The 144,179-nt window shown below is 43.7% G+C and overlaps 1 protein-coding gene across 2 annotated transcripts; it reads left to right on the forward strand.

Annotated features, from left to right (window-relative positions):
* The first annotated feature begins 19,042 nt into the window (after positions 1-19,042).
* On the forward strand, positions 19,043-78,970 carry VRK1 (VRK serine/threonine kinase 1). 2 transcript variants are annotated; one of them, XM_048486123.1, is made up of 13 exons: positions 19,043-19,182; positions 26,437-26,598; positions 29,566-29,621; positions 39,418-39,490; positions 40,608-40,695; positions 41,850-41,958; positions 42,497-42,589; positions 45,684-45,816; positions 46,374-46,494; positions 48,882-48,940; positions 50,482-50,661; positions 60,633-60,758; positions 78,572-78,970. In XM_048486123.1, the coding sequence occupies exons 2-13, from the start codon at positions 26,442-26,444 to the stop codon at positions 78,676-78,678; spliced, it is 1,302 nt and encodes a 433-aa protein (XP_048342080.1). In that variant the 5' UTR covers positions 19,043-19,182; positions 26,437-26,441; the 3' UTR covers positions 78,679-78,970. The 2 variants fall into 2 exon arrangements, with proteins under 2 accessions (XP_048342080.1, XP_048342081.1); XM_048486124.1 differs by having other exon boundaries at positions 50,482-50,660; positions 60,647-60,758.
* Positions 78,971-144,179: the final 65,209 nt, after the last annotated feature.

A 144,179-nucleotide genomic window follows, 5' to 3' on the forward strand; every position in this document is an offset into this window, starting at 1 on the left:
CTTGGCTGTGCTGAGAACAGCACAGAACAGTGAGGGCAATTCAGTAATTCATCCATCATTTATTTGACTTTTATAGCACCCTTTCCTTTCCTGACTGGGGTCCTGAGTTTTGGAAAGTGAGAACAGTTATAATAGCAGAAGATCTCCAGCTACCACCTGGAAGCCGCCAACTCTACTTGGCTGTGCTGAGAACAGCACAGAACAGTGAGGGCAATTCAGTAATTCATCCATCATTTATTTGACTTTTATAGCACCCTTTCCTTTCCTGACTCGGGTCCTGAGTTTTGGAAAGTGAGAACAGTTTAACAGCCAGTGTGATGCAATAGTTGAAGTACCAGCTGAGTCTCACCATTGGTCTATCTATCTTTATGCTGTTCACCCTGACCGGCAGTAGGTCTATACAGGTAGGAGTCTCTTTCCCAGCTGGGCTACCTAAGAAAAGGAAACAGATGGAGGTTACTGAAAGTGAACTTGGGCTTTCTTCTTACACTGATCTCTGTGCCCTTTAAAAGGGAGAAGGGGAACAGGAAAAAGCCACGAGACTATAAATGATCACTGGAAATCAACCCTCCAGATGTGGAAGAAGATGAAGAAGACCATGAGCCGATCATATGGGCCCATTTTTTTTCCCCTTTTCTGTTGAAAACTGCCTAGGTGAAAACAAGAGAAAAAGATTTGCACAGCTGGCACTTCTGATGGGCTCACCAGCGGAAAACACCTGTATTCTTCCAAGAGAGCTTTAGATAATTTAATGAGAGGGTTTGTGGAAATGGTTGCTATAGATAAAAGAACAACCCCCTTAGATTTCTGTAATATTGTTGCAGCCACACTATTCTGTTGTGAAAAAAATCTACTTCTAGCCACACTATTCTGTTATGAAAAAAACCCCACAGCAGCCGAACAAGGTTGGATTTGAGATTTGGGCTGAAGAGGAAGGATTGGGGAGAGAGACTTCTTGAAGACCAGCTTGTGGCTACTATTGTGGCTGCTGCTTCTTTGCTACCTCATGAGCTTCTGATTGACCACTGGAGATTTAACTGACTGTGCAGATTAAAATAATGTTGTATGAGGGGTCGCTGCCACCACAGTGTTTGTTTTATTCTCCATTTGTCTTTTGCAGTGTATTTCTGAAATTATCCCTCTTCTCCCTTGCATTTAAGCTTCCTCTGTGTGGTTGGTTTTGCATCCTATGGCAGCCATTTTGTAATTAGCTCCACCCGCTGAGGCAGCCATTTTGTGGTTGCATCCACCACCCTGAGTCAGAATTCTTAAGGTACCCACAGGGTCAAAAATATTGGGGGGCCCTAGATTAGATTAGGGTTGCCAGGTCCCCTACCTTGCCTCCAGTGGAGGATGGGGTGGGTGGGTGGGTGGGCGGGCTAGGATTGCCAGATTTAGGTTGGGAAACTTCTGGAGATTTGGGAATGGAACCTGGGAAGGATAGGGACCTCAGTGGGGTACAATGTAATAGAGTCCATCCTCCAAAATGCTCCTCCCACTTTCTCCAGGGGAACTGTAGTCTTGATATGAGCCGTCATTCTGAGAAATTCCCAGGTCCCACCTGGAGGCTGGCATCTCTAACATAACATGATGGGTAAGTTGGGAAAACAGAGTTAGAGAAAGGTAATCAGGCAGGCAGACGACCTAGGTTACTGCAGACACACGTCTCAGTGCAGCACAGTAGGAACTGAGTACCAAAACGAATATAAACAGATCAAATATATGAGCATAAATCCTTGCATACACATAATGGGTAAGTTCATGTGCAGCATGTCTTTGTGCAATATACTGTAGATTCTGTGCTGGGATTGTTACATGTTTTTTTTAAAGGCTACAGATCTATCCCCTTGTACAGCATTGCTGAAAAACTCTCAGAAATGGGTATGTTTATTCAATTTATGCTTTGTTTTTCTAAAAAAGAATGCTCAAAAAATGAACCAACCACCTGATTTGGGCATCCTTCTGAGATGAGAGAAGTCTTTGAACATCTCTGCCAGCTGGCTGAGACCAGGGCTTCCTCTGAGTGGTTGGTTTTTCATCCTATGGCAGCCATTTTGTAATTAGCTCCACCTGCGGAGGCAGCCATTTTGTGGTTGTTCTTCTGTTCTCTCCTTTCTTTCTTTTTTGTTTTTTTTGTGCTGCTGAGTCACAGCTGACTTATGCCTACCCCGGAGAGGTTTTCAAGGCAAGACCACAACCCTGGCATCCCGTGATGGTCTTCCATCCAAACTTTAACCCTAACTGACCCTGCTTAGCTTCTGAGATCTGCTAGCCTAGGGCTGTTCAAGTCAGAGCTCACTCCTTTGTTTTGTTTTATGCCACTGGCTCATGTGACCCCTGCTGGGGCTTTCAAGGCAAGAGACGGTCAGAGGTGGCTTGGCTTTGCCTGCCTCCACGTCATATCCCTAGCATTCCTTAGATGTCGCCATCCAAATGTTTTCAGGACCAAGGTGAGCACTGTGTGACTGGCCCAAGGTCACCCAGCCAGCTGCTATGGCAGAGTGGGGATTCGAACCTGGATTTCTCAGATCCTAGTCTGGCACCTTAACCTCTATGCCAGGCTGGCTCTCCTTTGTTACAGATATTTAAAATTGGGGGCGTGGCCAGAGGAGAGAACTGATGAGAAGAAGATGAATGAACGCAACTGCTGCAGTGGCTCATATTGAGACAGGGAGTGCAACATGTGAGGTCCAGGCTGTGTTTCTATATAATTAGAATTACAGTTTTGTAAATTTTATCGCTGCTCTTAATTGTTTACCTGCTTTTATATTGTATTCTTATATATTGTACACCGCCCAGAGCCCTTCAGGGATGGGCAGTATAGAAGTCCAATAAAATAAAATAAAAATAAATAAGACTATAAAAATTAAACAGCATTTCCATTAAAAAACAAACAAACCATAAGCGGCATTAAGAACATAAGAAAACATAAGAACTAGCCTGCTGGATCAGACCAGAGTCCATCTAGTCCAGCACTCTGCTACTCACAGTGGCCCACCAGATGCCTTTGGGAGCTCACCTGCAGGAGGTGAAAGCAATGGCCTTCTTTGCTCCTGAGCACCTGGTCTGCTAAGGCATTTCTCAGATCAAGGAGGATCAAGATTGGTAGCCATAGATCGACTTCTCCCCCATAAATCTGTCCAAGCCCTTTTTAAAGCTATCCAGGTTAGTGGCCATCACCACCTCCTGTGGCGGCATATTCCAAACATCAATCACACGTTGCGTGAAGAAGTGTTTCTTGTCATGAACAGGGGTTTGTTGTGAGGTCTGAATAGAGCTATCATGAAAGTGAAGCTGTCTTTCTGTGTGATGAGAGGGTGGGGAAAAAAAACCCAGGTGTATTATGATGGAAGTAATACTCATAGCCTTCGTTACATTCAGTGCGGTATTTCCAATTCCGTAACTGGTTCAAGTGATATAGTATTCAGGAGCCTTCATTAAAGAAGCAGTGAAGTGCTATATTCACATTTTACTTCTTCGCTGCTTTATAACTCAGAAAAAAAAACGTTTCACACTCTTTTTAAAAGTACATTATTATTTTTGCTGTTTGCTAAAATAGACTGACACGCATTATAATATGTTTACGAGGTAGCAGTGATACAAATTCAACACTTTTAAGAAGTGACACTTTCCATTCCGAGATCGCTTCCAAAATGGTTTCAAATGACTGTGTTTACTCTTCAGAGCAAGTTGAGGGTTCTCTCTCCCCCCCTTTTTTAAAACTGAAGGGTTTATGGCTGTAATTTTGATTATTAGCAGAGAAAAGGTTGTAGATGGAAATGATATTTAAATTTCAGCATGTGTCGACATTATACGGGGTGCGTGTGTATATGGGGAAAAATGTTTAGTGGATAGTTTCAGTAATATTGCCACTTCGGTTTATTTACCCTGTGTCAAGAATGCAATAGAAATGGTTACGAAAAAATGGCAGCAGGCAGTATTCTCTCAACCTTTAAAAGGAACTTTTTTAAAAAAAGGCAAACTCTATGCTGGGGATCATTAGAAAAGGAATTGATAATAAAACTGCAAAGATTGTCATGCCCTTATATAAAGCCGTGGTGCGACCGCACTTGGAGTACTGTGTCCAGTTCTGGTCGCCGCATCTCAAAAAGGATATTGAGGAGATAGAAAAAGTGCAGAGAAGGGCAACAAGGATGATTGATGGACTGGAGCACCTTCCCTATGAGGAGAGGCTGCAGCATTTGGGACTCTTTAGTTTGGAGAGGAGGCGGCTGAGGGGGGATATGATTGAAGTCTACAAAATTATGCATGGGGTGGAAAATGTTGACAGAGAAAAATTTTCTCTCTCTTTCTCACAATACTAGAACCAGGGGGCATTCATTGAAAATGCTGGGGGGAAGAATTAGAACTAATAAAAGGAAACATTTCTTCACGCAACGTGTGATTGGTGTTTGGAATATGCTGCCACAGGAGGTGGTGAGGGCCACTAACCTGGATAGCTTTAAAAGGGGCTTGGACAGATTTATGGAGGAGAAGTCGATCTATGGCTACCAATCTTGATCCTCCTTGATCTGAGATTGCAAATGCCTTAACAGACCAGGTGATCGGGAGCAACAGCCGCACAAGGCCATTGCGTTCACATCCTGCACGTGAGCTCCCAAAGGCACCTGGTGGGCCACTGCAAGTAGCAGAGAGCTGGACTAGATGGACTTTGGTCTGATCCAGCTGGCTTGTTCTTATGTTCTTAACTTTGACTCGCATACCAATTGATGGGCTGCAGATCTATCCAGACCCATTCCCACCAAGAAGAAACCACCCATTTAACGCCACCCTATTACAAGCAGCACCAGTGAGAAGGGTTATGCCAGCTACCCCTCCATCTCTGACAGTGACATCCCATGCTCCAGGAGCTTGGCTGACTTATATCTTGTCAACTCCAGGTTGGGAAATTCCTGAAGATCTGGGGTTGAAGCTTGGAAAGAAGCAGGATCTCAGTGGGGCATAATGTCATTGAATTCACCTTCTGAAACAGTCATTTTCTCCAGCGGAACTGATCTCTGTAGTCTGGAGAACAGTTGTCATTCCAAGGGACCTCCAGTTGGCAACCCTATAAACTCTGCCATTGTGGTGACCATCTTAGACTATTGACTCTCTTAGACTGGGCCATTAGATTGTGTATTGATTTGTTTTATCTATTTAAAACATACTGTCTTTCTACCCAAATAGGCAGCAAACCTCTGAACATTTACATTTTGAAACCATTAACACATTGAAACTGCATTTACAATAGAGTACATACAAAATATTTAAACCATTCAAGAAAGGCAAACCCCCCCCCCCCAATAGATATAACACAACCAGGGAAGAGGGGCAATAAAATTTTGGAGGTACACTAAACAAAGCAAGAAAATCTCCACCCCCTGGCAGAAGATAACAAGAGGAGGAGACAGACAAATTTCCCTGGGGAGGGAATTCCAAAGTTTTGGTGTCATGACCAAGAAGGCCCTTACTTGGACTGCTACCTGTCTAGTTTCCAATGGCAGGGGTATCTCAACGAGGTTATCTGAAGATTACCAGAATGGATATAGGTTCATAAGGAAGCAGGCAGTCCATAATGCAAGTTGCCCCGAGCCATAAAGGACTTTAAAGGCCACTGAGGAAAGCCTTCATCCGAGCACACTGCACAACAGCAAATTGTGATCTTCATCTGGGGTCCCTGCAGTTGCAGTATTAGCAGTACCACTTGTGGTGCTACTGTTCTGTGTTGAGGCCGTCTCACACGGTCTGATTACATTACTACTGACCTTCTTTGCTCATTGGCTGTTGTATTTATTGATTTGTTTTAAGCATTTGTATCGTGTTACTTTTAAGCTTTTTAATTTGTATGCAGTTACTGTTAAGCATTTGTATCCTGCTTAATGCTTAATGCCTCCCCAAGCCCCACCCCCGGCCTCAGTGCTTATAAAAGCAGCTCTCTGAGGCTGGGGAATGCAGTCTCTTCTGGCCTGCCCGGAAGGGAGGGCAGAAGGGACTGTTGGCTGCCAACTAGGAGCACAGCCGGCAGGGGGGGGGGAGCAGGAGTGGGGGAGTGGTGGGGCAGCCGGGCAGCCTGGACCCTGCCATGTCCATGAGACATGGGTGGGGTCGAGGGCGCTCAGAGATGACAGCAGCAGGAAGTCCAGCTGGCTCGTCGTCTTCGAGTGCCCTCAACCCCGCCCATATGTCATTGACATGGGCAGGGTCGAGGGTGCACGGCTCCGCCCCCCACCGCCATCTTCCTGGTCACCTGGGGGGCTGATTTTATGCCCCCATGTTACCAGAAGAGTGGCACCCAGGGGCAAGGGTTGTCCCCAGGCAAATACGCCACTGAGAGTAACCATTAGCCTATAGAGCCCAGTTTAGGTGATTCAGTTCGTCTTGAAGGAGGTGGGGTTCACAGATTCTTTTTGCATGATCTACCAGAGTTTTTATTGTGCTTCTTTTTTGTCCTGGGTGATGATTGGAGTTTTTATGTAGATATCTATCAGTGTGTGTAGGTTTTCTGTATACTGTGTGGCCCAATTGTTGGTTCGGTTTGCAGATAACCAAGACATCTAGAAATTGTAGTTTTCCCTCGTTTTCTTTTTCCATAGTAAATCAGATGTTAGGGTGGATATTGTTAATATGGTCCAGAAACTTGTTTAGTTCTTCCCGTGGCTCCAAATTGCGAATGTGTCATTCAGAAAATGAAACCATATAGTGGGCTTTTTTGGCGCTGTTTCCAGAGCTTATTTTTCAAAGTGTTCCATGTAAAAATTTGCTATTCCCGGGCTGAGAGGCGAAACGTCAGGAGAAAATGCCACTGGAACACGGCCATACAGCCCGGAAACCCCACAACACCCCACTGATTCCGGATGTGAAAACCTTTGACAATACAATGACTAGATTCCTTAATGACTAATGATCAAGGTTGTTCTGTTCAGTATACTAGCTAATGTTAATTTATTGTATAAGTTCATTGATGCAAATCAATTTTAATTATTTTTAAAATGTATTATTATTGTTCTTACTGTTATTACTGGTAACCTTCTTTTCTTTCCCTGTAATCTTTATATATGTAATTCTGGGATATCTCCAGGCCCCACCTGGAGGTTGGCAACCATATCCTGGAAGCATAACTATCCAGACAGTGCCTCTCTCCCCAGTGAGAAGTAGGAGTGTAATTCAGTCCCTTGTCTGTTCTGTACCCAGCCAGTTTCGTGGGAAGGGGTGGTTGGGCTGCCAGGAAGCACATTGGTGCCAATTGTAACAGTTGTTTATGTGAGAGGGGACATCTGTCTACAGAGAAATCTGGAGTGGGCCCATGAAATTATTTCCTGCAGGCCACCAAAATGGTCATCAGATGGTAATAACTTCTGCCCATTATTGGCGAGGTTCTGATGTGACCCGCAGGCCCGGCGAGAGCAATAAGTTTGATCCTCCTGCATTATGTGAGCAAAGTCACTTTTTGACAGAAAAAGCTTTCTCTTCATTAACAGATGGACAGTTGTCAATACAGAGAAGACATATAGCTGCTTCTATACGTCTTCAATGTATTTGGAAACAGAGGCATGAGCAGGGTTTTTAAGACACTCATAAATCTTACTGTTAAAAAAGGCTAAAAAAACCCCTACACAAACTTTTCTGGATGTAAGTTGTGCTGTGAGTATTATAGTCTTTTTACGAGAGGTGGAATGATGCAACTGAGGCTATCGTTCTTTGGTCAAATAATGAGAAGACAAGAGTTATTGAAAAGACAGTAATGTTAGGGAAGGTTGAAGGCTGCAGGAAAAAAGGAAGGCCCCACATGAGATGGGTTGGCTCAACAAAGGAGGCCATGGCCCTCATTTTGCAAGATCTGAAGAAGGCTGTTAACAATAGGATGTTTGGGAGAACATTAATTAACAGAGTTGCCATGAGTCAGAAGGGACTTAGCGCATATGCATGCAAGATGTGGAATATCAGAGATTTTTTCAGAAGATGTTGTTAGGTCACCTCAAGCAATTTTACCACTCAAAGCAAGCTTCTCCAGATTTCACCTCAATGTACTTTTAGACAACTTTTTCATTCCAAAGCATGCCTATACTCATATGTGGTGCTTGATTAAGACATATATGCCATTCAACTCCCCAGAAAAATCTTCCCTGACTCCTCCAGATGCCTGGGAGAATGTTGTCCTTATAGTTTCTTCTGTTAGCACCCCTGTCAAAAAAATAGGGTGACTGTTGGTCTTCTGACTACATATCCAAGGACTTCTGCATTATTCATACAGCATACCTGGGAAGTATAACTGAGTAAAGAAAAAAATAATGTATACCGCCCTCGCCTTCGGGGAGGGCGGTATACAAATATAATTAATAAATAAATAAATAAATAAATAAATAAATAAATAAATAAATAAATAAATAAATAAATAAATAAGCGTTTAGATAATCTCATTTGAAGTGTTTGGAATCTTGGTTACATCTGGTCCTACGCAACTGGCCTTATTTTATATTTCTAGAGAAAGATCTCTGTTGAGATGAAACTTCTACACGGGTATAGCAACTTAGCAAGTCTGGCCAATGAATTCAATGAACAACAGCAGTAATTAAGCCCTTTTCAGCATACTAGTGAGCCATTTAGCTTCTCTATGCCAGGCAGCTGTTACAGTTCTCAAGAGCACATCGCTGAAGATATCCAAACTACACTGTGGTCACAGCCTAGATGCAGGGGCGTACTGCCTATGGGGACATGGGAAAACCCATATCACCGGGCGCACATAGACCTGGGCAGTGGTGGGATCCAAACATTTTAATAACAGGTTCCGATGGTGGTGGGATTCAAACAGTGGCGTCGCCGCACACACGCACCTCCAGTCCCTATTGGATAGGGAGGTTGCTTTAGTAACCCCTTCTCGGCACTCAGAAAAAATTAGTAACCACTTCTAGAGAAGTGGTGAGAACTGGTTGGATCCCACCTCTGGACCTGGGTGCTAGCACCAGCTCTGGGTGGTAGACCTGGACGCTGGCGGCGGCTCCAAGTGGTAGACCTGGATGCTGGCATTGGCTCCATGAAGTAGACCTGGATGCCAGCACAGGTTTCAGGCAGTAGACCTGGGCTCTGGGCAGTAGTCCTGCGGGGGTGGGGGGCAGAAAATTCAGATTTTTGTCTCTGGGCTCCATTTTTCCTAGCTATGCCTCTGCCTAGATGCAAGTCTCCTTGGAAGTCCTCAGCAAACAACTTTGGCTATGCCAAAGGAAAAGTTGGATATCAGCATAGTAAACTAATAAAGTTCCCAACAGCTTCCACTGTACAACTTATTTGTGGGGCAAAAGCTAGCTCTTTTCTTTAATTTTGGTGCAGAAGCATCATCCAATTTCTTTTTTTTTGTTTTTTTTTTGTCAGCTGTCCTCATTTTGCAAATACAATATCAATATCAATGTTGCTATCTCTACACTTTGGATGAACTGGGGGGTGGGTTGGGGACCTGTGCTGTAATTATGTCAAAAAAAATGAAGCACTTCACAATGTGATTGACAGGTTGATTACAATAATGCATGTGATTAAAATCTTGGTGAGCTTGTGTAACAAACGAGGGAGCGTCAGCGGTTATTAACCGTATTTTTTGTTAACTCTCGGGCCTTTAACTTTTAGGTTTGTGTTGCACAAGAGCCAATGGAACACCTCTGGATGATGGCTATCTAGAGGTTGTGTGTTTTTTTGTTTCATCTCATTTTTTTGATAACTGTAATAAGTGGGAATCAAATGAATGGAGCATTCATGTAAGCTTCGAACACTTTATATCGCTATGTAAATTAGCAGTGCAGATGCAAATATAAGAATAATGGAGTTACTTGTGTATAGAGTTACCGGAGGCTATTGGTTTATCAAATGGCCAAGCGATTGTTAACCCAAAGCTGTGTAATTTTCTGCAGTTGGTCTCATTCCAAAGAAATCGACCATCACAAAATGTTTTCAGGGGTTTCAAGTGCAGAAAGGGCTAGGAGGGGAGATAAGTACAAATACTAGAAACCCACTTCATTTCTAAAATCACATTAAGGGGCTAAGCAATCATATGGATAAGCCGGAGTCCATACCAATAACCTTCAAGTTGTCCCCCGAGCTATTTTAAATGACTTTCTCTGGAAACTCCTGAGGTAAAATAACTGCCTCACCCCCTTCTGGAAGGCTGTTCCACAGTAGCAGGGCAACAATGAAAAAGCCCTGGGTCCAGGCCAATGCTGATCATATTCTTTACGGCATTCAAACAGAGGCAATGACCTAAGGAGCCGGGGGGGAAGGGTGTGTGTGTGCATGATGCACCAGGCACACACCCCTGTGGGGGCTGGCCGAGTGTGGGTGGGAGACATGGTGGGGGGGGGGGGCATCTCCAGAGCGCGTTCCAAGCAGGATGTGGACGGAGGGCTGAGGGATGCACTGGTGCACTGGGCTTTCCCCTTCTTGCCCTACGCCTCTGCATACCAAGAGGAATGAGAGGAATGCTTATTGTGAGGGGCACAATTACCGCAGGGAGAGACACTTCTTTAAGGCATGTGCCTTAGAGCTGAATGATCTGAGTGACAAATTTATAGTTGTAATTCCTGAAGTAGTAGTCCTTTGCAGTAAAAAGTAAACAGGGGTCAATGAGGGTCTAATGCACCCTGAAACACTAATACACATTTTGTCTCTTCATAAACTTTCATGGACTGGATCCCAGCTTTTAAGAAGCAACCTCGTTGCTCCTCACAAGCAGATATTCTCTGTAGGATGTATGAAAGTAAGCAATAGGGATGCGGGACCATGAAATGTGGGATGTACAGGGTAAAATCTAACAATGTAACATTCAAATATAATGATTTAAAGACTTTCTTGCTATTGTGCTGTGGGAACTGCAGCCACAGTCTGAACCATCACCAATTAAAAAAGGAAATATTATTTTACAAAGGCTAGACATTCTAAAATAATATTAGGCAGGTGCAATCTATAATATGTGTGCATGTATGTTAAGTGCTCACTGCTGTTTAAGCCCAATCGTAATGCATGCTAATTCTGTGGAATTAAGAATGTCCTCCAAAACATCCTCTCTTTAACAGCCTAGCCATGTCTTACAAAGTGAGGTCCATAGCTTCTTTTATAAATCCATCTTGTGGTGGGTCTCTCCTCTCTTTCCTGTTGCTATTTTAGCTTCTTCCTAGATATAATTATCTCTTTCCCAGTTAATTTTGTCTCCTTGTAGATGTGACCCAAGTACAATTGCCTCAGTTTGGCCACAAGCACCAAAGAGAAGCATATCTTAGAGGCAGACTGTCCAAGTGTTGAGGTACAAAGAGATGAAAACCAAGGTAATAGAACTGAGGTCTTCTACCACTAAGGAGAAAGTGCCTGTCCTTATTTTAAAACCTGTTAGGGATGAATTTAAGGTTAGTAGGATTGTGTCTTATCATTAACTTTTCTCATCTGTGGCTTTTATATAGAACAGCAAACCATAAGGTTAGTGCATACTGAAATTATTATGCCTGTGGTTTCATTATTATTTCATTAAAATCCTTCAATTTGAATAACTGGTAATCAGATTTCTATCTGCACTCTATAACATGTCCAAATGGTTCTTCCTAGCCTCTCTGAGAGGTTTCTGATACAGAGAGTGAAGGGGTCCCAATCTTCCAGTGAGAGAAAGGCTCATATGACTGGATGGTGGTGGTGGAAATTCAGAGTGAGAAGGGGTTACAGAAGAGTAGCTGAGTGAAGCGATTGCCAATATGGATTTGGGATGGTGACGGGATTAATTTATAAAGCAGACAAAATAATGAGGCAGAGATAGTTGCTTACTGAAATAAAGTTTCCTTACTATAAAAGAAGGGGAGAGTAACTTGGAAGAACAAAACAAGAAATATCTTTCTAACAAGCTAGCTCCTTCAACTAGCTCCTGCTTGACTATCACATGGCTATCACTGTTACTAACCAAAGAACATGCAGAAAGCAACAAAGAATATGTATCTATTGTCAACATGCAGACTGGCATGTAGCCCATGCCAGGTCTGCTCTCGACCAATAGGTATCAATTATCTGGTCACGGACTTCTGACCTCACTAACTAATTAGCATGCATCAATTAACTCCTTCAATACTGGATTTGTATGACTGGCACTTGCCAAATCCCAACAAATGGCCAGGGAGCTTTTGAACTCCCTGGAGACAAAAACGGGACTTTGAGAGGACAACTTTTCCACAGCTGTAGATCACTTTTGTAGCATTGTCATTCAAGAGACATGTAGTCAATTTCCTCTTAGGGCCCTCTGGAGCCAGGCTATCAAAAAAGCTGGAAACAGAGAGATGGTACATTTCTTTGCTCCATCTCTAAGCTCTTTGTAAGGTGGATCTTCTAGACCAGGTTTAGCAAATCAATAACTCCTAAGTGACAACATCAATTTGTGTGCATGCTGTTCTCACAACACAATGTGCACTCTACCAAGACGATTGTGGCCCATCAGCCATTGGTTATGGCATGTCAGGTGCTCAAACTGACCCCTGCATGCCCTCATTTTTTGCCATTCCAATCTGTCTGAGGAGGATTATTGAACTGCATGTGCTTCGTGGACAATATTTGTCTGGCCAGCTGTAAACAATACTGGGCCAAATAATGGTGTAATTCAATGTTTCCTCTGCAGCCTCCCAGTGGCTAGGCCATGCTATTAGTAACAAACAAAGATTAAAAATGAATACCTCCGACCTCTCTGCATTGTACTGGCCCTGATTATCTCCAGAAATTGCACAGCAAAGCTTTCCCACCAAAGGCTAAACTCTCTTCATTGAAGACCTTTACATTTCCTTCGTTATACAGCGAACAAAATAATAAGTTTATAGACTCGGAGGGTTCTTTCCCCCCCTCCCAAATAGCATGTATTAAGAACACCCTGTAGTTACTTAATAATTGCATTGTTTAGAAGAGAGAGGGATGCTGATGGCTACAGGGCTCTCAAGCCTCCCATAATGTGCTTTTAACTCACCAGGCTGGAGATCAAAAAAAACCACCCATGATGATTTTTTCTACTACATGGCAGCATCCATGGGACCGCTCCCTATATGTGAAACAACAGATCAATGGCAAAAATTGGTATGATACAAGCAAAGCTTTTGCAATAAAAGCTTTTTATGTATCTTGTTCAAAGCATGTAAGTGCCTTTTAGATCACTGATTGAACTGTAGACAGTATAAAGTGGAACCTTTTAATACTAAAATAAATTTCCAGAGTAAAAAATTCCATTATAGGGAAAAGTGTTTTTGCTGCAACGGGATAGATAATAATTCTTTCACACGTAATGGGATTCATGAAATGTTTGATGATAAACAGAAGTCTTTTGTGCAGACAAGTGGCAAGACCGAGACTGTTCTGCGTAGTAAGCTCAAGTATATAACGCATTATGATATATGATGCTAAGAGCCTGTGTTCTTAATTGAGAGACGTGGATTAGAAGTGCTAGGCCTAAATATGGGACAGGTAAGAAATAAAAATTTGCCATCAACACACTTTTTGGGCAGGGCGGGGGATTACTAAAGTCAGCACACTGCTGAAGTCAAACCCTGGGAGTTACCCAAACTCCTTTTATTTGGATTGATTTTGCTTACTTCAAACAGCTGCCAGACTTGGAAGCCTTTGAGTGAATTCCCGTTGAACTTGTTGAAGGGAATCATTTATCTGCCCGCTGATATCAGAAGGAAAGGCTCTTTTTTTGGACGGATTCCAGTGTAACATTTAGCAACCACATGATCGCTTCTTTGCGCGGCAATTCTAGGCTGAAATGTGCGATGCTGCGAGAACTGTGAGGGTTGGGAAAGAGCAAATGAGGATATGAATGAAATATGGCCAAGGGATAAGTGGACCCTTGCCAAATGGACAAGGTTGCTACCCTCGTTGTCTTGCCCAAACTCCAGAGAATAAGTCTCTGCTTCCTAGTTTTTACATGGTGCTCTGTTGGGTGTCCAGGTTGTGCTGATTTCACCTGCCTCTGGCCCCTTCCGTACATGCAGAACAATGCACTTTCAGTCCAAGTGGATTTTGCTATTTCACACAGTAAAATCCAGCTGCAAAGTGCATTGAAAGTGCATTATTCTCTATGTGCGGAAGGGACCTGAGTGTAGCTAAACCTCATTCTTGATCATTCACTTCCAGATTTGATGCCCATCACAATGACTGCCTTTTACCATGGTCCCATGTTGATTTCTCTATATCAGTGATGGCAAACCTTTTCGAGATCGAGTGCCCAAACTTCAACCCAAACCTCACTTATTTATGCAGAAAGTGCCAATGCGTGACGAATTTTAACCAGAATAATTGAGGTCTTTTAGTTTAGAAAAAACAACTCAAACATTACCATCTTTTGTCTTAAAAGGCATTGTTTTAATAAGGAGACAGGGTTTGTATTATTTTTTTTTCGGTTTTAACTTTCCCCTGTCTGTATATAGTTTTATTTGTACATCACTCTGAGTCTCCCTCTGGGAGGGTGGTATAAAAATCCAAATGATAGATAGATAGATAGATAGATAGATAGATAGATAGGATAGGATAGGATAGATAGATAGATAGGATAGATAGGATAGATAGATAGATAGGATAGATAGATAGATAGATAGATAGATAGATAGATAGGGCTCCTGCCACAAATTCGGACTATGCATAGGTAGTGGGGAAGGGCTCTCTGTGGAACCAGCATGGCATTCCAAGAGTGAGTCTCAGGGTCACTGGTCTGCTGCCTGGTCTGGTAAATGAGGTGGGGGAGAGGGGGTACCTCGTGGAAGCGGTAGATGGTACCTTAACAAGCAAATCAGGTTGATCTCAAGAGGGACTTCCCTGAACCCAACTACCTCAGCCCCAAGCTCGGCCAACAGCCTCCTGGCCGCGGGGTGTGGGAGAGGCATGGGAAGGGAAGGCTACATAGGAGTCTGTACTGGGGGGGGCCCAAGCATAGAGGAAGTGGCTCTTGAGGTGCACCCCTCCAAGTAACCCAGGCCAGGGTCTGGCCACCACTGCACCCTATATACTCTGTATCCTATCTACTCCCTCTACACATCAGTCAGCAAGAATTTCTCAGTTAGCAGACATTTTAACAATTAATTTGGGGGGGAATGCTATTACATTTGCCTGCAACGTTGCATCTGATGGAGTGACAACTGACCCATAGAAGCTGATGCGGGAATAAATTTTGTTAACCACACCAGCATGGTGTAGTGGTTAAAGGCAGTGGACTCTACTCCGGAGAAACGGGTTTGAGATTCCCTCCCACATGAGCTGCTGAGGGCTGTAAGCTGGTGGAACCAGGTTTGTTTCTCTATTCCTACTACCCACTACTCCTCAAAGTGGACCTTGGGTTCAGGGGCAGTTCTCTCTGAATTTCCTCTCAGCCCCTCCTGCACCTCTTGTGAAGGTGACTGGTTGTGGGGAGGGGAAAGGGGAAGGGAGTGATTGTAAGTTGCTCTTTGGAGATTCCTCAAAGGCAAAAGAGAAAAGCAAGATATAAAAAACAAGATTTTCTCTTCTTTCAAATGCCTGCAAACAAGACCTCCTGATTTGGACCTGCACTGCAGCATGGGACAGAGATTCCCAGTCCTCCTCCACAGAAGTGACATCTTATTGCTCACTACATCTGGTACATGGGGCTGCTATTTGCCATTCTGTTCAATGAAGCCAAGGGGACAAGGTGCTGTAATTGAGAGACCTTGAGTGGGTGCAAAATGTTAGGAAATCCCAAAGTGAAGAGAGAGATAAGCTTTAACTGTTCCTGCATGCAGAGGGGCTGAATCCAACCATCATACCCAAGGTGGCTGGACCGATTTAGAAAAAATAAAAACTCTGGCACTCTAAGCATAAAACCTCCCAGCAGTTCAGTCTTTGCTTGGTCTTGTTGGAGTTCTCCCACAATGCCTCCCTGTAAAAATCCCTTCCACGCCTGCAACACACATGCCAAATGTACAGCCTAGGGTGTCAAAGCGGAGAATCCACCTACATACCACAAACCGGGACCCAAAACCAATTCTGAAGGTAAAGAAACACAGTGTTGGAAGATCCACAGAATGAATGTCAAAACACACAATTTAAGCCAAATCAAATCAAGATTATATTAAATCCTAGAAAGAAGTCATTGAAAGAGATATACAATAGAATTCTAGAAAAAAACAGGTCTGGGAAACTTAAAATACCAGCTCTGTATCTGGTTACTCCCAAATATTTTTTGGAATTTTTTGACCCATTTCCTGTTATCCCAGAAAATTCCAGATTCCATCTGGGGACCCAAATATACGTGGAAAATACAAATAAACTATTTTTTGGTATACGTGTGAACTGACCATACTCAAACATACATCCCTAAGTAGAAGATTACCATGGCATGAATCCATATGAAGATAGAGAGACCTTCTCTGGGGTAAATGAAAATGTAAGAAAGCATTTTCACAGCTGCATTGGCTTGCAATTCCAGCAATAATACCCCAGAGACTCTTAAATTAGTCACTAAATGTGGGAAGCAACATTCCCTGTAAGCCATACTGCCGCACAGACATTGTATTGGTGCAGTGCAGATTGGGTGGCTGCCTGGCAGGAGAGCTCTTGCAGGTGGCTCAATTCCATGCAGAGGTGTGGAATGGTTAGATGGATTATTGGTGGGAAGCATTAATATTCTGCAAGAACTCAGTTTTCGTGACTGGCATCACTTCTGTCTTGTCAGGATTCAATTTCAGTTGGTTTATGCTTAATCATCTAATCACAGTAGCCAATCACTTCCTGTTAGATGACAAGGACTCAGTCCTAGGAGCACTACTGTTCTGGACAACCAGGAAGACAACATGCTTGCACTGTCATAAGAACAAGCCTGCTGGATCAGACCAGAGCCCATCTTAGGTCCAAAAAAGCACCTCTCACCTGTGCAGTGGCCCACCCAGGGTGCCTTTTGGGAGCTCAAGCATGCAGGATGTGTGAAAGCAGTGGCCCAGTTGCCATGTCTCTCTGGAGCACCTGGGTCTGCTAAGGCTGGGTATCGGTAATCTAAAATCAAGGAGGATCAAGATTGGCAGCCAGCTATACATCAATTCTCCTCCCATAAATCTATCCAAGCCCTTTGTTTTAAAGCTTATCCAGGGTTAGTAAAGCCATCACCACCTCCTGTGGCAGTATATCCCAAACACCAATCACATAAGCTAAAAGGAAGTAGCGTTTCCTTTTATTAGTCCCATTTCTTCCCCCAGCATCTTCAAGTAAATGAATGCCCCCCTGAGGACAGAGCACAGCCTTTAAAAACTGATGTACAGTGAATTCAGGGAGAGATGAGTCTGGCAGCTGGGTTGGCAGCACCACTACCTTTCCTCCAGATAACACCTAAGCAGGGCTACCAAACCACCACAAGCTTAATAGCTCTGTTTCACCAACACCCCTGCAGTAAAGGACTTATCTCATTTGCTTGAATCCAATGTCTGGCTTGCTTGAAACAATGCATGGAATGGAAACAGCCAGAAAGTCAGCTCAGTCAACTGAAACCCAAATCCCTATAAAAAAAATCTATTACATCGGCCACTGCCCCTGGCACCTAATTAATTCTAATGAAATGGATCATAGGGCCTCCAACTTTGCTGCCTATGTGTAACCCTCTATGCCCAGAAATGGCTTGGGTCTAGAATGGGCTGGACCTGTAGTAAGGGTGGAGACCTCGGAGCAGCAGAGAGGCTGAAAGAGCTCTTTGGCAGGAAGAAACAAGGCCACTAGACTTTGACCTTGAGTTTCTATAAGCCTCCAACACCTTGTTAAGGTACTCTAACATTGCTGGGAGCCACTGGGAAGGTAGTTGTTGTTTCATGCTGTGTTGTAAATGGTTGGAGCTTCTATTGTTCTAGGGTTTCTTTTTATTGGTTGTAATGGGTGAGAGTTCCTCCTGAGACCTCCTGGTCATCATGTTGTAACCTGTTCATCAAGCCCTTGGAGTCTTCAGGAGCCAGCCAACTTGCAAAGAAGATTTGGATCTTAAGCTAAATACTCAGTAGACTGTAAATAGAAGGATCTTGGAAGTACAACCTGGAACAGGACTCCTCGAAATTGTAACAAGTTAAATGTTGATGTTTTAGTAAAGTGTGTAAATTACAGCAAAGAAAAAGTAAACCATTTTGAGTTGTTTAAAAAATTGTTGTTAAACAACTGCCATTCCCAAGTACTGCCCCACAGAACCCACAAGCTGAGGTTACACTTACAAATTACAAAAGTGAGCCCCCCCCCCCCCCCCCCGAAACAGGTCTATTGAATTGCACTTAAGTATAGCATTCTTCCTGCATATGGGATTCTTTTGTTTTCCACAATCCATCATCAAACATAAACTTTGTTTTAAAATGCACTCCAACATGGCGGAGTGGCTAAGTTTGATTCCACACTCCTCCACATGGAGCCTTAATGGCATGTACGCACATCCACACAAACACACACAGAGTTCTTTAGTTTGTTGCAAATCCAGGAATTTCCCAAAGGCAGCTGCATAAATGCACTGTGGCAAAATTAAACAGGAGTCCAGTTGCACTTAAAAAAACCCTAGTAACATTCATTGCAGCTTAAATTATCGTGACTCAGAGTTCACTTCATGAGAGACAGTGTTAATCCAAATCAGCTAAATTTAAATCATATGAATGTATATTATTAATTTAGCTGCTTTGAGTGGCTGCTTCATGTATCTAATGAAATGAACTCTGGCTTCAGAAAGTTCATATGGAGGGATTAGTTTTGCGATTCTCCAAGCTACCCGACGGCTATTTAATTCGTAGCAGAAGACCCCATTCTACACAGGTGTCTCTTTCACACAATTATTATTATTATTATTTATTATATTTAATAGACTGCTCTATCCCCGAAGGGCAACGCGTGGGTTGTCTTCCCCCACCCCTTCCAACGCTCTCCAAGGGGAAGCAACCTTACGACGCCTACACATAAAACTACAATTCCCAGAAGGCCATGAGAAGCAAAAGAGGGGAGGCACATTGAGCGGGCAGTGACCGAGACGGTGGCCGCGAAGGGACGCGATTTTCTTCTCCCACTTTTGACAAATAGGACGCTGCGGTGATCAAATCAGCCAATGAGAAGCGGCGACGGAAAGCGACGCGGCCCACCTTCGGCTTGGCGCGCGCTTGACAGTCCGAGGAGGAAAGTGGAGCGAGGGACGGAGCTCGGCCGGCTTGGAGCTTCCCGCGGCGGGCAGAGGTGATGGCCGGCCGCGGTTTCTGGCTGCTCCCGTTTCCTCCAGTCGGAAAACTCCCTGGAGTCACAGTGGCCGAGTAGCGCAGGGCCAGCCGGCTGCAGCGAGCCCCCTCTTCTTTTGGGCCGCCCCAAGAAGAGGCGTCTCACTTGGGCCTTTTTTTCCTCTGAGGGGTTCTTGCCTCTTCCATTGGAGTCTTGCAGGCGTTTTAGTCGGTGGTCTCTCCAGAAGCTAACCTGAGACAAGGCAGGCATTCTGCACATGCTCCCTTGTGGAGAAAGGGGACTGTAGTCCTTAAAAAAAAATGTCTGGGCAAGCTGGTGCAGAAGAGGGCAGCGTGGTGTAGTGGTTAAAAGCAGGCGGATTCTAATCTGGAGAACCGGGTTTGATTCCCCACTCCTCCACCTGAGTGGCAGAGGCTTATCTGGTGAACCAGATGTGTTTCCGCACTCCTACATTCCTGCTGGGTGACCTCGGGCTAGTCACAGTTCTCTCAGAACTCTCTCAGCCCCACCTACCTCACAAGGTGTCTGCTGTGGGGAGAGGAAGGGAAAGGAACTTGTAAGCCACCTTGGGGCTCCTTACTGGAGAGAAAGGTGGGGTGTAAATCCAAACTACATCTCCTCCTCCTTCAAATTAAGCAAGGGGCTGGAAAGTATGTGGCTTTTCAGTTTATTGAAGAGATGACTCAGGATGAGATGAGAAGCAGCCTGGTGTAGTGGTTTGAGTGATGCACTATCAAATGTTCACCTGCTGATAGTCTCAGTGGGTGACCTTTCCGATAGTCACTCTCTCAGTCTATCCTTCTTCATTTGGTAAAATGGAAAAGGGAGAGAAGTATGCATTGCTGCCTGGAGAACTTTACAGGAAGGGGTGGGGAGAAATTGTATTCCTTTTTTTTGTGCACATGATAAAGGTTTATAAAACCATGCACGGAATGGAGAAAGTGGGTAAAATGGACTCTCCTGCCTCCATCTCCCATTTTGCTAGACTCGGGGGCACACAAAAGGAAACATTTTACTCAGTGCGTGATTAAATTGTGGAATTCAGTGCTTGTCGATGTGATCACTATCATTGGATGATTGTAACAGGCTGTTAGATGGAATCACTGAGAATAGCTCCATCAGTTGATATTAGTTATGGCAATGGCTAAAAGAAACCCCCATGTCCAGAAATAGTAAATCAGAATTCCTGTTTTGCTTCTATGTCTTGTTTCTTACCACCCCTGGGGTGGTTGGCTATTGCATAAGACAGGTCTAGAGGGGCCGCTGGTCATATGAATTCATTTTCACACATGCTTCTCTTGGTCTCCAGTTGGCAAAGGTGCTTGACAGGAGGCCTATCGTATGTAAACTTTTTGTGTGCGGAGAGGCCCTGATCTAAGCTTCCATCACCTGAACTTGCACCCAGATGCTGCAGGCGAATTTATTTTCATAGGAAATATCTACAAGGCATTTTCATGAGGCGTCATACAAGCCTCACAGAACAGAGTGGTAAGCTGCAGTGCTGCAGTCAAATCTTTGCTCACAACCAGAGTTTGATCCCAACAGAAGCCAGTTTCAGGTGGTCTGCTCAAGGTTGACTCAGCCTGCCATCCTTCTGAGGTTGGTAAATTGAGCAGCCAGCTTGCTGGGGGTATTCAGTGTAGATAACTGGGGAACGCAGTGGCAAACCACCCCATAAATTTAGTCTGCCTAGCAAACTTTGTGATGTGACATCATCTGATGGGTTAGTGATGCCCCGGTGCTTGCACAGAGAACTATGTTTACCATATGAGCTGGGCCAAGCTCGGCCTAACAAGGTGAATATGAGATCAACTCTGCTGGATGAAGCAAGCTCTGCCTAGTCCAGCATCCAGGTTATTTCTAGCGGTAGCAGACTGAGGTCTTTTAAAACTGGGAACGAAGGTAATAACCTTTCCTTTTGCCTAATGGTAGTAGATTTTCTGCATGAGTAGAATTTTATTTTAGAACCATTTAGAATTCATTTTTAGAACCATCTAAACTTTTGGACATTACCATGTCTTGTAGCACTGAGTTGTATAAACCCCCACCCTATTATCTGTAATCCTTGCAGTGGTAGTTTAAAATTTGGAAACACAACCACAGATCTTGGTTGTTAACAAGCCACTGTCTTCCAGCATGACCTACTTCACATGTTTGCTGTGAAATCAAATGGCAACAAATATACTTGGGGAGATACTTTTTCAGATCACCCTAAATAAGTAAAATTTGGGAGGTGAATATTTTTGTGCTTACATGCCTGGTTGTATCTTAAGACTCTGAAAAGGGGGCATCAGATGAGCCTTTACTATTGGGTTTGAATTGTATCCCTTTTCTTGTTTTTTAGGTTAACAAGCATCATTTGCTTATCAGTGAAGAAAGCCTTAAAATTATAGAAGGGGAGAAATGGGGTGGCCCCGTTCTATGGGTTTACTGGGAAATTTCAGCTATGAACAAGCTGGTATAATATTCATTTCAAAACTGATGGTGGTGTTCACTAAAAGGAAACCGCCATGTTGAAATATACCACAGTTTTGTGGTGGATTAGCACACCACCGAATGAGGAAGAATTTCCACAGCTGAGTCATTCTGTTTTCTTACCCAACAGAAACCTCTTCTAAAATAGATGCATGCTCATTTTAAATCTGTGCAAAATGTAAGGGGTGTGTATTAGAAAATGCTTGTATTTAAAGAAGGTTCTGTGATTCTTTGGTTTGCATGATGAGCCCGCTTTGAATAGACACTTAATTTTTTGATTCTCAGTTGTAACTTCAGTGGTTTGTAGGTGCGGATATGTGATCCAGCTGTCATTTGTTCAGTGTGTAAAAGTCTCCCTTTGGAGATTTGCTGTACATTTGCCCTTTATGGGTTTAGGTGCAGGGCAAAGACTGTGCTCTTCACTTAGGCATTAAGCCGCCTAAAGATTTTAGCATAAGGCCAGGTGTAAATATCTTTAAATAGGCTGATAGGGATTTCGCAGTGATACTTTGTTTCTTAAATAATGATACATACAAGTTGGTTAATCTAACCACTAAAACATGTCAATTTACAACTAATTGGAGCGTGTACACCTTGGATATGTATTTTCTTGTGCCTCAAACAGGTTTCAGTTCTGCTGGCCCTCCTAGATCGCATAACTCTCCAGGCTTTTTCTGATCTCACCCCCACATACCCTCCCATAACACAATGTAGCTAGCAATCCAAATTTTTACTTATTATAGCCCACATGCCTTTATCTATTTAGAAATAACTAGAGGCTCAGATCTTTCTATAAGCAAAGGATGGTACTTCGTGGGCAGAGCAGAAAAATGTCCTTGTTTAGACGTAGACTTTGTTCCGTCTGTGCAACTGGGCCCGTTGGGCAACAAGCGTTCTCCATCGATTTTAGTTGGCTGTGACGAGTTCAACTTCGTCCCATGAGATGCGAGCCTTTGTTTAGGTCTTCTTTGAAGTTCTGGCGCCATGTCTTCCGTGGTCTGCCTCGCGTTTGCTTTCCTCCAGATGGTATCCATCGCATCACAGTCTTCGGGTGATGGTGACTTAGTAGGCAGAGGATGTGCCCAGCAAGGCAGAATCGTCACTCTGTCACAGTGTTCTGCAGCCTCTAAATTACAGAGCTCAGGTGTTGGTAGTAGCTTCTAAAGCCAGGGGCTGGATCCCAATGCTTGCAATGCTGTGTCCATAACAATAATAATACAGTCTGTTTCCTATTGTGTCAAATGCTTGACTTGAAAAAGATGTTTTCCCAGTAGCTCTTTATATTCACAGCAAAACAGTCTTTAGCTCAAATGGCTTGGTAGTAGACCCATTGGTTCAGCTTATAGAGATTATTTGTTAACATACTGGATTTGTATTTAAGCAGGTAGATTTTTTTTAAAAAGAAGTTTATAAGATTTTTAAAAATCTTTTTTTATTTGTCCATTTTGTTTTAGGGTGACACTTCTTGTATAGTTTTAATTGTAGCTGGCTTGCATGTTGCTTTTACAGATTATTGTTTACTGGTTTGGATTTTACGGGAGAAGAAAATATTAAAAAAACACTAGCAGTTTTACTAGCTATGCCATAATAATGCAGTGTCAAATTGTTAAAATGTGTGAATAGACTTTTCCTTGCAGCTAAACTCATCAGTTCCTGTATATCTCCTACATTCACACTATAATTGTACAGTATTGGGGATGCTATAGTGGTAGTAAGTAACATGACAGAATTGGCTGCTGTCGTTTTTTAAAAATGAGTGTTTATACAAGCCCAGTACTAATCAAGCTTAATAATCAAAAGACAAGCATAGGCATATGTAGCTTAATAAGTACATTGGTTTTTTTCAGACCACCTATTTTGAATGCATCGGGTTAAGTAACAGTTTTAGCAAGCCATTTAATCCTTTGCATAGACAATGGGAAAAGAGTTGATGCTGGATTACTAACTCTTATTTAGAATTTCTGGAAACAGTTGAGTGTGTTTAAGCATCGCTGTTCTGAGAAACATGTAGGTTCATGCTTCTATTTCCAGTCATATGAGGTCTTGAGGTTTGTTTTTTTTTAAGTTGCAGTTTGAATGGTTTATGTCATAGGGAAATGGAAAAGAGAAATGCTTAAAATGAAGCAGCTAAGGAGTTAACCACTTTCCCCTTCAGTTCTTTTACAGAAAAAAATACACACAACTCCCCTCCCATATTTTCAGAGGAGGGTATAAAGGAATGCATAGGTTCAGAGTAAGGTGATGAAAGGTTTGATATTTCCTCATGAAGGAGGTTTGTAAATGAATGATCCAAACCCTTTCAAACTCATTGCTTGGCACCAGTGCCCTGTTAATAGTTTGGCCACCTTGCAAGTAGGCACAGTGCCATTCTCAGCAGATGGACATGGATGCTGTAAGCCAGGAAACAGTGGCTGTGTGGTAAGACAGGCTCTATCTAGTGGAAGGTTTTTTGGTAATTAAGAGGAAAACTCCATTTGTGTATGAAGTAAGCATTTATGAATCTATGATATTTATCTTCTCGGGTGGGGGGGAGATGGAAGAGGATGCTCCCATGCCCAAATTTGCAAGACACAGTTAAGTAATAGTTCCAGCTTCAAGACCAGTGGCAGCTAGGGACCATCAATAATTTTGGGGTATGAGGTTTTGAGAGTCAAAGCTCCCTTTGTCACACTTGAAGGGAACCTTTGACTCCTGAGATCTCATGCCATGAAAATCTTGTTGGTCTCTAAGGTGCTACTAGACTTGATTCTACCTGTTCTGCTGCTACCAACATGGCTGTTCTTTGAGATATTAAAGTAATGCTACTTCAGTGAAAGTGTGCTTATCAAGAGTACCATGTCATGCCTTCTGCTTTCATACAGAAATAGAATGTGGGATTTGTGGCCAAAAGTAGTAGCCATTGTTTGGCCATCCTCGTTTCTTCCTTTTGCTCAGAAGTGCAGCTACTGCTGTTTTGCTGTGTAGCCATTTTTGTCTGTTGCATGGTTAGGCTCATAATGAGAAGAACTCTCATTTTAAAGGAAAGGAGTTCTCGGGAGTTGACGTTGCCTTTGTAACTGATTGTCACAGAGCCCTGAACACACAAGGGTGGGGTAGAAAAGTTCTTTCACTGTCCATCATGTCGATGAACAATTTGATTAGGTCTTGAAAAAGCATTTTGCTACTTTTCAGAAGTGATTTGACGTGAGCCGGACATGAGACCGAGAAATGCAGAAGATTCTTTTCTGTGTAGTAAAAGCTGCGTAAAAGCGACCTGATTTCGATCCCAACAGAAGTCGGTTTTAGGTAGCCAGCTCAAGGTTGACTCCGCCTTCCATCCTTTGAAGGTCGGTAAAATGAGTACCCAGCATACTGGGGGTAAAGTGTGGATGATAGGGGAAGGCAGTAGCAAACCAACATGTAAACAAAATCTGATGTCACCTTATGGGTCAGTATTGACCCAGTGCTTGCACAGTAGGCTATGGAGTGAACCTGTTTCTTACAGCATATAGAATCGACACTGTCAGACTCATCATAAAGCAGAGATTTGATTTAAATCCGATCAATATAAATCACAGTGTAAATAACTAGTCAGCAAAACTTGATTTAAATCTTTTTTTTAAACATAAAGACTTATTCTTTCTGGTATGATCTTAATATTTACAACCGGAGGAAGGTTTCATTTTTAGAATAATGCCTGCCTTGCCCATGAGTAGAGGGAGCTCATTAAAATATTCCCAAACTGGGTTACTTTTATGACTGGCTGCCATTATAGAGTTTCTCCTCCAGGGAGAGAATAATATGATAAACCTCAGGCTGTACACAGAAAGATGTCAAGACTTGTGGAATATTCTTCTCAACAGGTTTCACTTGCCCCTCCCTCTTTGAAATTTAGCACTTAGGTTAATTCTGTATACACAGATTTGCAAAGGAACAATGGGATTAAGGTCTTTTTCACAATTCTGTATGTTTATTTTGTAACATCCTTAATGTGAAGTAGAGGCATGTTTTCTCTGCGTAGACAAATTCACAGTTTTGAGAACTGCAAAACAAAGCATGTGTGATAACATCTTCTAAATAGAAAAAAACTGCCCAAAATAATCTTACAGAAACCTCTGGAAGGGCCTGCATGGTGAACGGGTTAATGGAATTCATTTTCATTTTTTAAATTGATTTTTATCCACCCTGTTTAAAAGGTAACTAATTACTCTGTTGGCAATACGTCTTGAGTGAACAGCATCATGGGATAATGGTCATATACATTTTAACAGTTGACGTACAGCTCAGGGTAAGGGTCTGACAACGTGAATAGCAGTAATAGGTGTCTAACATGTTGTTTGTGAATAGATATGTTCTTTATAAATAGACAGAAGGGTTTTGATTGTGGTTCTTGTGGAAAGTAAAAGATAAAGTGGTTCTTTACAGCTTAATAAGGAGACACTCATGAAGGAAGCATAGCTCTGCGCTGAGAACGTTGAAGTTGTGGAAATGGAATCTGCATGGTGTTGCTTTTAGAAGTTGGTTTTTGTGAGGAAGGGGAGGGGGTGGCATGCAAGGGAGGGGAGGGAAGGGGGCCTGGCATCTGGACCTGGCCCACCCACCCTAGCGGAGGGAGGGGGAGGGGTTCCATGCAAGGGGAGGGGCCCCAGCATCTGGACCTGGCCCACTCACCTTAGCAGAGGGAGGGGAGGGGGAGTTGAAGAATGGGAAGCGGCAACAGGTTTAATAAGTAATTCCTACACACGCTCAGAATAAAGTAACAGCATTTTTTTAAAAAAAACTTTCTTTTTTGTATATCAGCAAAAATGCCAAATGTAAAGAAGGCAGCTGGAAAAAGAGGCCCTGCAAAGAGGAAACTTGCAGAAGAATTTCCTCCAGGAGAAGTTTTTACAGACGGATCAAAGAAAGACTGGAAGCTTGGACCAGCTATAGGCAAAGGAGGCTTTGGCTGCCTGTATCTTGGTAAGATTGTTTAAGTGGAAAAATCTAGTACTGATTCTTTTGAAAAAAACCCCCTAAGAGTATTAAGGCATGCGAACAGTGAAGTTTGGTGAAAAACGTAACTTAACTTTATTTCCACAATTCTCATTGGAAAGCTCTGGAAATATACCTATGCAGATGCATTTCTTTAGTTGAGCCAATTTCTGCCGTTTATAATACCTGTTGCTCATCACCTTTGTGCCCTGCTTGTGTGCTTCTTCGAGGCGCCCAGTTGGCTTCTGTTCAAAACCAAACGTTGGACTTGATGAATCAGCAAATCGTGAAACTTCTCTGCTAGGCAAATTCTGTGCTGGGGTTATTAGCAAAGAGATCAAAAATGAAATGTTTAGCATGATAATTCTCTTACACAAGGGGCTTTGAAAGGAGATTAGATAACTTCTTGGTAGACCAGAACCTTCGTTGGCTATTGAGCCTTCTAGCTGAATGGGATTTCCATTTTGAGGGCAAGTATATCTCTGTATGCCAGTTACTGGAAAAAGGGGAAGCAACAGAGCAAAGGCTTTGATCTCAGTGTCCCTCTGTGGGCATCTACCTGTCCACCATAAGAAACAAATGCAGAACAGGATGGGCCTTAAATTCTTTGGCCCTCAATAGTTCTATTCTTAAGTGGTGATTTGATTTTATATGTAGTGTTCAAGACATCTCAACTACAGATTTCAGAATTACTGCCTGGAACTTTGGAGGTGGGTCAGGAACACACAAAATTACAAAACTTTGGGATATGAATCCTCACGCCTCAGTCTTAGTAGCTACCACCAGCCCCTTTTCACTACCCAGACAGCCAGAAGCCAAGGGGCAAGCTTCCCATGTTCCTGGGATAAAAGTGAGAAAAGTCACCCCTGTAAAGTTGACCACTCGTTGCTTGCGTTTCACAAAACGGTTAACTTGGTAGGCGTAGCCCGTGGGCTTAGGTACTGGGATTAAACTGAAGCCACCTGAAGACAAAATTCCGCAAGATATAATTAAAGTGATTTATTACAATTGTACAAGAATATTTCTGGAAGCAACAGTAAGCAATGAGGATGAAAATAGCAAAGGATAAAGCAAAAGCACTAACTACACAGCAGTGGTTTAAATTACTGGATGTTACCCTTCCAGCTGAAATCCTCCAGTCTTTCTAAGAGTCAGCATTGGCTCTGAGAGTCAGTATGTCTAGCACATGGAACAGGTATGAAATCAAAAAAGCCAAGGTTGGATCTGAGAGCCATGAGTCAGGCACCGAGAACAAAGTTAGACTGAAAAGGGTGGACTTTATGGCCAAGGGTCTTGAGTTGGCCTGAGCTCATTTGTCCAATTAGATCTGTGGCTGGTGATGTCAGTGAACCACATAACCCAAAGGGGTCATCGTGAGATGGAGTGGCGGGAGCTTATTTGTGGCTACGCCTGCCCACGTCTCTTAGGTGTCAAGGGTCACAGTTCATTTTTGCTAATTGAATGGAATGTGGCTCTGCTGTTCTTGACCTTGGAGACTTCGAGAGGAGTTGGGATGGAAACTGTCTCCTCCCAGCAACTAGCAGGCTCTAATTTCAGTTGCAAAAGGTCACAGCTTTGCTGAATCTCAAGTTGTGGCACACTTATTTTCCCATGTCAACTTTTCTGTTGTAGGCCCGAAGCCTTAACCATTTTGTAAGAAAACAAGAAACGGCATTAAGGGACTTGGTTTCTTGACACTTGCATCCCAGTAGAACTACCACGGTTCAAGACATCTTCAGCATGAGTGTTATGAGTTTTACTGTTTCTCACTTGTTCACCAGTTGAAACATTATTCTTTCACAGTACTAAGTACAGTTGATGACTTATCACAGGTAGAGTGAAAAGTGATTCTGATTGAAAGGCAGTTAAAATCTCTAGAAAACAGGTAAATGAATAAGGCCTTTTTTTTCACTGTGGTGCTAAATTGTAGAACTTCTCTCTCTCTAAGCCTGTTTAGCTTTAGGTGACATGTCTTTTTCTAAACATTTTTGCTGTATCATGGGGAATTTTGAATGTGTTGACATTCCATCATTGCATTGTATAGTTATTTTAACATGAACCCTCAAAGAAAAAAACCTTTGCTTTTAGTTTCACTTTTCATTTGTTATATTGGTTGCTGGCTAAAAAAATATGGCCTTGTAGGGTACAGAGTAGAATTTGCTTATGTTCTAATCAAGTTCTGCTCTGTTTTGGTACTATGGAGTTATTGAAATTTTATTCAGTCTCCTTTTACTGATTTTATTGGTGGGATGGTACAGTGTTGCAGGTTTTAATAATTGTTTTCAATTTCTGGCTTAACTGATGTCCTAATGTTTATTTCTGATCCTTTGGTTTTATTGTTGATCCGGTTGTTTTAACTGATTTTAATTTTTAATTGTGAATTGTTTTGAAAGCAATTTGGACAGAGTATGGATCGTATGCTTCTTAATATTACTAGTTCTACCATGTTGTAGCCACATAAGTAGTAGCCTTTCCGCACTGCTAGAATTAAATGTGTTTTCAGATTATTAGAATTACCCGTGTTTGTATAGTTCTTTGTGTTCTGATCACTTCATATATGTTGTTGCAGAAATTCTTAGAACATCTCTGCAAACCTATGCATTAACTAATTTTATGAAATAAATAATTGTTAAGGTAGCCAGCGTGACGTAGTGGTTGAGGTGTTGGATCTGGGAATCCTCAGTTCAAATCACTACTCTTGCCAGGGAAACTTGCTGGGTGACTTTGGGCCAGTCACACACTCTCACCCCTGACCCTAGCTAGTGTTTGGATGGAAGGCTTCCAAGGTATCCCGGGGGAACGATATGGAGGCTATGGCAAACCACCCTGCTACATCTCTTGCCTTGAAAACCCCCACTAGGGGGAGCCATCAACCAACTGTGACTTGGCAACAAGAATGAAAAAAGAAGACAGCATTATCCCCCTACTGATAAGAAACCCTTCCTATTTTCACAGCTGACATTAACTCTTCAAAACCAGTTGGTGCTGATGCTCCCTATGTTATAAAAGTGGTAAGTGACGTCTTTATTTTGACCTAGTTGATGTGCAATTCAGTATTAGACTTTGCTTGCCTATATAGAATATCATGACAGTACTTGAAGGAATCTGACATTTGCCTGCAGCAACAGGTCTGTGCAATTCTATTGTAAGGGAATTCTGTAATCATTGTTCCAATGCTGAAAAAACTCCCCAACGCTGTCATTTCAAAGGCGTGTGTTCACTCTATTGCGCAGTAAGTTTTGTGCAGTACAGGTGATGTCTGGCTACAGATCCTCTTGCTGTTTTCAGATCCACTGGCAAAATTGACCAGTTGCTTAATAAAGTAACTTTATTATTGCTGTGACCAATTGGAGGTGGGAAATGGGCTTGCGGGTTTTGGTAGGTGTCTTAAGGCATCAGGTGTGTAGCCAAAATACTTGAGTCAGCAGCATATTCTGGCCATGTGCCAGGCTGTACCATTCATCACCTCCATCACCAGCAGGATTTGAGGCAGCTAGAGAGGGGGAGGGCCCTGTAGACCAGAGTGCGCTTCAGGTTCCTTTCTACTGTCAAGACATTTGCTGACTTCATGCTCCCCTGCTTCCCAGGAGGCTGTAGGAATGCGAGCAACTGGGAGGGGTTGATTGACTGCCACTTACTGTACCATGCTTTAATGGCACAGTGTGTTGTTGTGGAATAGTCTATATGGCAAGACAGGAGTTCTTCAATGGGGATAGTCATTCACTGACAGGTCATGGCCCTACTGACCAAGCAGGGCTATTAAAACTTTTGTTTCTCTCCTGGAACGTCAATAGGGGTTGTCCTTCATCTTCCCTCCAGTTTCAGCAGCCCTGTGTCTAGACAGGTCACTAATTGGAATAGTTCCACCATTTTTTCCTTAATTATGTCTGAGGATAGATCAAAATCCTCCTCCTCTGTGGCTGTGGAGGCCAAGAAGAAAAAGGGAAACAAGGAGAAGTCACCCCGCCTGGAAACGTTGAAGGGCTTGGAGGTAGTTCAGGTCTGTTGGAACAGTTCCAACCCCCTGCCCCCTTTCCTCTGGGACTGGTGGGAGAGTCCTGCAACCTCCCAAGCTTGCTGCTGTTGAGGCCAATGATTGAGTTCCTGCCTGATGTATCTGCTGCAAGGAACATGTTGCTTAATGAGGTGGCCCCTTCCCCCTCTGGGGCTAATTTTAACATGTCTGGTTGGGAATTAGGTCCTCCGGCTCCGAGAACCTTGTCTCAGGAGAACACTGCCTGGATGGGACATGTGCTGCTAGCAGAATCCCTAGGCCCGCTTTTGGAGGGAAGCATGACAATTGCTCCACCTCCATATTCTCTACCTCCAGTTCCCACGCAAAATACTGATTGGGTGGAATCGCTGCCATGGACCCTTGTCCAGCTACTTCAAACTCAGCAGTTACTCAGCAGGGGAAGAAGAACTGGAGTGGAGGGTACCATAAATCTGGGAATTTTGACTGCAGCGACAGGGGAGGCCACCCAAATCATCCTCTCTCACACCGCACTGGGAGTCTCTGGTATCAGGAGGATTTGGAGACCAGTCCAGTTGTTCAAAACCACATGATCTCTCAGCCAAGAGGGCAAGGCGATCCCATTCTCCTGAATATGACAGTAAAAACCATGAGTGAACAGAGTCTGTTTGTCTCTCCAGCCCCCGGAGGGGCAGGAAAGCCCCGAAGAAAACACATCATCTCCAGTACTGTGGGAGAGAGGTGGATATAAATTATTCATTCTCTGGTTGGTCTAAGGCCCTGGGATCAGACAGAGAAGCGGGAGAGTGGTTAGGAGATGAGGAAGAGGCTCCAGACAAATCCTCCAAACTTTTCTACAGTGGCCATTATCAAGCTTTGTTGAAAGAAGTTATTACCACTCTAATTTATCAAATTAAAACTTCTGACTCAACTGGATCGTCTGATGACAGAGAACAAAATGACACGAGAGCTTTTAAACAGCCGCCTAATGCCTTCTGAGGCCGCCCTTTTCCCAAGAGCTTTCTCAAAGTCATAAGGGAGAGTGGGCTGCCCCTGAATATGTCAATACTCTGGATGCAATTTCCAAGAGACACTATATGTTGACAGAAGAGGCCACAGAAGAACTCTCATTGATGGGGCAGTGACTGCTCTACACACTGGGGTGATTTTACCCAAGGATGGCAAAAATGCCCTAAAAGACTCTTTCGGAAAAATGAGCTAGCCCTCAAGAAAGCCTTTGAAACAGCATCCTTGATTATTAGGGCCTTGGGGGTCCTTTCTAGCTTTGCCAGAACTTTCATCATCTGGACAGACAACCTTGCAAAAGAACCTGAGGTCGATCCAGCAGCAACTATTGAGGTTCCTATTGAAGATACGACACACATCTCAGTTTATCTCTGACACATTCTAGGAGGCAATGGTGTTTGTGCCAGATCTCAGGCCGTGATGGTGCTGATCCATAGGAACCTTTGGTTAAAAGCCAGGAAGGGCGATAATATGACAAAAGCCAATTTATCTACAGAGAAGTTCTCAGGCAAGTTACTGTTTGGTGATGCAACCTTAGAATAGGTTTTAGTGGAGACCAAAGAAAAAAAAGTGATACCATCTGCACTTTTGTCTAAAGAGAACAACCAGAAAGGCAGGAGTTTCAACTCCTTTTATTTCTTTCATTCATCTTACAAAGCAAAGGACTACAAGCCTGTCACATCCGGAGGGACTTCATCCTACCGAGGACAAAAGCAATACCCCAAAGTCCTCTTCAGCCTGGCTACATTATTGGGGGTCAACGAAGCCTTTTCTGGGAGGCTTGGTCAGAGACAGTGAGCGATCTGTAGGTTTCGGGGTGGTTTGAGAAGGTTATTGGATAAAATTTTCATCCTCCCTCCTTCATTTGTTTCAACGCTCTTTGGAACCAAAATTACCAGAAAAAGCAAAGATCCTAGAGGAAGCAGTTGAGCATCTAATCAACATCAGAGCCTTCAAACCAGTTCCTGTTGATCAGAGGGGTCAAGAGATCTACTCCCCAGTCTTCACAGTTCCCAAAACTTGGGACAGTAGAGGGCAATTCTTGACTTAAAATGTCTAAACTTGCGGGTGATGAAGAAAAAGTTTCGTATGGAGTCCCTCTGAACCATCCTACAGGCTATCCAACATCACAACTACTTGACCTCTCTAGATTTGAAGGAAGTGTTCCATCATATTCCAATCCACAAATCTTCTGTTACTATCTTCTTTTGGCCAGAGCAGCAAGACTTTCAGTATAAGGCCTTGCCTTTTAGACTCTCCTCGGCTCCTAGGGTGTTCACAAAGGTTTTAGCTCAAAAGGCTCCCAGGGTGTTCACAAAGGTTTTAGCCCAAAAGGGGGGGGATCCATGTTTATCCATACCTGGATGACCCCTTCCTCAGAGGTTCTTCAGAGAATGTCCTTCTCAGGAATAATCCAGGTTTGAGTTGGATTCCTCCTCAACAGTAACAAAAGCAACTGTCGGACAAACAAATCAACCTCTGACATCTAGTCATGGAGGTCTGCCTTCTATCTAAGGCGGGCCTTATGATTCTGGTGGCCCTTTTAGAATTACTGATTTCTACCATCAACATTGTCCTCTGAGCCAGACTACACTCTAGGCCTCTACAACATAGGCTGCTTCCCTTTCAGAAGGACATTGTAAAACACTGCCACAAATTGATTCATCTCTCTCTATTTCTCAGGAAGGTGGTCGCTTAAGCATGACCACATTGCATAGGGCAGTCTTTTTCTCCAACCTGATCAGATAATGGTTCTGGTGGGTTTTCTGGGCTGTGTGGCCGTGGTCTGGTGGATTTTGTTCCTAACATTTCGCCTGCATCTGTGGCTGGCATCTTCAGAGGTGTATCACAGAGAAAAGTCTGTTTCACACTGTGTCTAAGTGAGAAGGGAAAGTTTAGTGTGGTAAATTGTCCACGTCCCAGGGTGGGGAACCAATCGTTAAGTGTTTGGGTGGAATTCGCTATGCAACGGTGTGGTTGAGTTCATTGTATTGCGGGTGGGGTTATCAGTCCATTTTTAAAGTACTGGGAGCCAGGCTTTGCTAATTTTTAACGTCTCTTCTTTCTTATTGAAGTTGTCCTGGTGCTTGTGAATTTCAATGGCCCCCCTGTGCATTCTGACATAGTAAGCTTGTGAATTGTCCAGAATTTCAGAGTTCTCAAATAAAATATTATGTCCAGTTTTGTTTAAACTGAAATGTGAAAGCCTTCGACAATACATTGATCAGATACTGTTCACTACAGATGTGAGCAAGTGTGGGTGGGGAGCCCATTGCCCGGATCTAGTAGCATAAATTGGTTGGAGCTTCGAGCAATAAGACTGGCCGTTCTGGCTTCTCAAGGCAGACTTTGCGGCCAGCATGTATTAGTCCAGAGGGAGAAAGTTACTGCCAAGACCCATGTCAACAGACAAAGGGGCATACATTCTCCTTCTCTGCACAGAGAGGTGGAGAGGCCGTTGCTTTGGACAGAGAAAAATCTGGCAAGAGTCCATGCAAAACATCTCAGTGGAGTAATGTCCAAGCTGAATGGCTAAGCTGGTTAGACTTGGATCAGAGCGCGTGGTCTCTGAACAAGTCAGTTTTTAGGAGATAGTGAGGTTTAGTCTTCCAATACTAGAGCTGTTTGCCACCAGCAAAAACAGTCAGGTCCCCAGATATTATGCTTATTACCAAGACTGTTGAGCAGAAAGGGTGGCCATTATCCAACAAAGATGGCCTCAGGGTCTGGTGTATGCTTTCCACCCATTCCATTGATGGGGAAGCTGATGGGGAAGGTGAGACAGGAAGGAGCATCTGTCATTCTGGTGGCCCCTTATTGGTCAAGGAGACCATGGTTCTTGGACCTGGTGAACCTACCCCTGGAAGAGCTGTGGAGCATGCCCTGTTGTGAGGACTTTCTAATGCAGTCATCCAAACCCAACATGGTTAAAACTTGTGGTGTGGAAGTTGAGTGATCAGACCTACAGATACTAGGTCTACCGGAGGATGTGATTAGGGTCACCCTCTAGGCCAGACGTGACTCTACCAAAAGAATTTATAATTCCACATGGGTAACCTTTAAAAAATGGGTTTATACTAACAAAATCAGTTCTCCTTTGCCATATCACAGGGATATACTTATTTTCCTATCTGATGGCTGGAAAATGGCCCTTTGCCCCAAATAGCTGCTTTGACAGCAGTGTTGGAGAGCGAAGGTTTCAAACATCTGGCAAAGAATGAATTCATTGAAAATTTTTTGAAGGACATTTCACAGATGGCACCTTCATTGTACACGGTTTTCCATCCTGGAGTTTGGGCTGGGTATTGAAAGCCTTGTCCAAATTTCCCTTTTAGCCACTGGGGGAAGTAGATATGGGGGAAGTAGATATTAGGAATATCACACATTAGCCGTTCGTAGAGCTTTAAAGTTTTATTTGGCAAGAACTCTTTCTTTCAGACATTGGATGGTCTGCTTATCCTTTATGGAAGGAAAAAAGGGAAAAAAGTGTCCAAGACTTCAATTTCCCATTGTGTCAACTTATATATAAAGTTAGCATATGCGGCTCCTGAATTACAGTCTCCACGCACTCAATCAGAGCAGCAGCAACTTCAGCTGCTTTTGCTACCAAAGCCCCTATCGATGAAATCTTCTGGGCTGCAACTTGGTCATCTTTTTTCACCTTTGTATATCACTATAGACTAGATTTTGTCTTCAGCTGAAGCAGCTTTCAGCCATGGAGTTCTCTTATCAGGTGGTTCATCAGAACCTGTAAGGTGAGAACAAATTAGACTATGGTTGAATTCATCTTGTTTTCTATCACTTACAGTGGATTCCCCCTCCCTTCCCCAGTTCATTGCTTGGGAGTAATCGTCAGTAAATGACTTCACCCCGCTGAAGGAGAATGACAGCCTGGAACTTGCCATGAAGGTGTCTTCTCTTCAGCGAGACAAAGTCATTGACTTTTCCCCTCTCTGATGTTCTTGGAGTGGAAAGGTTGTAGGTGGAGGAGAGCTTGTTACTCCTGGAGGGAAGAGAAAGGACATCCCCTGATATTTAAGGAGAGAAATAGAAATTTCTGTAGCCCTACCTAGGCAGTAGGGGTTGTGACTTAATCATCTGTGAATGACTTCACCCCACTGAAGAGAAAATACCTTCACGGTAAGTTCCAATCTGTCGATTCAGGCCTGTTGGCTGCTGATTAGACTGGCTGCTGCAGTATATTGCTGAAGTAGGGTACTGATAGTAGAGAAGGTTGCTCAATCCTGTCCCTGTTGACACCTCACATCCATTTCTTTATCTCACAAGTTCTGTGCATAAAATATTATCCTGTGTCTAAGACTGTAGGCTGTTTACTGAAGCGATCATCCCTGTTCTGCCTACTGATTAGTTCCTATGACATATAGGACAAGGGGCTTTTCAACTTCTCCTTACCCATGTGGCTTGCACAAGATGGTGGCAGAGCTGTTTCTTTAACAAGCACATTCAGCGGCGGGGCAAAAGGAGAGGCCTGTGCCAGAGCTTTTGTTGCTATTCATACTGCTTGATTTGAGGGCCAAGCATTGTGTTCTTTGTGTTCCATTTGGGGGAAAGAGCACCTAAAACGTGTGGAGATGCGACATGGGATTTGGTGTTGTTGTGGGACCAGATTGGGAAGCTTCTGGAAGTTTCAACCCCTGCACTTTTATTATCCACCTCTAAACTCTGATACATCAAAAAAAATTGACAAGAAGACAAGCCTTTTGATCAAAATTATAAGGTGCTGTTTAGTACCACTGCAAATTGTGTTGCTTGATAGCTCTAACTTGGTGTCATGTGAATTTGCCTGTCCCTCGCTATCTTTTATTTATAGAGTTACAGACACTATGAATCGATTAAATTTTCGTTTGTAAAAATAGTCTATACATCATGTCTTTGACTCCTAAATGTATTGAAAAGCATTAATGCATAGTTTGTTGGTGATGTATGTGTGGTTTTAAGAGGATGCTGATATAAACATTTTATTTATAGAGAATCTTGGTTCTTGGTGGCCTGCTTTAATGTATAACCATCATGGTGATAAATTGTCTTTAATAAATGAATGTCTTTGATTATGTAGAATAGACAGTTTGAAAACAAAAGTGTCTTTTAGTGATAGGGACATACGATCTCAGATGGAGATATGCTATGTATTTGTGTAAGTCTGAGTCTGTTATGGCCAGGATTGAGTTGATGTAGACAAAATCAAGTCCATCTGTATGTAGAAAGTATCTGGGAATTGGTGGGGGGACACATTTGAAATGCTGTTAACGTTTTTCTTGTGTTGGTTTGGGAGGCCTTTTTCAGAACAAATTTATTTTATAGACCCAAAATATTTTTTGCACTCCCACAGTTGTACACTTTATTAAGAGCGGCTAAGATTCTTGTTTACATGTCTGCATATCTTTGAATGCAGCTCCTCCAAAATTAAGAAAAGGGAAAACTATATATTGCTGGAATCAGCAGGATGAACTGAGTGCAACTGTGTACACTTCGAACTGAAAAGGTGCCCAGGATTGGAACCTGCAGAGCAAATGTCCTAAGCTGACCTTCATCAAACGAAGGCAGGGAGAATCCCTTCAGCAGCGCACAAAATGTTGGGGGCAAGCTGAGGAGGAAACTGCCCACAGAGCTTAACGGTTGGGCGGAAAACTTAAAGCACCTCCTGAGCTCCTGAACTCCGCATAGCCAGGCAAGAGACGTCTTGCAGCCAGCTTGAAGGAAAAAGTCCTTCTTCTGGAGTCTTTAAAATAAGACGGCTTGGGCTGAAATAAGGTGTCCTGAGGATGTCTTGGGGGAAAAAGCTGTGCAGAGTTCCTCTCCAAGATGCCTTTTTTGGCATCCTCAGGACGTCTTATTTATGCTGTGCAGAATGGACCATACAGCATAGGAGTCTGAAATAAGAAAATTAGCAGAACTTGAATGTAACTCTACATATTTGCAGTTCTCCACAAATTCAGCATGCTTTTAATTTAATCTTACTTGCTAAAATATTTATACCCTGCTTTTCTCTTGGCTGAGTATTTATACCGTGCTTTCCTCTTGGCTATATAATTGCTTAAATTTTGAATATCACTTATGTTTTAAGTCCTCCTATGGATTAAAAACTGGTTGAGAAACAGGAAACAAAGAGTGGGTGTAAATGGGAAGTTCTCACAATGGAGAGATGTCGGAGATGAATTGTCCCCCCTAAGCGATCCGCTTTTGGGACTCAGTGCTCTTTGAATCCTGTTATTCATAAAATGACCTGGAAGTAGGGGTGGGTAGCGTGGTGGCCAAGTTTGGCAGATGATACCCAAATTATGTAGGGTGGTGAGAACCATAGCAAAGCATTGCTAAGAGCCCAAAGCGGACCTTGATAAATTCAGGGTGAGTGGGTCTCAGAAATGGCAATGGTATGCAGTTCAATGTGGCAGAATGTAAAGAGTGATGCACATAGGGGCAAAAAATCCAAACTTCTACATTACATGCTTACAGGGACTTCAGTGCTATCAGTCACAGACTGCAGGAAAGGGATTTAGGCGTCTTAGTTGATAGGTTCCATGGGAATGTCAACCTCAATTGCATGGCAGCTGTAAAAGGCAAGGCAAAGCGCTCTAAGTGCTGGGGATAATTAGGAAAAGGGAATCTGAGAATAAAACTGCAAAGATTGTCATGCCCTTATATAGAAACGCAGTGGTGCTGCACCGACTTGGAGTAACTTTCGTGTTCAGTTCTCTTGGTCAGCCGCGATCTCAAAAAAGGATATTGAGGAGATAGAAAAGTGCAGAGAAAGGGCAAATATGCAAGGATGATTGAGGGACTGGAGCACCTTCCTTGAAGTGAGGGAGAGGAGGCTGCAGCGCTTTGGGACTCCCTTTAGTTTGGAGAGGAGGCAGCTTGAGGGGGGGGGATGTGATTGAAGTCCTAAGCAAAATTATTATGCATTGGGGTAGAAAATGTTGGATACAGAGAGAAATTTTTCTCTCTTTCTCACAATACTAGACCGAGGGGGCATTCATTGAAAATGCTGGGGGGAAGAATTAGGACTAATAAAAGGAAACACTTCTTCACGCAACGTGTGTGTGATTGGTGTTTGGAATATGCTGCCACAGGAGGTGGTGTGATGGGCACACTAACCTGGATAGCTTTAAAAAGGGCTTGGACAGATTTATGGAGGAGAAGTCGGGATTTATGGCTAACTAATCTTGATCCCTCCTTTTGATCTGAGATTGCAAAATGCCTTAACAGGTACCAGGGGTGATCGGGAGCTACAGCCGCAGAAGGGCTACATTGGCGCTTCACCTCCTGCATGTGAGCTCCCAAAGGCACCTGGTGGAGCCCAAATTCTGCGTAGTAGCAGAGTGCTGGACTCTTGGTCTGATCCAGCCTGGCTTGTTCTTATAAGTTCTTATGTTCTTATAGTTTTCAACCAGGGCTAAAGCTTTCCTACATTGTGGGAGAGGTCCGAACCTCCTAATTGACTCTCTTAAAGTGCACTCCCACTTCCTCATAGGGCTGACTGCAAACCGCCTCAGCCAGTCCGAGAACTGAGCCTCAGTTGATTCTAATGTCTGGGAATAAACTTGCTTCAATTTTGAATATAATTCAACAATTTTCAACAATTGCATTAACACAAACATTACATTCCGCCAAAGATTGTAGAAATATTCCATTTCATTATTTTTGCAATATATAACAGCTGTCACAGAACAAAATTAGCCACTTTAACTCGCATCGAAGCATTTTCCTGACATGATAGATATTGATTTTTTATTCATTTAATTGTTTTTAAAAAGCTTATTCTTATATGTAACATGATTTTTTTAAAGGAGCCTAGTGAAAATGGACCCCTTTTTACTGAATTAAAGTTCTACATGCGATGCTGCTTAAACCAGGAGCTAAAAGTAGAAGTAGAGCTTTGGGGGAGTTTTATCTCCACAAAGAGCAGCATTCTATGAATCCTTTTTTTTGAAAATAAAAGTAAATCTGAGTTTGGGTGCTTAGTGATATAGTGTATTAATGATTCATGGACCACTAGAGCTATGGTTTATAGTAGATTTCTAATGGTTATTTTGAGGGCTTTCTTAATTATAACTGGATGTTTCCTTATAATGATGCAATGTTGGGTAGTTATTAAAGATAATTGTTTATAGAGCAGGGCCTGCTGAACTGGAACACTTACTCTTGCCCTTTTTAATGCTAGAAGGTCACAGCCCATTGAGGCCGCTGCAGCCATTAATTTCTAAGACAAAGTGGAATTTTCAACATGAAAAGTGATTGGTAGAAGGAAGACAAAAAAAACCAGACAATTGTAATTAAATGATACACTTGAATTTTTATAAAAGATGCCATCGTGGTTTCTGTCCTGCGCAGGGTAGAATTACTAAGAACGTAGAAAGAGGTGCATATATTAACAGTAGAGTTAGAGTGGTATTCACTTGGTTACAGTGTTATGCTGAACAGAGCTGCACCATTCTAAAGACATTAAAGCAAATGGGCTTTGAAGGGTGTAGGCCTTTTAGGATTGCGTTGTTAACCCCATTGATTTCATTGTGGAGATGTACAATATAATCATATGCTGAGGTTCATGTAAACCATAGGTGTCAAACTCGCACCCTTCCAAATGTTATGGACTACAGTTCCCATCATCACATGCCAGCATGGCCAATTGCTCATGCTGGCAGGGGATGATGGGAACTGTAGTCCATAATATTTGGAGGGCTGCGAGTTTGACACCTGTGATGTAAACCTATTGTTTTCAGCAAGTTTTGTATGAAAAATTCCTAGTATGGCATGGTATTGCACTGTTTAGCAGATTCCTAAAATCGGGCCAAAAGTTGGCTGTTGTCTTCAGTGCCTTATTACAAAATGTTTAGTTATTGCTATAACTATTCATAGATGGTTAATCCACTTTTTGTCTTACGTATCAGATCCACACACTTTGGTCTAGCATTCAAATGATAACATCTTATTGACAGAAAGTTGTAACTGTGCATTTGTTAACTGCTTATATTTTTAGTTCGGAAATGGAATGCTTCACACAAATTGAAATACATAGGTGTACCAAGATACTGGGGTTCTGGCTTACATGAAAAGAATGGCAAAAGGTACAAACCCTATCTTACCTCCAAGTACTCAGAATTTTTCTGTAACTGTTGTGTAAATGTACCCTGTGGGCATCCATACTCAAGTTTATTACTGCATAGTTAAAGCAGTATAAAATCTTAACTGATATTGATCCCCAGTAAAATCTTAACTGATATTGAATATACTGTGTAAATATTTCCACAGGCCTCTATTTCGTGCATGAATTCTAACCATTTGATCAATGTATGAGGGCCTACTTAAAGTATCTTAATAGATGTCTTATTAGACATATATCCTACTTTCTTTTACAGTGCATACAATTTATTCCACAGACAGAATGTAAATTGAGTAAATATGAAGAGATCAGCCCAGACTCATGAATGTTAGTCTGTGCTGATCGCTTCATGATTTTCAATACAAATTCTGTCTCAGGAGTAAATCAGATCCATTGTAGGAGAAAGCGGGGTACAAATGTTACTACAATGAATTTTAAAATACCACTTTCGAATGTGTTGCTCAGTTTAAAAAGGATCATTTAGAACAAAATAAGGTCTAAAAGGACAAATGGGTGCGTTTGTTTATTCATGACCATGATCAAAAGGATGTTGTGTTGGAATCACGAACATTGTTTTCAGAACCGCAGCCAAATATCATTATAAAGAGCTTTTTAAAACCCTACTAATTCTAAAAAGAAGCTTCGAGTGTTGGAGGGTGCTGCTGTTGAGAAGAAGGTAAAGAAGGCACTGATTTAATTCCTGATTAATGTATTGTCAAAGGCTTTCATGGCCAGAATCAACTGGCTGTTGTGGTTTTTCTGGGCTGTGCGGTCATGGTCTGGTACTTTTTGCTCCTAATGTTTTGCCCACATCTATGGTTGGCATCGTCAGAGGCATGTCACAGTAATAAGTGTTTCTCTCTGTGGCACAGTTTGAAGAGCTTGTGTAGTGGGATATATGTTTTGCCTACCTCATGGGTGGGAGGAGGATGCGAGGCTCATTTGCATGTATCTGGGTGGAGTTCAGTCACAGAATTACTTCCTGATTAATTCTGACCCTAATGGATAGAGAAAGGGACTTCCTGCATGATGATCAGTGTGATTATGTTTCAAAGCACACAATTTTTAATGCAGGTGTGAATTTCCCTAAAAGCTGTGTTCTTTTCTTCTTAACATCAGCTACAGATTTATGGTAATGGACAGGTTTGGAAAAGATCTTCAGAAAATTTTTGAAGAACAAGGAAAGCAGTTTACGCGCAAAACTGTGTTGCAGTTGGGCTTGAGAATAGTAAGTAAACACCTTTTTTTTACTGATAGTGTAGTTTCTTTGTATTCATGGTTAAATCTGTGAAAGGTAGAAGCCCTCTGTTGACTCCTCCTCCTCCTCTTCTTCCTCTTCTTCCTCTTCCTCCTCCTCCCGCCAAACTGGTTTCCTGCACGTGCAGGGTCAGTTTTGTAACTGTCTCTTCCAAAGGTCACCATTTTGAGTGTCTTCTGGGGTAAGGTCTGGGATCTTCATTGATTGTGTCCATCCACCGTTTTTTGGGTCTGCCACGTGGGCGGCATCCACCAGGTTCAAGGTGTCTTTGCTACAGATGTTTCCTCACGGCCCATGACGTGGCCATGCCACCGTAGCCATGCCTGCCTCATGTATTGGTCAATTGGTGTCATTTTAAGTCTTTGCCGTATGTAATCATTTGGCACATGGTCAAACTGCTTCAGGTTTAGCATCCATCGAAGCATCCTGATTTCCATGACATGAAGCTCTCTGTTGACTGAAGTTGAATATTTTGGCTGCCATTGTTCTGTGTTCGTTCTTTTGTTAGCTTGATGTTTTGGAATACATTCATGAACACGAATATGTGCACGGAGATATCAAGGCCTCCAATCTTCTGCTGAGCTACAAGACCCCACATCAGGTAATTTCCCATGTCTCCTTTCTTCAGTGTTTAAGCTATTGTTTTAAAGAAAGTGGCGCTACTGTGAACCTCAGCAGAAATTGTGCCTTTATGAATGTGTACAGCATTAATATTTCTGCCTGACATTTATATCTAGTTAACGTTGTACTTTTTTATTCACTTTGCTGGCAGTTGATCAAATTGGCTATTCTGCCCTGAATAATATTCAAGAGAATGCTTGCAATACAAAATGAATTTCAAATAGCTATTTGGGGGTGGAAGTTTAAAATTATATAGTACACTGGTGAATTATGTTTGCCTGTCTGCTTTGTCAATTTTTTATTTCCTTTGTTTGAAGAATCCATCAAGCATAAATGTTACTTGGACAACTTGATTTTTAACGTGTTGATTATTCAAATCAATTGGTTTATAGAAATATCTGTAGCTGTCTAATTTTATTATTATATATATTTTTACCTCTTTAGTATTTGGCAAATGCACACACAAAGTCCATAATTTTCCCTGTTCAAGTGCTGATCTCAGAGCAAAGAAGCTAATGCTAGCTCTTTGAGATACCCTTGCAAATTAAGCAGTGTTACATCCAAATCCACAAATTGTACTAGTCCTCAAAGTTCTGTCACTTCTGTCAACACAACCCCACGTTTTTAAGAGTTAAAAATAATTTTAAAAGCCTTTCATCCCAAATTCTTGAAATAAAAGGTAAAAGATATCTATCCTGGGAGGTGAAGACTTAAAACAAAACAAATAAAAGGGAAAATATTTAGCTTTTTCAGATTTTGAATACACACAAAACTGCCTTATACTAAATCCAGACCATTGGTTCAGCAAGGCCAGTACGGTCTACTTAAGCTGGCACCAGCTTTCCAGAGTGTCAGGTGGAGAGGTCTTTCACATCACTTACTGCCTGGTCCTTTTAACTGGAGGTGCCAGGGACTGAACCCAGGACCTTCTGCATGGAAGCTCTACCACCGAGCCTTAGCCCTTCCTTTAAGAGTTTGCAAACTCTTCTTTGTTCATGACAGCGATAAGCCCAGTTTGTTACTGTGGTCTCATGCTCCCCAAATTTTCCCTCCCCTTGCGCGCAGGACACACTTGAAGTTTTTCCTGATTTCAGAAGTCTTCAGTCAAACTCCAGTTTGCTGTGACATCAAAATGCAGACATCTGAGCAAATAGGTGTTGATTCACTCCTCAGAAAATGGAATTTTAACAGCGCAATGTTAGAGTCTAAGTCCGTGGTGGCGAACCTTTGGCACTCCAGATGTTATGGACTACAATTTCCATCAGCCCCTGCCAGCTAGGCCAATTGGCCATGCTGGCAGGGGCTGATGGGAATTGTAGTCCACAACATCTGGAGTGCCAAAGGTTCGCCACCACTGGTCTAAGTTAACAGCCCTTTTGGGCCATTGACTTCAACAGAAGGATGTAGTTCTGTTTCGATTGCACTGTAAAACACCCGTTTAGAGTTGAGGTATGAAGACTTCCTGGAAAGAGAGGGGGTGGCGTAGGGTGGGTGACTATGCCTTCAAGCCAGGGATTGTTTGTCTCATGATCAGAGATTTGTTTGTGACATTTGAAACCATTGTTTTTTCTGAGTTTTGGCTACAGTTGTATTGCTCTAGATAGAGATATAAGGTGTAGGTACATTTGCTGTGTCTAGATTCCTCCTTAAGAAGAAACATGCATCTTGAGTGTGTGGCTGGACCCAGTGCATGAATGATGTGCTGATCTTCTGGAGGCAGTTTTGGAGAGGATGCGGGCTAATAAACTGAAGCTTAATTCTGACATGATGGAAGAGCTGCTGATGGGTGGAGGAGGGTAGGACCTGGCATTTAAACTGTTGTTCTGGATGGGCTTGCACTTCCTTGGAAGGAATTGATCCATAGTCTGGGGGTATTCTTGGATCAGCAGATGACAACTGTGGTCAAGACTGCCTTTTATGAGCTTTGACTAGTTAGGCAACTGCAACCATTCCTGGACAGAAAAGATCTGGCTACTGTGGTACATGCCCTGGTTTCATCTAGATTAGATTACTACAATGTGCTGTATGTGGAGCTACCCTTGAAAAGCATTCAGAAACTTCACTTGGTACAGAATACTACAGCCAGAATGTTGACTGGAATGGATAATAGGGACCATATCACTGCAGTCCTTGTCCACCAACATTGGCTTCCAGTTTGTTTTTGGAAACAATTGATGCAGGTCTTGACCTTCAAAGCCCTATATAGTTTGGTACCAACATACCTGGAGGACCTTGTGATCCCTTATATACCTACCCAACTGTTACAGTAATCTTTGGAGGTCCTACTTTGGGTGCCCCAGCCGTGTATGATTAGGAGTTTGGCAACCCGGGCGAGGTCCTTCTTGGTCATGACACCAGAGCTCTGGAATTTTCTCCCCAGGGAGATTCATCTGTCCCTTTCCCTTGCTGTCTCCCACCAGTGGATGAAGACTTTTCTTTTCATTTGAAATTCCCTCAGTGAGCCTCCTTCCTATCCAATGTTTGTATGTTTTGTATGTATTTTAACGGTTCCATATGAGTATTAGCTCTTTTAAAAAACTATTTAAATTTATTTTAATGCTATGTTTGAGGTATTCGTCTTATTTTAATGGTTTGATGATATAATTTTACCTTGTGTGTTTTAAATTGTTTGCTGCCTTGGCAGCTCTTGCAATGGCAAAAAGGCAAGATATAAATTTTATAAATAATAAAAGGGCCCTAGACCTGGATTGTCTAGTCTATCCGGATCTTGTCAGATCTCAAACGCTGGTCAGTGTTTGGATAGGAGACCACCCAGGAGTGCTACGGCGGCAACTCAGCAGCAGGGAGTGCCAAACTACCCCTGAACATCTCTTGCCTTGAAAACCTTACAGGGTTGCCATGAGTTGGTTGCACCTTGGTGGAAATAATGACAATAATAATTATTAATTTATTGAAGTACATTGATCAATTTTTTTACACTAGAACGACTGTTTAGAACACAGTTAAAGATGAAATGCAGATTCCTGAGAATTATGATGTACTGAAAACTTTACCAAAGTGTATTCCTTTTAAATCCTTGGAAGTAGATTTGGATGCGTTTGGAATTTTAATAGGTATATTTAGTAGATTATGGCCTGGCGTATCGATACTGTCCAGAAGGCACTCACAAGGATTACAAAGAAGATCCCAAGCGGTGTCATGATGGAACACTTGAATATACTAGTATTGATGCACACAAAGGGGTGGGTAAGTGATTTTTTTCTCTTCTGCAGTCATTTCTGAACATGGTGGATATAACACCAAGCGCACCCAATTTGTTGCCCTGTTAAAACAATTATCTGTTATTACTGGAGAATGAATACGCTGAAGGTTTCTACCTGAAGGTGTATGGTATAGATGTTATATGTTAGGTGACTGCATCCCTTGAGTATATCTAAAGAGGTGTCTGAATTCTGGCCATCGTTTTCTTTGACACCTCTTGTTAACCTTATTAACTATGTACCTAACTTTCTGTTCTCTTTGGTAACTATGTGCTGTTCATCCCATTCTTCTCCCTTTACTGGTGACCCTGGAATCATGACTCAGATTCGAGCCTTACCTGATAATAAGTCCATTATGAATAGGCAAACTAGTAAATCCCATGCAGATTTTCAGCATGTAATACATAATGCCAGATTCTTTGCACCATATGGGCATCCATATCCACGCTTTGGCTGTCTGTCGTTTTGAAAAATATTGTAGAGTTAACTTTTGTATATCATAATACCTTGTGGGATTTTTAATTTGCTTTGTTTTGTTTGTAGCTCCATCAAGACGTGGTGACCTGGAAATTCTGGGTTATTGTATGATCTATTGGCTTAGTGGTCATCTGCCTTGGGAAGATAACCTTCAAGATCCCAATTATGTCAGGGACTCAAAAATTAGGTAAATCACTCTCTAAAAATAGTTTGGCACATTCAAAGCAGCCATTTTTGATCATCTTGTTGGTATTGAGGTAAAAATTGTGTCTTTCTCGTACAAATCCAGAATATTTGTTAGGTGTAGGCTCAATGTTAAGTGATACAACTTTATTATTTTTAAGCAGAGTTTCACTGTACCAAAAAAAACCCTATTTAAAGTTTAGCATGAAATCTTGTGGTAATATTAAGTGTTGCAAGAAGGGATGAATATTCTGCAGATGAAAAAATAGGTTCCTGTCTACTTCTCCATGTCTAGGAATCTTGTTTAAATACACTTCTCTATGCACCTTTGACTTTGCACAACTTCAAAGCCAGACAGAGATAACCAGGGGTGATTCTGCACAGGCCAAATATAACAGGTTCAGGCCCCTTTTTAAAGCGTTTGGGGGAGAAGTTCCCACAGAACTCCCCCCCCATCTCTCTTCTGATCCGTTATATTTACTTGAACTTGAGTTAAATGAAAGTCACTAAATTACTGACTTTTCCCCTTTAACCCAGGTTTAACACTTCTTGCTGTGCAAACTACGGCAAGCAGGGAGCGTTCTATGCCCACCCCCTTCTGTCCACCATTGTGGTAGATTCCCCAGACAGCCACCATTATAGTGGATTCTCTAATAGACCGCTGCCATGTTGTGCCAGTAAGTGGGTGGGGGGATTCCTGGGTGGGCGGGATTCTCAGTTGCATGGTTTGCATGAAAACACAATGTTTCCTGTATGAACCGTGCTGCCTCCTGCCACCAGGATCCAAGCGATCCCGGCTGGCCCCTGCACCCATTGTGCAAATGGTGGCACAGGCAACACAGGTTCATGTAACCCGTTACAGTTGCCTTTCCAGAATCAGCCCAGGTCTCCCATATCAACAAGCTGCATATCATAGTCTCATCTTTGGTGAAAACTCCCATGTCATGATTAGGTGTTAACATGCTGTGTGCATTCTTCCTCTTCCTTCCCTCCTTGGGTTAACTTTCCACTGGCTTGGATGGATTTAAAAGTGGGATCGGCTACCATTGGCTATTAGCCGTTGTAGCCATATTGGGTCTTCAGGTTCAGAGGCAGAAGTCTTCTGACTGTCTCCTGCTGAGGACCAATCAGCAGGTGAGGGCTGTTACCCGGGCGAGTCTCTGTGGCCAGGGCTGGAGTCAGGTTGCCAGACTTAGATGGATCCTTGCTCTAGTCAAGCATGGTGTGTTTATTAAAATATTCTTCCTTTGCCTATGTTTCAAGATAGCTCACAAACTCAAATTTAGAATAAACACCAGACCCTCCCCCCCTCAAAAAATGACCCCCTTTTTTCCTTAAAAATGTTCTTACCTGTTAGTGGGGCTGTGATGAGCCCATCAAAATACTAAATCACTCACCCACTTGGACAAAACATAGGAATCTGGCCCTAGCTTTCAAAATTATTGTTACCTCCTGCTGTATATAGCTGTTTGTCAATTTCCCCGTCTTAGTTGCTTTGAAGTTCTTATTCCACTTTCCAACATAAACTGTTCCAGTAAATGCTATTGATTTTTCCAATTTGATATACATACATAGTAACCTGGGAGTACCATGATATAGTACAGAGATGGTGAACCTTTTCGAGACCGAGTGCCCAAATTGCAACCCAAAACCCACTTATTTATTGCAAAGTGCCAACACGGCAATTTAACCTGAATACTGAGGTTTTAGTTTAGAAAAAAACAGTTGGCTCCGAGGGATGCATTACTCAGGAGAAAGCTTGGTGGTAGTCAGTGGCTTTGCTTTGAAGCAACTGTGCAACTCTTTCAATGGGTGAATCACGACCCTAGGAGGGTTTACTCAGAAGCAAGCCCCACTGCCAGCAACCAAGCTTACTCCCAGGTAAAGGACTGCACTTTAGTTCTTCACATGAAAATCAGTGGGGTTTAACAGCGCTTAACAGGGTTACCTACACTGCTTTCCCAAAACTAGGTCTTAGGTTTAATGCTAATAATCGAGCCCAGCGGCCCAGGCCAGCCTAGATGTGTGTGTGTGTGTGGGGGGGGACACTCTGTTTGCATGTGCCCACAGAAAGGACTCTGAGTGCCACCTCTGGCACCCGTGCCATAGGTTCACCACCACTGATATAGTACATATATCCATCAAAATATATCACACAATCATATTGCCATTTATTCAAGATTCCGATTATTTCACTGTTTTGAGTCTGTTGCTAAATAAAGTAGCCTGTATTAGATAATGGAAGAGTTTATTAGGTGAGAGATATAATTTAAGACTACAAAAGACTGGCTCCATTTTTGCAACCGTCAGCTGAAAGACATCAAAGTCTTCCAAAGAAACAAGCTTATTGTTCTTTTAAATGTAAGTTAATGTCTTGCTTTCTTCTGTCAGGTATACAGATAATATTGCAGAATTGATGAAAAAATGCTTCACTGAAAAAGATAAACCAGGTAGGAAATTCCAAATTGAATAATAGTCTGTAATAAAACACAGTTCTTTAATTAATGTTGAGCTTTCTTTCTTTCTTTCTTTCTTTCTTTCTTTCTTTCTTTCTTTCTTTCTTTCTTTCTTTCTTTCTTTCTTTCTTTCTTTCTTTCTTTCTTTCTTTCTTTCTTTCTTTCACAAACCCTTTATTGCTTTCTTGTTCTGGAGATTTGAATACATTGTTCAGAAATTTTCTGGGGTACATTTTGACAGCTTAAATAATGTGTCTAATGTCTGCATGTTAGTGTTTTCCCTAACTGTATAGAATGTATATAAAGTTGAAGTTTTCTTAAAATTGGAGCTTGCAGGACGTTCCTTTTCTTAACAGAGATCAAAGTCTGCAGCCATTAGGGCAGTTCTCTCTCTGAATTTAACAGGATCTGAACAGTATTCAGTTTCTTCAAGATCTACCAAGCATATTTCAAAATTTGCTGTCTACCTTTCAGATCATCACATATTTCAGTCACTTCAGAGACTCCAAACAAGTGCATTTGTGCGGCAAACAAATTGAACGATTTGGGTGTATATACCAGGAATTTTTGCTTTTGAGAAATTAAAAATCCCTATGCTGGTTGAGTCTAGCTGACAGAAGGATATTTCTCCTAGAAATCGATTTGAAAAGCAACCCAAACTTGTTGAAGGCTTTCACGGCCGAATTCAACTGGTTTTGGTGGGTTTTCCGGGCTGTATGGCCGTGGTCTGGTAAATCTTGTTCCTAACGTTTCGCCTGCATCTGTGGCTGGCATCTTCAGAGGTGTATCTGAAGATGTATCTCAGTGACACACCTCTGTGTATCTCTGTGAATAAACCTCTGAAGATGCCAGCCACAGATGCAGGCAAAACGTTAGGAACAAGATCTACCAGACCACGGCCACGCAGCCCAGAAAACCCACCAAAACCAACCCAAACTTGATCCGCAGTACTGGTGGTACAGTTGGGAAATGCTTTGTAAGCTTTGCTTTCAGAAGCAAAGTTCCTTTTATACGTTAAAGATGCATTCTAGAATTTTTTTCTGTAATATTTTGTTGAAATTCAGGTATGTTTTTTGATGTTTGTGTTCTATAGCATACCTGTGATTGTGTGGTACAGTAATCACAAGGAATTTTTAACTGTTTCCAGACTTCTAGACTTGAACCAGAGTAGTGTAGTGGTTAAGAGCAGGTGCACTCTAATCTGGAGAACCGTGTTTGATTCCCCGTTCTGCCACTTGAGCTGTGGAGGCTTATCTGGTGAACCAGATTAGCTTGTGCGCTCCAACACATGCCAGCTCATAGATTTTGGGCTAGTCACAGTTCTTTGGCACTCTCTCAGCCCCACCCACCTCGCAGGGTGTTTGTTGTTGGGGGGAAGGGAAAGGAGATTGTAAGCCCCTCTGAGTCTCCTTTCAGGAGAGAAGGAGGGGGCATAAATCCAAACTCTTCTTCTTCTTAAATCACATATAAGCTTATAATGTGCATGTTTGAATTATAAATCTGCTTAGAATGGACTTCATAATCGTTTTCTTCAGGTGAAATAGCCAGGTACATGGAAAAGGTGATGGCATTGAACTACACTGAAAAGCCAGCGTATCAGCAGTTACGAGAAATACTTCTTCGTGGTCTCAAGGACATTGGCCAGAAGGATGATGGTATATTGGACTTCAGCATTTCTGAGAATGGGGACGTTCCAGCAAAACCTGCACTTAAGGTCTTTATCACTTAATTCAGATCAGCATCTAATAAGTCTTGTTTCCAACTAAAGAAAGAATGAGTGCCGATGAAAATAGGTGTCAGGCAGGTGCCATCAAGAGTGGAAGAGGAAGGACAGTACAAATGCACACTTGAGACCACAGCCGTATTTTATGATCACATAGCTTGTTCAATCTTATTTTCACTGGCTGGCATCCAAAGAGCTACTTTAGGCACGCCCAGGAGTTTGAGCTCACCCCATGGGAGTTTTTACTTTTTGGTAGAGATGTACATGTCATATCACGGAGTGCTTTTGAAGCATCGCTCTATACAGCATCTGGGCTAATGTCTAAGAAACCTGTGTCCAAGGGGACTTTGGGCTTCTAATAGCAAGTTACATATGGCTCTCTTGGATCCTGGCCAGTATCTGACCTGAAATTTGATGGGGGGAAAAGTTTGAAGGAAGCAGGTGTAATTTTTGTATGCATTAAGAACAGTAATGGCATAAGTAGAAGAACTGCTTAGTTGTAAAGACATCTCAGTGGGCTTGACAGTTATGAAGAAGTGTTAACTAGCTGCTGTAAAGGATTAGATCTTGTCACTCTGCTCAGGTAAGTACAGAGTCTTCCTGCAATGTAATGTTCATTGGAAAGGTGGAATCTAAGCCATTGTAGAGAAATTGCAGAAATGGATTTTCCTTGACTTTGGTCAGCAGCCTCTAGACTCCCTTGAACCATATGCTCGGTATGATTGGTGGTTGGGGGTGCAACAAGAATGTGTGAGTTTTGAGACACCCTCCCCTCCACTTCTGTTCTTCCATTTTACTTTACAGAAAAGTCTAATTACTGTACCCAAGAGCCTCCTTGCTCACAGCAGTATAGTTAGGATCGGCAATGCAACATTTCATGTATTTACCCAGTCTAAGTGCTGGCTTCCTGTTCAGTGTGTTTGTGTAGAATCCACAAGTGTTCCATGTCTTTGGATTCATTTAGAAGGAGTAATTCTGTATAGGATACTGGTTCATAGTGCAGAAAAGCCTGAACATGAATACCTTTACTGACAAAGATGTCATTCGTTTAATGACTTCACTGAGGATTCTTGTATAAAACTTTGGAATTCCTTCCCCAGAGAGACTTGTCTGTATCCCTGTCTTCTGCCACGGAGTGAAGACTTTTTGATTGATTTGGCATACCTTCAATAACTGTTATTGGCACTTCTCCCTGGTTGTGATGTGGTATTTGTGTGTGTGAAGGTGGCCTAGAAATGTTTTGAATAATATGCGGCAGTATAGTTCTAACTTGTCTTACCATTTGAGGCGCCTTGTCAGAGTAGGGTGTATATGTTTGTGTCTTCTGATATTGCCTTTTACGAAAATCTGCTTTACTTAATCCAGTGATACAGTGGTACCTCGATTTTCATTGTCGTCGGTTTTCGTTGGTTTCAGTTTTCATCAATTTCCCCCCGAAAATCTTGTCTTGCTTTTCTTCATTTGCTTTGGATTTTGTTGGCGCGCGTGCACTAATTCTGCAACAACAAACAGCGACCCATGCAGTTCCATTGCTTTCCAGTGTTTGCCTCGGTTTTCGTCGGTTTCGGATTTTGCCAAGGTTTCCGGAACGGATTATCGACAAAAACCAAGTTTCCACTGTACTTACTCAGTGGCTCAGGAGCTGCACATGGCTCTTCTGAGCTCTGTTTTTCAATGCAGTACCCACCTCCTGTTTTAAAAAAAAAGCGAGGGCAGAAGCCCTTTGCTCCAATGAGGGCTTTGTGACTAGATGGGACGGTTCCATCTCTTTGGAACCAGTTGACTGCTCCAAGGAAGCACCAGGTAAGCTTCGCAGGAGTCTTTCTGCTGTGAAGCCTTCATGGTAGGGATGGAAGTAAAAGTATCTTTTCCGCTTGATGGTATTTTGTAAGCCACTGACTGAATGCCACTGACCAACCCCTATCAGTTTCCTATTGAGCTAGATATCTGAGGTTCGTGGCTTCATCTTTCTTTTACTATAAACTACGTTGTATTGAATGAAGGTTTATTTTCCAAAAGATTGACCCTAATACAAATTAATCTTAGCTTGCGATTTTCCTGTTGATTGTATTTAGTGGGTCTGGTTTAAGCTGTTAGCCATTTACAGCTTAGTTAAATAAGGCTGTAGTCTGAAGCAAGCTTGTTTGAACGAAGTTGCACTGAAATAATAGGACTTGCTTCCAAATCAAGGATGATTGTGGAAGTACTTCTAACTGGTGGTCACATGGCGCTTTAAAACAATTTTTCCCTCCTTGAATGGAGGGGGGGGGGGGATCACTTACGGACAATCATCTTAAATACCTTGCCTGAATCAAGAAACGCATGTAAGATTTGAACAATGTTCCCAACACTGAGCATCCTTCAGGGGAAAGTGATCTGCTTTACAGTCCAGCTAAATATCCACACTTTAACTGAACCAATTAATCAATTAATAAATCCAGCCCAGCGCTCTCTAGAATAGTTCACTTGATTTCCTTGGCATTTAACTTGATGGGAATCCTGTAGCCAGTTGGTCACTGGTTTTCCTATAATAACCTGTCAAGGGAGAAAAAAATTACACGTAATGTAGATGAAGCCATTTGAAAACCTCTTTTCTTCTCACCTGCGCTTCTCTGGATAAATGGCTCGTACTTCGCAGCTGCTCTGTGTTAAGAATTGAGATGGGACTAGATCATTGAAAATCAAACCTGAAGAAATGATGTAGCAACTTAGGCTAAAAATGCTTTTTGTGTATGTGTTCCAGGGCAACAGGCAACTATCTAACAAAACCTGAGGGCTGCCATTATTTTGCATTTTTTTTAGCATAGTTTGCATAATTGTTTTCATGAGTAAAGTGAATTCCAGGCTGCAGAAATCAGGTGGTTTGCTATCTGATGCACAGGCCTTTTTTTTTTTCTTTACGAAGGTAGGAGCTTGCACGTTATAAAGCTTGAAAAATACACCTGGCACTACGCTTCATCTGTCTTTCGTCTCCCTCTTTTCAAGCTTTTAGGATTTATGACAAATCTTTTAAATTGCAGTCGTGCCATCATGTGAACTAGAACATTTTTTCCCCCAACTGAAAGCTTGAATCTCAAAAGGAGTCTGTGGTTGAAACATATCAATGTTCCTTCAGCGTTCCATGCAGAATGTTGACATGTATTTCTCACCTCTGCATTACATTCTTGGCTCATTAGTCTGTGTTTGACTGGCAAGTAAATAAAATCATGCCTGCTAAAAGACAATATATGAAGGGGACTTTCAGAAGGTAGCAGCTGTCTTGACTGGAGCCCGATCTGATGTGAGAGACAGGAGTTGGGATTTTGTGTTTAGCTCAGCACTGATTTTACCACTTACTGTTCAGTCCAACTTAATTGCATTGACCTCTATTTACTTGAAAAGTTAAACTTCATAGAAGAAAATTCCTGGTATAGAAGCACCGTGTCCTTTTTCTGACTGCTGAACTCCTGTTGAAATGTAGATTCCGGAAAATGACTTCCTTCTGGCTGAAACTTGTCATTATCTGTTGCAACAGCTTTGTAGATGGCAATACCAATTTTGCTTATTGTTAACATTTTTCAGAAGGGAGATGGTTGGAGAATGAAGGGATTGATAACCAAACAGCAGTATTTCACAATGAGCCGGGGCATTGACTAATAAGTTTTGCTGCTGTAGGAGAGAAGCTGATTGTGCTGTGCTTGCTGCTTCGTATTTATACTCTGACAAAGATGCTAACTAAGCTTGAGCAACATTGAAAAAATTCAGGAAAATTTGGATTCGGCTTGATTCAATTGTAAAATTATCAGTATAGCCGAATAAGCTGAATCCCTGATTCAGTATACCCGAATTTATTCGGGTGTACCGCAAAATTTGGGTTCAGTAGTATTTTGGGGGCATTTTAAAGGTTTTTTTCCCCTTTTTCAGCCTGTAGTGGGTGCACTTTTAAGCTAGCAGCACCAAAATTTCAGGGTATCTTCAGGTGACTCTCCTGACGATACCACCCAGGTTTGGTGACATTTAAGAACATAAGAGCAAGCCTGCTGGATCAGACCAGAGTCCATCTAGTCCAGCACTCTGCTACTTGCAGTGGCCTACCAGGTGCTTTTGGGAGCTCCAAAGGCACCTGGTTCAGGGAATCCAAAGTTATGGACTCTCAAAGGGTAGCCCCCATCTCCTAATAGCTCCCTTTGGGATTGTATATGTGTGTGTGTGTGGGGGGGGGGGGGTTTAAAAGGAATCTATTTGAATGTCCGAATTTGGCCATGCCGAATCACCACCGTTCTCAGGCCCAGTAAACATGGGCCTTGGGGGGCTCAAACATTCTTCTTTCCTCTTCCCCGTTCTTGTGTCTGTCTTAATTGTTTTTTTTTGCATGCAGATTCCCCCTCCACACTCTTCAAACCATACTTTATGACTTAGCCCACATCCCAGGTTTCTCTGTCCTTCATCAGTTCCAGACAAAGGGTTCGGGGGAGTGATGCTCATGCAGGAGACTTTCTACTTCAGGGCACTTCCAAGATGTTGATTGTGTTGGTCTGGTACGAGATGCAGAGGAGCGTTTGGCTATTTGGCTGGTGTGCAGGCTGCTTAATGCACCACCCAATACCCTTCCGAACCTGTTGGAGTTCCCCAGGGTAATGGTCTTAGGGGACTGCAGCAATCATGTTGACATAGCTGCCTTCATATGGGGCTATAGACCTGGTGTCTTCTGTGGCGACACTAAGACTTGCTCAATTTTTTTTTATCAGGTCCTGCTCATCAAGCAGACCACACACTGGATGTGATCTCTGGGTTCTTAAGTGGATATTGGCCTGATCTTTATTGATAGAGTTTCTTGGTTGAACCATTTTGCCCTGAGGCCCATCTGAATGTCTCAGTCCTTCCCTGTACAGGCAGCAAGCTGATGTATGCTGGCCCACAGAGACATATGGATCCAATTGGTTTTCATAATGCCCTGTCTGATCCGCTGCCTCCTGGTGACTCGTTAAATGTGCTGGTAGAAGACCTCTCTAAAGCCATCAGCAAGGCCATTCCCCGATGTCCTCTTCACTCCAGTCCCAAACTGGCCTCTTGGTACACTTTGGAGCTACTTTGGAGCTACGAAGGAAGAAAAGGGAGTTTAAACAACTATAGCGAGTTTGGCAAAGTACTCATGACAAAGTGGCGAGAATATCTTGTGGGATGTTTATGAGAGGCAATGCTTTCACATCCTGCATGTGAGCTCCCAAAGGCACCTGGTGGGCCACTGCGAGTAGCAGAGTGCTGGACTAGATGGACTCTGGTCTGATCCAGCAGGCTCTTTCTTATGTTCTAATGGAGGCCATGACCTCTATCGCATCCACTAGCTCTTGCCCAGCGCAACTGTTTAGGGTGATGTTGCTTTAGGGTGAGGGTTCTTCCAACATTAGGGATTTGGTAATTAGCTGTGAGGCATTTACAAGCTTTTTTTGTGGATAAAATCTTGTTGCTCAGTCAGGACCTCCCCTCCAACGTTGACGCGGTTAGTGAACTCCCGTTGGCTGTCTTCAGATCTGATCTTGGATAAATTCAGCTATCTCTTCAAGTCCAATGAAAACAGGACCCAGTTGGCAGTGAAACCTCCCCCCCCCCCGCCCCTTAAACCCATGCCTGTTAGGGCTGGTGAAAGCTAGTAGTGACAGGGTTCAGTCCAGAGGTGGGATCCAGCAGGTTCTCACAGGTTCCCAAGAGTAGGTTACTAATTATTTGTGTGTGCCGAGAGGGGGTTACTAATTGGTGATTTTGCCACGTGATTTTTGCCTTAGTTATACCCCTCCTCTCAGCAGTAGCATGCAGAACTTGAAGCAGTCTAGCAGGAGGTGCACCGGCGTCCTTGCCACAGCCCCGCCCAGGAATCTCCCGCCCCCAGAATGCCCGGCCATGCCCCCGTCATGTTCTGCCCAGCCCCATTGGCGCTACGCCACAGTTTGAATCCCACCACCATGGGAACCTGTTACTAAAATTTTTGGATCCCACCACTGGTTCAGTCCCCCCAATGGATATTACTAATCTGTCCCTGGATTCTGGGGTTTGACACTCTTCCCATTCACTTTCCCTTCCCTTCTCCCCCCTTCTTTTCAGCGTATTGTTCTATACCCGCGGTGGTGAACCTATGGCACTCCAGATGTTCAAGGACTGCAATTCCTATCAGCCCCTGCCAGGGAATTGTAGCCTTTGAACATCTGGAGTGTCATAGGTTCTCCGCCACTGTTCTATACCCTTTGCTTATTTTCTTTGCTTTCCCTTTTGATTGGTCTCTGGCCTATGTGTTCTTGGGCAGAGAGATATTGGTTTTATAATTATGGTTGATTTTATTAATGTAATATGCCCTGAGCCACCTTGGATCGGTTCAAAGGGGAAAGGTGGCCTATAAATGAATAAATAAATGAAGTTTGGGTTAACTGTGGCAAGCAAATTGTGAGCATAGCAGTGCAGGATAATTTGCTTCAAATAAAGAAGACAGGGAGAATGTATGTGAAGCAGGGGAAAAGGAGGAACATCCACATCTGTGGAATGGTTAGAAGATTGGGCAGCCTTACACCTTGGGACAGGAATTGTCTTCCAGATTATACTCAGGTGAAAAGCACCTTAGCACGGATGCATGAATGCAGTCCTTAATCAACAGGTATGCATACTTACACACATTAATACAGGCAGTGGTGGGATTCAGCTGGTTTGCACCACTTCGGCGGAACCGGTTGTTAAAATGGTGCTTGTAAACAACCATTTGTTAAGTTATTTGAATCCCGCTACCGGAACCGGTTGTTAAATTATTTGAATCCCACCGCTAAACACAGGGCCTTGGAGTCCCTGAATTGGAATGTTTTAAATAAATATAGCAGGGGAAATTTTAAACAACGTTGTTAAAAGGCCGTGGAAGTACACCTCAATTGCATATAGTGGACATACAGAAGATCTGTAATTGGTGACAACACAGGTTCTCTATTTTAAGTTAAATTGTACTTGGGTATAGCTGGCACAACAGAATGACCCAGCGTTCTGAAGCTGTGGCAACAGCTGGTGCCCAGTTTAATTGAAATTCCCTCCCGCTAGGAGACCTAAGTCTTCTGCGCTATCAATTTTAAGTGATTCTAGATTTGAGGCTTATTAATGAGACATTGTTCGCAACTTGGCTTGAATCTAATTCACTTCCAAAGGTAATGGATGATGTTACTCTAGAATTTGCATGGGTTTGCTTAGCGCCATGTCTAAAGAGAAGTTAATTCTCGTCGTGCTGCTGTGGAAGCATCCGTTATTGCTGCTGTAAACTATTGAAGTCACGGGACCTGTCGTAGGCTCAGTGATGAGCCCGTTGATGGCACTTGATAACCGCTAGGAAATATTTGGAGTGAAATAAATATGAATTAGTGATTCATCGTTTGCCTCGCGCTCTCCCTCAAACATGGGTGTTGTCTCTGTCAGAGAATGATGCCTGACTTCTCTTGCCATGTAACTCACCTGAATCAAGATTAAGAGAGTGCCTTTTTATTGAATAAGCTTTGAAACAAGATAAATGTCCTTTTGCTTTTTTTGTGTGTTGAATGTACTGGATATTCTGGTTTCACAACGAGCCCTTTTTTAAAAAAAACAACAACAACCTCTCCTCAATGCAGCCAGAAGGAATGCATTTATGTCCTGCATATAAAAGCAATGCAGTGGTGAAATATTCCTCCTTAATTTCGGTCCGAATGAACAAAAGTGTCTGTGTTTATTCCTGCCTAATGCATCACAAATCTGCTGACACTCTAACCTTGGAGCCTTGGTTGGTGTTAATCAGGCCTGAGCGCCGGCAGAAAAGATGTACCTAATGCACTCCATCAGTGCAGTTTGCATATGGAAGTTCTCACAGGGGAGCTGCCCCGTGCCAGCTGAGGGTTACCTGCCCACTGCAGTTATTGTATGTAATTATCGAACCAATCTGTTCAGCCCAGCAGGGTTTAGATGGTAATCATGAAGCAACACTTTGGAAAGATGTAATGCACTCTCCCCTTCTCTCGTCAACTATGCAAGGTTGTAACCGCTTCGGCAGCTATTTCAGTAAAGCTATACGCTTCTGAAACTTGCGGGGGGGGGGGGCAAGCTGAACTTCAGCCATTATTTTTATGCTTATAAGCGAAGATATATGGCCTGCGTGTGGTCTGCAGAATGGGTCGGCTTAGAAACATTCGCAGCAAAATAGGAAATGGGAAAGCTTTGTGTGTTATCCATGTCTGGTCTGTGGCGTTTGGAAATGCAGGTAACCCAGTGGAGCTCTAGTCATTACCACTAGGGGGAAAATAATGTGCTGCGTTCTGAATCAACAAGCAGTGCTGATTCTGGGAACTTGGGCAGATCGTGAGAGAAAGGGCAAGAAGGGATGAGTGGCCCTTACAGGCTTCTTGTGGCCCTTTCTTACATGCCTGGTATAATGCTGATTGCCACTTTGGAAGCAGAAAGCCATTTTCTTCCAGGCCAGATTGGCCAGGGATCTTGGAGCTTTTTTGCCTTCCTCTGGGAATCAGGGGTTCTTGGGGGAGTGGGGGGGGCAGAGATAGTTATACATTTCCTGTGTTGTGCAGGGATTGGACTGGATGACCCTCAAGGTACTATCCAGCTCTTATATTTCTAAGACCAGTCAATCAATCAATATTTATTACGGTCATAGACCAGAAGTTTATTTCTAAGATAAGAAGAAGAGAAGAAGCGTTTGGATTTATATCCCACCTTTCTCTCCTGTAGGAGACTCAGGGTGGCTTACAAGTTCCTTCCCCTTCCTCTCCCCACAACAGACATTTTGGGAGTTAGGTGGGGCTGAGAGAGTTCTGAAGGACTGTGACTAGCCCAGGGTCACCCAGCAGGAATGTAGGAATGCAGAAACACATCTGGTTCACCAGATAAGCCTTTGCCACTCAGGTGGAGTGGGGAATCAGAGCCATTTCTCCAGATTAGAATCCACCTGTTCTTCTGCTGGCTCTTTATAAAGCATGGGGTGGGGTGGGGGCAGTAGAATTGGAGTTTACCTGAAAAAATGATAGAGACCAACAAGAGTTTCAAGGTGTAAACTTTCTAGAGATAAAGCTCCCCTTTTCAGATACCTGTCTGACAAAGGGTTTGACTGTTGAAAACATATACCCCAGAAATCTTGTAAGTTTCTCGGTGCTACCAGACTCAAACTTAGCTCTTCTGTCACAGACCAGCACTACTACCCTCTGAAGAACTTTACAAAAAGAAAAGCATCCTACTGAGTTTAGAAAGTATTGATTCTTGCTTCCCTTTCTGTTTAGAATCCATTGCATTCTGCACCCAAAACCTCTGAATTCTGACTTCCTATGTTAAATTTAAATCAGTTCTGTACATTCTTTGAGCATCCTTAATTTGATCGATCACGAGTAGGTTTTATAGCCTTGGAATATATCAGCAAAGGTTTTAATAGCAGCAGAAATGTTGCCGGGAGGATGGAGTGGGGTGGGGGTGGGGGTGGGGTGGTAACTGGGACAGGAAAGCAAGTAGCTTGAGAAGCAACTTTCCAGAGCTCAAATGCCATGGCCTCCTCAATTCCTCATCCTTCCTTGTGAAAGGAAAAGGTTTCTTTGTACTAATGAAGACTAGAACCTTGAAGTAAAATTAAATGAAAACTGAAAGATTCAGAAATACCAGAAAGTGTGTATTGCAATTCATGCTTTTGGGAATAATCCGACTACATCATTTGGATAATTAAACTAAAACTTTCTTCCGAATAAACGAAAATAGGAACCTGTATAAGAATTTCAGGTTTTTTAGAACTATCAAAATAAAGAATTCGTGCTGTGTTTATTGTTACATTTTTTTCCTACTGCTGTAGATATGTTGAGTGGATTGCCTCTAGGGGGTAGAGAGGGGGAATGTGATATCAAAATACTCATAGCAGTTTATTGTAGTGCCTTGTCTTTGTGTTGCTTGCCTGGATGTATTTTTCTGCTTTGTGTAAAACTTGGTGTTTTTTTTTGTGGGGGCGGGGGCAGGCCAGAAGAAAATTAGCTGCCACATCAGGCTCAGCTGCTGCTGCTGAAGATGATACTGAAACAGCTACGAATGAAGTGAAAACCGCCCCCAAAAGAAAGCGTGCTGCGCCTAGTAAGTCAAATGTTCCCCTTTGCCTTTATGGTAACCTTGGTGAAAATCAGAGGTGATCTAGTTTTGTAATAAATGTGATTATTTTTGCTGGCTAATTTTAGGGAAATTGCAGCTCTCTGCAAGCAGTCACTGTGGACTCTGATGGGTGCCCATCCTATAGAGCTAGTGTGAGTTTGCTGTAGTGGTGGTTCCCTTCCCCACTATTCATTTTCCTCCCCATTCTCATTTTTATCCTTTCCTATCTTATCCAATTCACCGTCAGGTAGTGCTGACTCCCCAGGACCTGTTCATCACAGCAGGTTTCAGCCAGAGGCTAGCAGCAGCAACCACCATTTACAACAGTGAGTGAATGTAAAGTTAAGGAGTTATTTTAAGAAAAGGGAGTCATCCAGACTATAAAACAATTTGGGACTATTTGGGCCTAATTGATAACTTTTGATCTCCTGTGCAATGTCAGCAGAACTGTTGAAAGCAAGACTTCTCCAGCCTTATCACCAAAGAGTATTTAGCACTAAAGCCAACATGTAGAAGAAGGAGGGTTGGTTTTTATCTACTTTTCTCTACTGAAAGGAGCCTCAAAGAAGAAGAGTTGGATTTATATCTCCCCTTTCTCTCTTGTAGGAGACTCAAAGGGGCTTACAATCTCCTTTCCCTTCCCCCTCACAACAAACACCCTGTGAGGTAGCTGGAGCTGAGAGAGCTCAGAAGAACTGTGACTAGCCCAAATTCCCCAGCTGGCGTGTGTTGGAGTGTACAGGCTAATCTGAATTCCTCAGATAAGCCTCCACAGCTCAGATGGCAGAGTGGGAAATCAAACCCGGTTCCACCTGCTCTTAACCACTACACCATGCTTACAGTCTCATTCCCTCTCACCCCATGACAGGCACCCTGTGAGGCAGGTGGGGCTGAGAGTTCTGTGAGAACTGTGACTGAGCCAAGGTCACTTTATTTATTTATTTATTTATTATTGTATTTATAAACCGCCCTCCCCCGAGGGGCTCAGGGCGGTGAACAAACAATAAATAGAGCACAGTAAAATCCACAGTATCAAATATAAATAAACATTAAATAATGGCTCTATATTGTTAAAACCAACCCCATTAAAATTAAATTAAATGCAGCGTTCCAACATCAAATAGATCGATGGCTTTATGTGGAGGAGCAGGGAATTGAACCCAGTTCTTCTGATTAGAGTCCGTTACCCTTCACCCCTGCACCATGCTGGATGGGTTAAGAGTGATGGACTCTAATCTGAGGAAGCAGGATTGGTTCCCCACTCCTTCACGTGAAGATGGCTGGGTGACCTTGGGCCAGTCACTATTCTCTCAGAACTATCTCGGTCTCACAAGGCCCCTGTTGTGCAGAAAGGAGGGGAATATGATTGTGTGCTACTTTGAGGCTCCCTTAAGGTAGAGAAAGCCGGGGGATGAAATCCTCCTTTTTTCTTCTAAATCAGCGGTTCTCAACCTGTGGGTCGCGACCCCTTTGGGGGTCAAACGACCCTTTCACAGGGCTCGCCTAAGACCGTTGGAAAACACATATTTCCAATGGTCTTAGGAACTGAGACATAAATAATTTTATGGTTGGGGGTCACCACAACATGAGGAACTGTATTAAAGAGTCGCGGCATTAGGAAGGTTGAGAACCACTGTTCTAAATACTACAGACTGGTCTCTAAGCTACGATCATCCCCAAGAGGAGGCCTGTTGGTTAAATGACTCTGTTACCAGTGGGATGTTTGAGGAGGGACAAGCCTGTAAGATTGAAGTACAAGCCTTAGCCTCAATCACAGCGGATCTTATCCTTCAGAGAAGATCATCTGCAGATGTCCAGTTTTGTAGTTCTGCCTTCTCTGTTGCTTTCTCTGTTGTGTTCCTTCCTCATATTCATCCACCAAGCAAGGGTGTTGTAGTGCTTAAAATGTTAGACTAGAGTCTGGAAGGCCCAGGTTTGAATCCCTGTTCTTCCGTGGAAGCTTGTTAGGTGTCCTTGGAGTCAGTCACCGAACTGTCAGCCTCACGCGCCTAACCAAAAAAGAACAAGAAACAATGCTGTAAGTTGCTGTGAATTCCTACATGGGGGAAAGAATGGGATATAAATAAATTAAATAATGTTAAGCTTCTGGTGCCCGGTAAAGGCACACATCTTTCTTCCCAGATGATTGTGCTTCTTTTGTTTGTGTGTATATTAATGTGGACGCTGCTTTTTTCAGTTAACGGACTTCAACGCTACTGCTGTGTGATTGCTGATCTTTTAACTGTGACTGCTTCATGTGTTCCGTTTTAATAACAGAAAATAATAAGCCACCTGAATATCTAAACCAGTGGGGAAGGGATATTTTTAAACCAACTTTTGATGGTTTTACTTCAAGAAACAAACTCATTACTGGCCCAAGTGACAGTTAAAATACAATGATGTAGCCTGGGGATCGAAACAAGCAATTGCAAAATATTCCTTATTCTTGCTACGCTGCATGTGCAATGGCATCGGTGACTCTATATTTCTTCCTTGTTGAAAAACTCAAATCTAACACTTGCTGGCCAGCTCTATTTAAAAGATAGCTGTGTCTACTTGAGGAACTCCCAATAAATGTGGCCATAGTTCTCCTCACCCTGTTTGTATACAGTCTAAATAAGCCACAGGTGTCAAAATTGCGGCCCTCCAAATGTTATGGACTACAGTTCCCATCATCCCCTGCCAGCATGATGCTGGCAGGGGATGATGGGAACTGTAGTCCACAACATTTGGAGGGCCGCAATTTTGACACCTATGAAATAAGTGATTGAAATCTGATAACAGAGCTGGGAGTACTCCTCCGCTGTTGTTTCTGTCTCTGAATTCAGCAACGTGAGGTAAAGTTTGGTGCCATGTTAACATGACTTGTCTGTGCCTAGGTAAATCTTTCAGTGGCCTACACTGCCATGTAGATCATGCCAGTTTCTTGTAATATGAAGAGATATTTAATTTTCATTGGATACACTTTCCCCCTGAAATTTCCCAGCCCATTCTCACCAGTGTAATGTGCGGGTAGTGCTGCTGTTGTGTTCAGTTGGCCTTGAAACATATTCAGTGTTTGAATTGTTGGGAAGGTGAAAGCCTTGGGTGACTTTGCACCACAATTTATCAGGAAGATGAGACAGGAAAGCTGCCCCCCCCCCCCACACACACAAATAAGACAGAAGAAAGAGGGCGAGGAACTCAGAGTAGGTATGAAGTGTGTGCTGTGTACTGTTCAGAGAAAAAAGTAGGTTAATAGTGAATGACTTAAAAAGAAAACTGAGTTAAAATGGAAATAATTTTTTTCATGACTAACCTATCCATACAGCCCACTCGAGCCGGTAAAATGTAAAAGTGGCCCTCAGTGATTAGAGTGGAGTGCCTTGAGATATTGTATTCTCTATTTAGTACAGTTAAGCAGGGTAGGAAAATATTTATTGCATTATCCCCCCCCCCCCCAAATTATCAAGGTTACAAAGCACAATTTCAATAGCAGAGGCAAACAGCTCTAACACAGAAATGCTTCTTGTTCAACCCTCTTATTTGTTGTGACTAACTCTATTAGATTGAAAAGTGTGTTTTTTTGGTGTGGTTGCTAATGGTTCTTCAATCTCCCATTGTCTGCTTCCACTGTGTAGCGGCGCCAGTTTAGCAGAGCCTTCTGGGCTGAATGCTTTAGAATTTTAGCAGAATTTTTCAAAAACATATGTGATCTAACTCAGATTGGAGCTTGGGGGTTATGTGAGGGAGAGGTGCATAAAAGGAGAGATTTCAGGTGAGAAAACTTCTTGTTTTCTTGGTGGCCTTGGTATCTGTGGCACGATGAACAAAAGCTGACAGGGATTCAGTTGCAGTGAGTCGTCAGCTCTCTATCAGAAATGGTGAGTTGAGCACTTGGGGCCATATGCCCTGTCCTTAGAGCCAGCTGCTTTTCCTATCGTGTGCCCCTTCTATTAAATTTCTCTACAGTTTTGCTGGCCTTTCTTGGTGCTGTGACATCCTTTAGAGAGGACCCTTTCACTAATTTAGACTCTTGATTTTTCTAGTCACCCATGATTTGACTGAAAAGCAGTATGTCTCAACACAGATATCCTGGATATTTAAATTGTGTCTATTTAACTTTTTATCTCACCATCTCCAAGGACCAGAATACATGATTCCCTGCCAGCCTATTTCATTCTTACAGATAGTCCTGTGGATATACCATGTTTCCCCGAAAATAAGCCCTACCCCAAAAATAAGCCCTATCATGATTTTTCAGGATTTTTGGAGGATGTTAAAAATATAAGCCCTCCTCCAAAAAATAAGCCCTCCCGGTGAAGTTACAGATCACTGAGTAGGACCAGCCTGTGCTCCCTGCCAATGTGGGGATGCAGCTTATTGTCTGCGTGACAGGGGAAGCAACGAGTTGCCGAGAGCCCACCTTAATGAATTGTGAAGGTACCGTATTTCCCCAACTATAAGTCCTATCCCGAAAATAATCCCTAATGCTTTTTTTGATGCAAAAATTAATATAAGACCGTCTTATTTTGGGGGGAAACATGGTAGTAGAATGAGACATAGTAATGGACTCAAAATCATCAAGTTTATTTCATGGCAGAGTTAAAATCTGGGTTTTCTCAGTTTTATTTTGTAACCACTACATCACAGTGACATTTCCCTTCATTGTGTACTGAGTTAAGATGTACCTGTTTATGCTATTTTTTGGGGGGGAGGGGGCAGTCTCTTCTTTCTTTGCTCACCAGCCTCATAGCTGCATTTACAACATTATTTCATAGGGGCTCTGCCCTTGTGCCTGATGGGCTCATTCCAAAAGCAGCTTTGGCCATATTTTTCTCCTGTGGAAGTTATTTTCAGTACATTTTGACCATAAATGAGGCTGTTCTTTTAAGAAAATCAATTAAAACTCCTTAATTTAAAAACATGCAGTATTTGGGTTTTAATTAGTTTTATTAAAAATGTAAAGTAATATGTATTTTTGGGTATATATTTGGTAATGTGACATTACACTAGTTTAGTTGATCTAACAGTACATTTGAGTTATTTGCAACAATTTTAAATCTTTGTGTGCATGCTAAATATAACAAATAAATAATTATGCTTCCGATATCAACAATTAATTATGGAAATTAAGGAGCAAAACAATTATTGATGGTAGTAAGGCTTTCTTATATTTACATTCATGGCCATACCATTAGGAGCTAAAAATAATTAGTTTGCTTCTCTGTCACACTCTTGAGCATCCTACATGAAGTTCACTGTGTGCACAAACAAGACTTTTGCAAATCAATTCCAACAATTTTTTAATGAGCATCCTTAAGTTTATTGATGTTAAGTTCATTGCAGAACTTACTTGAATGGGTCAGTTGAAGCCTTTTAAATGAAAATTGGAAGTCTGTAGAGATTATAGGAATTCTTGGAATCGGAACTATCTGGTCTGCTGCATGGCCTATAATTACTCTTATGTTAATGAGGTATAATGACTGCAACCAAGACATTAGAAGGAGGTTGTGACTGGGAAGGCCAGCCATGAAGAAGCTGGAAAGGGGTAAGAATATGTTACTGGCAATCAGGATCAAGAAGAAGTAGAAGAGTTTGGATTTATATCCCCCCTTTCTCTCCTGTAGGAGACTCAAAGGGGCTTACAATCTCCTTGCCCTTCCCCCCTCACAACAAACACCTTGTGAGGTAGGTGGGGCTGAGAGAGCTCAGAAGAACTGTGACTAGCCCAAGGTCACCCAGCTGGCATGTGTGGGAGTGCACAGGCTAATCTAAATTCCCCCAGAAAAGCCTCCACAGCTCAAGCGGCAGAGCGGGGAATCAAACCCGGTTCCTCCAGATTAGAATACACCTGCTGTTAACCACTACGCCACTGCTGCTTCAAGAGAATTCATACCATAGTATTCCCTATTATTATGTATGGGTCTGAAAGCCGGATAATGAAGAAAGCTGACAGGCGGAAATTAGGTTCATTTGAAACATGGTGTTGGTGGAGAGTTTTATGGATCCTATGAACCACCCAAAAGATGTTTGAATGTGTTCTAGATCAAATGAACCCTGAAGTAAAACGAAGCTAAAATTATTAAACTGAAGCAAGTGGCTAAAATGACTTCGATCCCATTATAAGAAGACGGGAATAAACAGAGAAGACAGTCATGCTAAGAAAAGTTTAAGGCAGCAGAAAAAAAGACACAGGATTAGATTGTTGGACTGAATCAGGGAAGCCGCAACCCTCAGTTTGCAAGACCAGAGCAAGGCTATTAACTAGAACAGGGGTAGGGAACCTGCGGCTCTCCAGATGTTCAGGAACTACAATTCCCATCAGCCCCTACCAGCATGGCCAATTGGCCATGCTGACAGAGGCTGATGGGAATTGTACTTCCTGAACATCTGGAGAGCCGCAGGTTCCCTACCCCTGAACTAGAACGTTTTGGAAATCATTAATTCATAGGCTTGCTGTAAATTGGAAGATATTTGAGGGTTCTACAGCATCATTTTAGATAATAGCCCTTTGACTTAAGTACGGTGTGTTACATTTGGAAATACTGAGTCGTGTGGATCTTCCAGCATAGCAGTTCCATTGTTTCCCATCCTTCTCTGTTGGATTTATAGCACGGTTTGTTGCACTAACTGTAGCATAACCCACAAGTTCGATTTGCATTATTTTCCTTCAGAACAGTTTTTTTGAGTCTACTATAAATGTACAATGATTTGATGCAGGGCTGCAACTCATCAGTTCTAGATTCTTGGAGAATAATGCTGTGGTTGTCAGAAGTCCTCCGCTAACATAATGGTAGCTCCTTTAGCCTTAATTATTTCTTTATGAATTTTGCTTTGTGTGGTCCAAAACTTCCACGCGATACACTCATCCCATACAGTGGGTCTGCACTCTTTGAAAATGTCATGACATTCTTCTACTGATACTTCAAATTGGTTTGTCAGCATGTTTGACACATGACATATTTATCAATAATTTGAGTATTGGATGAGTCAACTCTCTCCCTAAACAAGTTGTATTGCTATCTTCTGAAGCAACAGCAAGAGTGCTCATACTTTTCTGGCAGACCTTGGGTGGAAATAGACTTTCTTGTTCCACCTGGAGTGTCTGTGAAAGATAGGCCTCTATTCTTATTGAAACCGCCATCTGTGCTTCCTTCAAAAATGTTCCTTTGGTCCAATATTAAATTTGACTCTTTTCCATGCATGAATTCGCTAAGCTCGTCAAGATTGTATGCAGTCTCTATTACAAATTTGTTTGCAAGTGCATAGCTATCATCTCTTCATGGTTCAGGGAGACCAAATGTTTTTAAAGGAGAGCCACCCGTGGTTAACATGCAGGTCTTCAATCAATGCAAGGACTGTATGAAAAGGCATAGTTATGTGTCATGTCTGTGTCCATGTTTGGTATTCTGGCTTGATTCAGAAGGCCTTCTCTTGTAGGAGGAGACCTTCTCGGTGGGTGATTACCACACCCTCTCAGGGAGGCAGGATCAAACGTCATTTCCTGTTCAGGCTAGGACTCACTCAACTTCCCCAGTTCTATTTCCTGCCTGACAGGGAGTGCACGGATCCTTTGGACTCCTTTAGCCTTTTTCTAAAAAAATCCTTCCCTTTTCTCTGTCTTCTCTCTCTCCAAGTCTAAAATCCCTCTGTAACCTTATTCTATCTCATTCTACAAGGAGGCTTGGGAATTTCCTCTAATTCCCTCGTTCCTCCTTTCCCACCTTTTGCTCTCCCTTCCGCCTTCACTTGGGATGACAGAAGTCTCTCCCCAGGGAGTCCTTCGCGCGAGTGAGTGGCCGAAGAGCACCCGAGCCTCAAAAGAACCTTCCCAGCGACAGCGTGTGCGCCTCGCGCAGCATAAGCCCTCCGTTGCAGCCAGCCCTTGACCCTCTCTGAAGGCGGCTGGTGAGGCTGCAAGCAGCGGCATGTGACCGCAACTGCCAAAGCGCACCAAAACCGGCGGCGGTCACAGCGAACCTCCGGCCAAGCTGAACAAGTCGGCGCCGGGCCCGGCTCCTTCCCGCTGCTCTTCCAGAGCAGCCGAGGAGACACTTCAGACAGGCGCAACTCACCGATGAGGCCCCATCAGCGATGGCAGCCTTGGCGCCGGATCATCCGCCTCTCCCAAGACTAGGCAAGAAGGCGATCGGCGGAGGATCTCCGATGAGGAAAGACAACTATCCAGCTGGCGCCCCCCCCCCCCAGGGGACGGACAGGCAGCCTCCGGCGAATTCCCATCCGGCTTTTCAGAGGGCCATAGAAGATCATATAGGAGGCCTGGCCCAAGGGCAGGATCAGGGCTACCTGGCACTCCGCCTCCTCTCCAACGCACCAGCTCTTTCTGCCGCGGAGCCAAGGGCAAGCTTCGGAGAGGCTATCCCACTCGATCCCCGGTGCACGCAGCGCCCCCCTCAGAGGGTGGAGAGGAACACCAGGAGCAGAGGCCTGATCCAGCTTCTCCTTGGAGCACTTCTCTGACCGCGAGGAGGAAGTCGCCGTGGAGACCTCCTCGTGAGATCCAGTCCTATAAATGTTTTAATCCAGAGGACCTCCAATTCCACAAATGATACAGCTAAGGCGGTGGCTGCCTTAGAACTGCAGGATCCATGAAACTGATCGAGCCATCCACCTCAACCACCCCTACCAACATCGAAAGAAGCGTCCCCGGGGCAAGCAAAAGCGTTCTTCCCACAGGGACCGAACAGTCCAAATCGCTATCCTCCCACTCCCGGAATTCTTCATAAAAAAAAGATTAGGAAAGAGTGGGGAGACCCTAACACTAACAAACACCTGTTAGCCCAATGCCCGCAAATTATATGCAAGTACCGGAGTTCGTGGAGGACCTCCTGAAGGTCCCGCTGGTAGACAGCCCGATAGGTGGCCATTCAATCTGCCGGACTGGTATCCAAAGGCGAGGGGAGGGGAACCTCAGGACCCCCTTGACCAAAAGGTCTGAGGCAGCACTCAGAGCGGCTCTCCCTGAATCCCTGGCCCTGGCCGCCATGAAGGCCATAGCCCCCGCCTCCCACAGTCTCAGAGCCATTCTGGTCTGGCTAGCTTCGCGCATGGAGCTACTCCCTCCAGAAGCCCAGGAGTAAGTGCAGGGTGACCTAGAGGATCAGAAATTGCGGCCTCATTCATTGCTGATGCCTCTCTAGGCGCTTGCTGATCCTATCATCCCGCTCCATGGCGTCTAACATAGTAGCCAGACGCAACGCATGGCTTAGGACTTGGCAAGCCGACAACCAATCTAAATCGATCGTAGCCGGCTATTCATTTCAAGGGGGAAGACTGTTCGGCAAGGAACTAGATGACATCCTCGTAGAGTCAAAAGACCATAAGAAAACCATGCCCAAGTATGTACAGTCTAGCGGGTCGGGCTCCTGGCCCAGAAATAACTTTCGCCCCCAAAAGCTCTTCCAACATCCACACAAGGACAATCGAAACTCATCCTGGCCAAGCAGAGGCTCCTTTCGTAGGAGAGGCAACTTCAGACCACAAAACAAATTCGACAAAAGCCCCAGACCAGACCCCACCCCTAGATCTTGACTCCGACTCCCTCCCAGTGGGGGCCCGCCTTCTCAACTTCGGAGATCAGTGGAGAGGAGACCATGTGGACGCTTGGTCTCAGGAAGTGGTTTCAGTCGGCTACACCATAGAATTTCTCAAACTGCCCCCGCCAACTTCCTTCAATCTCCAATCAGCTCCAGACCAGAGAAGGCGACCAGAACCCGCTCAGCAGTCATCCACCTGCTATCCATAAAAGCCATAGAACCGGTCCCAACCTCGCAGAAATGCTCCAGGTCACTACTCACACTTTTTTACAGTCCCCAAGAAAAACGGGGGCTGGAGATCCATCCTCAATTTACGTACAGTAAACAAATTCATTCACCTGAAAAGGTTCAAGATGGAATCTCTGAGATCCATCCCTGCGGAAGCCCTGCGCCCAGGGGACTTCCTAACTTCACTTTGGACCTCACTGAGGCCTACCTCCCCGTCCCCATTCGCCCCTCCACCGCCCAGATTCCTCCAGATTCTGTCTAGAGAGACCAACACTTCCAGTTCCGCGCGTTACCGTTCCGGACTAGCCACAGCACCGAGAGTCTTCACCGAGAGCTCCTACTGGAGTCCCATTACTCTCCTCGCGGCAACAGGGCATACATACACCCTACCTCGGCGACATTTCTGATGCGATCCAGAGTGCGTCACAAACTGCCCGCCGAGACCTGAATCTCGTACCATACCAGGTCCTACCAGAGCAGCGGGTTTCCTGAGTCCAATCTGGAAAAAGAGTCACCTTCTGCCAGCCCAACAATTGGTTCACCTGGGGGCCTTCATAAGATACAGTCGAAATTCCCTCTTAGGTCCCAGAGGAGAAGATCCTCAAGGAATATTAATTCACATGGTAACCCACAGTCATCAGATCAGGAGTTGCTTCCCTGTTGTTTCCTATCCAAGGTCACTGGGAGTCATGACAGCCAATACCTTAGGAGGCCTGATCCAGTGGAGCAGATTCCACTCCCAGGAGTCTCTCCAGCTTCACCTGCGACCCTATCAATGGGACTATTCTACAGAAGCTTAGGACCAGACTCCTGAACATCCCTCAAGTCCACTCAAGACAAGACCGTTCGTTGAGGTGGACCATCCGAGATCCCACCTCTCACAAGGCAAAATATATCGCGAACAAGACCCTGATCCAGATGTTCCACGGATGCAAGTCTCTCCGGAAGGTTGGGGGGCAACCTTGGGAGGACGAATTTGTACAGGGAGCAAGTGGCCGACCTCGCCATCCTCACTGCCAATCAACCTGCTCGAGCTACGTGCCATACTCTTAGCCCGCCAACACTTCAGCACCAAACTGAAGAACAAACCTGCGATCCTCGTCAAAGCGGACGAAGCGTGAAGCGGCCAAGACCTACCCTGAATCACCAGGGCGGCTCTCGGTCCTCCAGACTTCACAAAGAGACCAAAGATCACTCGCACCTGGGCAGAGGAAGCACGTTTTACTGAGCCTGCAGGCCGAGACACATCAGGGGAAACTCCAGCCTAAGCGCCGATTGGTTGAGCCTGATAACGGTCTCTCCTGCCGAATGGGCACTCCAACAGAGTCGATCTTCCACCAGATCACCATCGGTTGACGGCAACCCAAGAGTAGACCTATTCAAGCTACAGGCGGCTTGGCGCGGAAATACCGATCTTCTTTTTTCGGTTCGTTTTCATCACCCAGGCTCTCCAGAAGTGGGCCAGCTCTGATGGCTCCGTGGCCCCCAGGCCTCCTCTGCAGATTTCCCCAACTGCGGTAATGCACCAAAACTACTGGAGGCGAATAAGGAACAGAAAGAGCAGAGGCCATCCTAGTGGCACCATTCTGGCCAAAGAAGACCTTGGTTTTCGGCAATAATGGAAATAGCGATCTCTCCTCCATTCCACCTCCCGGTCACGTCCGGATTTCGCCTACTTCTGCAAGGGCCCCTCCGGCAGCATCGGACCCGGCTGGCTGTGTGTGACCGCCTGGCTGCGTGGCGTGCAACTTCTAACTAGCAAGGGCTACTCAACAGACGTCATCAAAACCATGATGGACTCCGGCCGCCCCTCCACAGTGAGACTATATAACTCCAACCTGGAGATGCTTAAGTGACATGGGCCAGAACACAACAGATTGACCCTACTGATCCATCCGTAGCCTTGCCTCCATCCTGGAATTCCTTCCAGGGCCAGCGGGTACCGGAGGGGCCTCAGAAACAACACCCTCAGGCGACAGGTGGCGGCTCTGTCCACTGGTGTGCCAATTACCTCGCGGCCTGAAACCCGTCTCAACATCCGGCGTCCTTTCGGCTTCCTTAAGGGAGTTCAACAACAACAGCCACCAATCAATCCACAGATTTCCCATTGTGGTAGCCTGCACCTGCCAGTCTTGGCGGCCCTTACAGCCTCCCCGCCGAGCCGATTCCAGTCAATCCCACCTGCGATGGCTCCATATGTAGAACAATCTTTCTGGTAGCCATCACCTCAGCTTCGTAAGGGTATCGAACTCCAAGCGCACTTCGGTTAACCCCACAACCTATGTGTATTCCACCAGGACCAGGTGATTCCCTATCACGGACCCCACCTTGCTTTAGACCCAAAGGCGGCGTCCACGCGCCTTTCATCTGCAACAAGACATTGTCTTACCTAACTTCTGTCCCAAACCGGCGCATCCACGGGAACGTACGTGGCACACACTAGGCACGTAAAGGGCCCTTGAGGCCTTCATTCTTCGAACGGCAGACCTCAGACAGACTCAATCCCTTTTCATTAACATCTCGTCCCCAATCTGGGACACCGAATGTCCTCCGCGGCCATCAGTACGGCCATTAGGTCATGCATCGTGGAGGCCCACAAGGCCCTTGATCTGCCGGTTCCCGGGGGCATCACCGCCCACTCCACGCGAAGCACCTCAACCAACGCAGCCTTTCATAACAAGGCAACACTCGAACAAATCTGCAGAGCAGCCATCTGGGCCAGCCCTTCATCCTTCGTTAAACATTACAAGAGCTACAATCGTAGGCGGCGAAACAGTCTTCGGCCACAGAGTTCTTGAGAACATACTGGACCAGCTTAAGCGGTAGCCCACCCATTTTTGGGGACACTGGCTTGGGGAGGTCCCACCGAGAAGGTCTCCTCCTACAAAGAGAGCGGTACATTGGTACTTACCACTGAAGGGGCCTTCTCTTGTGGACAGCAGGCGGAATTCTTCGTCCCTTCCATGCACGCATAGCGACCGAAATGTTTTCAACAGTTGTAGGTTAAGGAAACCTTTTCACCTGCCCCCCTCTCTCTTCGTCAACTATGTTGAAGTTGAACCTTGTTTCCACCTCTAAAGTTGAGATGTTATTACGTCCTTTCTTCCTGTTCTACTCTATATGTTCATAATTGCTACTTTTACTGCTCAGTCAGGAGTTTACTGGGGAAGTTGAGTGAGTCCTAGCCTGAACAGGAAATGACGTTTGATCCTGCCTCCCTGAGAGGGTGTGGTAATCACCCACCGAGAAGGTCTCCTGCCTACAAGAGAAGGCCCCTTCAGGGTAAGTACCAATGTACCGTTCTCAGAGATATTCTTTATATATGTCCTGTAGATGATAAGGATTTGAAGTGACGCAAGCTTGTAGCCATGTAGCAAACAGGTTTCATAACATTTTACGTGACAGCTTCCTCTTATTATTCCCGAGAGCATCAGTCTCAAGAAGATCTCTTAATTGGTGAGCTTGTTTGAAGGTTTGTTTTATAAGGGAGACAATATACTTTACACACAGAGAGAAACAGAGTCTTGGCTGCCTCCACCTTTCTGCTGCTTCCATTGCAAATAGAGAGCAGTGACATAGGTATTGATTTTTAATGGGGTGGGTTCGGGGGGCAGACCCTCAAAGGTGTAGCCCCCATCTTCTATTAGCTCCCATTGGAAACAATGGAGGATGGGGCACCCCCTTTGGGAGTCCATAACTTTGGACCCCCTGAACCAAACCTCACCAAACCTGGGTGGTATCATCAGGGGAGCCTCCTGAAAAATCCCTGAAATTTTGGTGCTGCGCTAGCCTAAACATTGTGCCCCCTGCAGGTCAAAAACTGAAAAACACTAAAAATACAAAAAAACCCCCACAAACGGGATGGAGCTTCGGATTTGTAAGGGGGGGGGGTTGAACCTGGGAAACCTCTCCCCTTACCTAGATAGAGAGGGATATTCTAGAGATAATCTGGCCAGGATATCTTCATTTTTGGCACCACCATGCTCATGATAATTCTGAAGCCAGTGGCCAGTTTTGAAACTCTTAGCTTCATTTTGTGGTGGGCTAAGTCAACCAAGACAATTGTTGCTTCCCTTGCAAAATGCAGAGAAATGATCTGGAGTTAATCTGGGCCAGATTATCAATTTTTCCTTAATTTTTTGGCACGGTAACTCGCATGATCGTCTTGAAACCAGTGGCCAGTTTTGAAAGTCCTAGCTTTATTTTCTGATCAGTTAATGCCTGCCACACAGACATCGACTTCCTTTTGTTATAGATTTCCTTCTATTTGTTAGCCAGTTGGGCAATAGAAAAGAGATCCCAAGGGAGAAGTGGTGGGAAATCCCCAAACTGAGATTATCCACAGGCGAGTTAGCCCTTTTAAACCAAATGCCAGTATTTTGCAAATGTACAGTGTCCACCCAAGCTTATGGTTTCGCAATTTCTTGTACCCAGTTTATCCAGCACATATACCTTGCAGGCTTGTAATTTTCACTTCATTGAGTTCACTTTTTCTTTGCACCATACTGTTGTGCGAATCCAAAGGAGTCCTTAGTTTCTAAAGACCGGCCTTCAATCACAGCTCACACAGACTGTACTGGGTATTTCCTTCTATTAAACTGCTAGTTGCAGGGGTTTCATGTTGAAATAAACATTGTATGCTTTCACAGTATACAGATGTGTATTCAGCAAGACAGCTCTGCGATTTTCTTGTGTTACGGAAGCAAGATTGAATATTTGATGTTGGGAATTCTTTCTGGTGTCCCATTGGCTCATTTTGTGGCCTGTTGGAAATGGTTATTGTGATCTTGACACCATTTTCTCCTCCCTTGTATGTGTTTGAAATGCAAAAAAAAAATGGGGGGGGGTTGCAGTTTCGTTGTGAGAAAATTTATTTCACAGGCCTTCCATGTCTTCCTTTGGAATTTAAAAGGGCCTTAATTATTTTCCCCTTTCATTTGCTTTTCATTAATGTGATGCCAGTTTGTTCATCCTAGAGCAAATATCAACATAATGGTGAAAAATAAGCCTTCATGCCTGCATTCAGTGATCACATGATCAGGTTGGTTTTCATAAAACTTATATGGATGAAATAAACAACATTAAAGCCTTGCAGTGCAATTCCAAACAGTTTTGTCCTTCTAAGTCCATTGAGGCCAGTCTTTATGTTGCTGTGTGCTCAAAGTGATTTAGACACAAAGTTACTATGGGCAATCCCTTAGGCTCATGTTTGGGCCACTTCTGAACTTGAGCATTGAGTGTGGGAAAATAACTAGAAATATACGTGTGGTTCTTGTTCCAACATCACTTCTTGTCCCTGTCTGTCTACCGATTTATCTCCCAATCAGATTTCCAAATGATTTTTTTGGAAAAGTTCATATTTAGAAGGTGGATGGGCGTTCTGCAACAACCATCAATTTTTTAAAAAAATGGTTCCGTTTGAATATTAAGTGCACACGCACTTTCCAACTTAACGGGTCTACCAAGACACACACAGCCAGAAGGTCATAGGTGCTATAAATGTCAAAGCATGGCTAATTTTGTATGTTTCGGGGGAAGGGGGGAGCTCAGCTGGCCCCACTCAACCTGTGTTGCAGCCATACCACCCCAATTCTGTAATATTGCCAGGTCAGAGTAGAGGACTGTTTCTTAAGCACACATTCAAGCCACTGGGTTCAGAGTACAAGCAAGTCTGGTATAAGACGTCTAAGCTGAGCCACTTCTATGGTTGCCATAGTAGATCTGTACTTTTGTTGAGTCTGAGTTTTGTCATACCTTCTACCCCTAGCCTGGTGGCTGAGTAGATGCTCCAGGAACATTAGCTGTTCCCCACCCCTTGAGTCACCAGGCTCAGTCACTGAGGAGTATTTCCCTGGAGTTGGATACAGACTGAATTTTTACTACAGGAAGAAGGGGGGTAATTTCCTCCAGTTTTAGCACTTTCTCCTTATGGAGCCATGGTAGGATTTCCTCAACTGCTTCCTAAAACCAAATTCACTCTTTCAATATAAGATTCCTTATGTTGCTTGGTGACCCCTCATCGGTATCTCTCTAAACTGTTCATGAGTTCATCTAGAGAAGTGTCCCTCCATGAGCCTGCTCTAAAGGCTCTGTTTTCCTGGCTGTTTGAATTGGAGGAAAGAATGGGGGAGATAGCCCTGCCCACCCAGCTGGGGTTGCTCTGCCCTCCAGATCCGGGGTTGCTCTGTCCTCTGGGGATTGGGTTGCGGGGGGGGGGGGGGGGCTGCGCTGCAGTGGCCCAAAAACATGCTTGAAAAACAGGGATCCTCATGGATTCACCTGGTTTTTGCGCTAGGTCACCCCGAAATCACCACCACACCTCAGCCCCTTTGCCATGTGTCTGAACACAGCAATCGCTTCTCCCACGCTCTGTGGCGCCGCAGTGGCCCAAAAACCTGCTTCAAAAACATGGATCCTCATGGATCTGCCTGGTTTTTTCACTTGATCACCCCAAAATCACCACCACACCTCAACCCCTTTGCCACGTGTCTGAACTCAGCAATCATTTCTCCCACGCTCCGAGGCGCCGCAGTGGCTCAAAAACATGGATCCTCATGGATCTGCCTGGTTTTTTTTCACTTGGTCACCCCAAAATCACCACCACACCACACCTCAAACCCTTTGCTCCTGTTCAGACAGATAGGCAACAGCAACAATCCTTACTTGGGAGTAAGCCTCATTGAACTCAGCGAGGCTTACATCTAAGTAAATACACTTAAGGCTTGCACCAAAGAAGAAAAGCCAACACAAGGAGGAAGAAGGCAAGGCTGGAAGTGAAGATTATAATGAAGAGAGAAGGGATTCACGACAAAAGAAGGAAAGGGAGATCAAAAGAGGGAGAGGGAGACAAGAGAAGCTACTACCGGAAAAAAATCCCAGAGAGAGCCATTTCAGACTGGGACTGAGGAGGGGAAAGGAAGTTAAAAGTCCAGAAACTGAGATGGGCAGGGTAGTGACAAAGAACGGGGTGGGGGCAAGAACAGGAAAAAGTGGGAGAGGAAAAACAGAGCGGGGGCGAATAGAAGGGGTGAGCCGGGGCCATTCTCAAGAAGGCGCTGGGGCAGGAAAAGGGAGGGAAAGAAGGAACGGGGTGGGGGGAGAAAAGCACAGAAGAAGCTTGACCCCTTCATGCCCGCTCAGAGGTACTTTGCCCGGGAGAGGTGGATCCTCGCAGCTCCCGCCTCTCCCCTTGCCTGGATGCTAACGTCTTGTGTTCCCCCCTCCAGGGCTGGCTGGGCGGCTTCTGTCTCTGGCAGAGGCAAGCTGAGCTGCTGGCCCCGATCCGCAGCTCGATGCCGTCTTGGCCTGGCTCTCTGGCAGCCAGCAACAGGCTTTTCTTCCCCCACCTTCCTCCCTCCACCTGCCTTGACAACAGGAGCCTTGGTGACCCCTGTGAAAGGGTCGTTTGACCCCCAGGTTGAGAACCGCTGCTGTAGACCTATGATTTGACTTTCATGCTGTTCTTGGGAGAGTCCCCTGTCCCCCACAGCAGCATTTTGGGGAGATCATGAGGCTTCAATTGGGCAAAAGAGCCTTGTGTGAACAAAAAAAAACTTAGTCTGGATTCAATCCTTTGAGTCCTTATGGGCTGTTAGAAGTAGAGGAAGAGGACATCAGGATAGAAGTGTCAGCTGCTGACTGCTTACATGTTATTCTACTGAGGCTGCAACCTGCTTGTGTATGTGTATATCGCATACACATACACAATAAATAGTTTCTCTGCATGCGTACCAGGGGTAGAGAGTAAATGTTTCTTGCAGGCTGCTGTTTCACTTCCCCTATCAAACTATAGTTTATGTAGCTTGTAATAGTATAAACTATGCCCATGAATTTTACTGCTATAAATTAACTTTATAATGCTCAGGAGTGCCCTAAAACTGGTGTGAGGGCGTTTTATATACCGTGTATATCATGAGCAAATTAATATGAATGTTCCTTTTTAAATGTATTAATATAGAATGTTTTGATTATACTCTGACCCTTGTTCTGAGGTAACTGTTTCGTTTGTGTCTTTATTCTTAACAACTGTAGAGATGGGAGCTTCCAAACCCAAAGTGCCGAAGACCGAGCCCCAAGTCCAGAAGACGTCTCCCAAAATCAAGACAAGTGTGAAACCCAAGAAGAGAATCCAGAAGTAGGAGAGCCAGAATGATGTGTGCTTGCTGCTTTTAATATTCTCCCCCCACACCCACGCAAAAGGATTAGCATTGTTTCCCTTCTCTTGTGAGTGTTTAGTCTGCGGACTGTCAGAAGGCTGTTCTCCATTGTGTAGATGGGCTTGGAAGAATAAATATTTTACGTCTTTCTGTACAGGATGTATAGTTTCCTACCAATACAGATGTTTCCAAAATTCACAAATGGCTGTATGCACACATTTTGCACCTGTTCAGTTTCTATTACACTTGAATAAAAATCGTACCTTAATTTTAATATCTGTTTTGTTGGGATCGCTGGTTTGAATCCAGTCACTTGTTTCAGCTAAGTTAGACAAAGTTAGGAAAAAGACATCTTGCTTAGTATAAGAGAGTCATATGACCCAACTGAATAGTCCTCTGTTGACTTTGTCTACCTTGTCCATAACTTTATGAATTTCTAGCCCCCTTAAGCCTCAGTTAGCTTTGGGGTGTGGTACTCTTAGAATAGTGAGAAGACCGGGGGGTTGGCCAGAGTTGTCTTGAGGGGGGTGGGGGGAGATTGCAAATAAAGCCCTTTGCTAAAGCTGTCCATCATTTCTTGTGTGTCTCTTCGTTGCAACCAGCAATCTGATTAGTAGTCCTCAAATAGAATTTGGCCCTGAGGTGGGCAGTTGCTGATCTTACAATACTGTGCCTTCCCATTTTTGCACCCTAAAAATAAAATAAATGAAATTAAATAAAAAAAGCTTTGTGGGAATTAAAGCTTCTAATGCATGGAAGGTCTACAAAATCTGTTTCAGGCAGAATGATATTTCATCAATAGTAGATCATCTTGACATTGTTATGGCATTTCCTTCAATAAGCCAGAATTTAAGACCAAGCAATTGGAAGAATATTCAGACACTCGGATCATCTTTCTTTCTCCTGATCAGTGCTTCAGAAGAGAAATGTTTTGTTGTTGTGGGTTTTCCAGGCTGTGTGGCCGTGGTCTGGTAGATCTTGTTCCTAACGTTTCACCTGCATATGTAGTTGGCATCTTCAGAGGTGTATCACAGAGAGAAGTCTTACGCTCTGTGTCTGTTACACACTGAGACTGGACCCAGTGTGTAACAGACTTCCCTCTGTGATACACCTCTGAAGATGCCAGCCACAGATGCGGGCGAAACGTTAGGAACAAGATCTACCAGACCAAAACCCACAACGACCAGTTGAATCCAACCGTGAAATCCTTCGACAATACACAGAAACATTTAGGGTTTACTTTTTTTTTGGCTCCAACTTCTGTTTTACTCAAATACTTAACAAAGATGCATTTTTGTAGTAGTGCTTTGCTATCATTGAAACAAGGGTTAACTAGGATATGAAAATGTTTTAAAATGATAGTTTCTGTCCATGTGAGTGATGTTCCATGTGCAAGAGAGAGCTTATCTGTCCCCATTTTCTGCTGCATTGTGTTTGCCAAAAAGTTTGTTCAGAGATCAAGAGGATCCTTCCAGGGATGAAATGTTAGGCAGGCCAAAGGCTGTAGCCGAGGTGCTATTGCTGGCAATAGGAAGCTCATCAGGTGACTTTAAACCAATCACACACAGCCTAACATACCTCACAGGGTTGTTGTGAAGAGAAAATAGAGAAGAGGAGAACAATTAAAGCTTTGGATCTCCATTAAGGAGAAAGGGAAGATATAAAGAAAGGAAAGAAAGGAATCTGTTTTTAAATTTTCCAGGTATCTATGCATCTGAGTAAGTTAAGGGTTTCCAACCTTCTGGCACTTACGGGCCACATTAGAGTGCCTAAAGAGGGCCACATCTTAAATCAAAATATAACAAAATTATTAACCCACTTATTAAATCAAAAGTAAACATTCAAAGGTCATTGAAGAGCACTGGTGAAGCTACCAGGGAATGGGGGGGTGCACCACGCACCAGGTGCACAGATTTGGGTCACGTGGGGGACGCTAAATCCCCCCAGCCCCTCCCCCTTCCCCCCGGCACCTCCCCCTTCCCCCCCCCCGGCACCCTCCCCACACTTACTTTAGGAAACTAAGCAGGCCTTCCTGTTCTGGTGGGAACTATATTTTCCAGGGTCTCCTGGGAAATGTAGTTCCCACCAGAAACGGAAACCTAGTTCTCCAACCCTGCTCCGTTACCAAAAGAAAGTGTGGGGGGGGGGGACCTACAGAGGTGTGATTCCCCCCCCCCCCCCCCCCACACTTACTTTAGCAAACCAAGCAGTCTGGAGAACAGGCCTGCCTGTTCTGGTGGAACTTCACATTTCCAGAGCCTAGGAATGTAGTTCCCAAGACTGGTAAACTGTTCTCAACCTCTTCAGTTTCCTAAAGTAGATGGTGGTGAGTGGTGGTGGTGGTGGGGCACCGCGGGGGGGGGGGGCGCCGTGGGGGGGCACAAAAAAGCCAGAGTGCGCACCGGGCGCACTCTGGCCCAGCTACGCCTCTGGTGAAGAGATATTAACTTAAACATCCATTTGGGAACAGTATGTTACTGTGGAATCCTTTTCACTCACATATTTACCTAGTTAGTGTGATTTTTGTTGCTGTTTCCTGTGAGCCAAGTCATTAATGTCCATGTCAAAGTTTGTGACAGACACCCTTAAAATGTCATGCAATTGTTCATCTGTAATCCTTGGCCTATACTTGGATTTTACAGTTTTCATCTTGGGAAAAGTTTGTTCACAGATATACATGGTGCCAAAGACTGTGAACATGCCTGCAGCAATTTTTTTCGGTTGATATCAGGTAGACTAGAATAGAAATGTAACAGACTATTTTCTCTGTAAATGTCTCTGAAATGATCACTGGCTTGCAAATCAATTAGTTTTATCTGAAAAAAAGTTACTTGCATCGTCTGGTTCTACTTCGAATGGATTCTGAAATATTCTTGTTTCTTTTCCATGCTTATTGCAATCAGTGACTGTTCTAGAATTCCACCTGCAGTAGATTCAGTGTTTTCAACATTGAGCTGCAAATTTCTGTTCTCAAATTTTAGTCCATAGCAAGGTGAGATGTTTGAAAAGTTCCCTTCACTAACTGACTTCCCAACAATGTTTAGTTTTGCTTCAGCTTTCATTTCAGAACGCCAGGACACATACAAACTTTCCCCTCCAATCTTAAATTCAATGTGTTCCGATGCTCTGTGATATCAGTTAAAGTCAAAACAAAAATTCATTCATGTTCAGAAAGCACTTGACCTTTTCCTCTCTCCTTGAGAAAAACTCTGGCGGATTCCACATGTCCAAAAACAGCTGTGTGAAACTAATGTAAACCCCTTTACACAGTTTTAAACCATTTTACACCATTTTCACACCGTTGTTTTTGGCCCATGCGGAATCTGCTATTGACTTCATGAAGAACATTGAAAAAACATTTCAGGACTTAGTTACTGCTAAGGTACTTGACTTCTGCGTGGTACACTAATCTCCATATTCTGCATCCATCTCTAAGGCCGTTTCCGCACAGCCAGCTGAGTGGGGGTTCATCTGGGTGCGTAGCTGACGGCGCAGCCTTCACACAGGCTGTGCCATCCCCAAACGGCTCGTACCTTCTCCTGGCTTCTATCACATTGTGGAGGCCAGGGGACACGCCCCCTGGATACAGTGACGGCTCTGGAGCCGGAGGTCAGGAGGCATGTCCCCTGGCCTCCACAACACAACGGAAGCCAGGAGAAGGTAAGAGCCGTTTGGGGAAGGCGGGGGAAAAATGCTGCCTTCCACCCACTGCCATTCACACGGGTGGAAGACGCCACTTGGAAAACCTCACTCATTGAGCGAGGTTCAAAAGCGACGTTTTTGCACCACTTGGCCGGCACGAGCATGGCACTGCTGCAATACAGTAGCGCCTGCTGTGCGAACAGCGCCCCAGGGACGGTGTTTTTACCATCCCTGGGTCGCTGTTATTGGGCTGTGCAAAAACAGCCTAGGAGAAAATTTTGAAGCTGATGATGAGTAAGACCATGGTGCCTGATGTAATTAATGCTGAATACAACATGCATCACACTTTCCCACTGGATAACCCTACTACATAACGTGTGGATAGATGATGCCATGAAGTTGCATGGGAAGTGTATCATTTAATTTCACTATTTCTTTTATCTTTGTAACTACACCAGTTTTACGCTCCACCATATTTCTCGCACCATCTCTTGTGATGCTTTTCAGTTTATCCCCCATCAGATTTTCTACTGATGTACACACCTTCAAGAATATGTTTTCTGCAGTTGTAGTGCCTTTCAAACTCTGCAGTGAACACACCTCTTCTGTAATTCTGAAGTTTGGATCTGATACATGTTGCTAGTTGAGCAGCGTATATAATGTCACTGCTCTCATCTAATGCCAAAGGAAAAAAATCAAAACTTTTGGCCCTGACTGTCCGTGATATATACAGCTCTTCTCCTAGTTCTTCAACATGCCTAGTGATTGTTGATGCAGATAATCTAACAAGATACCATATCACGGCACATGTCCTCCATTATTTTAACTATGCACCTCTTAACAAATTCACCATCAATGAATGATCTCCTACTTTCAACAATACATTTAGCAACATGATAACTGACTTTTCTGGTAGGCAGTTTCTCCTCAATGTGCTTTCTAAAACTATTTTGCTTCAAAAACACACCTCTCATTGAGCGGCTCTTGTCACAGGATTCAAAGTGTCTTCTAACATTGTACTCCATTAATCCTGATACAGTTTCGAGAAATATCAGTCAAACTGCTTTATCCTTGTTTAAAACAAAGAACTACTCAGTAGTCCATTTGTCTTTAAAGACATAGCACTCATCTGTAGTTTTTCCATTTCTTTGAAACAGCACTTTTGCAGACATCTTACAGAATTTTTAACAGTGCAGCTGTTGCAGAGTTTCAATATTTTCCTTGAAAAATAAAAATATGAGGACTACAGTTGTAGGGGTCTAACTCTTCTCTTTCCAATCAAATCCACCCCCTCATCGCTAGCTGCTATTAGCTGGGGATTTTCATTTTGACCATGGCAGAGACCAAAACCCCTATCTCCCTGTCCACTAGCTCTCAGGAATATTGGGCTAGGAAAATTTTAAAAATGGATTATGAAACTGACCTACCAGACGGCGGCATTGCAATCCTAAGTACATTCTGTGAGATTTATTTCTTAATAAACATATCGCCTTGAGGTTTAAATCTGTGCATATTAACACTTAAAAATTGGAGGCCCTCCAAAAGGGGGGAGCCTCCTACGTGGAGTAAAGGTTGTGCCATGAAGCTGACTTCAAATTATATGCAGGGTCCACATATAGATGATGAAGAAGAAGAGTTTGGATTTATATCCCCCCTTTCTCTCCTGCAGGAGACTCAAAGGGGCTTACAATCTCCTTGCCCTTCCCCCCTCACAACAAACACCCTGTGAGGTAGGTGGGGCTGAGAAAGCTCAGAAGAACTGTGGCTAGCCCAAGGTCACCCAGCTGGCATGTGTGGGAGTGCACAGGCTAATCTGAATTCCCCAGATAAGCCTCCACAGCTCAGGCGGCAGAGCTGGGAATCAAACCCGGTTCTTCCAGATTAGATACACAAGCTCTTAACCTCCTATGCCACATCGTTGCCTGCCAGCCAAGCCTGAATCCTGAGAAGCAAAATGGCAGCTGGGTGGAGGGAAACGTAGCTGGGGGAAGTTGTGGGAAGGGGAATCTCTCAGGCTTCCCTGCCAAGAATATTCCTTCCCTCTTGATCCAAGGGGCCGCTCAGCGGCTGCTCCAATGACAGATGCGTGAGAAGTCTCCTAGCTGGAGTGGACGGGGGAGGAGAGGCAGAAGCAACCAAAGCAAGAAGTCAGAGCAACCAGGTCTTGTTCAGGAAGAAAGAATGCTTTTACCTGCAGCAGCAACCTCACCAGTAACCTTGGAAGCCACATGGAGGAGCTTTGAGCCAGCATAGTACAGTGGTTAAGAGCAGCTGACCCTAATCTGGAGAACTGGGTTTAACTCCCCACTCTTCCACATGAGCAGCAGACTCGTATCTGGTGAACTTGCTTTGTTTCTCCACTCCTCCACATGAAGCCTGCCAGGTGACCTTGGGCAAGCCACAGTTCTCTCCGAACTCTCTCAGCCCCACCTACCTCAAAAGGTGTTGGGTCAGTGGGTGGAGCGAAGGCAACTATAAGGCACAGTTTCCTTACAGGAGAGAACAGTGAGGCACAAAACCCAACTTTCCCCTTCTTGATATGTGGAGCCTCTAGAAATGTTCACTGGGTCACTTCAAATCACTGGGTTCACTGCAAATCACTGGGTCTTCGCAAAAATACAAACCGTTTTGCTGTCCTTTCTTCACTTCCCCCCCCCCGGGGGGGGGGGGACACCACAAAACAGGCCTGACATCTGCACCCATACACACAACTTCTTTATCTTCTTTACATGTAGCCTTCAACATGGTAATGTGTGGAGAGGGGGAAAATCTGAGCAGTACAGGTACCTGAGCTTTGCTGTGTAGCAAAGCACCCAGAATGGCCGAAATGCTAGTGTGGAGGGTAAGACCACGAGGGGGCTGGTAGAAGGAACCCTGGAGACCAGAAGAAACAATGGTACAAAAGGGCAACAACAGTGGGTCATGCCTCTTGAGGCAGGAAGAACAGTGTGGGTCTGAGGGAAAGTGCCTTGTGGGACCCTCAGTGTGGGTCTGAGGGAAAGTGCCTTGAGGGTGATAGCAGCAAACAAGCAGGTTGGAGGGCCGCAGTTTAGATAATAAAATGTAAGGTATATCTTTCACTATCAGTTTCATATAGATGTATAAATGTATCAAAATCATTCAGCTCTGTACAAGATTAAATGTAAACATTCCTATATTGTGTGCAGTATCAGTGTGTGGAGGAGAACCGAACAGCAAAATTTAAACAGTAGTCCATGAGCACAGCAGGCCAATTTCTGTCAAAAGTTAAGAGAAGGCTCCTTAGTAAAGTTTGCACTGCCTGCTTTATTTTGGAGGCTGCTAGGTCTCGTACCCTTAAGCCAATAAATGGACTCTGAAGTATTGATCAGTAGGGTTTATTGAGAAGGCATCAAAGCACCACACTGGTAAAGCCAGTTCTGATGAAGCTGGCATTCCCAGTCCCCTTTATCCCCCAAGTGAGTCCCCCTCCAGGTTTCCCAAAAAATTGTGAAAAACAGCCTTTGGAGCTAAGCTAAGGTGCCCCAAGGTCGCCAGCAGATAGCCAGAAAAAGGCAGCTGGCTTCCTGCCCCCGCAAGATGACAAAAGCAACATTGTTCTCATGGGACAAGAGGACCAGGGGAAGCCTAGTTGTCTACAAGCATGTGAAGCCATAAAGCAAAGATAAAGGAAAGAATGCACAGATGGCAGTGGTTACATATAGTAGGCTGGTTACATATATCTTAATAGCAGCAGCAGTTTGTTATTTTAAGCAGGTACATGGTTCCAGGAATACATCTCAATCAGTGGTGGGATCCAACCAGATCAACCACTGGTTCACACACACACCCCCTGATGCGCCTCCCACTTACCTGGCTGCTTTGCCCCAGCCCCCTGCCTTTGCGATGTTGGGCAGGGGAAGGAAAGGGAAGGTGATGGCTTCGGGGGGCTGGCTGCAGCACAACTTTTGGGGAAGGCTGGGAAACCTACTGGAGTGCCAGCAGGTAGGCCACCCTGGCAGGCCATGCTGCACGCATGGCACAGCCTGCCAGGGTGGCCTGCCCTGCTGGCACTCCAGTAGGCCGCCCAGACCTCCCCTGAAGGCCGCACACCATGGCACCATCCCAGGGCGGCTGCCTCTGGGCTGGTGGCTTGATCTACAGCTGCCCTTGGATGGTGCCATGGTGGGATTCAGCTGGTTAGCTACCGGTTCAGCAGAACCAGTGCCAACCGGCTGAATCCCACCTCTGATCTCAATCAACTAGATAACAACCCCTGACATAGATAGCAGCCCCCTCGCAGAGGCAAAGTTTCCCATCAATTTATTAAAAAAACAAAATGTCATGAGAAACACTTGGCAGTCTGATACTCCAGTCTTTCCTCCTGGAAGCAGAAGGAGTTGTGTCCAGTTCTAACAAAAGATTATGTGGTGGTTCAAATGCTCCCTGTCTATGCATTGGTGACAATCAACTTCAGTAGGTGAGGTTCTCATTCAGTTGGGGATTCATATTACAGTGGTAGCTTGCAACCAAGGAATTTGGCTCCTCTGTGATGCCAGAATCTGCATGCCGATAGCAGTCAGGCTGGTATTTAAGTAAAGAAAGATATTGCAGTTTTACAATATGGCCAGTACCTAAATTTTTTTAAAAGCCCCTTGAGTCCTGGAAATGATTTTTTTTTTTGCCCTAACCATATGAAAGATGATATTATTGAAGAGAGTTTTAAAGGGTACCCATGTTGGTCTGCAGTAGAACAGCTAAGATTTGAGTCCAGTAACATCTTAGAGTTCAGACTTAGACCCTGAAAATCTTGTTTATCTCTAAGGTACTACTGGACTTGAGTCTAGCTCACTGAACTGGATGGCTGGGCATTCATTTAGCTCAAGCAGGTACGCTAGCAATGAATGAATGGCATGGCTCAACTAGGGTTGCACACCCCAACTTGTGACATTCCTGGAGATTTGGGGGCAGAGACTAAAGAGGATGGAGTTTGCGGAGGGACCTCAATGCTGCAGTCTGGACTGGCCATTTGCCCCAAAGGGAACCGATCTCTAGTCTGGAGATCAGCTGTAATTCTAGGAGAACTCCAGGTGCCGCTGGGAGATTGGCAGCCTCAGCCTCACCTATTTCAGCCTGCAAAGCTCTTATTGTCAGGACTGCAACTCCCAACATGCACTGGTTCCCGCCTTTTCCCCAAAAGTGCGGGAAAACAAACTGAGAAGCTGCATTCCACCAGAGCTTCAGAACCAATGGGAGACCAGGAGCTGGGAGGAGGGGAAAAGCTGATTGGTTGCTGTCTATTTTTGTAAATAATTTAAATATTGGAACTGAGGACAAGAATCCTCAGTTCCAGCACCCTGAAGTTAGGGCGACATAAATCACTAAAGTTCCTTTTCTAAAGTTAGCTTTATCTGAGTGTGTTCAGCCTTACATTGTGTATACACTTATCCAGATGAAATGTTCCTGTACCCATGAGAATAGCTCATTATTTTTGCTATTTTAATTTTGTGTTACCGTTAAAGAAAAAAATTGTATGGCTCTTAATTAAAATGAAAGTGGATTATCTGGAGTGGTGTACGGTTATTTCTTCTTCTTCTTTTTGGCAAAGCAGCCGCATGCCAACAAAACTGCATCGTTTTCTAAGTACAAGATGCAAGTAATGGCTGCCAGATACAAAGCATTGCTTTTTATTTCCAATCTGGTATGGTGAGGAACAGCAGGGCTGACTTTGACCTATTGGCTATCAGTCACCTGCATTCTTTCAGATGTTATGATAAACCACAGTTTTGTGCAACAAGGCCTGGTCGATCCACCAGAGATAAATTACGAAGTGCAGAACGCCCTGTCTGTCCTTGCTTCCTGCCTCTCAGTTGGGAGGGTGTCCTGCTTATCTTGCCATTTCTGGCCATTCGCTTCCACTCCACAAACTGATTTGTGAATTCATGCTGTCAAGTATGGCTAACGAACCCGCTTCAAACCCATAGTTGGAAATCCCGGTTCGGTGTCATCCGGCAAATCTCTGTTGGAGGCACTGTGCGCTTGGATGTCACCACTAACCACGGTTTGACTAAACCACAAGTTCTATCAGGATTTGAGTGCCTCCTTCAAGATGCACAGCACCAAGTGACAGCCTCCAAGGTCAAAGAGATGTGCCCCCTCCCAGTCGCTGCTTGATGCTACAGAAAAAGCAGGGAGGGCACAGAGTGCCGTGACGCCATCATTAAAAGTGTTGCAATATGCCATGCCTTTGGGCTGGGAGGGAAAAGACAGGCGAGGGAACCTGATTGGAATGTAAAAGTCCTGTACACAAAGGAAGCAAGCAGGCAGGCTTCCTTATAGACTGCATTTACTGCTCTTGATGACTCCAGTTGTGTGTAAATATTAGAAAACAGCAGGGTCCTGCATTCCAAGAATCACTTGAGCAGTGCCACGAAGACAAGAGTCCTTACTGGTATTGTAGTCATACTCCCGAGCTCTCCTGCTGTTTCTAATCTGTGCGCACAGCCGTGAAAAAACTGGACTGACATTTACAGGCGCAGCAGGGAGACACTTGAGAAGGGAACGTTAAAGACTCCACTACCTACGTTTCTTCCCCCCCTCCCTTTCAAAGTGGCCACCATACATGATAAATCTTCACAGGAGAACTAGACTGCGCTTCAACTGATGGTGTAATGAGGGTATTGATAATGAATCAGACAACACTTTTTTTTCAGCGCCAAACATTCGGCAGGCAGATTCTTGTTTACTTATTCCCCCCCCTTCCAACTCCAATCTAAAATATCTGGAGGGAAAGCACAGTCTAATAGGCATAAGGAGTTTGGGGTCTTTCGTTCTTATTTTTAAAACAATTCTGCTGCCGTTGTGGTTTGAACTCTCCTTATCCCCCCTGCAATAATTCTTACAGGTGTTTTTGTTTTTCTGCTGAGCATATTATAGCCTAGAACTTCTGCAGTCTCCCCAAACAGCTAAGCTAAAACATAGTTTGTATCCATGAGCTGCCAGATTTGGGATGCTGCAACACCAGTAATACAATTAAGTTTTGTGCGCCTGTGTGTGTGTGTGCACTGTCTGGTTGACTTCTCAGTTAAGATACCTCCTCCCCCCCTTGGGAATAGGACTAGACAGACTGTCATTTGCTATTACTAATTCTGTTCGGCGTTATCGCTGAAACTCCCTCCATTTTCTCCCGCCCGCCCTCCTTCTTATTTTTTTTGTAATTAGCTATCTTAGTTGGCTCTTAAATTTTAATAGCCAATTGAAGTGATGTTTTAGCCAAGTTCCATATCTAAATTGCATTCAGTCCATTAAGAAAGTTGGTTAAAAGGCTATTAAAGCAAAAAGCCAATATCTGGTGGTGAGGGCTTATGTTTGCAGCAGAAGCAATGCCAGCTTTAGGTGGAATGTTGGGAAGGAACAGGTTCTACACTGCCGGGTGTGACGGGTACAAAGAAGGACCAAACTTAGTTATGTTTTTTTCTTTAAAAAATGATAGTTTTTGGCTTGAGAGGAGGCATGGATCTTTAATAGTGGTTTCTTGGCTTTGATTACTTTCTCACTCACTCACTTTCTCTCTCTTTAAAAAAGCTAGATAAATGATGTTTTTCCTCTATTTCATCTATTTGATCAAAATTGTTAGCAAAAACATCTGAAGCACCTTCTGGTGGGACTGTAATCTTGCTGAGATTAGTTTGTAAAATAGCCTGCCAGACATTATTTGAAAGGGGGAGGCGAGGCTGGCATGCCAGCACATGGGCAGTGAATGTCGCTTCTCTAATTAAAGACTTTGGCCTCGATCCAGGCAGCTCCAGTCACACACAACTAGTCGTGCACATCCAGCCAGTGAAGTGGGGTTTAGCATCTCAATGTGGTATCTTCGTGGACTGTGTCGGGAAGCTCGCTTCAGCCCATGGCTCTTTCTTCCTGGACTGAAGCATTTGGGCTTATTCCAAAGGCTGCTCCTTTGCATCTTCTCCCCTCTGCTTCCATCAGAGTTAGTCTGACACAGAGGAAGGGTTATGGCTCAGTGGCAGAACCTCTCCTGAGCTTGCAGAATGTCCAAGGCAGGGACATACTGCCCAGGGGAACATATGGGGTCAAATGTCCACGGGCTGCAGCTATTTAGTCATGTGAGGAGGGGAATCACCCCCACACCCCTCATCCTTTCCCCTGGGTCCATACATTGACTTCAAGACCTGGTGCATACAAATGTTGTTTGGTTGTGGTGGAGGAGGGTGACCACCCATATCGGGGGCAGGGGGACTCAGATTTTGGACTGGGCTACATTTTCCCTAGATACGCCTCTGGTCCAAGGTCCAATCCATTAACCCTGGCATGAAGTTGGAAGGGTTGGGTATTCAGTGATGTGAAATGCTGCCTCAAACCTTGCAGAGTTGTGGCTAGTCAGAGTAGACATTACCGACCTTGATAGACCAAATGGCCTGATTCATTATGGGGCAGTTTCATGTACTCCTGTAAAATAATTTTAAATCAGTAGCATTTAGCTAAAATGACTTCTTCCAAAAAAGGTGGTGATGCTTGCTATGCAATATGTGTCTGTTGAAGTATGTGTTGATCATTTGTGATATCTTACCTCCCTTTCTTTTTTTGGAAAGGCAAACCAAAACCTTATTTCCTCGTCAGCCTCTGTCAGATGAGACCCAGGCCCTGCGGGACTCAACACAGTTTCGAAAGGGCCTGTAATTGTTCCATCAGGCCTATGGTTGGGGCAGTGACTGTATTCTATCTAGTAGGCCTCCTTCTTCCCCTTCCATCATTCTGTTCTGTTATTCCTTTTCCCCTTTACACCAGTATATATGACAAACATGAGGAAATTTATTTTTTTTAGCTTTGCTAGAGTTTTAATGCCATCTTGGACAAGTTGCTATAGATTGTTAATATAGACTGTACTATATTATATAGACTGTACTTTATTATTATCAACTTTATTGTTATTATTTCAAGTTGGAAGCCACCCTGAGCCTTCAAATGGAAAGGTCGCTTATAAGTATAAACAAACACACACACACACACACACACACACACACACGCAGGTTAGCCATAACAGCGGAGAGGCTATGGAATCTGATCTTCCTCAGTGATATTTTTTTTGCTTGTTCTTTTCCTTTTCAGTTGTCTTTTTAAAAAAGTATTTCCTCATGTAGAATTCTTGAGTAGAATTGAACCAGGCGCAGGTGTAACCCCCATGCCCAGAATGGGTTGGCCCAGAATGGGTTGACCCAGTAAGGGGTGGAGACTCGGAGCAGCAGAGAGGCTGAAAGAGCTCTTTTGCAGAAGAACAAGGCTACCAGACTCGTACCTTGATTTCTATAAGCCCTTAACACCTTGTTAAGGTAATTTCAATATTGTTGGGAACTACTGGGAAGGTAGTTGTTGTTTTTGCTGTGTTGTATAAGTAATGTTGGAGTTTATTGTTTTTTTTCAGGAGTTTCTTTTGTGTTTGTAAGGGGTGAGGGTTCTCGTGGAGTCCTTCATCATAGTTGCAACCTGTTCATCAAGCCAGCTTGGAGTCTTCAGGAGCCAGCCAGACTTGCAAAGAAGATTTGGACATTAGCAATATCAGTAGACTAATGTAAATAGAAGGACTTGAAATGCAACCTGAACAGGACCTTGAATTATAGCGATTAAATGTTGATGTTTTAAAAGTGTAGAAGAATTGTAAAAGAAAAGTAAACCGACATTGTTGTTTAAATTTGGTTCTTTGCACCTCATTCCAGGTTCTGCCCACAGAACCCACAGAAGGAGGTTACAAATGGCGCCCAACGTGGGGCTTGGAAGTGAGATTGCAAATATAAATTGCTTGCAATGGAAGTGTGCAGCAAGTTGGGGGTTTGATCCCCATACAATTGTTTTGTTATGTGTGATGTAAGTTCAAAGAGATGTTGCTGTTGTTAATTTGAAACACTGTTTGGAAGTTGCATGAAGGAAGGGATTCCAGTTGCAATCCCCATCTCCTTCTAGAAACTGCTTCTGGCTGAATCTGCAAAAATTCGCCATAAAAGAGCTTTTGCAAGCTTGACCAGTGCAGCTTAAAGCTTCAGGGAAAGACAATGATTCTGCATTCAGGCATCTACGCACCAAATGTGGTTCCTCCAAGATACAGGAATCTCCTGGGGAAATCATTGTTTAATGATTTCCTAAAAGTTGCATTACAATTACTGTCGGGACTGACAGAATTTTAGCATGAGGAGGAGAATGTAACCCCCATTACCCACAGAAATGGAGTTGGCCCAGAAATGGAGTTGACTCCAGTAAGGGGAATTGGAGGACTCGGAGCAGCAGAGGCAGGGCTGAAAAGAGCTCTTTGCAGAAGAACAAGGCTACCAGACTCGTACCTTGATTTCTATAAGCCCTTAACACCTTGTTAAGGTAATTTCAATATTGTTGGGAACTACTGGGAAGGTAGTTGTTGTTTTGCTGTGTTGTAAATGTTGGAGTTTATTGTTTCAGGGTTTCTTTTGTGGTTGTAATGGGTGAGAGTTCTCCTGGAGATCTTCATCATGTTGCAACCTGTTCATCAAGCCCTTGGAGTCTTCAGGAGCCAGCCAACTTGCAAAGAAGATTTGGACTTGGCAATATCAGTAGACTGTAAATAGAAGGACTTGAAATGCAACCTGAACAGGACCTTGAATTGTAACGTTAAATGTTGATGTTTTAAAAGTGTAAATTGTAAAGAAAAGTAAACCATTTTGTTGTTTAAATTTGGTTCTTTGCAACTCATTCCAGGTTCTGCCCCACAGAACCCACAGAAGGAGGTTACACAGGCACTATTCTACCCAATTGCTTTATTGCTACCCAGTTGCTTTCAACTCCACGCTGGAAGCTTTTGGGTGGTTTGTCTGTTGCAAAAACATTGTGAGGACTGATAAGTGCCTGTCACTTCTGTATGTTCATGTTCTTGACATTTATTTCGACAGCATTAAAAGCAGTTAATAAACAAATTTTAATCATTGTCGAAGGCTTTCACGGCCGGAATCACTTGGGTGCTGTGTGGTTTCCGGGCTGTATGGCCGTGTTCTCTGAAGATGCCAGCCACAGATGCAGGCAAAACGTCAGGAGAGAATGCTGCTAGAACACGGCCATACAGCCCGGAAACCACACAGCACCCAAATTTTAATCATGTTTGACTATTTGTATTTTTGCTGTATTTTGCAGGCTTACAGTGCCCATTTCTGCTTCTTCGGCTGTGACCGCCAAATATCCAACCCTACATTCAGACTGCTTAAAAAAAATAATACTGCTTCCATCCTGAAATGTTGGAAATCTTCTCCTAACCTTGTACATTTCCAAACTGAATCTCATGCTCCATCACTTTGTGATTCTACCTGCTAAAACGTGCATCGTAAGTAGCTCCTGAAAGTCAATTACTGAAATGAAACAGTCGCAGGCTAAAAGGGGACCCACAAATGACAAAAAGCAGCAATTAAGTACATTTTCATAGCTTCACCTCCTCGCTGCTGTTGGGTGGCTGGAGTGTCATTTGAAGCAGTCAGTCTTCTGGACGGATGTTACTACATCGCTTTGTGACTCCTTGTGTCACCAGTTGTAAAGTGCCGGGAGTCACTGGGGAATGCCTATTCCAGACCACTTTAAACTCTGCAATCAAGCTTTAAACTTGGCAATTGGCTTGAAGTGAGATGTACTGATATTGAGTAATTCCCTGGGTGGCCCACAGATGCATTTGAAAACCCCAAAGGCCTCTCATTTGAATTAACGCTGCTACCAGGTGTGGATTTCAGCATGTGATACATGAGGAGAGCCTGCAGGAGTGTGTGCCTGTGTGACTGGGGTGTGTGTGAAATCAGAGTAGTCTGATTACCTCAGGGACTGCTGCTCTGAAGGAGGGCTCACAAGGAAGCGAGGACAGGGCAAGTTTAGGTTTTGACAGGAAGCAAGAGCTTAGATGCTGTACTTCTTTCTGCTTGTGTTCCTTCATCCCTCACAGAGGAGGGCTTCCAGTGTGGATTCTTTGTTCCTCTAAGCCTAATAGCTGGGACTAATAGCTGTTATTTGCAGAAGGGCCTTTTCAGTCATGGCCCCTACATTGGAAAATGCACTCTCAGATGGTACCTGTGCCCTGCCGAACTTCTTTAGCTTCCACAGGGCATGTAAGGTCAAAGTGTTTAGGTTGGCCTTTGGAGTGTAATCTTCAAGTTTGTGACGATCTGTTAGTGGGATAGTGCAAAGCTATTTATTTTAATAGTTTAATATTTTAATGTTAGTATGTTATATTGTTAGCTGCTTTTATGTTGTTGTGACTCACATATGCTATTTAAATATTGCAAGACCCTTTTGGTGAGCGGCAACTAAAAAGAAATAAGAAATAAATTATATGGGTGGAGTTAGAGAATAAAAATTGGAACTTTCAGCTGTGAACTGTAACTTGGTGTCCCCATCCCGCCCTCCCCAGCACTGACTGGCTTGGCTGTTGGACTGGGATATTGACAGGTGTGTGGAAGGCAGCCAGTGATAACATGAACATGGAGGGGAGCCAAGGGAAAGTGGTTCCTATACAACCCGGAAAACCTACAACATCTTAGTGGTTCCTATAGAGGTAGGAACAATTCTCAGATTAGAGGTAGGAACAATTCTCAGATTGGCCTTGTGATGTAAGTTGCAGAAATACCACTGTGCGGCCATATGAGTGGAACATTCTCATTGAAGGATCTCTTTCCTTAACACCAGAGGCATATCTAGGGAAAATGGAGCATGGGGTTTTCCGCCCCCTCGCCCCCCCGCAAGCCTTGTCCCCTTGCTTCTCTTGTGGGATCTGGGGGGAGCACCCACCCCTGCAGTAGGTTGCCAGCCCCCCAGGGGCACCTGGAGATCTCCCTCCTGGGAAGGCCCCACAGGCCTTCTGCAGCCCTGAGCCCAGGCCCACAGACCCACCACCTGGCCACCCCACTCCACCTGCCTGGAGTCCAGCAAATGCTCCCGTAGGGTCAGCTGGACATCCTGGTCATGCCAGATGAAAGCGTGCAGCAGGAAGTGGCTCTCAGCGCTGGCCTGGCCAGCTGGGGACGTGACCAGCATCCTCCCGGTGCCAGTGCTGCTGCCAGGGGCATAGTTGCCATGGGCCTGCCGGGTTGCCTAGCAGGAGGATGCTGGTGCAGGGGACGCAGAGGTGCATCCTGCTCCCAGAGTGCACCCATGGGGGGATGATGGATCCAAGACAGCGATCCTTCCTCTCTCCTCCTCCTTCAGCTCCTGCTGCATCCCAGGGGCTGCCCACCCAGTCCAACATGGAGGCTGCGGCTTGGAGGGGGGAGTGCTGGGCAGGGGCGCTTCTCCACTGGAGGGGTGTGGGGCTGTGGGGGACGATTTTGTGCCCTCTACATGATTCAATTAGTAGTGCATGGGGGCATGTGTCCTCACGTGTCCCTCTGGCAGGTACGCGTCTGCTTAATACTATAAAACGACCAGAGAAATAGAACCAATGCATTGCTATGTGGAGAGCCATTGAGGTAGAGTGTGAAGACTCGGGATGGATCAACGCAACACTGGATATTGCTTTATTGTAAACATTTACTGTCATCTTCTTGTCCATCCAGGAAAATTCAGGAGATAAATGGTTATGATAGCCAACAATTAGTGGATGCAGTCCCAGTTTGGAGAAACATGGTTCAAATCCCCTATTCAGCCATGGTGCCCAGTGTGAATCAGTCATAACATACGCAGCTTAGCATACCTCGTAGGATGGTTTTAAGGAGAAGGAAGGAGGAATAAATCATGTGTTTATCCTTGAGCTCCTTGGAGGAAGGTTGTGATAACTATGTACTGGAACAAAACAAATGTTCTGAAACTTTAGCAACCCAAGCACTGCCATTTTGAATTAAAAATTTGGACTGCCCTTAAGTTTTCCCTTCCTCTGTAGTCAGCACCTTTGTAAAACTTGTACAGAAAGCCCTGTGAAAAAATCCTGTTTCTTCTCACATTCTCAAAGCAATTCAGCGAGGCCTATATCAGCTGTACATTACAAGCAGGATTTAAACAAAATGTTCTCTCTACCACAAATCAAAAGGCCCTGGCCCAAGTTGTCCTCTATCCCACCCCATTTTGGAAGGGACTTTGGACTGGAGACAACAAGAAACATCTTTATTGATTTATAAGCTTCTACATAGAGGCCAGCTGAACAGGAGCAAGAAGAGACCTGAGAAAAGTCTCAAAGAAAAAGAACAGAGCCGCACAAACTCTGGACTTCCAGCATCCGATAGAAAAGTATTGCTATGGAAGCAGAGTACCCTTGATACTGAAATCCTCCCCATTGGAAAAGAAAGTGAAAACTATTTCAATTTTGTAGCAGAGGTGATTGTGATGACTGATTTTCTGTGGTGCCACTCAACCAATTAGAGTTCTTAGGGCTGAGCTATTGTAGTTCCCTGTAACCAATCAGCATATCTTTGGGCTGCTGTTCTGAGGTGATCTGGAAGCTAGGTGACAGCAGGCAGTAGCAGTCACTGCCCTTCAAAGGAGAAGCCAATTCCATCTTTTCCTGAGATGGAGTTTCTCTGCCCCCTTTCCTAGAAAAGGACTTTTGTTTTTGCTTGAGCTAGATCAGTGGTTCTCAACCTTCCTAATGCCACGACCCTTTAATACAGTTCCTCATGTTGTGGTGACCCCCAACTCTAACATTTATCCATTTTACAGATGGAGAACACTGATGCAGAGAGTCTTAGGCGACCCCTGTGAAAGGGTCGTTCGACCCCCAAAGGGGTCCCGACCCCCAGGTTGAGAACTACTGAGCTAGATGGTGTGACCAAGGCTCACCATCTGTCCCTATGAGGGATTTGAAGAACTTCTTGAGGACCTCTAGGACTTCCAGTGACACAAGTAGTCTTCTCCTAATGCAATAGGTTCACCTCTTGAATAAGGGGAAGATTCCTTGCCCCAAGGGAAAGTGATGCCATTAGTAGAAAGGATCCAACCCCTAGTTATGATGTCAGACAGGAAATGCCAATCAGACTCTGGTTAAGTGATTTATAATTTTTGAAAAATTTCCTTTCAACTATGTTTTTCCAAGAATTGTTGGGGCCACAGGAAAGTCATTCAGTTTGAGGAACAGAGAAAAGGCTAATATCGTCCTGCTACACATTGATACTAAAGATATTACTTTTAAAAAAACCAAACAATACTATTGAGCATAATAGCTGTTTATACTAGTTGGATTTCAAATGGAAGGTGCTTTGTTTGGAATGCTAATAAAATAGCCATATGTCTCTCTCTCTCTTTCTCTCTCCCTTTTTGTTTGTTGTTGAGAGGGAGCAAAAATAAATATTGTGCTACATTTCCTCAAATTGCAGGGAAAAAATTAGATTGCTGGCAAATAGCTTCCAATAGATGTAGCGGCATTGTTAGGGAAGCAAACGGCAATATCCAGCATTTCTAGATCTATCAGCATTAAACGTAACCTCTGCAAGTGTACATTCCGTTCTGGTGGGCAGGAGGTAATCAAGCCGAATAATTGCTATGCATGGTAAAGTGTTCCATCTTTACCTTTCTGTTGCTTTCTGTTGCTTTCTGTCGCAGAGGATAATAAAGCCAACCTTGTTGTCGTTGGCCTGTGTTTTATTATTGTGATTTTTTTCTTAATCTTAAATATTGTTTGATAGGAAAACATCCTGCTGTAAACAGGCACTGAAGCTTCTCTGCTTGTGTGGTTCTGGAGACAGTGGCTCAAACCCAATAGGAAAGTGGGGGTTGTTGGGCGCAGCTGGGCGCTATAAACAAGACTATAAACAGTACATGGCTGCCCTGTGTGATGATGCATTAGGGCAGTGGTGGCGAACCTATGGCACTCCAGATGTTCATGGACTACAATTCCCATCAACCCCTGCCAGCATGGCCAATTGGTGGGAATTGGCCATGCTGGCAGGGGCTGATGGGAATTGTAGTCCATGCACATCTGGAGTGCCATAGGTTCGCCACCACAGCATTAGGGTGACTCCACCCACCTAATGTAACCATTTGCACTGCTCACCTGGAAAGACTATAAAAACTCCTAGATCAAGTGGGAATTCTACTTGGCCAGCACTGCCTGGTTTTGGTGTCCCAGCTGCTGCTGTGGCTCCTCCCCCTCTCATCCTCCTTCTTCCCTGTTGTGCAAAAAAAAAATACAACGGGCTGTTGGTGAACATTTCTGTCATTGTTCTTGAAACATTAAAATTCAACGTGTAGACGCATTTGCAGGATGCCAATCATTCCGGGGTGAGAGATGTGGACCCCCTTCTGCTTGTGTACTTGGGTACTCTTTGAAAAATAAGTTGTTGCCAATTGTAATGGTAAATAGCTGTGGTTGGTGGGTCCTGCCCCTTTTATGTTATACAATGTACATTATACAATTGTATCAGTGCAGCCTACCCCATTCTGCTCGTGCGCCTGCACAGCACTTTAAAAAATGAGTTGTCTCCAATAAGTATTTGCCATATACACCTACACACACATACATACACACACCTCAAATAAGTAATCATGATAGGCAGGCAGGCAGGCAGGCAGGCAGGCAGGCAGGCAGGCAGGCAGGCAGGCAGGCAGGCAGGCAGATAGATAGATAGATAGATAGATAGATAGATAGATAGATAGATAATTAGCTATTTGATTCTTATCCCACTCTCACCACAGCAGGCTCAAAGCAGCTTACAATAGTATTAAAACAATAAATTATAACACAATAAACAATAATATGCTAAAACATACAAAACATATAAGGATGGTGCTTGGCCCAACCAAGGATGGAATGGCTCAGAAAGTTCCCAGCACTATATCCTAAAACAAATTCTGCATAACGAAACAAGGGAAGGGAAAGGAAGGAAGCGAAGAAGGAAACATGACCATTGCTGTTCTTAACTGCAGGCCTGGGGGAACAGCTCTGTCTTACAGGTCCTCCGGAACTGAGATAAGTCCATCAGGGTCCGGTCTCATTGGACAGAGCATTCCACTTGGCTGGGACGAGGGCTGAGAAACCTTGGCTCTAGGTAAGGACAGCCAGAAACTCTTCAGGCCGGGGTGTAACACACTCTGGGGGACATAATAGGGAAGGAGATCTAGGGCTTTTTTGCACACACGGTTTGTTCTTGAATTAAGGCAATCCACATTGACATCCTGACCTTTTTGTTGCTGTTTCATCGCTCGAGATCATTCACACATCACCAGGTTGTTGTGGATGTTCTTGTTGCTTCAGAAACCCCTTGGTTTTGCATTTCGTACCCTGGAAATGGCCAGTACAGTACGAGAGTTCTGATTTCGGCTGCTGTGCCGTACCAAGGGCGGAAGTTAGCGTGTGCAGGATGCTTGGCTCCCGTCATCCACGGCTGGCTAACGGGCAGCTTAACTTGAAGTTACCGTGGATTTCACTATCTCAGCGTACCCACTACGTCGAGAACTCGCTATCTCGAGATATTGGGGCGCCGTTGGAAACAATGCACTGCATGAGCGACCGCGAGGAGGGGCGGGAGGAGAGTGAGACGGAAACGAAACAGTGAAATGTGCGCGAGCAACTGGCAAGCTCTACCACATCCTGATTGGTTGGAGGAAATCGCATCACACAGTGGGCGTGATCCCTCGCAGTTGCTTGTTCCAGTTGCGTTTTGCACCTAGGCACCAGATGGTGGGGGGAATCCGTTTTATCCAAGAAAGTTGCACAATTATCGGGCGGCAGGAAAAATGTGGGACAAAGGCTGACATTTTAGGGGTCGGGCCACATTACGGCTCAAGCGTGTGCGGAAAAAAGGCAGAAACCATGACGACCTCACATATTAAATCAAGAACAAACCGTGTGTGCGAAAAAGCCCCCATTTAACTTCTTCAGCACATGGGCCTACTCAGGCAGGTTATTTTCCAAGGCTGTGTTGAATGCGGCTGTGTCTCAGGGGCAGAGCCGCTGCTTTGCGTGTACATGGTCCCAGGTCCACTCCCTGGCATCTCCTGTTGAAAGGGCTGGGTAGTGGGTGATGTGAAAGGCTTCTCCCTGAGTTTCTGGTGAAGGTCTGCATGGAGGCCGGCCGGGAGATTGGGGCTCGGCGGCAACAGGTGGCCCAGGCGATGGCAGGAGAAGGCCTGCAGGGAGGTGGGGGGTGGGGCTCAGCGGCATGCGGTTGGGGTGTATACCATTTCATCATGTGGGGGGTGCCCGGCGCCTCCCCCACGTGACTGAAAGGTGTGCACCTGGGGACATGGGTTACCTCATGTCCCTATAGGCCAGTGGTTCTCAACCTTCCTAATGCCGCGACCCTTTAATACAGTTCCTCATGTTGTGGTGACCCCCAACCCTAACATTTATCCATTTTACAGATGGAGAACACTGATGCAGAGAGTCTTAGGAGACCCCTGTGAAAGGGTCGTTCGACCCCCGAGGGGTCCCGACCCCCAAGTTGAGAACCGTTGCTATAGGCCAGTGGTGGCCATGCTGGCAGGGGATGATGGGAATTGTAGTCCATAACATCTGGAGTGCCAAAGGTTTGCCACCACGGCTATAGGCCATATGCATCTGTGGAGATCCCGTTGCCAATATGAACAGACAATATAGATAGACCAGTGGCAGCTTCATGCATATTCATGTGCATAACCCTCAACATAAGAGGTATTGTGGATAGCTATGAAAAACTGTGGCAGGAAAATTGTGGAATGTCCTCATTGGTAGACTTGTTTTCCATGAATGTATCTTTTTCAAAGCTGTCTCAGCACATGGCCATCACCACCTAACCTTGGCAGTGGATTCCATTAGTTTATTATACTCTGGGCAAGGGGTCCCAGAAAACAGAGCCACAGAGAGTTGCTGGGTTCAAAGTGATTGCAAAAAAACTGGTCCAAATAGACTGTGGAAAAGTTTCATCCAATTTAAGTCTGCAAAAAAAAAAAAGGAAAGAAAAGGGTCCACACCTGCATCCTGTCAGAGTGCTTTGAGGGCACCCGGTGAACTCATCATCCGATCCCACGATTCCCAGGAGTCGATATTAATTTTGTCATAACAATTGCTGAGGCGAACCTTGAATGTACTTATGCGGCCTTGACCCTGCGTGGTCTATTTTGCATTCCCCGTCTGACTCTGTAGACTTGACCGGGGCTTTGGGGTGGCTTCACCTTTTTCTACTCCTTCTTAGACATACAGATGGGGCAGCAGAGTGGCATGGGACCCTGGCTCTCCATCTGTTGATGGGAAACCAAATACAGGGTTTTATTATTCTCTAAGTAAGAACAGATACAGCCTATACATCAAGGCCAAGCTCAATGCTATTAAATCTACCCTTTGAAGTCTTCCATCAGGCTGACCAAGGACAGATGGCAAACTGTTATCACTTGATACTGGCTTAGGTCAAGTCGAAGTTCAAGATTAAAGGTAACAAGAGCTGTCATTTGACTGTCAAATGAATCATTCTGTGTACTGAGTGAGCATCTAGTGCTGCAGGTTAAAAAACAAATTAGGAGAATTACTTTTTTAAAAAAAGCTTGTGCCAAATGGACTGATACGGCTACAATCTTTGAAGTTCCTGTGTCTAAATATGAATAATTTTTTTATGTGCCCCAGATTTCTTGGAAATGTAGACTTTTGGCATTTGTGTTTTTGTGTGTTTCAAGATACTAATCAAGCTTTCTAAAATCACACCTCTTTTTTGAGACTTTTTGTTGCCAAAAACCCAGGCTGATTTATCCTAATGCTTTTTTTTTTTGCATGGACTCATAGCATTTCAAAAAAATCTTAGTTTGTTCTGTAATGGGAAATTTTTGACAACATTTCAAGGGAGACTGCAGTAAAATATGGACAGTTGATACCATGTGACAGTAGCACTGATGATTATAATTTGCATTTATGCAAGGAAGCAATGGTTTTATGCGGGGGAGGGGAGGAGAAAAGAACTTATAGATTTTTTTTCGGTTGACATGTTTAATGAGAAACAAAAGACCTCATTCTTTTCATAAGCCTAGTGGTTCAAATGCATGGTATCTTTTTGAACTTCATACAGCGAACATCTTAACAGTGAAAGAGCAGACTCACGGAAGATATGGAACCAGTTTTTTGACTATCAAGATGTTATCTTTTTACTGCCTTGGAAAATTTCTTTCTTTCTTTCTTTCTTTCTTTCTTTCTTTCTTTCTTTCTTTCTTTCTTTCTTTCTTTCTTTCTTTCTTTCTTTCTTTCTTTCTTTCTTTCTTGCTTGCTTGCTTGCTTGCTTGCTTGCTTGCTTGCTTGCTTGCTTGCTTGCTTGCTGCCAGTGTGATATGGTGATTGGAGGGTCAGATGACTCAGGTTTGAATTCCCGCTCTGCTATGGAAGTTTGTTAAGCAACCTTGGCACAGTTACATATTCAGACTGGCCTCCCTCACAAGCTAGTTGTGAGGATAAACTAGAGGAAAGGAGAAGGATGTAAGCCTTTTTGGATGCCTATGGGGAGAAGGATAGGATATAAACGAAGTAAATACATTTCTTCTCTCTCTAAATTTTTAACTTCTTCTTTAAGCATGTACAAAAATAATTATTTTTTACAGGAGCAGGCAGATTTAGGCCAAGTACGTACATTTACTACAAGAAAGAATATGGAATAACTCAGATAAAAATGTTGTCTCTCGGGAGACAATTGTAAAAAACAAGCAGACCAGATCTTACCTCTTTAAATTACAGTTTTATAAATAACAGATTAACAAATCTGGATTCCAACATTTCCAACTGATACCTTGAACTAGCTTTCAGTTAATGTAGATAAATATAAACATGTGAACATAAATAAAGAGCCATATAATGGTTTGACTTACTTTCAGATGCTTCTGTTAATTTCTACAGTTTGCAAACAATGCTTGTATTAACATCCACATCTTCTGGTTTTCTCTGTCCCTTTCCAACTTATATCCTGTATGCAGGTTTTTCCTGCCTCATTCACTGTCTGACTTGGTCTAGCTGCAGATGATATATTAGTGTAGTTGTTTCTGTCTTTTAAAAAACTTCTCTGGTTGCTACTTTATTGCTTTTTGTCCCCTGATTTTCATGTGTTTGTTAAACCACTGCAAAAATGGTCTGAAAAAACATCGAAAACTCAAACAAAAACGCAAAGAAAAACCCAGGACTGAAACCTCCAGCAAACGATACTGCGTATAAAGAAGAGGAAAAACCAACGCAGTTAAGGATATCATGGACTGAATTTTCATATTACTTCATATTGCCTCAAATGTAGTGTCTTTCAGTGGAGTCAGTTCACACAGTTAAACTGTCCAGCTCATTAAACACATCCAGAGTCATCCGCAGTTATCAAATAGAGAAACTAAGCTGATTTTTAAATTTACTTATTAAAACTTTTTACCCTGCTTTTCCTGAGAATTCAAGGTGGCTTCCAATAATAGTGAAAATATTTTCAGTTTAAAAAAACACCCCCAAAATAACAAAACTAAATCTACCCCTCCCCCACCCCAAAGATGCACTTATATACTTAATAATAAATCAGGACAGTGCTTTCAAATATTCATATACTCTAGCTACTAACAGCCATTACTAATGAATGCAAGAGCTAGGTTACTAGTCCCCATTGGGGACAGGGAAGGCCCCATCCCACCTCTTTTTCTCTCTCTGCCAGCTGGAGCAGTAATAGGAGGAAAAGAAATTAAATGGCCATTGGACAGATGCCATTACATTACTTCCAGGAAAAAAAAATCTGGAAGTGACCTCACATCACTCTATCGATTCCCAGAAAGTCTATGGTAAAATCAAAGGCTGCTGCGATGGCTGCCCGAGCCGCCCCCCAGCCCCCCCAAGCCTCGGGGCTTGGGGGGGCAGGGCCACCTGCCGCCAAGTCCCACCTCATACCTCCCTACAGGCTAGCTTTTGCCCTCCCCTGGAGGAGCCAGCCTGCAGGTAGGTGGGGGACAGGGCTGCCACGGAGCCGGGCTGCTGCTGCGGGGCCTGTCTGAGCTGCCCCCACCCCCGAGGGCCTTGGGAAAGAAGGAGGCGGCTTGGATGGGCGCCATGGCAGCAGGCCGGTTCCTGGCAGCAGGTCGGCTCTTTCTTTAGGTGCCTCCCTTGTGCTGACCCAGCTCTTCCAAGCCAGGTTGCCGTGGGGAAGGAGAGGATGGGGGACGATTTTGAACACCCTGCCATTGCCCCCAGGGTCATTTGACTCCCCTGTCCCTGTGGGCAGTATGCCACTGGGGCTCAGCCAACAGTATAAAGGTAGAAGCTCCAGAGCAGCTTTAGTCTGAGCATGGCTGGGGCCAGGCTGCAACTTAGAGCAGGATCTGAGCCCTGGCCATGCTGCTCCCCCTTCCATGTGGGGCACCACACCCAGCCTCCATGTGGAGAGGGGGCGGGATGGCCAGTCAGGGATGAGCCCTGCTTCCACACGGAGGATGGATGAAAGGCTGGCCCCATTCAAAATTGTGGAGATGGCAAATGGGGGCGAACCCTGCTTGCTAGCCTTCAATTTCAGGTAGATACCCCCCTGGACATTATCCCAGTACTATTAATAGGAGGTTACAGTTGAGAAGAATCAAGAGTGAAGAGGCCATTCAGGGCATTTAGGGAAGTCAAAACTTATTTATGGTTCAGATATTAATACTGGGGCCTGTCTGATTCCAAGCTGTACTTCACCAGCCCTATTTTCCCAGGGCTTTTCCTGTGATTGTACAACTAAGTAGTGCTCTCCTTTGAAAATGCATGGATGACTCATTGTGGCGAAGGTAGGGTAGCGAAAATTGCAACCTTGAAATGTCATTCATGCGAATCATTTACATTTATGGATATGTGTGCAAAAGCCACTTAATGTCAGATTTCCAGGCTCATTGACAAAGGTTGTTGTGACGAGTACGAGGGCTGGGACTTCGCCATTGGCATGGGAAGCAAGAAGGGGACACTGGACTTCAGAACGAGGTTTAGATCACTTGACTATGGAGGATAACTAATGAAAGATTCATATTACAACACAAGAAAGAGAAAAACCCACCTCTAGTAAATCAATGAATTAAGGACCTGGGAATTCTAGCAATATTTGAATGCGTGGCATATAGATAGCAATTGTGAACGGACTTCTTTTTAGATACTTGGAAACCAGTTATAGAAATGTATGTGTAGATCCTCCACCACTGTTGCTATATTTGTCTTCATGTATCTTTTTGTTTTTTATGAAATGAAAAGGAACACACAGGGCTTTTTTCCACGGGTAAAATGCCCCATGGTAGATCCAGGAGTATCCCCACCGTGGTGCTTTTTGCCCTGGTTCTGATTCTCCACAGCTCCTCAGTTCTTTCTGGGAGTCGAGGCAGGGCTGGCGCGTTATGCCCCAGCTGTTTCTCCACAAGCGCTTTTGCACCGCGATTCTCTCAAACACACACGGATTTCTGATGGAGGGGAAACATGGAGAGCACCCACCCTCTAAAAAACGCATGGATTTCTGACAGAGGAGGGGGGTGGAGGACACCAAAGTGCCTGTTGATTGGTGGGGCAGGCCAGAGCGGCAAGGCGGGAAAAATGGCCCCAGTTTTGCTTCCATGGTGTTTTCCACGGCAGCGGAATCAGTGGAGTCACACGGGGGCATTTCAAAAGAACCTCAATTTTGGCGGTTTTTGAAAGCCCCAGGGAAAAGGGAAAATGGCAGTGCAACATGGGGGCAGACACTGCAGCTTTGGGAATCGTGGAGAATTCCTGGCTGCACAGGGGTATTCCCCGTGCTAACAATGGAACAATTTCACCATGGAAAAACGGCCACACAAAGACACACACACACACACACACACACACACACACACACACACACACACACACACACACACACACACACACACACACACACACACACACAAACCAAGGCCACTTGACTAAAAACAAAAAAAGTCTCAATGCTAGAATATTAATTGAAAAAGGACTTCTTTGCTTTTCCAAAGCCTTTTCACCTGTGGCAAGAAGTTCAACACCAAGTGAATATACATATTACTTCTTAAATGTTATGGGGTCTAAGGACCTACACAGATAGCCCTCGTTAATCATAGCCCTTTTGGACTTTGCCACCCAGTGGTTGTCCAATAGAATTGCTTTCCTCCTGGCAGACTGCCTTTGGATATGCTCCAGCTTGAAAAATCATATTCATATCCAGACTTGGGAATTGCGACTCTTTAGATCTGGGGTTTTAAAAATATCACAATTCCATTCAAGTATAACAGGAAAGGAGGCAAACAGCTTTTTAATGCCCCTCCAGCACTTCCCCAGAGCCTATGCCAACCCCACAAGCAGAACAGATGTGACAAGGACACAGAATCACCCACAATTGCCAGGTGATGGTTTCCAAGCAATGGGCAGTGATGGCAATCTGGCCAAGGGCTGCAAGTACTCTTCCTACCCCCATTCCTTTGTGCCAGTCTTCTCTCCTGGCATGGCCTCCTCTAAAAAAACATGTTGTTGCTGAAGTGCACAGGTGGAAAAGAAGAATCTTGTGGCACCTTCAAGATTAGCAACCTTTTATTCCAGCATAAGCTTTCATGGACTATAGCCCACTTCTTCAGATGTTATGAGGGGAAAAAGGAACATCTCTCTCTCTCTCTCTCTCTCTCTCTCTCTCTCATGGTACACAGTCATTAAATCGATAACATCTACATTTGGTGGTGGTGGGAAGTTGCTGTCCAGTCACAGATGACTTGTAGCAAGTTTGAAGGCTTTTCAAGACCTGAGACATTCAAAGGTGGTTTGCCATTGCCTTCCTCCACATGGGATGAGACAGTCCTGAGAGAACTGTTATTGGCCCAATAACCCAGTAGGCTCCATGTGCAGGAGTAGTATTGGCCCAATCACCCAGTAGGCTCCATGTGCAGGAGTAGGGAATCAACCCAGCTTCCCAGTCTGCTGCTCTTAACCACTAAGAACATAAGAACATAAGAACTAGCCTGCTGGATCAGACCAGAGTCCATCTAGTCCAGCACTCTGCTACTCGCAGTGGCCCACCAGGTGCCTTTGGGAGCTCACATGCAGGATGTGAAAGCAATGGCCTTCTGCTGCTGCTGCTCCCGAGCACCTAATCTGCTAAGGCATTTGCAATCTGAGATCAAGGAGGATCAAGATTGGTAGCCATAGATCGACTTCTCCTCCATAAATCTGTCCAAGCCCTTTTTAAAGCGATCCAGGTTAGTGGCCATCACCACCTCCTGCGGCAGCATATTCCAAACACCAATCACACGTTGTGTGAAGAAGTGTAATGTGTGATTGGTGTTTGGAATATGCTGCCACTACACCATGCTGGCTCAACATCTAGCTTTGAGATCCATCAAGCTAACAAATCTTATTCCTACTATTCCTACTATATCACTATATCACTTATTCCTACTATATCACAAGGAATGCAAACTAAGTATAAAATTTCTTTATCAATCTGCACTTAATCTATCCAGGTCATGAAGGCCCCCCCTGCCTGCATCCGGTGCAAGGTACGCACTAGTCCCTTGAACTGGACTCAGAAACCAACAGGAAACTAATACAAGGATTTCAAAATAAATATAATGTTACCCATCAAGATTGTCTAGTCCAGCCCCTGCCAACGCGGGAACTACAGCGATAATATCTCCAACAAGTATCCAATTGATACTGAAAACTTCCCTTGGCGAAGAATCTGTCTCTTCACAAGGGGGACTGTTTCAGTGTCAAACACATATCATGGATTAATTCCGCACTTGCGTTATCGACCTAAGTTCGAGCTGCGTTCGACCTAAATGCTCCGCACAACCACTGGGATCGACGTGGTTTTGTACCAGCTTCGCCCCGTGTAACAGTCAAATTTCCGATTCCAGTTGGGAACGACTACTTTTTCAGGGAACCACGCTCGAACTCAGCTCGATTCCAGTAAGGTGCGGAATCTCTGGTGCCAGGAGTCCCCCATTCAGCCAATCACAGCTGAGTGTTTCGGGCATGCGTACAGCTGGCCAATCAAAAAACACCACCTTCGTCCCTCCATTCCTGTGGCAGTTTTTTTTATAATGTGTGTGGGCATAGACAGAACATGGCCGTAGAACAGTAGCCAATCGGAATGGAGTGGTGAAGAGGCACAGGATGATCCCACCCTCTGAGCTGGGATCAAGCTGGTTGCAGTGGGGAACAACAATGGCTTCGACCTAGGTTAGTACCCTTCTCAGGGAACTGGGTCGAACCTATTTTACTCGTGTGCGGAATCGCCCATGGTCAGGAAATTCTCCTTCAAATTGGAACAAACCTCTCTTTGCTGTTGCTTGTATAGATTAGTCTGAGTTCCACTGTCCAACGTGACTGAAAACATATTAGTCAGTACAAACCACCCCTGATAACAGGCTGCCACAGTTTGCATCGAGTGTAGTTTCTTTTATAGTGGTGAGATCATGGATATGAAATGCAAAAAAGTCTGTCAAAGCTTGAAGAAGTCCACAGTCTGCTGAGGAGTTGTGTCTCTGTGGACCTCCAAGTTTCCTCAAGGGTCTCGGAGCAGAGCATTTACCTTTCATGCAGAAGGTCAGAGATTTAATCCCCAGCATCTCCAGCTAAAAGGTAGCTTAATGTGAAAGGCCTCTGCCTGTGAGCTGCTGTCAATCAGAACAGGCCATACTCACCTTAACCAAACAAAGGTAGCTTCATTTGTAGATCTTACATTTTTTTTTGGTAAGTGATAATTAAAGAAACGCTTCTGTTCAGGCAGGTTCAACACATTAGTTTGCCTTTTGCAGAGTTATACCATTGGCCGCACAAGCACAGTATTGTATATTTTGTTACTGGCTCTCTGGGGAGGTCTTTCATAACACCTGATCTTTTACCTGGAGATGCCAGCACTTGAATCTGGGATTCAGAGATGGTCTGACCATTTAATTTATAACAAAATTTCCTGGTGGCATGCATGGTTTAGGTGTTGGACTAGGGCAGGGGTAGGGAACCTGCGGCTCTCCAGATGTTCAGGAACTACAATTCCCATCAGCCCCTACCAGCATGGCCAATTGGCCATGCTGATAGAGGCTGATGGAAATTGTAGTTCCTGAACATCTGGAGAGCCGCAGGTTCCCTACCCCTGGACTAGGGCCTGGGAAACCCAGGGTCAAATCCTCACTCAACAACATGGAAGCTTGCTGGATGACCTTGGACCAGTCAAGCACTCACAGCCGTGATCCTGGTAAGCAAATGTCCACTGTGTTGGAATTTCTAGCCTTGTTTGCATGCAGCAGCAGAACAAGCAGCAAGGAATTCTGGGAAGCTGCACGAACATTCTAATGGTGACAATAAAAATCCATTGGTAGTATTCTGTTGTTCCCTGACTGACTGAGTGAAGAGGTTTCTCTGTGTGCTTCTAACCAATGCTATGTAAAAGTGCCCTGACTAAAAGATACTGTAAATGCTTACTAGCACAACCAAAACTGTAAAAAACGATGAGCAGTGAATGTAACCATATATATGTGACACTTCATTGATGTGTATATACTGTATATATTTTCTCAGTAAAATTCTCCTTATGATTTTGAACTTCGGAGGTAAAAACGGCTGGCCTTTTGAAAGATAACTATTTTAATTTGACGTGCCGCACAATCCACATTTCTGCTCGTTACTCTGCTTGACAGGATTATATATTGTAAATATACCTGTTGCCCTTCCTTCCCACTGTTGACACAACTGTCCTAAAGAACCCCTGAGGGGCTGGCTTGGAGCACCACAAGAGCCACTCAACTGAATTTGTTCTGGGGCAATTTTCACTTTCCACTCCATTTTTGCTGCTGCCTTCCAAGGATGAGTCATGAACTTTCTCCTTTTATGGAACAGATATGCAGCTGTGTGTGTCTCTTGGCATTTTATTTTTTATTTTATTCAACTCAATATCCTGCCCTCCCCAGTCTAAGCCAGGCTCAGGGCAGCTAACATACATAATTAAAATTACCATAATTTATATAATTACAATTTAAACATTCCAGCAGAAAACTCTTTGGATGGTGGTGAATAGACATTCATGTCACAGGAGGGGGGATAGAATCATGGGGGCCAACTGAGCTCTATGTAGACCTTATAGCTCTAGCTGTTAGCCCAGTGAAATAATTGCATTTTGCAAGCCTTCCAGAACTGTGCAATGTCATTTAGGGCTCTGATGTTAGCTGGCAGCACGTTCCACCATGTAGGAGCCGGAGCAAAGAAAGATCCCTCATATATCTATGAGGAAATAGGTTTTTTTTATGAAGGTGTTCTAAACTGACTTGTTTTTCTATACATTTTTTATTTCTGTCAGCCACCTGGAATTTTCTTCTTAAGTAAGAAAACTAGAACACATAATTTAGAAATGACCAAATCAATAAATATGGCCATCCAGTGGCCATTCTCTTTTCCCTTTCTGATTAGAGGAGATTTACATAACAAGGTCATTTGCTGAGGAAAATATTGGTCAGAAATTGGGTTGCTAGATCCAATATAGAATATAAATGAATGAATTAAATAAGCAAATAATACACCCAAGGACGCAGTGGAGTGAAAAGGGATCCATTTTATCTGAATACACGTCTGATATAACACCAGTGGGAGGAAAATTGTTGTTCTGATTTTCTTTTGCATGCTTACGTGCACTGCTTTTGTTGGTCAAAATTTCCATTTTCTTATCTGTCTGCAACTCCCTCCCCACAACCCCCGCAAATTTCCTTATTCAACTACTCTTTAGGATAATGCTTTTATTTATTTATTTTAAATGATTATGCTTTGCAGTTCAGCGCCATGAAATTTCATCTAAGTGCCCTAAGATCCATGGAAAGGACTATTACTTAAACTGTAAGTAATGGTTGCGTGTAAAAATTAAGAAACACATTGTGCTTTAGATAAATTACATTCAAATTAGTTCTTATTATAAATGGTGTAGAAAATGGATTTTTAGCTCTTGCTGGCCAAAGAGGCAACATTTGTCTCTAGTTCATTTGTTTAAATATATTCAGGCCAGATTGAAATCCATATTGCTTGACATTAATTGAGTACTGAAGCATCCGTACACTCAAGTTTCATAAACCACTGATGGCAGAGTTTTTACAGACTTGATTTAAAAATATACCGTCTCTTTTATAGGAAAATGATGTTCCTGTTCGTAAAGTCATTTTCCGAGCTCACCATTGAGTGCCATACATCTTAATAAAATGAATTTAAATATGACATTTGTACTATTGCGATGACATCTTGTTTGCTAGGAAAATTATGTTTTCCCCATTTGATAATGTATTTTTACAAAGCCTTCTGTGCTGTATCTGAAGTAAACATGTTTCTCTTTTCAGAGAAAGGACTTGAACTCCAGAGATAAGTCAAGTGAACACATGTTAAAATGTTGGTGGAGGGTGATGACAGGATTGAACTTGTGAACATATGAAGCTGCCAGCGTGGCGTGGTGGTTAAGAGTGGCAGACTCTAACCTGGAGAACTGGGTTTGACTCCCCGCTCCTCCACATGAGCACAGGACTTTAATCTGGAAGGGGAGGGGCGCCCTATTAAGTCCAATAAATTGAATTGAGTTGAATTGTTCCCCCACAAGAGCAGCTGACTCTAATCTGGTAAAGTTGCTTTGTTTCCCTGCTCCTCCACATGAAGCCTGCTAGGAATCCTTGGGCCAGTCACAGTTCTCTCAGAACTCTCTCAGTTACCTCACAAGGTGCCTGTTGTGCGGAGAGGAAGGGAAGGAGTTTGTAAGCCGCTTTGAGACTCCTTATGGTAGATAAAAGTGGGATATAAATCCAAACTCTTCTTCTTATACTGAATAAGACCATTGGCCTGCCACTGTTGATCCTGTTGGCTCAGACTAGCAGTCGCTCTCCAGGGTCTCAGACAGAGGTCTTTCACATCACGTACTGATACATTCTTTAACTGGAGATACCAGGGATTGAACCTGGACCTTCTGCATACCAAGCAGAGCGCCTCAACCACAAACATAGCCCCTCCCCACAGAGTGTAAAATGGTGTAATGATTAAGAAAAGGACTCTAACCTGGAGAAATGGGCTTTCTCACTCTTCCCCATGAGTGGCAGACTCTTATCTGAATTGGATTTGTTTCCCTGCTCTTACACATGAAGGCTGCTTGGCTAGTCACAGTTCCCTCAGAACTCTCTCAGCCCATCTACCTCACAACAGGTCTGTTGTGGGGAGAGGAAGGGAAAGGAGTTTGTAAGTTGCCTTGAGACTCCTTACAGGAGAGTAAGGTGACGTATAAATCCAAACTCTTCTTCTAAAAATCATTCACATTTGGTGATACTGATCCCAAGCAATATTTGATTTAATGACTTCAAAATGGACCTTATTTCACTGCAGACTGATAAGCAAAATAAGTTTCTATTTGTCTTTTTATGGACTAGATAATATTTCACCCTGGAGACTATGATGGGCAATTCAGTCCAGCTTTTCAAGATGTAAGTTTGATCAATGAAGTGGAAATACATTGCAAAAACACTTCTCTGCAATAAAATTGACTCTTGCACAATCTGAATGGCTAGATTCACAAAAAAAACCTTGCAACATCTTGGCCTTTTTGCACATTAAATATGAGAAACTGTGTTGAACTGGAGCTGTTACATTCTCAGAACTATTGTCCAAACAGCAGACCATGCCAGACCTTTGCAAGTATGGTATGCCTTGACTAAACTAGGGGCAGCAACATAGATTTAGAACAGGAGCTCATAGCTCAAACCACTATCTTTATTTTTTGCATCTGAGGAGCATTGCAGTAACTTCATCCATTTTGAATCCATTTTAATTCATACCATAGAGAATGGGGACATTCCTAGAATGTCACCCAGAAGTGACATCACATTCCCTGGAACCTCCTTTCTTCACTAGTACCACCCCCCAAAAATCTGCCAATATTTTCAGACACAGGACTGGAAGCCCTGAGACAAAACATGCAGGGGTGTATGCAGAGTGCAGAGTACCACATTAGAGGTCCCTGAAATATATTAGTCCTCTTTCAGTTCTTTCATCTGCTCAACATAGTGAGGGACATTGTAAGGACACAGCAATATGAAGAGCTCTGCTAGTTCAAACCAACAGCACATCTAATCAGCACTCTGTTTTGGATGTTAGCCAGTGGTGGGATCCAAAAATTTTAGTAACAGGTTCTCATGGTGGTGGGATTCAAACAGTGGCGTAGCTCCAATGGGGTTGGGTGGGGCACAACGGGGGCATGGCTGGGCATTCCGGGGGCGGGGCATTGCTGGGCAGGACTGTGGCAAGGATGCAGCCACTGCGCCGGTCCTTGGGCGGGGAAACGAATGCACGCAGGTGCAGGCTGCCACGCACACCGGTGCACTTCCTGCTAGACTGCTTCAAGTTCTGCGTGCTACTGCTGAGGAGCGGAGGAGGGGCGTAACTAAGGCAAAAATCACGTGGCAAAATCACCAATTAGTAACCCCCTCTCGGCACACACAAATAATTAGTAACCTACTCTCGGGAACCTGTGAGAACCTGCTGGATCCCACCTCTGATGTTAGCTAATCCAAAGGCTCAGAAGCAACAGAATTTCAGAGGTTAAAAGCATCCTTCCTTGCCTACTGTTGGCCCCAATTCCAGCACTGAGCTACAGCACTAACATACATAGAGATCCTATTTAGTTATCATGGGTAATAGCTATTGGTGGACTAACCCTCTATGAACTTAATATTCTGTAAAGCTTTGGTCCATGCAACAGGAAACTCATTTGAGTGTCCGCATCTGTGCCTACGGAAGGTTGAAAATAGTCATGTTGCCCTAGTCACACAAGATGGCAGTCACGCATATTGAGATGCTCACACATAGCATGTTCTCTCAGTACAAAATCACAACTACCACCACAATACATTTGTTATCCAATAAGGTCCCACAGGACATTTTTTATTGGAGCAACACCTGAAGCTGTCTTACATTTAGTCTGTCCATTGGTCCATCAAGATTGGCAACAGCTCTCCAAGGTCTCAGGTGGAGGTTTTCCACATTACCAGCTAGCTAATCCTTTTAACTGGAGATGCTGGAGATTGAACCTGGGGCCTTCTGTATGCCAAACGGATGCTCTGACACTGAGCCATGGCTCCTCCCTAAGGCACGGCTGCCTCTCTGGCATATACTACCATATCTTGAAGTGGCCCTCTGCCAAGGTCAATTTGTGGTGCTCTAATGTCAGGCTACTGAGACTCACAGGCATGAAAAGACCATGTTTGCTCGTTCACAGAGGGACATGAACTCACCCATTAGCACCAGGCACAAGCTGATCTTTGCATGTGGCTATACTTGCACGATGGGACAATTATGTTGTATCTCTTTAAATAAAGCCCCTTCCCAAGGAGATAGCCTTTAAAGACTTTGTGGCACTCTGTTTTATAAACATCAGGTTAATTGAGGACTGCTGTATATTTAATGGTGGGGGGGACCCCCCCGGGACAAACTACAAGGATCAGAGTTGCTCAGCAGTCCATTAGGCAGACAGTGCCATGCTGAAATGGTCATGGGAATCCCAGAAGGCCAAATCATTAATGGGACACTAAGCTCCAATTAAGGGCATGGCCCAAAAGACTGAGGTGAAAAACATAGTCCTTAGTGCCAGTCCCAGAGGACCCCTTTAACCTGCCTGCTTGATCTCCTGTGCAGAAACACAACAGCAAACAGAAATGTTTGTGCAGGAAAGGCAGTTTTTTGTTGTCCAGAGTGCAAATGGAAGAAATCAGAACAGGCAAACCCGGTGAAATCTGAGTCAGGCACCTTTCAAATTCAGTCAAATCCTTTAATATAAAACAAAGGATTTAAAAGAACAACTCCACATATTGAGAACTTCAGTGCTAGTAGACTATATGCCACGCTGGACCTATATCACAAACCACAGCAGGTCCCGCGTGTTCCTGGATATTATATTATTGTTGGAATAGAAAAATCCAGGAGGTAAATAGTTGTGAGAATGCAGCATGTAAAAACATGTGGATTCAGCTTGCATGCAATTTTTAAATCTGTGCTACAAAATCAAAGTCCAAAACATACACAAAATCAAAGTCCAAAACATACACAAAAAGGACATGGCCCCCTCTGTTCTCCTGTCTAAAAGTCCCTTCACATCTCTAGGACCCCCCCCGTGCCCCCCTCCTCCTTGTTAGGGGGATTTTTAATTAAGGTTTTTGCGGGACCCTGTTTTTGTGTGTTGATTGCTGATTTAAATTAGTATTTTAAAGTCTATGGGGTTTTTCTTGCCCCTCTTGTTACTTGTATTTTAAAATGACTATGTTGTACACCGCACAGAGCCCTCTGGGGATGGGGCGGTATAGTGAAATTGAAATTGAAATAATAATAATAATAATAATAATAATAATAATAATAATAATAATATGCTCCAAATTATAAAGTATTTATTTCATACAGACTTCGAGTTTCTTTTACACTGAATGTTAACCCTTAAGCCTTGCATTTTCAGCACTCGGCCATTAGGCATCAAAATGAAATCGAATCTTTAGCATCATTATTCATTTTAAAAGTCTCGCTTTTTTTCTATTAGGTCTTAATTTAACAATGTTTAACCTTTACAAGCACTAGTCATCAATTTTGTTCCTGTTTTATCTAGATATTCCACAAACATATTTGGGTTCAGCTTGGATTCAGCGATGCACAACAGGATCAGGATCCTTTGTGCATTTGCACCATGCTGATGACCTGGTGATCGCACAGGGATGGGGGATGGGGACAGTATGTTCATTCCTGAGCTTCCTCCTCATGCATTTATCATTGGGAGGTTGTCTGTACAGGTCTAGCATGTTCCTGGAATAATGAAGGTGAGGCAGAGAAGGGTTAGGGTTAGAGAAGAAGCTGGAAACATCTGAGCCAGCTGGAGACAGGGGCAATGTCAGACAGCACTCCTGTTTGCTTGTTTGTTTGCTATCAAGTCACAGCTGTGTCATGGTGACCCCATGAGGTTTTCAAGGCAAGAAACAAACAAAGATGGTTTGCCAGTCCCTGCCTCCATGTTGAGACCTTGGACTTTCTTGGTGGTCTCCCATCTAAATACTCTCCAGGACTGACCCAGTGATTTTAAATGTTGGTTTTATCTTTTTAATACGTGCTATTTTATGTGTTTTATCTATGTTGCAAGCTGCCTTGAGCTCCATAAGGAAGAAAGGCAGCTAATAAATATTTTCAAACAAACAAACAAAAAAGAAAAAGAAAAACATACATACATACATACATACATACATACATACATACATACATACATACATACATACATACATACATACATACATTTAAATCAATCCAGCACTTCTTGCCACTCAGTTGCAGATAATCTGAATGCTTCTGACATCCACTGGTAATGACCCTGGTGACCTCCTTCCATGACCATGGCTTGCTCCACCCTCCTGTTGAGCTCCTTCACTGGTTACTAGGGAAATGCATTCAGAGAATTCTGGTCTGAATATATATCAATAAAATATCTGTTGAGTGTTTTTTGGGATGTGTTTAGGTATCTGGATTTTTCAGAATCCTGCTAAATCAGCTCTCAAAATATTCCAGAAATATTTGGAGCTGGCCTGGTTGTCTTCCATTTTTCAGGTTTGGTTGGCCTTGCAACAGTGTCCTTTGCTTAAGTTAGTTTGGCTTTGATTCTCTGGTTCAACATTGACTGTGTTAGGACTGACCAGTTTGTTCTACTGGGAATATCTGGTTCGACATTGGCTCTGTTGTGCTTGTTGGTTCTGTTTGCCCTTCACTTGTTCTGCTTGCATTTGGAGGATTTCAGCCAGTAGTTGCTCTTGTGTGTTTCGCTATTGGCTTCTTTGGCCTGAATGAAGAATAGCATAGCATCCCCCCAACCCCCGGAAACAATGGAGATAAGTAAAGGGCATCTAACTGGGGCCCTGAACCCCCTTATACAATTACCTAAAAATATAGAAGGACTTTAGTGGACAAGCAGAACTCATGGAATTTTGGTGCTGTTCACTTGAAAAATGGCTCAGTAGGAGTCCCCATAGGGCACAATGAACGCCCCCCCCCCAAAAAAAATTAGAATTAAAAAAAATCTATATTCCAAAATGGCATTAGAACTCAAAGAATCCAGAATGCCAGTCTGGCAACCATTTCTGAAATCCCTACACATCCCTACTTTCTACACTTTTCAGAACCTTCCAATAACCTCTGAAATGCTTAGCTTTGATTGGCCAGTCTTTGGAATCACATTGCGTCAGGTGGCAAGTCTTTCATTGATAAATGTGTCAGTTTGTGAGCATTGACTTCTGTATGTTTGTATGTGGCAAAACTTGTATGCTAAAAATGCATTATCACTATGAGTTTAATCCACTGCAAACCTTTTAAGGCTCAAGAGAATCTCTTTATTGAGTTATCAATAAATATGTGGTTCTTGTCACATATCAAATGCAAAAAAAAATTATGCAAGTGGTTTCTGTCTTTAGTGAAGGATTAGGAACTTGGATCTCAAACCTCATTCCTACCATATTTCTGTGACATAGATGCTGCCCAGGTAGAGTTGGCCGGCTACTTAATTGACCAGTTATACCCTGCCTTTTCCTGGCTGGCCATCTATTATTCAACTACGAAAGTATTATCCAAGTAGTTTCTATTGCTATCCTCAGTCATAGAGCTCATTCCACGGAGTTCTGCATTGTTTCCTTCCCCCCGCCCTTCTATCACTTGGGTTTTGGAAATGTTTCCAAAGCACTTTTTCTCTGTTGTTTTTGAAAACCCCTTTATAGCATTTCTTTTCACTGAAACATTTATGAGCTGGCTTCCCTCACAGTGCAGTCATATTTAAAATGTTTTATCATTCCCGCCAAAAAGCTTGGCCATTTTTCACTGTGCCATTGCCCAACTTCCCCCTCAGTGCCATTTTTTTTGTCCTCACCTCTTTATTTTTTGCTGTGTGTTTTGCTGTTATGGTTGAATCAATGAAGCCTTGATTAAATGATGATACACAGCATCAAAGCGAGGAAGCAGTGAAGTATCATTGCAATGAATCAGTTTTAAAAAATTAGAAACCCTCATGGCGGCCATGAAACATTTGGAAGAGGTGACTGTGGACAAACATTGTAGTAAAGGGTGGGGTGGGGGAGTCAAAACTGTTCCGGAAATGCTCTAAGTAACTTGTGTGGGAAAAGCCTATGTCCAGTGCCAGATTTAGATAAAGAGAGGCCCTAAACTATTCCACTTTGAGGCCCCTGCCCCAGCCTCACAACTATAGGAAGATGGAAGAGTGTTTTAAACAAAATTGAGTAAAGCCAATGACGATGATGAAAGGTGTTTGAAATCCTGCAATTCATGATTCCTCCTTTAAAGAACATAAATCGATATTTTTAAATACCGTGTTTCCCCGAATATAAGACAGTGTCTTATATTAATTTTTGCTCCCAAAGATGTGCTATGTCTTATTTTCAGGGGATGTCTTATTTTTCCTGTGTTCTGTTTGTCGGGCATGCTTCCAAACAAAAACTTTGCTATGTCTTACTTTCGGGGGATGCCTTATATTTCGCACTTCAGCAAAACCTCTACTATGTCTTATTTTTCGGGGATGTCTTATATTAGGGGAAACAGGGTAGTATTAAACAGTATTATTCTGAAATTACTGAGGGGCTGTTTAGAGACTACAGTGAGTTAAGACAGCATGTCTAAGAAAGGACTATGACTGTGTCAAAATTATTATACACTTTGGCCAGAAGCCTCCCAGATTTTGATGTCCTTGGCATCAGCCTGTCAAGCCTGTAGGTAAATCTGGTTCTATGCCCATCATATTGCCAATTATCAAACAATGGACCGTTGCTTTTTGGGGAGGGCTGTCAAGTCACAGCTGACCTACAGAGACCCCATGGGGTTTTCAGAAGAGATGTTTGCGGAGGGTTGTTGTTGCCTGCCTCTCCATCCCAACCCTGGATATTCTTGGTGGTCTCCCAGCCAAATACTAATCAGGGACAACCCTGCTTAGTTCCTGAGATCTGATGAGCTTGGGCTAGCCTGGCCTATCCAGGTCAAGTCATCAAATATTGGACTGCCATAAAAAAATTACCAAATATTCTACCAAATTAAAAAATGTCAGTGTCATTGTCAACAAACCTTTATATTTATATTTATTTATTTATAAATTTGATTTATACCCCACCCTTTCCTGACTAAGATGAGCTCAGGGTGGTTTACAACAAAATATTACAACTTAAATTTCATATAATACTGTTAAAAGAGGAAGGGCAGAGGGGAAGGGTAGAGGGGAAGGGAGGGGAAGGGAAGGGAAAGGAGGGAACAAGGGAGGTCAGATGGATGAAGCTGTCGCTGACCTCACCCAAAGGCCTGGCAGAACATCTCTGTCTTACAGGCTTTGCGAAACTGCATTGGATCCTGTAGGACTCTAGTCTCACTTGACAGAGAGTTTCACTAGGTCATGACCAGAGCCAAAAAGGACTTGGCTCTGGTTGAGGACTGAGCTTGATGATCTTTGGGCCAAGCTGAGCAGAGCACTGCCTGGGGTGCATTTTGGGAGAGGTGGTTCCACAGATATGAAGGTCCCAAACCATGCAGGGCCTTGTAGGGCCCATGTAGGGCCTTAAAGGTTAGAATCAAAACCTTGAACTTGATCCGTTACTCCACCTGGAGCAAGAGCACCTGGGACCCTCACCACTGCATTCTGGACCAGCTGAAGTTTTCAGAGTAGTCTCAAGGGTAGCCCTGCATAGAACAAGTTACAGTAGTCTAACTTGGTGACCATTTAATTTTCTTATTGTGTCATTTATTAGCAATAACTGCTTTTTGAAACAAACTTGTGTTTTTATAGTTGCTTCCTCTTTGATTTATTTATTTTATAATGTCATTTATTAATATTTTTGTGCCTTTAGGCTGATAATATGCCAAGAGGAAAGCTAAAATGAAAAATCATGTAGTAAGTTGCTCATATTTACAGAAATCTTACCTATTTTTGTTGTAATAATTAATTGCATTTGAGTATTTTTCTCACAATAACAGTCAACTAATTAGTCTTTATAATTAGTATAAGCATCAAACCCTCTTGACAAATGAAGTATCTTTTTGTTGTTCTAGTAAATAAAGTTATTTTTAAATTTCTTTAGAACGTTCTAATAACCACCCTTGGGCAAATCAATGGTCCGTCTAGGCCTACATCCTGTTTTTAACTGTGTCAGTGAAATACCAGGAAGCCCCCAAACAGGGCCCACGGACAACAGCCTTCATCTACTGATTGTTCCATAGCATCTGACAACCAATGGAATTCTGTCTCTGAAACTGGAGGACCCCAAATCCTTGACTATTATTTGACATTTGGCTGGTTGATCAAAGAAATCTTTTTGTGATTGGTTGAACCATCAGCCCTGTGATGAAGTATCTAATGTAAATTATACATGGAATGCCACCCAAAGTGTGGTTTTTGTGTGTTGATTTCATGTGAGGCCTCTTGTGCAATCCTAAACAGAGTTGACGCTCATCCAAGCCCACTGACTTCAGCTAGGAGGGGAAGAAGAGTATAGGTCAATCTCATACAATCTCAGAAGCTAAACAGGTTCAGTAACTGATTGGGAGACTGGCAAGGAAGACTCTGCAGAGCAAGGCCACGGCAAATCACCTCTGCTTTTCCTTTGTCGTGAAAACCTCTTGTTGGGATCATCACAACTCAGCTGTGACTTGATGCACTTGCATACATACATGCATGGGAAGCTTTCAAGCAAACAGTGATGGAGAAAGTCATTCTCTCTTGTTTGTCCCCAAGATTTGGTGAAGTCACTGTAAAGTCAGCTGAAGCAATGGTTCCAGATGATCAACAGTCTGGTTTGATTCCTTGCATTGCTGCTATATCCCAGCTGAGTGATATAGGCCTTTCAGTTGCTCCTCCTGGGGTGGACAGTGACCAAACCTCAATTCCACACACCCCCAGGAACTGAGGAGTGGGAGAAAAAATAGCCTCTACGTCAGTGGTGGCGAACCTTTGGCACTCCAGATGTTATGGACTACAATTCCCATCCCATGCTGGCAGGGGCTGATGGGAATTGTAGTCCATAACTTCTGGAGTGCCAAAGGTTCACCACCATGGCTCTACGTAGTCTTGCTCTAAGAATGTCCACTACTGTTTGTAGTAAAGATCATAGAGACTATGAGAGACAGCCTAGAGTATCACCTTGAACTCTGTTCTCCCCAAGCCCTGCCCCCCAAATCTCCAGGCATTTTGTAAGGCAATGTTAAGAACCCTAGAATGATAAGAGGGGAGCAGCCAGCAATATGGCAGTAGAGGAAATAAAACCAAAATGGGAGAACTACTGTACAATTGCAGACCATGCTTCAGGTACTCATGGGCATTTAAGATTGGGGAAGGCGGAGCTTCAGTCAGCGCAGAGTTTTCAGGCTAGATATGTATGGTGTATGAAAGCTTAACTTCTAAATTTTGTCACCAGTGGAGATCCATTGGCCATCTTCCTTCTCTGGTAGCAATTTCTAAAGCCTGATAAGGGTCAGGTGTGTTTCTGTTTCATCCTTCTCCTGCAAGGAATATGTCGGAAACCGGCAGCCAGCATTTATGTTCAGTTCCACTCGTCCTGCTTTTCTGCTTTCCAAATGCAATACTCCCATATTCCCACCTGAGGTCATTAGCCACAAGGTAGGTTAAAAAACAAAGTGTTTGCGTCCGTCCTTCAGCGGTGCTCAAAACCCCATTAAATCCTCATTACTGTTCAGCTAATTATTTTGAAAGCTAGCATATTACTCGTTAAACAACGTTTGGTTCAGCAGAATATAGTGTTTACCTGACTACAGGGCCAAAGTAAAAAAATCTTATGGGGAAGCAAATCTTACAAATGTGAGAAGTGTATCTTTGTGATGAGGCCGAATCGCAACACACTTTAACGCTGGGCTGCATTGGATCTGTGACCATTTCTACAGCTCTTCCTCCAACACTTACACTGTGGTTCTTGGATCGTTTGATATTCCAGGAAAGAATAAATATACAGGATGTCAATAAACTGGATCCAAATCTCTGAAATGTGATAATTACCACTATCAGCTGAACCAAGAAATTTTAGTTGAATAAGCACTTACATTTAAACTGATTAATCAGTTCATTCACTTAAATAAATCACTACATTTCTAAAAGACCGCATATGAAGTCCTTTCTGAGGGCTAAAGCCAACATAATATAAAAGCTCCAGGAATATTTATTTGTGTTTTCACCCACTGACTAAAGTACTGCTTTCCTCATAATTAAAAGCCCATGAGTACAATGAGTAAAAGAAGGTTGGAGTGACTCTCAATTTGGCTGAAAGTGGAATGTGAGTGCAAGGACAGCCCTCTGTCCTACTAATTTTGCTGAGTTTTCTCATGAGGGGCCTTTCCCCCTCAGTCTGGCTCTGACATTGGAAATAATTCAGGTTTAAAGTAGAGTTTGGATGTGGAATGGTATAGCCCAATCTTGTAAGATGTGGGAAGGACCTGAACTTGGATGGCAGACCACCAAGAAAGACTGTGCAGAAGAAGGCAATGACAAACTTGCTTACCTCAAAAGTCCTTTGCTGCCATCTTGATGTTGGGGTTACCATCTTGATGCTGGGGTTACCATCTTGATACATCTTGATGACACTTATGTACATAAATTTAAAGTAGGGTTACTACTTTAGCATGGGGCCTAGAGTTTGCAGAGACCAGTGCCCTGAAGGAAACTGCAGACCACAGATTCTAGGAAAAATTGGTCCTAATGTGAGAGGGCTATGCTGTAGGTTTTCTGCTTCTCCAATGGGAGAAACATCACTTCCCCTCCCCAGGCAGTATCCTGAAATCTCCAGGAAGTCCCAAATCATAATTGCAGACTGAGGGCACAAACCCATCAGCCTTCATTACTAGGTAGGGTGCAGTGGTTGTATTAACTGCTTGCCAGGTTTATTGATTTATTTCATCAAAGTTATATCCCTCTCTCCTCCATAGGGTTTGAGCTAAGAAGTAGTTCCTTAAGTCACCTCTTGCCCCAACTTGGATGGCCCAACCTAGCCTAATCTTATCAGATCTCAGAAGTTGTGAAGAGTCAGGGTCTGGCTAGTACTTGAGTGGGAGTGCCATGAAGGAAACCCAGGGTTACCGCAAGAGGTAGGCAATGGCGAACCAACTCTGCTTGTCTCTTTCCTTGAAAATCCCAAGGGGTCACCATAAATAGACTGCAGCTTGACATCACTTTCTGCCATCAACCCATCAGGCTTTTCTTTGCCATATAAAGGATTATGGAAGAGGGTTCAGGTGCCATCAAGTTGCCATCAAGTAAAGTGCCATCAAGTTGCAGCTGATTTATGGCAACTTCAGCAAGGGGGCTTTCAAGGCAAGTAAGAAGCAGAAATGGTTTGCCATTGCCTTTCTCTGCAGAGTCTTCCTTGGTGGCCTCCCTTCCAAGTTCCAATCCTGCTTAGCTTCTGGATCTGATGAGATAGGGCTCTATAACATGCCACCTTCTCTCCCAGGCTCAGTTTACCTAATGATTTCTTTGTTTGCAAGTAAAATTCTGAATTTTAATCGGGGCACGATAGGGGTAACTGGCCCATTGCTGCGAGCGACAAATCCTTATGTTTATTGGCGGACAATTCAAGGACTTGGCTTCAGATGTTTGATGGGACTTGTGTGCCTCCTGGTTTCACTCATGCCCTTTACCCACTGCAGCATGTGTGTAAAGCAGCTTCTGTCTTCCTCCTTGTGCTGTCTTCACTTCACCAAACCACCCTGTGACGCTGCTATTGGCTCTGTTTGTGAAATCACATTGCTCGTGTGGTTGGACATGTGCATGAACGTATGAAGGTGTCTCCTACTGAATCAGACTCTCAGCCCATCGGGGTCAGTATTGTCTGCTCAGACTGGCAGCAGCTCTCCAGAGTCTCAGGCTGAGATCTTTCACATCACCTCCTACCTGCTCTTTTACCTGGAGATGGGACCTGGGACCTTCTGCACCCAAGGTAGATGCTCTAACACTGTGCCATGGTGCCTCCCCATTAGTTTTGTAATGGAGACAGTAAAGTGCTTTAAGGGGAGGAAGGTTGAAGCTACCTTCTACCCATAAGCAGTGGCTATGAGGAAAGAAGAACATGCATGAATCTGGGAGGCAATAAACTCCAACTGGAGTCTGAAGCAAAAGCCTCAGGTTGTCCACTCCCAAAAATGAGGACTTTGCAACATACAGATGAGCTCTTAGAGGGAGCACAGCAGAGGATGGTCAAATTAATCATGGAATGTAGAAGGTGATTAGATGGCCCTTTCCTCTCCTTTCCTAAATACTAGAACCCAGGGGCACCCAACAAAGTGGATGGGAAAATAGATTTGGGGTGGAGGTGGTGGAGGAATCTTCCAACTCTGCGATTCTATTTGTCATGCCCCCACAGAGGCTTTTGTTATTTCCTTATTAAGCTTCAATTTCCCCATAGTTAACATGGTTTTAGTTCTTTGTTCAGTCTTCTATGGGAGGGTATTTTAGTTAGCCCCTGTCTAACTAAGACATTTCCCAATAGGCCGTTTTTTCTTTACCTAGCAATCCCCTGTTTTAGTTCTAATCAGTCAGTCTGAGAGAGGTATTAAGGGTAGTTGGCAACTAGAATATTCGTGACGTCCATATCAATATATGGTGGTCCAAAGAGAACAAGTCAAGTTTAGCAGCTGATAGAACTGGAAAAAGACTGAAAGAGCTGAAAGGAAGCAAAACACAGTGGATTTTCCTAAAGCAACCAAGAGAAGACACAGTCTGCAGCTTCAAACCTGCTCAAGACAAGCAACTACTCTGACTTAGATAGACTCAAGGGAGGAGTTAGGGTCTTGTTTCTCTCCAGTAATAAACCCATTGTAAGAACTGTTGAACCTGGCATGTGTCTCCCCCATTCTGTCCTAGCCAAGCACAGGGCATCTCTAACAGATTCCCTTGGGGGGCAGAACACTATTCTAATCAGACCATTGGTTCATCAGGGCGAGTATTCTGTACTCAGACTGGCAATGGCTTTGCGGGCTATTAGGCAGAGGTCTTTCAAATCATGTACTACCTAATCCTTTCAACTGGAGGTGTGGGGAACTGAAGCAGGGACCTTCTGCATGCCAAGCAGATTCTCTAATGCCGAGCCATGATCTTTCCCCATTTAAAAAAGTCATAAAATTGAGTTCACATTCTTTTGTCATTGGCCGAGGCACTAGCAAGAGACCCGTTCACAGGACTTGGGCAACAAAACAATGTTCTGTCTCTGGAGGGTTACCTGGAATAAGTCCCATTGAACCTGGAATAAGTTCCATTGGGACTTTACTCTTCTGTAAGTATCCATATGTTTGTGCTGTATCTTGATTTTTCTGTTCTAAGACTTCACCTCATAAAATCCTGTAGAATATAATATCAACAAGCCTCCCCAGGCTTTGATACTCTCTCTGGATTTCTGACAACAGTAAACTGTCCCGGCTAGGCCTTGGGAAGAGTGATTGCTTGCCATCTCTGAGCAAGCAAGAGAAACTGATGTAGTTTTAGTAGAAAAAAATATAGTTGTATATTCACCTACAGAGACTGGTGCTATTATAGCTGGGGGATAGAAGGAAATGTAGACACCCATGCACCAAAAAAAGAGAGATTGTTTTTGTTTCAAGATAATCTTCATTACATGAAGATTATCACAATTGTCATTTCAATTATGACTGATTCTAGTACTAAAGGGGGGCATAATAGCCCACACTATCTGAAACTGAATTACTGTCATTAAGTTAAAGGTGCACTTTTATCATTTAGCTTTGTTCCATTTTAAATGCTCAAAGGCCTCTTTTTTGTGACTGAAAACCTTTAAACATAAAGTGCCAGCATTCAGCACCAGATACCTTTTCACTTAAACTATTCAGAGTAGCCAGGGGATAAGACACACTGATGGATTCCTTATTCACAGAGAGAGAGAGAGAGAGAGAGAGAGAGAGAGAGAGAGAGAGAGAGAATCTATTTTCCCTCCAGTCCAAGGCTCTTTCTGCACGAGTGGAATAGAGCGCCCCAGGGATGGCAAAAACGCAGTCCCTGGGAAGGTGTTCGTATAGCAGTGCTCGCGCCACCCAAGTGGCATGGAAACGCCCCTTTTGAACCTCACTCCATGAGCGAGGTTTTTCAAAAGGGGCACCTTCCAGCATGGCAGCGGCTGGAAGGCGGCGTTTTCCTCCTGCCTTCCCCAGCTGGCTTACCTGCTCCTGCTGGCTCCCGTCGCATTGTGGAGGCCAGGGGACACGCCCCAATGGCCTTCATCTCCAGCACCGTCGCTCTGACCTGGGGGGCGTGTCCCCTGGCCTCCACAACGTGACGGGAGCCAGCAGGAGCAGGTAAGCCGGTTGGGGAAGGTGCACCCTGCGCCCCTACCGGGACCATCTGTGCTAATGGTTCCGGGGTGTGTGTGCGTCGGCATTGTTTACACGGATGCACCCCCGCTCAGTACCCGTGCGGAAAGGGCCGAATATTATATACTCTGACTGTGGCTCTCCAAGGTTTCAAGCAGAGTTGGTATTAATGCTACCCAATTCTTTTACAGTGAAGATATTTAAAACTGTTCTTGGGGCCTTCTGCAAGCACTCTATATTTGGAAAATACCCCAAATAGAGTACAATAGGGAATGCCAAACTCTTTTGGTCTATGTGAGTTCCTAAGTGGCAAGTGGCAAGATCAGTGGTGGGATTCAGGAGGTTCGCACCACTTTAGCAGAACCGGTTGTTAAAATGGTGCTTGTAAACAACCAGTTGTTAAATTGTTTGAATCCCACCACTAGAACCGGTTGAATCTCACCACTGGGCAAGATGCTTACATTGTGATGGGGGCCCTCCTCAGTTGAGTTGCTAGGTCCTTCTTTGAAACCGGCAGGAGCTTTTGGGAGGCAGGTACAGGGGGTGGAGATCTGTACCTCTGTGCAATGTTACTTCCATGGAAGTGCCAAGATTATACCAAGAGTAATTTTAGCACTTGTCCAAAAACTCTATGGTTTCCATAGAGTTTTGTGGAGAATGATAGTGTGTGTGATGCGTGTGCTTCTGCATCAAACTGGAAGTGATAGCACTGCACTGGGATCACTTCCCCCCTTTCACTTCTGCCCCATCAAACAGCTAAGTATCAGTGGGCAGACAGGAAGTACCGGGAGATTGCTTACCATTAGCAGACACCTGAGAACCCCATTCACCAGCAATATGATTTAACCATAGAGTTTGGGCAAATGCTTGATCATCACCCAGTGTAATGACATCACTTCCCTGTCGCACTGGAAGTGAAATCATGGAAATACAAAGGAATTGAGACCTGTGGGTTAGACAGCTCCTAATCTATGGATGTAGAAAGTCTCCATCTTGTGTGTGTTGTTTCTCTTGACCTTTAGATTTTTTTAAATTAAAAAGAATGGTTCATTACCACTTTCATTCTCTAACCTTAAATGACTATATTACTTCCAAGAGAATACCAAGAGGGCTTAGAATTCAAAAAGCACCTGCTCTCTTTCATGATTATGAACTGTTTAAAAGCAAGTGGGTAGCAATTCTCAACAAATGCTCCCATGACTTAATGCTATTAATTATAAAGAAAGCTATGCAGCAGGTCACTCAGTCAGAACAACAAGCAGAAGAGTGTTTTTAAAAACTTAAAGATAACACCCCCCTGGAGGAGTTTGAGTCTAAGCTCAAAAGCATAGAGACAGATATTAAAAACTTTAGTGATACCCTCAAGGAGTCCAAACGGCTTAAGTTCAACAGGGACGCAGCAGTCTATTTAAAAGGTTTTGTGTATAACTGGGTGGCTGGGAATAGAGAAGACAGTAGGAGAAGGAAAAGATTTACTTGGAGATACTAGACTGAAGATGATAGCAATCCCTCCAGCTCACCAGATGTTGAAAGCACATCCTCTTCCCATAGTCCTTCTGGGAAAGAATATGAATCTAGGGCCTACATAGGCAGGGCAGACAAAGAAAGAATCTAGTGATTAATATTTCTTTTAAAAAATTGTCACCGACTCAGAAGCATTGAATTTGGGCACTGTGTTCACCCACACACCAAAATATAATGCTTTTAGAACTAGAATGGACCCTTTCAAATTGATTAGAGGTTCTCAACCTGTGGGTTGCGACCCCTTTGGGGGTCGAACGACCCTTTCACAGGGGTCGCCTAAGACTCTCTGCATCAGTGTTCTCCATCTGTAAAATGGATAAATGTTAGGGTTGGGGAACTGTATTAAAGGGAAAGTTAGGAAAGTTGACAACCATGACAGATCAAGGTAAGATCATTTTTTGACAAATCAGGACAGACTGGACCTATTACATTCAGACTCAAGTCTAGGTTTACACCTAATATAGACATACCTGCCTTGACCACATTTTATAATGTGGTCCTTAAAGAAATTGAAACAGTTGAAAAGGAAAACAAACCCACTAGGAGAAATCTGCCTTTTAGCGCCATGCAAACTTTAGAAGCACTAGCCAAACATGAATCCCTCATCATAAAACCAGCTACAAGAGTGGGGGATTAATTCTTATGGATGCTGTAGACTGTTTCACAGAGATTTGCAGACAATTAGCTGAAACTGACATTTACCAACCCTTAAGGAAGATCACACAAGTTTACAAACTGCAATACAAAAAAATGCTGTTTATTGTACATTTTCCAAGTGTGGCTTGTCTTAGATTCGGCAGACTTGTAGAAAGGCAAAAACTAAAGTGCTTGAGCATTTGCCTTGAATCCGTAACAGAGACAACGGCAGCATTGCTGGTCGAACACTCTGTCCAACAACAGCCCAATCTCTCCACTTCTTTGTGTTGGCTACAGTGGAAGAAAAAGATGCACAGAAAGAGAGACCATGAATCAGCGCGACTGCAGTTGCTGCTCGGGACGGGCAGGAAGGAGTCCCCAGCTTCAGCCCAAGTAAGGGTGGAAGGGGGCTCCTAATCATGCCTTGGAAGGGCAGGCAGGCGTTGCGGTGCTCACCCCGTGATGTCATCTGAGAGAGGCCAGCCAGAGCCTATAAAAGGCTGGACCGGCCTTTGTGCCGGCCATGTGCTCCGACCAGCCAGCGACTAATAAACGGTGGCTATGGCCAAATAATTTACCCCAGCCAGGAGTGTAGTGTGGTTATTGGATTGAAGGGCTCCAACCAAGGGTGGTCCCGCCCTCGGGAGGCAACAACTTTCAACAAGAATTACAAAAGATGGAGACTTTCTACATCCATAGATTAAGAAAAGTATCTTTTCTAGATTAAGAACTGTCCAACCCACAGGTCTCAATGCCAATCTGGATTTTTGTGACTTTTTGTGACTTTGACTACTAGGGCTCTCTTGCCATGACATGAGGCAGCAGCTCAGAGAACAGTGTGGTCCTGGCTGGTTATTTTCTGAAATAAAAAAAAAATTCTCTGTTTGTTCTGATCTGTTTTTGTACAAATGAGGATAGATTTTCCATGTTTATATAAATATATCATGATGGCCTCTGTTCCCTGCTTTATAGAACTGTAAGAATACCTTGCTATGGGACAAACCTTAGGTACAACTTTAGTAAGTAAGAATCCACAGGACTTAATGCCATTCTGGACTTTTCTGCCTTAAATATCCCGTTCCCCTTTAATTGCAGACACCTGCACTCAGGTGTGCATGCTACATTCCTTTAAATGACTGTCAGCACTCTCTGGCTTCAAAGACATTTTGCAGCAAGAGACAGAAGTGCAGAGAGTAATGCAGTTCAAACTGGTAATCAGCTGACTTAAAATGTCTTGGTTCTTGTTACCTTGCAAATATGAAGACAGACTCTCTATGTTTAAATAGGCGCTGTGATGGCATTGTGTTTGTATTTCTCTTTGCATTTCCCTTTACATTTGTATTTCTCTTTGAATTTCTCTTTCCAGAATTGTAAGAACATCTTTCTTTGGACAAATTTTGTGTGTATTGAAAGTAGGTATGCGGGAAGTCCCCTATATTGTTCTGGACATATACATGTATGTACAGTTTTGTTAATTTGCATATTTTCATTGTAGATACCACGTGCCCGTGAGCCTTCAAAGATTTACGGAAGCCAGACACTACCAGAAACTGGCAGCTCACTGTGTGTTTTCTATTGAGCTTAGAGAAGCGTTCATTGATGTGAATTGTTGAATGATTGTATGCTTTGACATATTCTTGTGGAGACTGGGGTGCTAGTTGTCTCATAGCCCCATTTGGAGACTCTGTTCACACTAGTGACTGAGTAAAGTATTCAGCTATTCAGTCCTGCTTGCCATTGTTTGTGCATTGCTCACTGAAGTATAATCGTGGCATCCGTGTGATGCTGATCACCCCACTGTTCCCCCCGGAATCCCCACCTGCTGCCCAGCTGAGCAGTGGCAGGCAAACCAGATCACTTCTATTCAGATCCATTCACCTATTGACCTTGCTAGCTTCATTGTTACTCCCATGCTACAGACTTCTCTGTGACTCACATGCCAGGCTACTCTATTCAGATGGCCTCACCTTTTCACCTCACAGTATATATGCTCCACTTGCTTTCCATTCCTACCATCAGATCCTCTGAAGATGCCAGCCACAGATGCAGGCGAAACATCAGGAGAGAATGCTGCTAGAACACGGCCATACAGCCCGGAAACCACACAGCACCCCAGTGATTCTGGCCTTGAAAGCCTTCAACAATACAGATCACTTCAGTTTAGTTACAGGGTATTGCCAATCTGAGGAATTCCTTTCCCCTGGTTGATACCATCCCTAAAGGGCTTACAGAATTAAACAAGGTTTCTCCTGTTTAGAAGGCCTGCAAGTTAGAATGAAAACTGGGATGGATCTTGTTAAGTGATTTTTCTCCCCTGGGCTTTTACAAGGTAGTTTTTCATGTTAACTTGATATTGATTTTATAATGTAACCGTTTGTAGTTTATCTTGTTTGTAAACTGTCTTGAGCTTTAGCCCATGGAAAGGCTGCAGTGTTATGCTCCAGGATGACCTGAGGGAAATAACTCATTTTGGACCTGTAGCAAGAGGGTGTAGCAAGAGGTCATTTTGGACCTGTAGCAAAAGGGGTGATGGAGGGGTTGAAAGACACTTGCTACTACACCTCCAGAGGTTTCAGGAAACTTTTCTACACACAGTCAGGACTTGGCAACAAACCACCCATCTTAGTGGTCTGAGGAGTTACAAGGGGGAAATCTTTGAAGGAAATTGAAGTCTTTGGGAGAACCCACTTTTACATCATTTATAATTTTATAAAGCAGCCACATCGACTTTTCTCTTTAAATTTCCCTTCTTTGAATAGTCCCATTATTTACCTTGTCTAACAGGCATAGAGGCACAAGGATTACTGGCAGGCAACCAGCCATTCATCCCAGATAAAGTGGAGATGAAGCCATATGCAGAAACACTCTGCAAGGATGTGGTGCCATAGATGTTGCCCTTTGAAGCTGCCATTTTCTCCTGGAGAACGGATCTCTGTAGTGTGAAAATCAGTTTCAATTCCAGGAGAACTCCAGACCCCATGTAGCTTGTCAGTCCTATGCCTAGTCCTTGAGAATGGAGGGAGAGAGGTCAACAATCTCAGCAAGATGTCATTCACTTCCTGTGGCTGACATAGAGTGCCCTCCTTGTAAGTAGCCCTGACTTGCAAGATACATCGAACTTCCTGGCAGTCCTCCATGTGGTCCAGGCATCTGTTTAGGCCTTCAGTTTTCCTTGCTCCTGGGGTCTTGGCCAGGCTGTGGAGACTGAATCCACTGATGCGATTGCTGATTCATTATCTCTGCCAGTTTTCTAACTGAAGCCCCCTGTTGTTGAACGGAGATCTTGAAGTACTTGGAGCATGAGGTATTGGGTGATCATGGAGGACTTCTTTTTCCTCTAAGGCAGGGGTCCCCAATATGGTGCCCATCAGCACCATGGTGCCCACCAACACCTTTCTCAGTGCTCACAAAGTGAAGCCAGGTAGGGTTTTTGCCCAGTAAGACTTCAGATTGACTAGTAGAGATTTGGCTGGCTGTGCACATTTTTTGACATGTTGCATTGGCAGCAGCTGCCACCACAACATTGTGTTACTGAAATTAAGCCAAGGCAATAATTTTGTGTCTGGCTCCGCACCCTGTGGTAGCCATTTTGTGGCAGTCGTTTTGTTTCTGCATCCACCATGCTGTGTCAGAATTCCAAAGGTGCCCTTGAACTCAAAAAGATTGGAGACCCCTATTTTAAGAAGTTTTACTCCCATGTTGAGGCTGGGCCAGAGTAGTCACTGACAAAAAAGATTCTTCTACTTTTTCCAGAGTCACCACCACCATGTTTTGGTAAAGATCCACTTTTGAAAAGAAAGACCATATTTTTGACTGGAAGCATGTTCTTTGGCAGGTTTCTTCGTGCTGTTATTCTTTTCCAGCCAAGTCACCAATGTTGGTTTTTCTCTCTCTGGTAAGAGATACTGTCAGAGCCACCATGAACCAGCCAACCTGACAGATACCTTTTCAGTACAGCAGAATGCACGGGGGCAAAACACAGCAGCACTTACCCAGTGTGCTGAAAACAGAAGAAGCTTGGAGCTAATTCATAGTTTCTATACCTTGTCCCAACAAAAGAAAGAAGCCCAATGTGGAACCAGTCCACAGTCAGTTCCTTGACTTTCGTATCAGTGGAAAGCTCCACTGCGGTCCTAGTGCCTGCCCAGTTCTCCCTCTCCCTACAAGTCCCAATTCTCTGGTTGCATTTTAAAAGCTATTTTAAGCACCACTTCTGTCAAAACCTTTCTTCTATGCCCTACTAAGCTTGCTAATGTGATAAAAGAGCTTTTTTAGTGCATCTAAAGTCTATTAGCAGAACTCGCCTTTTGTGATTATTGAGCCCACCATTTTGTGTTAGTTTCCACTTGGAGCCTGATCAAAGAAAGGTTCTGACAGAAGCAGCGCTTAAAATAGCTTTTAAAATGCCACCCGAGAATTGCACTCCTTTGAACTGTGGAAAGACGTGACTTGTCATTTCTGACGCACCACACATGGCCACATTTTTTTCTTATGTTGAGACAGGGTATAACTAATAAGAGGAGTCTTCATTAGTGAACTCCACTCTGGATAAACAAGTGGACACATAGGTTCTCTATTCCAATCTAATTTGCTGGATGATGAGGGATGCTGTCTGCATCTCTCTGAATGTGTGGTGCAAGATTGAGGAGTGTGTTCAAGAATGGTGGTCTGTGGAGAAGAAACAGGAAGGAAGCTCTTTCCCTGAAAGTAGATGTTTACATATCAAAGGGATAGTGTCAGAGCAGTAGGCAAAAGGTGCTTGATCCCCCTCTAGCTATCTGACTTACTGATCAGTCCTCCTCTGTCATTGAGGCAGGAGACAGTGCAAAGTCCATCACTTCCAACAACCCAAACAATTCCTTTAGGATGGCACAGTAAGGCAAGCAGTAGTGGGCCACAGGAACTGAGCTACCTCCTAGCTATTTGTGGTACAGTTGGCAATAGCCATTGCCTCCTAGTCCTGCACTACCACAGGTCAGATTCAAGCCAATAATCCCACAGGGGTTTGGTCCGGGCCTGGTTGGGGTTAGAACAGGAGGAGGCAATAAGTGATATTTTTGGGTGGCAACAAAATATCTTGATTACTTAGATCCTGAGCTTCTTCACTAAGTGGTGAAGACATTTCAAGCTGGTGGAATGATATTTTCCCCCTCTGGGACATGAGGGTTCCTCATTTTCAACACTATTATTTTTTAAAATAAAAAGACCCAAATTAACAAGAATTTATGATAATACTGAAATTATCTCCTAAAAAAGCATTTCACAGTATTATCTGAAATTGTCCTCCAGTGATCTAGCATTTTAATGCATCTTAATGGTTCAGTAAAAAATCCAAAAGCCATTATCAAGTAATGTCGAAGGCTTTCATGGCCAGATTCAACTGGTTGTTGTGGGTTTTCCAGGCTGTGTGGCTGTGGTCTGGTAGATCTTGTTCCTAACGTTTTGCCTGCATCTGTGGCTGGCATCTTCAGAGGTGTATCACAAAGAGAAGTCTGTATTACACTGTGTCCAGTGAGAAGGGAATGTTTAGTGGGGTATATATTGTCCATGTCCCAGGGTGAGTCTTTTGCAAATCCAACCATCAACTGGGCCACACAGTATACAGAAAACCTACACATAAAGACCAATATCTACATCAAAACTCCAATCACCACCCACAACAAAAAAGGGGTACCGTACAATCAAAACTTTGACAGATCATGCAAAATGAATTTGTGAACCTCACCTCCTCCCTGATGAAATCAATTGTCTAGACTGGGCTCTGCAGGCTAATGGCTACTCCACAACAGAAATCAGAAGAGCTTTAAGACCAAGAGAAACCCAGAGGACTGAGAAGAAACAGCCCCCCACTGGAAAATATTTCTACCAAACATCAAGGGAATTACAGTTCAAATAAGGAAACTGATGAAAAAACATAACCTACAAACAATTTTCAAACCTACCAGAAAAATGCAGCAGATGCTACGCTCAGCAAAGGACAAGAAAGGCCCCCTCACTTTTGCAGGAGTCTATCGCATACCCTGCAGTTGTGGAAAGGTTTACATTGGAACTACAAAACACAGGATTCAGACTCCTATTAAGGAGCATGAAAGACACTGTTGGCTTAACCATCCTGAAAAATCTGCAGTAGCAGAACATGCTCTAAACAAAACTGGATGTAACATTTTATTTGGAAACACTGAAATTCTGGACAACTCGGAAAGTTACTATGTCAGGCTACACAGGGAGGCCATTGAAATCCACAAACACCAAGGAAACTTCAACAAGAAGGAAGAGACTCTGAGAATTAACAAAACATGGCTACCAGTACTTAAAAACACCAGAGTCAAAGGCCAAGGGCATGCTGGGTTCATTGACAATGGACTTTACCCAGACACAGGGTTTGCATTCATTAAGACTGTTGCTGCTGCAGGGAATGCAAATGTGAATCACTCCCTGGACTGAAAAACCCCACCCGCGTTACAAAGCAGTCAACCACACCTTTGCATAGCAAGTTTCACCCAAACATTCATTGACAGGTTCCCCACCCTAGGACATGGACAATATATACCCCACTAAACGTTCCCTTCTCACTGGACTTCTCTCTGTGATACACCTCTGAAGATGCCAGCCACAGATGCAGGCAGAACATTAGGAACAAGATCTACCAGACCATGGCCATACAGCCCGGAAAACCCACAACAACCATTATCAAGTGTTTTTCTTATGGAAGTCTCCAGATGCTTGGCCAGTCCCCACAGGTGACTTTTATTGGGTCTTGCACTCAGGGTTAGTGAAGACAGAAGGAATGTTTCTACTTTTCCCTCATGAGTTTTGGTTTGCTGAACCCGATTCACCATCACTTTCTATCTGTGAAGGTGTCATAAATCTGGTCTAAATGATGTACTCAGGACAGGAGTTTTCTGTGTTCACATTACAGATGTGTCCATTTTCAGAGCTTTCAACATGCATTTGATAGGTTGAGTTACTAACTTGTCACCTTAGGAACCCACACCACAAACTGCATGAGTTGACATTATTTTTCTAGCCCATGGTAATATTTGCATTGTGTTCTTCGGAATGAGACTTTCAGTATACATTGACAATTGAATTTGGAAATAATGGAAACCATAGTCATCGCTGTATCTATAATATCTCTGTGTCTATGGTTATCCTTCAAAGCAATGGCTTCTACAGTTTACTTCAGAAAGTTATTAATATTTCATGGGCATATAAAACTTCTGCAGCTCCAAGAGAAGGGTGAGTGGAAAAAAAATTACAAAGGGAACGTTTTGAAAAAAAAATTATACTCACAATGGATATCTATTCCATGCAACAGTCAACATACAGGCAAAATACTCTTGTCATGCATTACCTTTCTGACCATGAACATGATAACTGTGTCATTTAAACCAGGCCTTATTCTATGTCAGACCACCAGTCACTGCTCTGATCAGCAATGATATTCCAAGATCTCAGGAAGAAAAATGTCTTTTCCAACAACAGCTACCTGGGATCCTTTTAAAACAATTGGTGTTGGTGTAACCTCTATCTGTGGGTTCTGTGGGGCAGAACTTGGAATGAGTTTGCAACAACAAATTTTAAAAAACAAAATGGTTTACTTTCTTAACATATAACATCAACATTTAACATCACACTTCAAGGTCCTGTTCAGGTTGCATTTTCAAGTCCTTCTAGTTACAGTCTTGTAATGCCAAGTCCATTTCTTCTTGCAAGTGGGTTGGCTCCTGAAGACTTCAAGGGCTTGGTGAACAGGATTCAACATGATGGTTTCCAGGAGAACTCTCACCCATTACAACCACAAAAAAAACCCCTGAAACAATAAACTCGAACATTTACAACATAGCAAAAACAAACAACTACCTTCCCAGTAGTTCCCAACAACATTGCAGTTACCTTAACAAGGTGTTAAGGGCTTAGACAAATCAAGGTCTGAGTCTGGTAGCCTTGTCTCCTCCAAACTAAATGAGCTCTGCAGCCTCTTGCTGCTTTGAGTCTCCACCCCTTTCTGGGTCAACCCATTCTGGGCGTGGGGGTTACATTGGCAATGCAGTAATGTAACTTCAAGTTTCAGAACTAGAAAGAAACATCATGAAGTTTTCAGCTGTCTTAGGAGCTCCCCAATTCTTTATGGTGATCTGGGAAATTATTGTTCTTCGAGAAATTTCTAGAACATCACAGGGCAATGTGATGTCACTTCCAGTTCTGGAACCAGAAGTAATGTTATGGTGTCACCAATGCAGATTTGTGGCACCCACTTTTGCTTTTGCAGCTCCGTTTAGCAGCAGTGGGAGAACATGCCTTGAGAAAGGAAGTTGCCTAATCAGGAATGGAACCCTTTCCTGCATCTTAAGTGTGTGTTCTACCCATGAATTCTGGCATTTCCAGAAATTCTAACTCATTTTTATCTCACCCTTCCTACCAGAAGGTTAAGGTGCTTGAAACAAAGTGTATGAAACAGATGGCCCATGGTCATCTAGTTAGTATCAGGACTGAATTAGGACATGAACCCAGTTCAGCAGAGTCTGACCACATAACTCTGACCTTGTAACTGTTTTCCTCCTGTATCCATTTTGTTAGCAGATATGCATTTCCTTTTATCCTCCCCTCCTCTTGCTTTGTCATTTTTATTTGCTTCACAAATTAAATCCTTTCCTTAGGCCTAACTCGCCCTGTTCTATTTCTTTTATTCCATGTTGCCAGTCAGTATTTTCCTTCTGCGTTCTTTCTCCCCTATCCATTTTAGCGTTTCCATTTGCCTTTATCTCCTCTACCCTTTCCTTGTTTCATGCCTTTATCCATTAGTTTTCCTTGGTAGAAGCAGGACTTGTTTTGAATCAGGGCTTCCCATGTCTATACTATTCCTGATCCCAGAACCTAATTCAAACTCCTGGTTATGTAAAGAACCCCAAACCCTTACCTATGTCTCCATCTGTTTATGCATATTTGTCAGAGAGGAGAAGAAACAGTGGAGGGGAGACTGTAGGAAGTAAAAAGTGGGTGAGAGGAGATGTCCATTTCACAGGTAGTCAGTTCTTTCTGATGGAGATGGAAAATAACAATGTCAGGGTAGATTTATTCATGTAAGCCTATCGTGCCATTCTGCATCATTGTACCACAGCATCTAACTGTTGTAAGCAGGAGACAAAGAAGTCTTGTGTGGGGTGGATTTGGAATATGTTTCATACCAGTATACAAATATGGAGATAGTATCTAGGTAGATTCCAAATACTATGCAAGTGAACAATTTTGGGTATTTCATAGGATTTCATAGATCTCATCAGCTTGGTGGTGATGGGGCAATGGGAAAATCCATACCTGGCTTGCAATCTCTGAACCTTTCCATCACAGTGGATCATTGCAGCTCAGGAATATGGAAAAGAGCACTGCCATTTCTCTGATGCTTGGGATGAGAAACCATCTTAACTATTATACATGTTGATCATTTATGTTAAGAGTGGCCTCCCTGGTCTAAAAAATTAGATTCAAAATAGTTTAGTGTTAGATAGCCGACTCGAGCTCAGGGACTGCAGAGAAGTGTGGGAAACATTTTGAAGAGATCGCACAGCAAGTGTAAATGTTTTCAAAACGTTTCTAAAAATCGCTAGGGAACAGCATGCACATGAAGCATTTTGAGACAGGAAATAAAGCATTCTGGGCTAAAAACCATGCGGAACTCCATGGAGGAAACATTTTATTTCCTGCCTCAAAATGTTTTATTTGTGATGTGTGGCAAGGGCCATTATTGGACCAAAGGGCTGATTCAGTATAAGTCAGCGTCATGTGCCTTCTTAATGGTCAGGTTAGGCAGAGATAAATGGATTTCCCAAATCAAAGTGGAAACTATGACACATGTATTATTCTGGTATTTTTATTTCCATATCCATTTTCACACTCTGCATTCAATCGTTACTCTGCATCAAAAATCTATTTTCTCATTGGTGGTAGTCAAGTTGGTAAGCATAAATAACGGCACTAGAGTCAGCTAGGCCCGTAATTGCGACAGGGGGCAGGGCATGTGGTAAGAGCTTCGGAAGGGGAGCAGGCGTGTCCCTGGGCTGCTGAACAGCTACGCCTTACCATCCGGCAATAGCGTGCTGATGTACAAGGGGCTTGAGGGTGGAGCAAGCTGCCTTTATAGGGCAGCCTGCGGTGGCCTCGGCCTCTTTCGACGCCTTTGAGGCAAACTGACCCACCCACCCTCCTGGAAGGGACGGGACATTTTAATTTCTTGTTGCAGTCCTGAGGGGCGGTTTGGGCAGAGGAGCACATAGTTTTGGGGGAGACCCAAAACTTGCATGCCGGACCTCCCCGCCGTTGGGGGCCTCCATAAGAGGCTTGGAGAAGGGAGGGCTCAGGGAGCAAGCCTCTAAGGGCCTCTGCAGGCGAGCCCAACACCCCTGATGGGTGGGCCACAAAAGGAATGGGGAGGATGCCCCGTGGCCCAGGAGATAAGTACTCCCTAAAATAGGGTGAAGTCGGGACCAGCCGGGGAGGCTGACCGGCTGAGATCATGTGCTCCTCCTGCTCGCCCAGCTTTGCTTGTTAAGAATTATGTAAATAGAAAGGGCTGCGGCCCTATTTCAATCCAAGCTGTGTCTGTGAGTTACTTGAGTAGCCTTTGCTGTGTGGCTGTGGTCTGGTAGATCTTGTTCCTAATATTCCTAATGATGATATTTCTTTCCTAAGGAATGGCTTATCCCATTGTTGTTGATTTTTAGCCAGAGTTTTGTAGTGTACCACCAGCCATGCATGTGCGCCTGAATGATAATTAACTTGGTTTCTTTTTCAGTCACTGATGGAGTTAGAATTATCCTCTTTCAGTGCCTTTGACCTCGCTTACTTATAGTGGGAGTTTTGTTCTCATCTCCTAAATCTTACAGTGGGAGTTTTGTGCTCATCCCCTAGATCTAGGCCTAGGAATTGACTAAAAAAGAGTTGAAATAGGAGAGCACATCTGGTAATTGAAAAGATGAAAAATGTAATAATAAAGTGCTCATTTTGAAGCAACAATGATGAAGATAATGGATGATAGCCAGGCAGGCCATATGCACTTGGCGGACAGAATTAATCATGGGCTCCACAACACAAAACAAGAACGGCAAGTACAATAAAACATTTAAAGGCAAGAATGGATTTTAATTTTAAGAGTCATAATAAAACAATACGATAATGATAATAGTCAAGGCAGATTGAGGCATATAGAATCCAAACAGGAGACAAATTAAAGCTATACATAATATTTAATTTGCATTTTCAATTCATTCTAAAATGTAGTATTGACTCAAAAAATTATTTTTGGGGGGGTCAACTTAAGCAACAGAGGGGGGGGGGGCTCAACTATGCCAGAGAGTGAGCAAGATTAAGCTAGTCTACTCAGAAGAGAGTTTCATGTTTTTTCTGTTGGACTTATTCCCAGCAAAAAAATTTTAGGCTTTGCACTGTAAACATCTATAGCAAAGAATTAGAGGAGGAAGTCAAATTTATAATGTCCTGATTTTCAAACCTGCATGAAAACCTTTGCAGTTCCATATAGTTAGGCTGGAATTAATAAGACAAGACTAGTATTAAAGAAGTGATTCATGGTGCAAAATTATTTTAAAGTGGTTTTGTATCTTGCCAATATATTTTCATTAAGCCCCTAGCTATGACACCAAGGAGATCATGTTTTGCTGTTGCTGTCTGAATGCATTTTTATATTACATTTTTATTTGCTTCCGCGCTTGGCATACAGAGCATCATTTGTACCAACATTTGCAGCAAGGCTAAGTTTTGGAAAGTGACACAACTCTGCAAAGTTTTCCGTGATCTGGTTGAATTTTAGTTTTGGGTTTCTCTAGGACAGCATTGGAAGAAGGTTAGGCCTACATTTTTAGTAGAAGTTGGCTTTTTCTGTGCAGCACAAATAAAACATCTTGAGGACATAGAAAGAAGTGTTGGGGAGGAAATCCTCACAGCTTTTTCCCCCAAGACATCTTCAAGACGTTTTATTTAGGCTCGAAATGGTTTTATTTGGAAATGCTAAACTAGTGATCTTTTCCCTCAAGACAGCTTCAAGACGTTTCTTGCTTGCTGTGTGGAACTCAGAAAATGCCTTATGTTTCAGTTTAAAGTATTTCAGTTTAAAGTATATTGATAAACTTAGTTTTGCCTGGTGATTCTGCAAACATGTTGCAGAATCTCATATCATGATTCTCATATCACGTCTTTGTAACTTCGAAGACATTTCATCAAGAACAGAAAAAAGAAGGAAATAAGTACACATTTGTGCAATCGCCTGGCAAAACTAAGCTTATTGGTGAACTTTAAATGCTGAAATGGAGAGCAGCTGCAATGCAAGCAGAGGAAGCATCTATGGGAAACCTTCAGCAAATGGCAGCTGCAGAAAATGGCAGGAAAGGGAACTGTTTTCACTGGCAACGCTTTAATTTTCCATGTTATGTGGACAAAAAACCCCAATTCTTTTTATAACATCTTCAAGACATTTTATTTGTACTGTGCAGAAAAAGCCATTCATTTAGGACTTTATACACTACATAATATTAAAAGTGTTTGTCACTGTGACTGCACCTTTTAAGGAACTATAAGGGGGATAGTGGGGGAGGGGGGAGGATGTTAGTTGATAGAGACCTTTTAGGGCAGTGGTGGTGAACCTCTGGCACGTGTGCCAGAGGTGGCACTCAGAGCTCTCTTGGTGGGCACGTGCACCATCGCCCAAGTTTGGGCAGTCAGCAGTGGCATAGCACCAAGGGGGCGAGGAATGCACAACGCACTGGGCTTATTCCCCTGCGGGGGCATAGTGAGGTTGTTCCAGGGGCGTGGGGGTGTTTGGGGGCATTCCAGGGCAAGGCGGGGGTGGATGGGGGTGTGGCAGGGGCACAGGGCGCATGTGTGCCCCGGGCGCAGTTCCCCCCCGCTCTGCCCCTGGCACTCGGTCTCTAAAAGGTTCCCCATCACTGTTTTAGGGGGTCCAACCAGTATGTTTGAGCTTCCAACATCTTCTCCATTTGGAAGAGGCAACATACACTGAAGCCATCTTGGTGATAACCTGAGTCCAATGACTACCAATGCAAAGCACTAGAACCCTGCCTAGATTCTGGCACCAGTCCATAAAAATAGGCTTTTTCTGCAGCAGTTCATCTTTGGAACGGTCGCCCAGGTGCAGGTATGAAAGCTATTGGTCTTCTTCAACTTATCAGGGAATGGAATACTATTTTTTTCAGGGCAGTCTTTGGTTAAACCTTCTGGATTTGTAGTTTTTAGCAACCTGATTTTTAACTTTTCGCTACCAAATGTGCAGTGGTATAACTGGTTTTGAATTGTTTTCTTTATGTGTGTTTTAAGAATAATGTTTCATGAGCAGTCTTTATGGCTATGCTGCAAAACATCTTGAGAAGTGAGGAAACTGATATATAATGTGGTTTTAAAATGTATTTTCTTTCTTTTTGTATATTTTTATATAGCTTCAAAACTACTAGATGGTGAACCAGCCATCCTACAAAAAAACCCTAAACTATTTAAAAAAAAGAAGAGAGAAAAAGGAAGGTGTCATCCTCAGTCCCCCAAACATTTAACCCCAGAATAGACTGTGTCAACAGTAACAGATAAAAAGGAACATAGAATACAGCTTTAAGAACAGGTATGAACCACATGACTCCCACCTCGTCTTCATCATATACAATACATTCAGTATAAAATAATCAAAATATCTTATACCAGCTTCTATTTCTTACTGAATTGCCCCCCCATACCTTCTGTTTTATGACCTTGTTACAGATACTTGCAAACACACTCTATTTTAAACACTTACACTCTATTTTAAACTCTTAATAGCAGAAACCAGAATTCTGATATTAAATATCCACACACATGCACATTATATATAAATATAAATAAATAGATAAATATATACATACATACATTCATACATATCTTATTGCTCTTCCTAGTCTTTGAGGGATCTAATAGGAGAGGCAATTCCATAGGAATCAGTGACATAGGTATAGATTTTTATGGGGGGGGATTTGGGGGTGGGTCCAGGCCCTCACCTGCCTCTGGGGGTGTGGCCACGCCTCCCCAAGCCCTGCTCCTGCCCCTGGCCTCAGTGCTTATAAAAGCAGCTCTCTGAGGTCAGGGATGGCAGACTCACCTTCCCCCCCCCCACCGGCTGAGCTCCCAGTCAGCAGCCAGTAGTCCCTTCTGCCCTCCCCTCTGGGCCAAGGCATAGCTAGGGAAAATGTAGCCCAGTGCAAAAACTGAGTGTTGGGGGCCCCATCATGGGTGGCCACTGTGATGCTGGAATCCACCCCCAAACAGCATCACTTTCAACAGTGTTTAAACTAGGGAGCCCAGATTCTCCTTTTAAATCTACCTTAAAGGGAGAATCTGGCATCCTCAGTTAAGACAACATTGAAAGTGATGCTATCTGGGGGTGGATTATCCACCACCCTGAAACAGCATCACTTTCAATGTTTAAACTGGGAACCTCAGATTCTCCTTTTCAATCCATGCCGAAGGGGGTGGATTTAAAAGGAGAATCTGGGGAAATTTGGGAGGTGCCTGCTTTCAGGGGTGAAATTGTTAAGCTAGCAGCACCAAACTTTCAGAGTATCTTTAGGAGACTCTTGTGATGATACCATCCAGGTTTAGTGAAGTTTGGTTCAGGGGGACCAAAGTTATGGGCCCTCAAAGGTGTAGCCCCTATCTTCTATTAGTTCCCATTGGAAACAATTGGGGATGGGGTACCCCCATAACTTTGGACCCCCTGAACCAAACCTCACCAAACCTGTGTAGTATCATCAGGAGAGTCTCCTAAAGATACCCTGAAAGTTTGGTGCTGCTCGCCTAAAAACTGCACCCCCTGCAGGCCAAAAACAACCCCCCCACTAAAAATACAAAAAAACCACAAATGGGGGGCAGAGCTTCGGATATGTAATGTGGGGTTTGGAACCCAAGAACCCCCCCCTCCTTACCTACATCCTTGATAGGTATTCAAGCCTCATATCATTTAATGTGGAGTGATTGTGCAGTGGGGTATCGTATATACTTGTTTATAAGTTGAGTTTTTCAGCACATATTTTGTGCTGAAAAAGCCCCTCTCGACTTATACACAAGTGAGGTGTATTTTAAAAAATATTTTAGGGTTTTTATTTTGTTGGCCACCAGGGGGCGCAGTTTCTAAGCTAGTGGCACCAAAATTTCAGGGTATCATCGGGTGACACTCCTGATGATTCCAGACAAATTTGGTAAAGTTTGGTTCAGGGGGTCCAAAGTTATGGATCCCCAAAGTGGGTGCTCCCATCCCCAATTGTTTCCAAAGGAAGCTAATAGTAGATGGGGCTACCCTTTTGAGGGTCTATAACTTTGGACCCTCTGAACCAAACTTCGCCAAACCTGGGTGGTATCATCAGGAGGGTCACTTAAAGATACTCTGAAATATTGGTACTGCTAACGTAAACAGTTATTGTTGAGACCATATTGT

The sequence above is a fragment of the Sphaerodactylus townsendi genome, linkage group LG02 (assembly GCF_021028975.2).
Source record: "Sphaerodactylus townsendi isolate TG3544 linkage group LG02, MPM_Stown_v2.3, whole genome shotgun sequence".
NCBI lineage: Eukaryota > Metazoa > Chordata > Lepidosauria > Squamata > Sphaerodactylidae > Sphaerodactylus > Sphaerodactylus townsendi.

Excerpts from the sequence above, each read along its gene's own strand:
- VRK1 (XM_048486123.1), top strand. The coding sequence starts at position 26,442 with ATGCCAAATGTAAAGAAGGCAGCTGGAAAAAGAGGCCCTGCAAAGAGG. Across the intron at positions 45,817-46,373 it reads TGATGCACACAAAGGGGTGG|CTCCATCAAGACGTGGTGAC; the intron begins GTAAGTGATTTT and ends TTTTGTTTGTAG. Across the intron at positions 60,759-78,571 it reads AAGAAAGCGTGCTGCGCCTA|AGATGGGAGCTTCCAAACCC; the intron begins GTAAGTCAAATG and ends TAACAACTGTAG.